Raw genomic sequence first — 102,290 nt, forward strand, 5'->3', positions numbered from 1 at the left:
CCGCTCCTAATTACAGATATGTGTGGCTAAAATAATTTTGTGAAGCTTGGTTTTGTGTGGTCACTAAGGGCTAGTTTCCAATGTTGTCAAGATTCACAGACAAGCCCCTTAAAGATGTGCTATTAACAATAGTGACTACCCGCTGTTTCCACACTAGAAAATTTTAACAACTGCGACTGGAAGTACTTCACTGACAAGAGTTTCCCAAAGACAATAACCGGAGACAATAAGCACTACTTAACAACTTGTTTACACGGTAAACGCTACCTTTTACAGACTGTTATCTCAGAAATGAAAACCTATATCAGTGAGGTGTAAAGACAAAATAAAAGACAAATGCAAATTAACAGTTGCAAACACTCTATACATCACATAGGGAAAAATACATATTACATATGTCAATATTTCTAAAGCACGTACCAAAGCATATCAACCATCAATAAAAAGAAAGCGAAGGCTGAAAATATAAGTTAAAATATAAGAAAAGTATATATGGCATTCAAATGAACAAGTCACGTAACAGAAATTAACCACAAAAGTTAGGGCAACAAATTGGACCCACAATCACATAGATATGTATAAAATCATAGTTTAGCACACCTAGTGTACATGTTGTTTTTGACAAAGATATGGATAGTTTAGAAAGGGTGAAAGTTAATAGTGGTAGGCCGCAAAACATTGGCCTGGAGGTTGGAAACCTGGCACGAATATCTACCAGCTGTTAATTATAACCGTTTTCGACTGATATTTACCAACCACAGCCAAACAAGCCTTAAGATGGGTGAATTATGTGTTGCACAAAGTCTGGACATTTTTTTCAGGGTTATTAACTAAAATGGGATTTGTGAAACATTGTCTTTAAAATTTAGGTGAAAATTTAAAACTGAAAGCAAAGCTGGCTGAGGTTTTTTCTTTTTTTTTTTTTAGACCAAAATGTGAAATTCACTTTAACCCCTTAAGGACACATGACATGTTTGACACGTCATGATTCCATTTTATTCCAGAAGTTTGGTCATTAAGGGGTTAAGTTCCCAGCAATTCATATTTTAGTGGCGAACCCGTATTAACTAAAAGTGAATTTTGGTGAATTTGCAAAATTAAAGTAAAAAAAAAAAAAACTGTGCTACATGATCAACATGACCTTTTTAGTTTAAATTGAGCAATGGCAGTACCTGGGTGTGTTTTCCTACAGTATGGAATATATATGCTTTCTAAACATGCACTGCTAAACATGCACTGACAGTATAAACCCATAGCATCAATTCTGACAGATGTACTAACTACATGGCTATTTCTGTTGGATAAATATAGATACACACTGTCAGGTTTTGCCCCATTCAGAATTGTCTTTTAAACTATAAATTCTCACCAAATATTCACCAAAATATTGCAAAAATTAAGCCAAAATAGCCAAACTGGAAGGACTGACTGATTTTTCCAATTTGGATATTTTTACCTAGAATTTACAAGACACATTCCTATGTAGGGGTTCTATCACCTGTAACTCCATCCTGCGTATAGAGTGTATTTCAGAAATACAATACAGTTTTTCTGCAGGCTTTAGGCATACGTGTCAGTCATAGCTTTGCTCAGAAGGTAATTTAGCCTTTCAATGATATGAGGATCAGACGGACAGGTAGAATTCAAAGCTTTTATTCATTGAGCAGGGAATGGATCAATGGAATGTCAAATTGTGAAATTTAGTCTAAAATAAACAAGAGGTGACTATAAAAAAAAAGTTGGACCATCTTCGTTAGTCTCAGATGCCCCCTGGTGGTAAACTGATGCACTCACTGGAAGCCTCAGTCTTTCATTGGCTGAGAGCAACCGCTGACAACTCTCAGTCAATGACTTACATTCAGTTGAGACTCTGATTGGCTGCTTAATTCACTTGTTCCCTGCAGCTTTTGTTTTATTATCAATGGTAATTGAGGGAATGAACAGTTTAATGTAATTCAAAGATGGCTGCCTCCACACTGAAACACTAATAGCTTTGAGGTTAAATGAAAATAACATTGATATAGTGGCATTATTGTTTTAAACTGATTCATGGAAACAAGGCTGTTAATCACAGCTTGAGCCTAAAATTTCTGATAATAAAAAAAAGTAACAAAATAATTGTACACCCATTTTGGATGTTGTTTTTAAATCTTCTACTGCTATATCTGTTATTGAAAGCATGTAAAACATTTCTCAGTCCCATTTTATTAAAACTACAATCGTATTTGATATTGTTGCTTTTAATTGAGGTGCACTCCATTATTATCACTGTGACTTTCTTGGGGTTGGGGGGGGGGGGAGGAGACAGATGGGATTTAATGGTTTCTGGTATGCTATAATATACACTATTCTGTGTTCAAAGATGTGTGTCCTTGATACATTTGCTTTGCCCTTTCTGTATCCAGACCGATTACTCTATTCCACCTCCCTTAAAAATATTAGAAACATATTCAAGACTTTTACCACCAAAACCAACCTTTAGTGAGTCAAGACAGAAATAATTATGTCAGTTTATGTGCAGCATCTCAAAGCACAGTGTTTCCAGAATGCGTACAAAGTAAACCTGAATTGCTTCCAGGGGGTCATTTTTCACAATCGTTTGCTAGGAGCACAAGAAGCTGCATAAACCTTTTAGAATTGTGCTCCACCTGACATTCCCTCTGATAGATCTGTGCATTCCGTTTCAAATGCATTGCAATTTGTCTGAATTTTGGGCAATAGGCGAGATCCAAATCTAGAGGCGAAAAAAGGAGGATCAGTAAAAAAATACAAAATAAATCTATATTGGTGAGACTTAATATTTCTCATTGCAAAAAAAATATATATGGGTACACTGAAAACAGAGATGGATGTGTTAGTTAACAAAGAAAATAATTCAAGGCACTCCAACGAATTCCAAAATATAGGCAATCTTTATTGGAACAAGGAACCAAACAGCAACGTTTCAACCCCTAAGGGCCTTTGTCAAGCTGATAAAGCACATACCACACAGACAATATATAGGTGTATGTAACAATTAATAAGTGAGGAAACATGTAATCTAATTACAATTAATTAGTGACATAATAAAAACATAATTGTCTCTCCAATCACAATCTCAAATACTTAGGATGTCAGGAAAAGCAGGGCAATATAGCCAATAAGATCTCAACCAATCAATAATATTATATAATTGTTTAATTGCAAACAATCTCAAATACTTAGAGTGTCAAAAAAAATAGGGCAAAATAGCCAATAGGATCTCAACCAATCAATAATGTTATATAATTGTATAATTACAAACCATTAATTTCAAATTACCTCTAATGAAATAAGGAAAAAGCGCCCAGCCGGGCTGAGTACTCACACTTCCGGGTATGATCACGAGGGCACATCCATGTGACCACGTCTAGTGTCTAAGACGCACCCGACGCCATCAGTCACATGATCTCGCCCCATCCAGTCACAGTAGTGTGACACAGCGCACGTGCATAGGTCCAATGAAGCACACTGCGCATGTGAGGCAATAGAGTAGCGCGCACACGCACTGTAGTGCAGTATAGCGCACGTGTTAAAATAAGTGCTACAAAAACGCAAGAAGTGGAAGTGTATCAACAATGCGCATGCGTAGCATACCGCAATGAAGCACCACATAGAAATAAAATTAAACATTTGAATTCACATTTAATTAATGTTTAAATCCAAACTACAAATAATAGGGTGCTTCCAAGGATAAGATATGATTTTCATACTGAAAAGAAATTATTTACAATCAGGCTGATTGCAAACCTGCTTTTGACCTGACAGCCCAAATAGTGGATCGTGAAAACACATAGAGTTCATCATGGATAATTACATTTAATAACTTCATCATAATATAATACAATATTAAATAATAGTAATAATATAATACATAATATAATACAATATTAAATAATAGTAATAATATAATACATAATATAATACAATATTAAATAATAGTAATAATATAATACATAATATAATACAATATTAAATAATCGTAATAATATAATACAAACATAAAGTTCATCATGGATAACATATAACATAATTACAAAATGTAATATATCAAATGTTATAATATAAAACGTGTGGAATATGACATATAGAATGCCATAGTGTATAATACTATAATATATAAAGAGCGACATAAATTGTGTTATATCAAGAAAACAGTGATTCATGTGTGGTGTAAATAGCAACTACTTAATTGGTTGTTATTTTAATATGCAAAAGAGGTTTGTTATATAGATCGATCCATTAAATAGAACACCACACATGAATCACTGTTTTCTTGATATAACACACTCTCTGTCGCTCTTTATGTATTATACACTATGGCATTCTATATGTCATATTCCACACGTTTTATATTATAACATTTGATATATTAAATTTTGTAATTATTTTATATGTTTTTTATGTTTTTATTAATTTTGATTGTATATGTACATATGGTATTTTCACTTATTTTCACTTAAAAATAATAATAAAACAATGAGTAAGATAAACACTTCTTAATTATGTAATTGATGACTGGAAACCAGCGGAGAAAAGTCACTGCTTAGACTAGTGTTCCGCTACAATGAGCCGCTACAATGGTTCATTGTACAGGAATTTGATTCCATATCATTATCAACATTTACTTAAAAACTTAACCTGTTACCAATACTCAGTATAATGTCCAATACAAGTTGGTAGTGTGTACCATTGAGGTTAAATATTGGCAACTAAGAAGTGAGCTAAAAGCAAAGAATACCATTCCTTATTGTATCCTTTTCCATAATGGTATATGGTATAATGGTATATACACTGAACAAAATTATAAACGCAACACTTTTGTTTTTGCCTTCTTTTTCATGAGCTGAACTCAAAGATCTGACTTTTTCTATGTACACAAAAGGCCTATTTCTCTCAAATATTGTTCACAAAGCTGTCTAAATCTGTGTTAGTGAGCACTTCTCCTTTTCCGAGATAATCCATCCACCTCACAGGTGTAGCAAATCAAGATGCTGATTAGACAGCATGATTATTGCACAGGTGTGCCTTAGGCTGGCCACTCTCAGCTCATGAAAAATGGGGGCAAAAACAAAAGTGTTGCATTTATAATTTTGTTCAGTGTATGTTCAAAATTACAATAAACATTGATTTATTAAACAAGAAGTTATAATTAAACTTTAATAACTACAATGACATTTCATGTTTGCAAACAATGCTGGAAATACTGGAGCATCAGTTTCTATTTCTACTTTGTATTCTATACAATAAGCAAGCTACAACTGCGGTCAAAGAGATGTGTTACAGAAATATATAAGCAATTTATATATATTATTAGTCAAATTTTGGATGGTCAGACAGTCTGTAGGCTTGTGACAGCTGCAAAAAACAATAATTCTTTTAATCTTGTACTTCTCCCATGACCCTCTGCTTTGTCTATTTCCTTAATCATGCTGTGGTTTTTAGTTTTCCATATGTTTTCACACACGTTCCCTTTAGATTTCAGACGTAATGCTTTTCGAACATGTCCAGGAAATGGCTTTTTTTGTCTAGTAACTGTGTGTCAGTTATCTGTCCTAGGTGACTCAGTGAAACCTGATATTCTCTGTATTTGAGGGGAAAAAGGGATCTATATGTTATTAAATAAAATTTAAAAAATTTAAAAGGTCACTCTAAGCACCACAACAAACTACTCGTTGCATAAATTATGAAGCCTAGAGACTACAAGACTACTCGTTAGTTTTGGGACATCCTCGTTTGCTGTCAAAGACCTGTGCAACCTGTGGGAGCAACAAGAACAAGGCAAGAACATTTCTCCACCACCCCCTTCCTTGTCCCCAGCTTAGAGAGCCCAAGTCAGATCTCAGAAGGGAAACTGCAGCTGGACAGAGTTAAGAGAATATTAGAAACTTTGAAGATGAGCATTCTTCTACGGGTGAATATTTTTGAGATCATCTTTATGATACGTTAAAAGTGAGGGGTGGGAAAAACTTCCAGACCTACGCGGAATAATTCAAAATGGCCATATCTACTGGTGTTAAAACTAGCACCATTGCCAGCTGGGCTAGCTGACAAACAGTTTTTTCAAATTATCAATTCACTTGCATCCATGCAAGATAATGATAATTTGCAGATGTGCAACCTGACGGATGCATTCGGTCTCGAATTTTATTAAAACTGGCCCTTTATGAATGCTCTGGATCCTATACCTTGTACCAATTGGCAAATGCTGCGGATTCGCTCGGACCAATCAACTTCCAACCGCATTTGACTATGGTACATATAAATAGCCAATGCAGTTAATTTTACCATTTTCACCAGATTTTGTCCATCCAAACAAAATTCGTTGTTTAGTGAATAACCTCAACACTGTCCTTTAAAGTGGAACTACTATTACATTGGTAGTATCTTGCTATGCACTGGTTAACTAAGGGTTAGTGACCCTTGCCCCTTGCTGACTAAAATTATGTCTTGGGAGGAAAGGAAATCTTTTAAAGTCAGGGGCTATGACCATTTCAAGATTGCATACAAAATTGCTACAAAATATACTATTTATAAACTTTATATAGTTCCCGTTTAACCTCTTTGTAACCTAAGGCTTTTCTGACATTCTGTGCATTTGGGGCTGAAGTCTTCTCGGCACTATTGCTTGCTATGTGTTTATTCCACCAGAAAAACGCTTTCTCTGTAAGTTAACACATGTATATTCTATCTTGCGTTTTTTTTTTTGTTTGTTTGTTTCTTTTTTAATAACAATGCATTTTTATAACCCATATGTAAATTTAAAAGAAAACCACACAACTAGTGAAACTAAAAATAAAATCACAAAATATATTTACCTATTAGGTCATGTATGTAGGATTAATGAATCTTTGGAAGTTCTAGGACAAGTATTGCAAGGAATAAATTACAGTTTTAAATCTCAATTTTAGCAAAATTTGGTATGCTAACACTGTAGCAGTGACAAAATCCAAAACTGCTGCATATAAACAAATAATTATAGAAAGTAGACCACCCAGATTATTTAATTGAGGGTACCTTTTATTTAATCATTTTCTCACTGAAATCACTTATTTCAAACCTTAAGGTTTTATGTATGTTTTCTTTGCCTGTGCTTTTCATATATAAGCTTCCTTTTCATTGAGAATGTCACAGATCATGTGTCGTAATATTGTAATGAAGCCATTTCTATTGTGATACTGCCCACAAGTGTAGTAATAACTCCATGTAGACATTTTTTCAGATTTTTTTTTTTTCTTTTTTCAGATTTCAGTCCAATTTCAGTTTTCAAACTTTCAGTTTTTTTACCTCCTGTAAGAAAATCACATACTGTAATTTACTTTCACAATAGCAAACTATTTGCCAAGAAAGACAACTTGGGCCATAGAGTATGGATCTTTTTACTTGGCCTGTTCATCAGCAATTTCCATTGAATTTATCTATAAGCTTTATTTTTATTTTTTGACCATGCTCCCACACAGACTCCAGACACCCCTGCTACCCTGGTATTATAACAGACATTTGTCAAATATGCCTTAAGAATAGACATGTAAGAGTAGACATGCACATAAAATGACCTATAAGTGCTTCATTCAGTAAACTTGTGATGTCAGGAAAAAAGTTGAGGTTTTAGTGCATGTGCAAGGCTTCTGAGTGGAAAAGTACTCACAGCTCAATAATCAGACACAGGAGATTCATTGTAATAAAGTATTTATTTTCAAGATAGGTTACAGTTCATTAATGCAAGGGGTGCGATGTAGTAATCAGCACCTGCAGTCAACTACAAAAACTTAAATATCTCCATGATGTGTAAAATAAAGGGTAAATGACATATTAAAACTAAAAACCTATATTTAGTTTAATGATAAGTTTTTATGTCGTGTTATTGCCCATGACCACATAAACACATACACTTAAAGGACCACTACAGACACCCAGATCAAATCAGCTCAATGAAGTGGTCAGGGTGCCAGGTCTCTCTAGTTTTAACCCTGCAGCTGAAAACATAGCAGTTTCAGAGAAACTGCTATGTTTCACTGAGGGTTAATCCAGCCTCTAGTGGCTGTCTCATTGACAGCCGCTAGAGGATTTTCTGCGATTCTCACTGTGAAAATCACAGTGAGAAGACGCTGAACGTCCATAGGAAAGCATTGAGTAATGCTTTCCTATGGGCGGTTTGAATGCGCACGTGGCTCTTGCCACGCATGTGCATTCGGAGCTGAGAGGCGGATCGGGACGGAGAGATCCCCAGCGCCAAGGGAGTCCGGCGCTGGAGAAAGGTAAGTGCTTTAGACACACACACACTCTCATGAACAGACGCACACATTTACTGACAGACACACACTCAGTGACAGACGCACACACACACTAACACACACACACTCTAACACTAACACACACTAACACACTCACTAACACACACTCTACACACACACTAACACACACTCTACACACACACTAACACACACTCTACACACACACTAACACACACTCTACACACACACTAACACACTCACTCACACTAACACACTCACACTAATACACTCACTAACACACTAACACACTAACTAACACTAACGCACTCACTAACACACACACACTAACACTCACTAACACACTCACTGACACACTCACTAACACACTCACTAACACACTCACTAACACACTCACTAACACACTCACTAACACACTAACACTAACACACTAACACTAACACACTCACCAACACACACACACCAACACACACACACTCACTAACACTAACACTAACCCACTAACACTAACCCACTAACACACTCACTCTAATACACTCACTAACACACACACTAATACACTCACTAACACACACACATTAACACACTCACTAACACTAACGCACTCACTAACACACTAACACTAACACACTCACTAACACACACACACTAACACACTCACTAACACTAACACACTCACTAACACTAACACACTCACTAACACTAACACACACACACTAACACACACACACTCTAACACTAACACACACTAACACACTCACTAACACACACTCTACACACACACTAACACACACTCTACACACACACTAACACACACTCTACACACACACTAACACACTCACTCACACTAACACACTCACACTAATACACTCACTAACACACACACACTAACACACTCACTAACACACTAACTAACACTAACGCACTCACTAACACACACACACTAACACTCACTAACACACTCACTGACACACTCACTAACACACTAACACTAACACACTAACACTAACACACTAACACTAACACACTCACCAACACACACACACCAACACACACACACTCACTAACACCAACACACTCACTAACACTAACCCACTAACACTAACCCACTAACACACTCACTCTAATACACTCACTAACACACACACTAATACACTCACTAACACACACACATTAACACACTCACTAACACTAACGCACTCACTAACACACTAACACTAACACACTCACTAACACACACACACTAACACACTCACTAACACTAACACACTCACTAACACTAACACACTCACTCTAACACACACACACTAACACACTCACTAACACACTCACTAACACCAACACACTCACTAACACCAACACACTCACTAACACTAGCCCACTAACACTAACCCACTAACACACTCACTCTAATACACTCACTAACACACACACTAATACACTCACTAACACACACACATTAACACACTCACTAACACTAACGCACTCACTAACACACTAACACTAACACACTCACTAACACACACACACTAACACACTCACTAACACTAACACACTCACTAACACTAACACACTCACTAACACTAACACACTCACTCTAACACACACACACTAACACACTCACTAACACTAACACACTCACCAACACACTCACTAACACTAACACACTCACTAACACACTCACACGTTTTTTTTTTGTTTGAAATTTAATCCCCCCAGCCTCCTTACCTGTGGGAGATCTGAGGGGATTCCCTGGGGTCCAGTGGTGCTGCTGGGCTCCTGGGGGGGGCGGTCACCCGGCTGGCGGGCGCGCGAGGGAGCACTGTCCCCGGGGTGCTCCCTCTTCAGCTCCCTCACGCGCTGCGTACTGATACCGGAGCCGGAAGATGACGTCATCTTACGGCTCCGGTTTCAGTGCGGTGCGCGAGGGAGCTGAAGAGGGAGCACCCAGGGGACAGTGCTCCCTGGCGCGCCCGCCAGCCAGCCGGGTGACAGCAGGGCCAGCCTCGGGGGGCCCTGAGGTGGCCAGCTCCTGGGCCCCCCAGCAGAAGAGGCTGGCCCTGTGGGTACATACCTGGGTCGCAGGGCGGCCGGGCCCCCTGGTGGGCCGGGCCCGGTCGCAGCCACGACCCCTGCGACCCCGGTATGTACGCCACTGATAACCACAATGTTCTACTGTATTGCCCAACCTTAAAGGAACCCTATATTGTTAGGAATATCAATCTGTATTCCTAACACTATAGTGTCCCTCTTCCTACTTGTTTTAAGGTCCAAACTGTAAGGTGCATTAAAATAAAATAAAAAAAAATGTAAACTTAGATTTACCTTTTTTCCAGGGCCGAGGCTCCCTCGGCATTGCTTACCTCTCTGCCTCCTCTGCCAATGTCCTATCCAATGCTTCTCATAGATGAACATTGGGGATTTAATGTGCCTGTGACGCTAGCACATTCAAATATTCTCATAAGAAAGCATTGTATCAATGCTTTCCTGTGGGGGCTTGTACATTACGTGACCAACAGCCACTAGAGGTGGACTTAAAGGGAATCTCCAGTGCCAGGAAAACAATCCATTTTCCTGGCACTGGAGGGTCCCTCTCCCTCCCACCCCCCAATCCCCGGTTACTGAAGGGGTGAAAACCCTTTCAGTCACTTACCTGAGGCAGCGGCGATGTCCCTCGTCGCTGTCTCCTCCTCCGCGCCGCTCCTCCTCTGCATTGCGTCGGCCGGTGGGCGAGACTGATCCCACCCACCGGCCGAGGAGACCCATTGCCACGCATGCGCATTAGCGCTCCCCATAGGAAAGCATTGAAAAATAATTTCAATGCTTTCCTATGGGGAAATGAGCGACGCTGGAGGTCCTCACACAGCGTGAGGACGTCCAGCGACGCTCTAGCACAGATAATCTGTGCTATGAAGGAGGAAGTGACCTCTAGTGGCTGTCTGGTAGACAGCCACTAGAGGTGGAGTTAACCCTGCAAGGTAATTATTGCAGTTTATAAAAACTGCAATAATTACACTTGCAGGGTTAGGAGTAGTGGGAGTTAGCACCCAGACCACTCCAATTGGCAGAAGTGGTCTGGGTGCCCGGAGTGTCCCTTTAACCTTGCAATTTAAACATTGCAGTTTCTAAAAAAAAAACTGCAATATTTTACATTGCAGGTTTAAAAGGACTGCATCCACTTAGTGTCCCTTTAATATTCGTAGCAATGTTTGGCACCTTTTTTACAGAAGAATATTATGAAACTGGATAAAGTGAGGATGTGGATGTCAACACAAATAATGGGAATTAAAGATTTTGGTTATGAAAAAGGTCAGAAAAAGATGTGATTATTTTAGTTTACTTTAGAAAAGGCATCTTAGCGTGGAGGGCTGTACAACGGTTTAGTGAACTTACCCCTATTTCCAGGTGTGAATGTCTACATTTAATTTTGTTATACGTCACAAATATATATTTGTATATAGGAATATATAAACATCCCTGTCACCAGCTTATATTTCTGGGTTAGCCCATCTATCAACAGTTTAACACCCAAGTCTTGAATCTTCTCTTTGATTCTTGAACAGGAAATGTGAACAGGGGTGCTGCTGATTGGGTGAGAGCATCAGCTAAAGCTCTAAGCCAATCAGTAGCTCCCCATTCATAAAAACAGCTTGATAAAAATCTGTATGTTTCTAAAGCCGTTTGGCGAATGGGGAGCTACTGATTGGCTTGGAGTGTCAGCAGACGCTCTCAGTCAATCAGCAGTACCCTGTCAGAGGCTTTGTCTTTCAAAAATTAGAGAGAAACAGAATGGTAGGGGCAGAGCGAAATAGAGCTGGATTCAGGACTCTGTGATTAAACCATTGGGAATAGTTTAACACCTAACAATCCGATTCTGATGAAGTTGTTATGGTGCCCAGGGCGATTCATTAAACCGGTTTAACCCTCAAACAGTTAAACATATGTCACTGTTCATATTCACATTCTCGAGTGTCCCTTAAACTTTTATAGTTAAACACAAAACAATAAAAAAAAGTATACTACCTCAAGCTATTTTGTTGGCCAGAAGGGAACAAACGAAACATTGAGAAGGTCACAGTCAAATAATTTCTATGGCAGAGGATTGTGTGTGGAGCGGCATAGATAAGCATTCTCTGCACATATCCTACCTGACCTTTTTCATTCATCTTAATGGCCTTTAGTTCCCAGAAAAGTTTCCTATATCTGCCCTAAAGTATGCTTAATACTTTTCCCAGTAGTCCATTACAGTATTTAAAATGCAAAGGGTTTGTGATATATCTACACGATTTCAAGCTTGTTGTACAATTCATCTCAATTGCTTGCCAACTTCACTGGAACTTAATGGTTCTTCTGTGAAAGCACAAGACATTTCCTCTTTCCAGTCTTTCGTGCATTATAAAGTGTTACATTGTAACATTGCTCTCGAGACACTGGTTAAAGAACTAACCATTCATAAAAGGCCACTCACTTAATGGTTATCAAGCGCTGCTATTTGTGGTCTTCCAGCTCTTATGACTCATTTTCCTCTGAATTATTTTCTCTTCAACCCACAACACTTAAAGGTCAAATTGATTACGATAATGAATGGGACATGTCGTGGTTTGGATATCTGGGGAAGGCAACCTTCGGCACTCCATATGTTGTGGACTACATCAGGGCTCGAGTCCTGCAGGAACGCATGGGAACGGCGTTCCTGCACTTTTTCCAAAGCAGGAACACGTTCCCAGTCCTGCAGGACCTGCCCTGCTAACTGCACACAGGGGCCATCACACGCGGTGTTCTTCTCCAGCTCTAACTCTCGCGAGACCCGCAGCTGTAAGAGCGTTGCCACGGGTTACCATGGCAACGCTCCGCACAGGCGAGTCTCGCGAGAGTTGAAGCTGAGAGAGCTGGAGAAGAACGCCACGTGTGATGGCCCCTGTGTGCAGCGGCTGCTACCCTCCACCGGACCACCAGGCGATCTCCCCCCTCCCTGACAAGGTAAGAAGCAGGGAGGGGGGAGTAAAGTAAAAAAAACATAAAAACATAAAGGTTAAAAAGCAAATGCATCCCCCCATCATCCAGCACACACACACACACATAATCCAGCACACACACACACACATAATCCAGCACACACACACACGCACACATAATCCAGCACACACACACACATAATCCAGCACACACACACAATCCAGCACACACACACACACACACACACATAATCCAGCACACACATCATCCAGCACACACACACATCATCCAGCACACACACACACATAATCCAGCACACACACACATCATCCAGCGCACACACACACACACATCATCCAGTGCACACACACACATCATCCAGCACACACACACACACACTTCATCCAGCTCACACACACACACACACACTTCATTAAGCACACACACACACCCACACACACTTCATCCAGCACACACACACAATCATCCAGCACATACACACACACACACACACACACACATAATCCAGCACACACACACTGCATTCATTATACACAATCTGCACTTACTACAAACACACTACCTTCATTATACACACTCTGCACTCATTACAAACACACTAAATTCACAGTACACACTGCACTCACTACACACACTACATTCACTATACACACTCTGCATTCATTATACACACTCTGCATTCACTACACACACACTACATACACTGCATTCATTATACACACTACATTCATTATACACACTCTGCACTCACTACAAACACACTACATTCATTATACACACTCTGCACTCACTACATTCATTATACACACTCTGCACTAACTACAAACACACTACATTCACTATACACACTTTGCACTCACTACAAACACACTACATTCACTATACACACTTTGCACTCACTACACACTACATTCATTATACACACTGCATTCACTACACACACTACATTCATTATACACACTCTGCACTCACTACAAACACACTGCATTCATTATACACACTTTGCACTCACTACAAATACACTGCATTCATTATACACACTCTGCACTCACTACAAACACACTACATTTATTATTCACACTGCACTCACTAAAAAAACACTCTACACTCACTACAAACACACTGCATTCATTATACACACTCTGTACTCACTAGAAACACACTGCATTCATTAAACACACTAGGCACTCACTACAAACACACTACATTCATTATACACACTCTGCACTCACTACAAACACACTACATTCATTATACACACTCTGCACTCACTACAAACACACTACATTCACTATACACACTCTGCACTCACTACAAACACACTACATTCACTATACACACTTTGCACTCACTACACACTATATTCATTATACACACTGCACTCACTACACACACACTACATTCATTATACACAATCTGCACTCACTAGAAACACTACATTTATTATACACACTGCACTCACTACAAACACTTCATTATACACACTCTGCTCTCACCACAAACACTACATTTATTATACACAATCCGCACTCACTACAAACACACTGCATTCATTATACACACTCTACACTTACTACAAACACACTACATTCATTATACACACACTGCACTCACAACAAACACACTACATTCATTATACACACTCTGCACTCACTACAAACACACTACATTCATTATACACACTGCACTCACTACAAACACACTACATTCATTATCCATACTCTGCATTCACTACAAACACACTACATTCATTATACACATCCTGCACTGCACTATATGCATAGGAGTGTAATTTTTTTTTTAAGGGGGGGGGGGAGGCGGAATCTTGGGTGAGTTCCCACACTTTTTTCCCCAGGACTTGACCCCTGGACTACATATCCTTTAATGCTCTTACACCCATAATGCTGGTTAAGCATCAAGGGAGATGTAATCCACAGCATCCGGGGTGTCGAAGGTTGCCTACCCATGTTCTAAAGTACGATCATTACTTCCATGTGGACTTGCATAAGATACCCACTCCACCATATCCTATTCCTGGATTACTTCTGAAGGGATGGTTATTTATTTACACAGATCATACAATTCCTGTGTAATGGAGTAGTCAGATTTCTGTGTGATGTATGAATTCACCGGCATGCAATATTAGCAATTCCAGGATATACCTCTACCTGCAAACAACTGTTAAATTCACACATTGTCTTTTAATGTTTAAATGGTCATTATTTTGATAACCAATATTTTATTTCCCAAAACGATCACATGGACGAAATTCATCTAAACTGAAATGCCAAATGAACAAGTTTCAGACTACGCGAAGAAGTATTTTTTTTTCTACACAAATCGACTTTGTGTAAAGTCGTATAATTATTCTAGTGATGAAAATAATTGTAACCACATCATTCCAAAAGTCACATCACTCATTCTAAGGGTTAAATGTTGCAATTTAGCCTTCAATTTCTTGATCTCTATTATGACTACAGTCTACTCAAATACAGATTTTAATTCATCTTTAATTGCGCTTCATTAAAATCTGTATTTTAAATCACACAGGAGCTTCCACATGAGATCATTCTCACTGCTGAATTTTCTGGCTACTGACCATGTTTTCAATGCTAGCTATATTCCAATCTGGATGAAAGGAAGATCGGTAATCAGAAGGCAGCTTAAAGTCTAAAACTCTTGACATGTGCACAGTTGTTATTCGGCATGTGCTTAACCTTTACTTAAATAACACTCAGACACCAATTTATTCTGTTGGAGTATAAAGTCCACAGCTTTATTAATTATTAAATATTTAAATTAACAATTTAGGGTCATTGTCAACAGTAATAACTTCGTTCCGCTCTATCCCGCAAAATACCCCTGACAATGACCCTACAAAAGAACAATATTAAACATTGCAAATAATACATAACGTATAACACACGGCCTACCAAAGATGCCCCACATCCATTTGTCTAACTGCAGGGGTGTACCCAGACACCCCTACACCCCTTGGTTTGTAGTCACCGATGGGCTCGAACCTATCAAACACTTTAACTCCGGCCTACTCCTTGGCCTAACAATTTCCTAAGCCACCAAAATTCCTGTTTAACCAAGCCCTTTTCCCCGCCACTGTGACCAAACGGGAACTACATACAACTCCTAGGGAGGGTGGGTGGGACAACTCACAGGTAAGAGCAGCTCAAATTAAAATGGACCCTAACTAAGATGGCTGCTATTTAACTTCCTATATCCCTCCCCCCTTCATTAACTTAATCCAACCCCTTGACCTACAATTCACCTGCCAACTCTCTGGCCCTGTCAAGGCCCACTCCCCCCTGCGTTGCTCCGTGGGCTTCATTCTTACAGTCTGTCATTATCTAAATTTACCAAAATTCAGGGTCCCTTGCTTTAATCTAGGGAGGATTTTGCCCATAGGCTTACTAGGGGTAGGATTAGGCAGTAGGTTATAGAGGCTACAATATAATCAGGGTTCATACAAAAAAGAGCCCACCAGCGACTCTTATCTGACCTTCCCCAAAGGTTTAATAAGGTGGTGTTTTAATGATGTTATGAAAAGGCAGAGTAGGCAGAGATTACATTGCAATATTCCAGCATGCTTCTTTGCCATGACTTAAAGGGACACTATAGTCACCTGAACAACTTTAGCTTAATGAAGCAGTTTAGGTGTATAGAACATGCCCCTGCAGCCTCACTGCTCAATCCTCTGCCATTTAGGAGTTAAATCCCTTTGTTTATGAACCCTAGTCACACCTCCCTGCATGTGACTTGCACAGCCTTCCATAAACACTTCCTGTAAAGAGAGCCCTATTTAGGCTTTCTTTATTGCAAGTTCTGTTTAATTAAGATTTTCTTATCCCCTGCTATGTTAAGAGCCTCCTGTATGTGATTAAAGTTCAATTTAGAGATTGAGATACAATTATTTAAGGTAAATTACATCTGTTTGAAAGTGAAACCAGTTTTTTTTTTTTCATGCAGGCTCTGTCAATCATAGGCAGGGGAGGTGTGGCTAGGGCTGCATAAACAGAAACAACGTGATTTAACTCCTAAATGACAGTGAATTGAGCAGTGAAATTGCAGGGGAATGATCTATACACTAAAACTGCTTTATTTAGCTAAAGTAATTTAGGTGACTATAGTGTTCCTTTAATGCCTGGCTGTACATTACCCATTTACTGCCCAGCACAAAGTTATGGCAGAGCAGCCTGCAGTGTTAATGTAATGTAAGCTCTGCCGCTTCTCCTTTCTATAACATTAGTAGTTGCAGGCAGAATATCCTGAGATGTGATAAGATATATATAACCTATGAGCAAGTACAAATCTGTGCATTGCAATTTACGACCCCCTTTCACTCGGGACAGCAGTACAGATTGCCAATAAAAATGTAAATAGCAGTGGAGGAGAAAGAGAGTTTATTAAAGGGTCACTGTAGTCACCATAACAACTACAGCTTAATGTAGCTGTTCTGATGAGTATAGTCAGTCCCTGCAAGCTTTTTGCTGTAAACACTGTCTTTTCAGAGAAAAATGTGACCATCCCAGCAAAATCCCTTCACACCGACGTGTATGTATCTGTTCATATACTCACACATTAACATGCTCTTTCACCCTGCACACTGCACACATACATATGTATTCAATACACACTCATAGCATGTAAACCTGTATGGGTGTATCATATAACATATAAGTGTGGGTGTAACACGTGTGATCCTCTCCCAGTGTTCTAACTCATATAATAGTCCTTTCAATATTGTCATCAAAGCTTTTTGAGTAAGAGACGATCTTTAAATCAAACACAACTAACAGTCAGTTTAGAACTCTGGGTTTTCCTTTGTGTGGAGAGTGTGCATTTTGTATCACACGACGGCTATAGACTTTACTGTATGGGAAAGCTGCCTCTGCTCAGGGTAAAGCAGCAGACTGAAGCTGTACAGTTAGTCACTCCCTATGGAATAAATACACATGTATTTTCTGCTCACAATACAACAGACGGTAATTATCTGTACCAAAAAATCTGCAGCAAGCAAACGATTTCACATGTCGCTGTAACATGTGGTTTGAATAAGGTTTAATGGAGTTTTGTTTCTTTCTTTTTCTTTGAGATGTAATATTTGAATCTGTCTAAACGTGCCTGCAGCGCTGTTCAGAATCTGTCCACAATGCAAAAATGACTCATTACCTAAAAGCTAATTAAGTTCTCAATGTGGGAAAGTGTTTTCGGAAGCCAAACACAGAAACTAGTTTGCATTGCCATTTTTAACTCCATTTGCTTTCTAATGGACTACTGACCAGAAATAATATCTGGTACAGCTCATCTGACGTTGTTTAGTTGTTAGCTCTAATTAAGTCCATCAATTACCATTGGTTTTCTTAGGTGAATTATAATAGGTCTCTCTGCATGCTATTCCACATATTACAGTGAAGAGGGGTTAATTTATTGCCATAGCATTGATGGTTGGGTGACCTGAATGGAGGGTAGGTCAGCTAAATGAATGTATTATTTTGGTAGGAGAAACATCTGAACTCACCCTCCCAAAACCCAGCTGTGCACTCTGCAGCTTATGTCAGGAGTGAAGACCCATTGTGTTTATACAGCGTTCACTCCCATCAGGTGGACGTCTGGAGCATAAACGTGGTCACATTTCACTCCCTGTGTTATAGTTCTCTAACACCTTGGGGGGTTCTGACAATAATGCACCTGTCGCAATCAGGGCTGGTGAAAAGATTTTTGGTTACACAGGCAAGAAGTCATTTTGCCACCCCCCACACACATTTTGGTCTGTGTTCTCTTAACCCTCCACTTTTGCCCCTTTTTGCCAAAGTGTGTTTGTTTATTTATAGTTTACTACTGATCTTTTCCACACCCTTATTTTATTTAAAATAAAAAAAAACTTTAAAATATATTAAAACTTACATTGAATACAAAGCCGGGCAAAGTCCTCCTCACTTCCTTTTCGTGCCCTATGTGACGTCACTCCTTCCCTCGCATAGCCCAAACAAATGCTTCTCACAGAGAAGCATGTGATTGGACCATTTTACTGCACGCACTATTGGTCAGTGAGGGGAGCAAGGACAGAGGCAGGGAGACATAGAGCCTGTTTCAAGCAAAAGTACTGCATATTCAGACTCCTACCACCATGACCACTTACAAAATCCGAATTGTCAAGGTGGTTGGAATAACCCTTTATCTCCTTTTGTGTTGTTCACTCTTTTGCCCCTCTTGTGTCTCTTACCCTGCTTTTGTATTTCTTACTCCCCTCGTCTGTCTCTAACCCTCAAACTTGTCTCTCTTATCCCTTTTATGTGGTGAGTATAGTAAGTAAGTGCCCTATGATAAAGATGGTAGAGAAACTGTGCATGCAGTATGTGTACATTACATGAATGTGTAGAGAAATTATTGTATATTCTGATTTTTAGGAAGCAGCATTATCAGAACTGTAATCAGATTCCTTGCAAATTATCCAAAGGCAGGGTAACTACATTATTATTATTATTATGTTATTATTTATATAGTGCCAACAAATTCCACAGCGCTTTACAATGGGTGGACGAACAGACATGTAGTTGTAACCAGACAAGTTGGACACACAGGAACAGAGGAGTTGAGGGCCATGCTCAATGAGCTTACATGCTAGAGGAAGTGAGGTAAGCAGGCCCGTCGCTAGTGGACAGGCAAACCAAGCAACTGCTTGGGGCCCCGAGCTGGCCCAGGGCCCCAAGCAGAGCCGGTGCTTCCTATAAGGCTGCAGCCGCCTGAGCGCTCTATAGAGAGCCTCAGGCGGCTGCAGCACTCCTCGTCATCACCTCCCCTTCTCTGGCTGTAGCAAGGCCGAGCTCCTCTTCCTCCTGGCTGTCAGTCCGGCCAGGTACCGCGCGGTACAGCAGATTCAGTTTCCTGTTCCCAGCCGGACTGACAGGAGGAAGAGGAGCTCGGTCATGCTACAGCCAGAGAAGGGGAGGTGAGAAGAACATAGGGAGGGAGGGGGGGGAGTAAAAAGAACACAGGGACGGGGAGGGGGTAAAATAAATTAGGGAGGGGGAGGGGGGGAGTAAAAAGAACATAGGGAGGGGGATGGGAGTAAGAAGGAAACAGGGAGGGGGGGGAGTAAGAAGGACACAGGGAGGGTGGGAGGGGAGTAAGAAGAACATAGGAGATGGAATCAGGAGTGATATTTAATAACCCTGATGCCTCCCGTAAATTTCTTCATTTTTATCGGACCCTGATCCAAGAGATAAAAGTGTTTTGAGGCATCCAGATTTATGTCAATGATATTGGACAGAACTCAGGTGGAAGGGCTACATGTGATGAGGGGCCTATTTTAACTTATGGCTAAGGAGGTGTTCCAAAACCAAGCTAAAATAGAAGTATAGTCTAAGACATACTTTTTGGTCCTTTTGATATAAGGATTTAATGTAAGGGTATTGTGAGCCTCTTTATTTTTTTTTTGTATTTTCTTTTGTTTCTTTCTTTTTCTTGGTTTTTGATCCTCCCCACTGTTTATTGTTCAACATAAATTGATGATAGAATTTAACCAAGTTAGTGCTCTTACCATAACAATAATAATAAGAAGACCGAAACCGAGGTAGAATTAATGTGTTGTTGATTGAAATTTTTCCGATGAAGATATAGCTATATGTTGATCTTGTCTAATTGAGAATGTCACATGAATTTCATGTAAAGGAAAATATTTTTACTAAACTCTAGTGGAGTAGTAGGATCAATACTTAAGGTCAACTCTGTCGTAAAATGTATCTATTGGATTTTGTATGTATTATATGTATTGGGCTATTTTTAAAGCCACTATTCAATATTTTACAAAAAATCTAATAAAAAGAATTGAAAAAAAAAATAACATAGGGAGTGGGGAGTAGTAATCAGAACATAGGGGGAGGAGTAAGAAGAACACAGGGAGAGGGGGGTGAGGAGATGAGGAAAATACAGGGAAGGGGGAGGTGCGGAGATGAGGAGAACACAGGGAGGGGGGTGAGGAGAAGCGGAGATGAGGAGAACACAGGGAGGGGGGTGAGGAAAATTCAGGCGGGATGAGAAGAGACTGGTAGGGGAGGGTGGGGGAGAGGAAAGACCACTAAGGGGCAGGGCAGAGCTCTAAGCAGTATTTGCACTGTAAACCTTTTTTATTTCTATAAAGTGTGCGTGAACTTAAACTGTATGGCTATGCTGTGGTTCCTGTAGGCTTTGCGTGCATGTGGGGGCATGGTGGGGGGGGGGGAGGTTGGTAGTGGGGGGGCCTCCATGTCCATTTTGCTTGGGGCCCCTAAATTCCTTCAAAAGGCCCTGGGGGTAAGTGACCCAAAAGGTAACGATAGTTTTAGACTAATGACAGTTGCAAGAGAGAAATCGGGAGCTATTAACAGTTTAATTGATACACTTTTATGAAGAAGTGGGTTTTTAATGATTTTTTGAAGGAGTGGAGACTGGGTGAGCATCTAACGGAGGAGGGAAGTGAGTTTCACAGGAATGGTGCAGCCCTCGAGAAGTCTTGAAGGCGAGCATCAGAGGTGGGAGATAGACGTAAGTCTTCAGCAGAGCGTAAGGGCCTAGATGGGACATACTTGTGTATTAGGGAGGATAGATGGGTGGGAGCAGCATTATGTAGAGATTTGTAACACAAATATATATTTCTGTCTGTAAGTTAGTATTTAGGAACATGCTCATATAATTTCTACAGCTTTTTAAATAAATAAATAAAAATTAAGTAAATTTAGATTTTTTTTTTCTTTCTATTTCCTGGCAGCATACACAAAATTACTAGCTATGTAACATATATCTTATATTAGGCAAACTTGCTAGTGAAGAGGTTCAACAAAAGCAACTATTTGTGTTTTCTTATCTGACAAATATGCTGTGTTGCAAACAAGGTTTGTTTCTTTTTTTTAAACTTTAGTTATGTATTTGTATCCTGTTCCCAAAGCATTACTATATCAAGACAAACCAAAGAAACTAAAGAGACATATAACGCACAGCATGATATTTTTCTCAAGGAATATAAATTAATAAGTAATTTATAACAAACTCTCAGTACAGTAACAGCTGTGTCTTAAACCAGAGACTGTCACCAACATTGTGTACAATGAGTTTATGAAATAATGATATATTAGTAGGCCTGCAAGCAAGAACTTCTAGTGGCCACCTGGGGTAAATAGACATCTTTATAATGGCTGTAAAATACAATATTGCAATATGTGTTCTGATATATGTGATTTTCTTTTGCAAAAAATAATATCAGCGGTTCAGAAACAAATAGTCCTATTTTTTGTTTTTTAAAGGGGCAATACAAGCTATTATCGGCCGCTTTTCTTTATACCTTTCAATTATAATTAATTAAAAATGTGCAAACACTAAACATATTAAAATGTTAAATAAAATATTCTGAATAAAAATATTAAATAAAATAAACCTCTGAGTATCTGTCGGTCATTGCTGCAAGTCCAGAAATTCTTCAGGGAGAGTTAATGCTATCATTGGTCAAAAATGAAAATTTACCATTTTTGAATCTATTGCAATTGAGTGGTCTATACCACTGGTTAAAGCAATTTAATTATGAGTAGCCAGCTTGTAAAAAAAAAAATAAAAAAAAATAACATGCATTAGAAGTTTTACACCCCACCTCCTATAGAATGTAAGCTCGATCGAGCAGGGTCCTCTTCAACCTATTGTTCCTGTAAGTTTATTTGTAATTGTCCTATTTATAGTTAAATCCCCTCTCATAATATTGTAAAGCTCTACGGAATCTGTTGGCGCTATATAAATTGCAATAATAAATAAATAATAATAGAATTATCCACAAGGACTAACTCATATAATCAAATAGAAAACAGACCTAGAGTTCCCTGGACCTGGTAAACCAGAGGATAACTAAATGCAAGAACCTTGTCCAAATAAACTAAACAATAAGGGTATTATTGGTATAATACTGCATTAACAGAGATGTCCATGATGAGATAGAAGTATCGAGCTGGATTGACATAGGGGCTGATGAAGCTCCAGGCCCTGGCCTATGAAATAGGCACACTGATTTTTTTAAAAAAAAAATATATATATATATTTTCTTTTACACACTACTCTTAGGTTTGCCACCTGATCGGTATTTATTTGAGGCTGCCTGGCCTTGCCGATACTGCAGTAATACCCAGGGCCAGATTAAGAGCCCAGTGGGCCTGGTGCTGACAATTATGACGGGCCTAATTACAGAATCATATCGACCAAAAACAGTAAAACACTCCCAAGCGTCATGTATCTGATGGAGATGGTGCTGGAGAGAAAGAAAACAGCAGCTATAAGAAAACACATACCCTAGGCTAATCTCTCACTAATTTATGTTTTCATCTTTCAAGTAAATCCATAACCCCTAACAGCAACGTCCAGTCAAGCAGGAAGTCAATGGGCACGGTAAAAGGGTGTACCACTGACACAAATCATGTAACCTGCCAAAAGGGGCGAACATGCCCAAAAAGAGGACATGTCTGCCCAAAGAACTAGAAGGCAAGCCTGGCATGAATGCATGTCAGGCTGACTGCCAATCATGCAGCTGGCCAACTAAGGGCATACTATGCAGACAGCACCCTGAGCTTGGCATAAATGCATCTAATGATGCAACGCTTTCTAAGGACTGTCCCCTAGCACTCACTGGTCCACTTGTCTCCTTACCGTCTTACTAGCAAGCAGACGCTCCTGGTATATAGTCTGGGACAGCGAAAAGCTGTGTGTAGTGAGTGTAGAAGAAAGGGAACATGCCACAGTGTTAGAGAGACCAAAGTCAGCATTACCTTGAAGGATCACTATAGGGTCAGGAACACAAACATGTATTCCTGACCCTATAGTGTTAACACCACAATCTAGCCCCCCTGGGCCCCTCATGCCTCCATAAGTATAGAAAAATCTTACTGTATTCAAGCCTGAAGCTGTAACTCTGCATGCTGTTAGACTCAGAAACACAAGCAGTCTGCTGACATCATTAGAAGAGGTGGCCTGATCCAATCACAGTGCTTCCCCATAGGATTGGCTGAGACTGACAAAGAGGCAGATCAGGGGCAGAGCCAACATGATTCAAACACAGCCCTGGCCAATCAGCATCTCCTCACAGAGATGAATTGAATCAATGAATCTCTATGAGGAAAGTTCAGTGTCTGCATGCAGAGGGAGGAGACACTGAATGTTTGGATGCATTGTAGGCAGCCATAACCCAGGAAGGATCTCTAACGGCTATCTGAGGAGTGGCCAGTGAAGTTATCACTAGGATGTAATGTAAACACTGCATTTTCTCTGAAAAGACAGTGTTTACAGCAAAAAGCCTGAAGGTAATGATTCTACTCACCAGAACAAATTCAATAAGCTGTAGTTGTTCTTGTGACTATAGTGTCCCTTTAACTATATTCATTGTCAGCCAGTCCACACAAGTTTTGTTCCCATACATCCCTCTTACGTTTCCATACTTAAGTAAGAGTATGTGAAAAGTAGTTAGGGTTGCCACCTTTCTTGGAAAAACATACCGGCCTTACTAATTTGCATAATTAAATATGTATGGGTGACATCACATGATGTAAATCACAAGGAGTGACATAAGAGAAAATGCTGTAAAATCACCAAAAAACTACTTAGTTTGATTCTGCTGTATAGATGGATTCCTCCCAGTGCCCCCATGTCTCCCAGTACCCTCATGACTCAGTGCCCTCATGTGTCGATTACTCCAGGTCTCAGTGTTCCTATGTATCAGTGTCTCAGTGCCCCATGTCTCCCAGTGTCCCCTAGTGTCGTGTCCCCAGGTCTCCCAGTGATCCTATGTGTCACAGTGTCTCAATGCCCCATGTCTCCCTGTGTCCCCATATATCCCAGGGTCCCCATGTCACTAGGACACTAAGAAGACGGGGAGACCTGGGGACACGGGGAGACCTAGGGACACTGAGACACCAGTGACACTGGGAGACTAGGGGACTCTGGCTGGGACACATGGGGACACTGGGAAAATAGAGGACACTTGAAGACATGGGGACACAGCCACCAGGGACACAGACACTAGAGACACTGGCTGGGGGACATGGGGACATTGAGACATGGGGGCACTGGGAGACATGGGGACACTGAGACACCAGGGCCACATACACTAGCTTGGAGACATGTGGACATTGAGACACTTGAGGCACTAGGAGACATGGGGACAGTGAGACACTGGCAGACTGGGGGCACCGGGAGACTAGGGGGCACTGAGACACCACAGTCTGTGTCATAATGTCTTCCAATGTCCCTTAGTGTCTCAGTGTATGTCTCCTTGCAGCCTTTCCCCCATCCCTTACTTCTCTGAGCTATAGGCTGTCTCTGCAGGGTGGGAGTTGCTGTCTGGACTCTCTGTAGCTGCACCCCTGCAGATCAGTGAGTATAGATAGGCAGGGAGGGATTTGCTGGAACTTCCTATCTCTGCCTGTCTCCACATACAGTGACCCCTACTGGCCAGTGCTGGTATTGCATAGTAATCTCTTGTTTATACTGAGAAAAATACCAGCATTTATATTGCCAGTATCACTGCAATATTGGCACCAGCCAGGCAGCCTCAAATACTGGTTGTGCCAATAAAATAAAAGCCAGGTAGAATCCCTAAGAGTAATGTGTGAAAAAAAAAATGTAAAAAAAAAAAAAAAATTGTTTTTTTTTTTTACATTTTTTTTTTAAATCAATGGGCCTATTCCATGGGCCTGGGCCTGGAGCTGCAGCTCCATCAGCCCCTATGTTAATCCGGCCCTGGTAATACCGGCAATACAAATGTTGGTATTTTTCTCAGTATAAACAGAGATTACTCTGCAATACCAGCACCGACCAGCTGTTTGTGGAGAGAGGCAGGGATAGGAAGTTACAGTATATACCCGCATCTCTCTACTCACTGATCCGCGGGGAGCAGCTATACAGCACAGAGAGTCCAGACAGCAGCTCCCAGCCTGTAGAGACAGCCTACAGGTAAGTGAAGTGAGGGATGGGTTAAAGGCTATAGGGAGACATGGGGGACACTGAGACACTAGAGGACACTGTGAGACATGGGGACACAGGGAGACCTCTCGGGACACTGAGACACTTGGAGACACGGGGGACACAGACACACATGGGGACACAGACACACATGGGGACACAGAAACACATGGGGACACAGACACACATGGGGACACTGAGACACTAAGGGACACTGAGACTTGGGAACACTGAGACACTAGGGAACGCTGGGAGACATGGGGACACAGACACTTGCACACAGACACACATGGGGACGCTTGGGAACACTGAGACATGGAGAAACAGACACACATGGGGGCACTGAGACACTTGGGGACACAATGTCCCCAAGTGTCTCAGTGTCCCAATGTCTCCCAGCCAGTGTCCCTGGTGTCTCAGTGTCCCCATGTCTCCCAGTGTCTCAGTGTCCCTATTCTCCCAGTGTTCCTAGTGTCTCCCAGTGTGCCCATGTCTGTTTGCAAATGTCTCCCAGTGTCCCTAGTGTCTCAGTGTCCCCATGTCTCCCAATGTAGCTAGTGTCTCAGTGTCCCCAAGTCTCCCAATGTCCCCATGTCTCCCAGTGTCAAGTATCTCAGTGTCCCCTAGTGACGTGGGGACACTGGGAAACATGGGGACACATAGACATGGGGACATTGTGAGACATGGGGCACTGAGACACTGTGATACATAGGGACACTGTGATACATAGTCTCAGTGTCCCCCACTGTCCCCAAGTCTCCCAGTGTCCCCAAGTGTCTCATTGTCCCCATGTCTCACAGTGTCACCTAGTGACATGGGGACACTGGGAGACATGGGGACACTGGGTGATTTGGGGATGCTGAGTGACATGGGGGCACTAGGAGCAATCCATCTATACAACAGAATCAAACTGTAAGTAGTTTTTTTTGGTGATTTTACAGAATTTTCTCTTATGCCACTTCTTGTGATTTACATCATGTGATGTCTTGCATACATAATTAGATATGCAAATTAGTAAGGCCTGTATTTTTTTTCCAAAAAAGGTGGCAAACCCTAACTAGTCTTCACATACCCTTGCTTAGGTATGGAAACTTAAGAGGGATATATGGAAACAAAACTTGTGTGGACTAGCTGAAATTAAATTAGTTAAGGTAATGCTGACTTTGGTCTTTCCAACACTGTGGCATGTTCTATTTCTTCCATGCTCACTACATCCACCTTTTCTCTGTCTCAGACTGTATACCAGGAGCTGCTGCCTGCTAGTAAGAAGGTAAGGAGACAAGTGGACATGTAAGTGCTAGGGGACAGTCCTTAGAAAGCGAGGAGCAAGTGCATCATTGGACGCATTTATGCCGAGCTCAGGATGCTGTTGGCCAGTATGCATGATTGGCAGCCAGCCTGACATGCATTCATGCCAGGCTAGCTTTCCAATTCTTTGTGCAGACGCGCCTCCTTTTTGGGCATGTTCGTCCCTTTCGGAAGTTCTGGTTACATGATCCGCGTCGGTATATGTTTCAGGGTTTTCAATTTTTGATATGGTGTTTGATGTGTCTATAGGTATTTTTGGAGCATAGGCTACCAAGGGAGGATATGTTTTTTCTTTAAACATTATAGTTTGTTTAGGCATACTGAGATATACATATTGGGATTACCATCTAATATTCTCCCCTCTCCCCTCTTGAATGTATGGTGTTATTATGGTAGGGATTTCAGAGGGTTTTGAGGATACTTACGTCCAAGTTACAAAATTTTAAATATTAGCCATTACAATCACTTGTTGTATATTGTTTGTTTGTTCAGTCCTCCCATCCCAGTCTGACACACAATTTAGCAAAGGGTATTCACACATCGATTTCTTCTATGATATAAAACGTAGAAAGTCATCAGTTTATAGAAGCCTTCAAATCAGTAGAAACACTTACTAAGTGACCCTTAGAATCTGCTTGCTCACCCCGACACCTCAAAATGCAATGAAATCCTGGAAATTTGGGGATATGCTAGTAAGGTGCCAGATTGGCACATGTTTGGTAACAAGATTCACTTGGAACACTGCCCCACCTTTGTCATTAAATATGGATAAGCAATGTATAACATCATTACATTGTTAGACACGATAATGTCCCTATATAAAAAGACACCATAAACTGAAGATGTATTTATTTCATGAGTTTTCATGCACTTTCCTCCTGTCATCTGTGGGTGAATGGCACTTGTAATTTCATTGGAAAAGTTGGCAGTTCTTTACCTAATTAGCTTCCTGCAAAATGCAGGCAAATGAGGAGTGTTGATGAGCCTACTGTGAAAAGCTTCAACCTTGGAGGGTAGCTGAATTGGTCTGTCACTCATGATTACAGGTTTTCACAGCACAATTAACACTGTGGGGATGCTACACAAAATTACATTTGTTACAGTAACAGAAGAGAGGAAAAACCTGCTGTTTCATTTATTCTAATGAATCATTAGTTGATAACACAAACACGTTCAGAATAACGCAGGAGTGTTGAAATAAAAAATTTTAAAAAACTACTTGTCCAGGGACAAAAGCGTTTGCCCACTTTTCTTGTCAGCCATGACAATCTACAATTTTTTTTTTTTTAATCAAAACATTATTTAACTATGGTCTTTATTGATAGTTATTTATTTATTTATTATTGGTATTTATAAAGCGTCAACAGATTCCAGACCAAACAATACTTCAATGCAATTAACAAATGCAAGTAGGTAGTGAACTTAAACAGAATCATTTCCAAATGAGAATTGTAGGTTACTTTTAAAAAAAAAAATAGAATTATAATTAACTAAGGCAACTTCATGAGGCCATTTATATCCATTGCTGGGACCTATTGCTGCACTTTTATATTTTATCTTTATGGTGTTGTATCACCTTTTAAAGAGAATAAAATTACGAATATTTTCTACTACTACTCACCTGGAGTCCTGTGTCCCATTGGCTGCTCAACATTATCAAAGGATACCAGCATCCCCCCATATTTCCTGGGGAGGCACCTTGAATGCTCTTTTATCTCCACTATCTCGTGAGTGCATCCATTTAAGCGCACATTTTCACTGTATATACTGTATCACACTATTGTTTTTTCTTTGTATGTTCCCCCCATAGACTGTACAGCCGTATCCCATTTCTGCTTGTGGTTCTATACATATTTATGATCGTTTTGGGTGGATAACGATCTTGGGAGGCTACAGACTGATTGGAGTTAAAGCGGCACTGTCATGCCGAACTTACCTTTCCTCAATCTCTTCCTCTTCTCCCCCTCTCTCAGGATCTGTTATTCTTTTCTTCCTGTCTTCTTTAGTTTTCTTTAAAACCATAAGACAAAGTAGGGACTCTTTGTCTTATGGGATTCCTCCGCTTGACCAGCTCTGACCAGCGGAGGAGCAAAGTGTGCTTCATTTCCGCTGGTCAGAGCAATTTTCCCATGATCCCTAGCTTTCCTCCCAGTTCCCACAATACTTCCTGTCAGTATTGCCGAAAGTCCTGTCACTTAGACAGAACGCCGGCAAAACTGCCGAATTGCATCCTAACAGAATGAGCACCGTTTCTCCATTGGTGTTAGGATGCAATTCGGTACTTTGTTCGGATCGGAATTTCATTCAAATGAATGAAACTCCGATCCTATTCATTGCTGTGGCTGCATCTTGCAGCCGCTTAGTAGATAACTCCCTAATTCCCACGGTATCAGGGAGCTATCTACTAAAAGGCTGAAAGACCTAAATTGGTCTTTCAGCCAAATTTACTAACACCAAGTAAAAATGACTTGGTATTAGTAAATAATATGCCCCTACTCGCTATACCGCGAGTAGGGGCATGTCTAGTAAGCAGTGAGCAGCCTGTGGCTGCTCACTGTAGAAAAAAAATAAAAAAAATATTGCCCCCCACCCCTAAATGACGGGTGGGGGCCGTAAAGTAAAATAAGGGAGGGAGACCTATTGTCCCCCCCCCCGGCCCCCACCCCTGAGCGGTGGGTGGGGGCCATAAAGATAATGAGGGGGGGGGACCTACTGTCCTCCCCCCCGGCCCCCACCCCTGGGCGGCGGGTGGGGGCCATAATAGTAATAAGGGGGGGGGGATCTACTGTCCTCCCCCCCCCGGCCCCCACCCCTGGGCGGCGGGTGGGGGCCATAACGATAATGGGGGGGGGACCTACTGTCCTCCCCCCCGCCCCCACCCCTGGGCGGCGGGTGGGGGCACTAAGTAAATTCCCCCCCCCCCCCATCAAGGTGACTAGGGGTGCCCAAGCCCCTAGTCACCCACCCCCCACCCAAATAAAAAATGCCCCTACCTACCCCCCTCACCCTAAAAAATAGTGAGGGGGGAATAAAATTGCTAACCTGTAAAGTAAAATTAAACTTACCATTCGACGTCTTCTTTTTTCTAAAATCTTCATTTTTCAGCCCCAAAAAAGGCCAAATAAAAAACCATCATAGCCGTCGAACTAAAAATAAAATAAAAAACCCGAGCGCAAAAAAAAAAACCTGACGAAAAGAAAAAACCCGAGCGCACAAAAAAATAATCCATCTTCACCCATGGAGGGCTCCGCACAGACTGAGCTCCGCAGGGCGGGGCAAGGCTTATAAAGCCTTGCCCCGCCCTGCAATTAGCCTAAGAACACTCTGATTGGTGGGTTTAAGCCAATCAGAGTGCTCTTTGTCATTTTACAAGCGTGGGAAAGTTCTTTGGAATTTTCCCACGCTTGTAAAATGACACAGAGCACTGTGATTGGATGGCTTGAAAGCCATCCAATCACAGTGCTCTGTGTCATTTTACAAGCGTGGGAAAGTTCTTTGGAACTTTCCCACGCTTGTAAAATGACACAGAGCACTGTGATTGGATGGATTTAAAGCCATCCAATCACAGTGCTCTGTGTCATTTTACAAGCGTGGGAAAATTCCAAAGAACTTTCCCACGCTTGTAAAATGACACAGAGCACTGTGATTGGATGGCTTGAAATCCATCCAATCACAGTGCTCTGTGTCATTTTACAAGCGTGGGAAAATTCCAAAGAACTTTCCCACGCTTGTAAAATGACACAGAGCACTGTGATTGGATGGATTTAAAGCCATCCAATCACAGTGCTCTGTGTCATTTTACAAGCGTGGGAAAATTCCAAAGAACTTTCCCACGCTTGTAAAATGACACAGAGCACTGTGATTGGATGGCTTGAAATCCATCCAATCACAGTGCTCTGTGTCATTTTACAAGCGTGGGAAAATTCCAAAGAACTTTCCCACGCTTGTAAAATGACACAGAGCACTGTGATTGGATGGATTTCAAGCCATCCAATCACAGTGCTCTGTGACACTTTACAAGCGTGGGAAAATTCCAAAGAACTTTCCCACGCTTGTAAAATGACAAAGAGCACTCTGATTGGCTTAAACCCACCAATCAGAGTGTTCTTAGGCTAATTGCAGGGCGGGGCAAGGCTTTATAAGCCTTGCCCCGCCCTGCGGAGCTCAGTCTGCGCGGAGCCCTCCATGGGTGAAGATGGATTATTTTTGTGTGCGCTCGGGTTTTTTCTTTTTCGTCGGGTTTTTTTTTTGCGCACGGGTTTTTTATTTTATTTTTAGTTCGACGGCTATGATGGTTTTTTATTTGGCCTTTTTTGGGGCTGAAAAATGAAGATTTTAGAAAAAAGAAGACGTCGAATGGTAAGTTTAATTTTACTTTACAGGTTAGCAATTTTATTCCCCCCTCACTATTTTTTAGGGTGAGGGGGGTAGGAAGGGGCATTTTTTATTTGGGTGGGGGGTGGGTGACTAGGGGCTTGGGCACCCCTAGTCACCTTGATGGGGGGGGGGGGGGGGGAATTTACTTAGTGCCCCCACCCGCCGCCCAGGGGTGGGGGCGGGGGGAGGACAGTAGGTCCCCCCCCATTATCGTTATGGCCCCCACCCGCCGCCCAGGGGTGGGGGCCGGGGGGGGGGAAGGACAGTAGACCCCCCCCCCCCTTATTACTATTATGGCCCCCACCCGCCGCCCAGGGGTGGGGGCCGGGGGGAGGACAGTAGGTCCCCCCCCCCTTTTTTCCATTAGGGCCCCCACCCGCCGCCCAGGGGTGGGGGCCGGGGGCTGGAGGACAGTAGGTCCCCCCCCTTATTACTATTATGGCCCCCACCCGCCGCCCAGGGGTGGGGGCTGGAGGACAGTAGGTCCCCCCCCCCCCTATTACTATTATGGCCCCCACCCGCCGCCCAGGGGTGGGGGCCGGGGGGTGGAGGACAGTAGGTCCCCCCCCCTTATTACTATTATGGCCCCCACCCGCCGCCCAGGGGTGGGGGCCTGAGGGGAGGACAGTAGGTCCCCCCTCATTCCCATTATGGCCCCCACCCGCCGTCCAGGGGTGGGGGCCGGCAGGGGAGGACAGTAGGCCCCCCGTCCCCCCCTTATTACCCTTTTTTTTTTTTTTTTTACAGTGAGCAGCTACAGGCTGCTCACTGTTTAGTGGACATGCCCCTACTCGCGATATAGCGAGTAGGGGCATTGGGGAGATTTTAATCTCCCTTGTGCTATTATGGGGGTCATATTGACCCCCATAGAGTGAGGGGGGGACCTGGGGGGCTTATGAAGTGGTGGGGAGCTCTGCTCCCTGCCGCTTCTATAGTTACATATTACAAGGAGGGAGCTGCACGCCGGTAGCTCCCTCCTTGTAATAAACTGAACGAACAAACTAACACTGATACTCAGTGTTAGTTTGTTCGTCTGATTTTTTCTATTCATTCATTCGTCTGTCTGATGAATGAATGAATAGGTGAAATTCCCGTTCGCATGTCCAGGTGTTTCACTGGGCATGTGCGGGAATCTCACAGTCTGTGTAGTGTGGGTAGATGACGTGTCCCATAGGGACTTCACCTACCCACACAAAGATGGCGGCGCCCTGAATAAAGATCGGGCAGAAAATAAAGAATAAAAAATAGGTAATGTGGGGGGCATAGGGGCATTTGGGGGTGACTAGGGGGTCGATTGGATGTAGTTGAGGCGGGAGGGGGGTTAAAAAAAAAACGGAATTCGGCATGACAGTGCCGCTTTAAGTAATTTGATATTTAAAGCGGCACTGTCATGCCGAACTTACCTTTCCTCAATCTCTTCCTCTTCTCCCCCTCTCTCAGGATCTGTTATTCTTTTCTTCCTGTCTTCTTTAGTTTTCTTTAAAACCATAAGACAAAGTAGGGACTCTTTGTCTTATGGGATTCCTCCGCTTGACCAGCTCTGACCAGCGGAGGAGCAAAGTGTGCTTCATTTCCGCTGGTCAGAGCAATTTTCCCATGATCCCTAGCTTTCCTCCCAGTTCCCACAATACTTCCTGTCAGTATTGCCGAAAGTCCTGTCACTTAGACAGAACGCCGGCAAAACTGCCGAATTGCATCCTAACAGAATGAGCACCGTTTCTCCATTGGTGTTAGGATGCAATTCGGTACTTTGTTCGGATCGGAATTTCATTCAAATGAATGAAACTCCGATCCTATTCATTGCTGTGGCTGCATCTTGCAGCCGCTTAGTAGATAACTCCCTAATTCCCACGGTATCAGGGAGCTATCTACTAAAAGGCTGAAAGACCTAAATTGGTCTTTCAGCCAAATTTACTAACACCAAGTAAAAATGACTTGGTATTAGTAAATAATATGCCCCTACTCGCTATACCGCGAGTAGGGGCATGTCTAGTAAGCAGTGAGCAGCCTGTGGCTGCTCACTGTAGAAAAAAAATAAAAAAAATATTGCCCCCCACCCCTAAATGACGGGTGGGGGCCGTAAAGTAAAATAAGGGAGGGAGACCTATTGTCCCCCCCCCGGCCCCCACCCCTGAGCGGTGGGTGGGGGCCATAAAGATAATGAGGGGGGGGGACCTACTGTCCTCCCCCCCGGCCCCCACCCCTGGGCGGCGGGTGGGGGCCATAATAGTAATAAGGGGGGGGGGGATCTACTGTCCTCCCCCCCCCGGCCCCCACCCCTGGGCGGCGGGTGGGGGCCATAACGATAATGGGGGGGGGACCTACTGTCCTCCCCCCCGCCCCCACCCCTGGGCGGCGGGTGGGGGCACTAAGTAAATTCCCCCCCCCCCCCATCAAGGTGACTAGGGGTGCCCAAGCCCCTAGTCACCCACCCCCCACCCAAATAAAAAATGCCCCTACCTACCCCCCTCACCCTAAAAAATAGTGAGGGGGGAATAAAATTGCTAACCTGTAAAGTAAAATTAAACTTACCATTCGACGTCTTCCTTTTTCTAAAATCTTCATTTTTCAGCCCCAAAAAAGGCCAAATAAAAAACCATCATAGCCGTCGAACTAAAAATAAAATAAAAAACCCGAGCGCAAAAAAAAAAACCCGACGAAAAGAAAAAACCCGAGCGCACAAAAAAATAATCCATCTTCACCCATGGAGGGCTCCGCGCAGACTGAGCTCCGCAGGGCGGGGCAAGGCTTATAAAGCCTTGCCCCGCCCTGCAATTAGCCTAAGAACACTCTGATTGGTGGGTTTAAGCCAATCAGAGTGCTCTTTGTCATTTTACAAGCGTGGGAAAGTTCTTTGGAATTTTCCCACGCTTGTAAAATGACACAGAGCACTGTGATTGGATGGCTTGAAAGCCATCCAATCACAGTGCTCTGTGTCATTTTACAAGCGTGGGAAAGTTCTTTGGAACTTTCCCACGCTTGTAAAATGACACAGAGCACTGTGATTGGATGGATTTAAAGCCATCCAATCACAGTGCTCTGTGTCATTTTACAAGCGTGGGAAAATTCCAAAGAACTTTCCCACGCTTGTAAAATGACACAGAGCACTGTGATTGGATGGCTTGAAATCCATCCAATCACAGTGCTCTGTGTCATTTTACAAGCGTGGGAAAATTCCAAAGAACTTTCCCACGCTTGTAAAATGACACAGAGCACTGTGATTGGATGGATTTAAAGCCATCCAATCACAGTGCTCTGTGTCATTTTACAAGCGTGGGAAAATTCCAAAGAACTTTCCCACGCTTGTAAAATGACACAGAGCACTGTGATTGGATGGCTTGAAATCCATCCAATCACAGTGCTCTGTGTCATTTTACAAGCGTGGGAAAATTCCAAAGAACTTTCCCACGCTTGTAAAATGACACAGAGCACTGTGATTGGATGGATTTCAAGCCATCCAATCACAGTGCTCTGTGACACTTTACAAGCGTGGGAAAATTCCAAAGAACTTTCCCACGCTTGTAAAATGACAAAGAGCACTCTGATTGGCTTAAACCCACCAATCAGAGTGTTCTTAGGCTAATTGCAGGGCGGGGCAAGGCTTTATAAGCCTTGCCCCGCCCTGCGGAGCTCAGTCTGCGCGGAGCCCTCCATGGGTGAAGATGGATTATTTTTGTGTGCGCTCGGGTTTTTTCTTTTTCGTCAGGTTTTTTTTTTGCGCACGGGTTTTTTATTTTATTTTTAGTTCGACGGCTATGATGGTTTTTTATTTGGCCTTTTTTGGGGCTGAAAAATGAAGATTTTAGAAAAAAGAAGACGTCGAATGGTAAGTTTAATTTTACTTTACAGGTTAGCAATTTTATTCCCCCCTCACTATTTTTTAGGGTGAGGGGGGTAGGAAGGGGCATTTTTTATTTGGGTGGGGGGTGGGTGACTAGGGGCTTGGGCACCCCTAGTCACCTTGATGGGGGGGGGGGGGGGGGAATTTACTTAGTGCCCCCACCCGCCGCCCAGGGGTGGGGGCGGGGGGAGGACAGTAGGTCCCCCCCATTATCGTTATGGCCCCCACCCGCCGCCCAGGGGTGGGGGCCGGGGGGGGGGAAGGACAGTAGACCCCCCCCCCCCTTATTACTATTATGGCCCCCACCCGCCGCCCAGGGGTGGGGGCCGGGGGGAGGACAGTAGGTCCCCCCCCCCTTTTTTCCATTAGGGCCCCCACCCGCCGCCCAGGGGTGGGGGCCGGGGGCTGGAGGACAGTAGGTCCCCCCCCTTATTACTATTATGGCCCCCACCCGCCGCCCAGGGGTGGGGGCCGGGGGCTGGAGGACAGTAGGTCCCCCCCCCTTATTACTATTATGGCCCCCACCCGCCGCCCAGGGGTGGGGGCCGGGGGGTGGAGGACAGTAGGTCCCCCCCCCCCCCTATTACTATTATGGCCCCCACCCGCCGCCCAGGGGTGGGGGCCGGGGGGTGGAGGACAGTAGGTCCCCCCCCCTTATTACTATTATGGCCCCCACCCGCCGCCCAGGGGTGGGGGCCTGAGGGGAGGACAGTAGGTCCCCCCTCATTCCCATTATGGCCCCCACCCGCCGTCCAGGGGTGGGGGCCGGCGGGGGAGGACAGTAGGCCCCCCGTCCCCCCCTTATTACCCTTTTTTTTTTTTTTTTTACAGTGAGCAGCTACAGGCTGCTCACTGTTTAGTGGACATGCCCCTACTCGCGATATAGCGAGTAGGGGCATTGGGGAGATTTTAATCTCCCTTGTGCTATTATGGGGGTCATATTGACCCCCATAGAGTGAGGGGGGGACCTGGGGGGCTTATGAAGTGGTGGGGAGCTCTGCTCCCTGCCGCTTCTATAGTTACATATTACAAGGAGGGAGCTGCACGCCGGTAGCTCCCTCCTTGTAATAAACTGAACGAACAAACTAACACTGATACTCAGTGTTAGTTTGTTCGTCTGATTTTTTCTATTCATTCATTCGTCTGTCTGATGAATGAATGAATAGGTGAAATTCCCGTTCGCATGTCCAGGTGTTTCACTGGGCATGTGCGGGAATCTCACAGTCTGTGTAGTGTGGGTAGATGACGTGTCCCATAGGGACTTCACCTACCCACACAAAGATGGCGGCGCCCTGAATAAAGATCGGGCAGAAAATAAAGAATAAAAAATAGGTAATGTGGGGGGCATAGGGGCATTTGGGGGTGACTAGGGGGTCGATTGGATGTAGTTGAGGCGGGAGGGGGGTTAAAAAAAAAACGGAATTCGGCATGACAGTGCCGCTTTAACACTTAACAACGTAGTTGTTTTGTTTTGTTATTTATATCCATTGACCTGCTTGGTTACAGAAAAGGCAGTGCTTACACTGCTGAGCCTACAGAGTCAATCTTTTTGCTCCAGAATCACTACATTAAACTGTAGTGGCTCTGGTGCCTAGAGCGCCCATTTAAAAAGAGCTTTAATAAATAGCTATGCATTGTGTAGGTTATGCAGCGTGTGTAAGGAACATAGTGTGAGGTGGAATAAGGATGTAGTGTGTATTTGTGTAGGTTATGTAGTGTGTGTATGGAATATAGTGAGGTGTGGGAAAGGGATGCAGTGTATATGTGTGTAGGTTATCTAGTGTGTGTAGGGAACACGGTGTGGTGTGGGATAGGGATGTAGTGTGTAGGTTATGCAGTGTGTATGGAACATGGTGTTGTGCGGGATAGGGATGTAGTGAGTGTAAGCAGAGGCATAACTAGAAACCAGAACATACTATAGTGTGGGATAGGGATGTAGTTAATATGTTTGTAGGTTATGTAGAGTGTGTAAGGCACATAGTGTGGGGCGGGATAGGGATGTAGTGTGTGTAAGCAGAGGCGTAACTAGAAACCATGGGGCCCCAGTGCGAAAATGCCCTGGGGCTCCCATACATCTATCTCCTACCCCACATGTCCCCCCACCCCCGACACATGTAGACAAACAGATACACATGCAGACACATACATACAGACACACACACACAGAGACTCATACATACAGACATGCATACAGACACATGTAGAGACACACACACATACACTCATAAACTCACAGACACACATACACTTACAGACATACACACACTGAGACACACATACACTCACATACAAACACTCACAGACACCCACAGACACACTCATAGACACACACATTCACAGACAAACACATACAGACACATACACTTACAGACATACACATACACATACACACAAAGACACACACACACACAGACACACTCACAGACAAACACACTCACAGACAAACACATACACAGACAAACACATACACATTCAGACACACACTAATACACTCAGACACACGCACACTTACAGACAGACACACATACACACATACACCTCCCCGGCGTGCGGCAGAGTTCCTGTGACACGCGGTGAGGGAGCTGTGTTCTCCCAGCTCTGCTCCCTCACGGGCTTTCTACTGATGCCGGGATCCAGAATATGCCATCATATTCCAGCTCCCGGCATCAGCAAATAAGCATGCGAGGGAGCAGAGAGAACACAGCTCCCTCGCCGCGTGTCACGGTCGCCGGGGTTGTGGCTGCGGCCTGGCCCCCTGCATTGAGGGGTCCGGTCGCAGCCACGACCCCTGCGACCGTGATAGGTACGCCACAGTGTGTAAAGCACATAGTGTGGGGTGAGATAGGGATAGTTTGTGTAAGGAACATAGTGTGGGGTGGGATAGGGATGTAGTGTGTGTAGGGTGCAATAGGGATGTAGTATGTGTAGGGCACATAGTGTGGCGTGGGATAGGGGTGTAGGGCGCATAGTGTGGGGGGTTAGGATGTAGTATGGGAAGGACACATAGTGTGGGGTGGGATAGGGATGTAGTGTGTGTAGGGACAGCTAAAAGAGGACCTATTGAGCACATGTCAAACACTTATGTCAACCGTCCAGAGCACTACTGGCCGAACCCGCTGAACCAGAAGCTGGATGCAGCATGCCTGGAACTAGGGATGTGCATGGGCAAATATTTGGTTCGGTTCGGCACTTCCGAAATTCGGGACTTCGGTTCGGTTCGGCACTTCTGAAATTCGGGACTCGGCAATTCGGGACTTCAGCAATTCCTAACCACCACAACCACTTACACATCTAGGGTTAGGGGTTGGGTTAGATTCCTGTCATCATTCCCGTAAGTTTCCCTCCCTCTCCTGTTTTGCCATTTTTCAGAAATCCGAAGCACTTCGGCACTTCCGAAATTCGTCACTTCGACAATTTGGTTTGGCACGTCCGAAATTCAGCAATTCAGAAGCATCCGAATGTCCGAATTGCCGAAATTCGTCTGAATTTGCATTTGGAACAAAACTAATTGCACATGTCTACCTGGAATCAACAAAACCTCTGAAGCAGGGGAAGTGAGTGCAGGCAGCGGCATTCCAGTCACCGCCTGTCAGTCCCCTTTGCCGGATGGGATTGGGATCAGAAAGAGGTCTAGATCTCCTGGCTTTCCTCCTGCTCTCTGCCGGCACTGGATTCTAGCCTTGCTGGAATCAAACCATCTGAAGACGTTCATGGCACCCTCACTAGAAGCTGCTGGAAGATAAATTTGCAATTGTGTAGCTCTAGAAGAGAAGGATTCTAGAGCTGCTTCTAACAGAACAGTAAATAGTAAGTGCTGAATAGAGTATGCACTAGCATTGTAGCTTTTCTCAGTACAGATTTATAATGCAAATGTCCTAGTATTTTTGAAACATAGAATGTCACATAATGTCAGATAAGAACCATTCGGCCCATCTAGTCTGCCCAATTTTTTTAAATACTTGCATTAGTCCCTGGCCTTATCTTATAGTTAGGATAGCCTTATGCCTATCCCACGCATGCTTAAACTCCTTTACTCCTCTACCACTTCAGCTGGAAGGCTATTCCATGCATCCACTACCCTCTCAGTAAAGTAATACTTCCTGATATTATTTTTAAACCTTCTAATTTAAGACTATGTCCTATGTCTACTTCTTTTAAATATAGTCTCCTCCTTTACTGTGGTTATTATTACCCAGTTGATGGTACTAATTTTACCGACCTCGGAAGGATGAAGGGCAGAGTTGAGCCTGCCGGGATTTGAACCTGTGACCTTGCATTTTTGAACAGGCTTTGTAGTCAGGGAATTTTACCAACTGAGCTACCTCAAGAGGAAACTCTAAGCAACAGAATGACACAGAATGCTATAGAGGTTACACTGTCTTGGGTTATCTTGCGCAGTCTCAGTTTAATATCAAACCATTGATTAGCTGGGAGCACTGAGCTAGCACATATCCAGCACTCTACATCAATCAGTGTCATTCTGACTGGATGAAATTGAAAGCGATATTGTAGAAGTGGGAAAGGTGATGCTCAGAGGGTTTTAATAGGCAGTATGGGATGTAATTATGTGCAAATAATAATATTGTAGATATGTCTAAAAAAATATTTTTCCTTTCTTTGATTTCCTAGAAATGTAACTAATGTGGAAAAAAATGTGGTTCATCTAAAAATAAAAAAATAGACTGACTTGGAGGAACCATATTTAGTTAATAAATCATTTTTGTTTTAATTAAAATTTCACTCAATTATTTAGTTAATTAAAGAAACATTGTAGTGTTGAGACTTATGATATAGTGTCCTCACCATTCTTGAAAGGTTTAATTTACTTTAGATCCCCAAAGAAGAGGATTGTGAGGCCAGTGCACATGTGACTCTCAAATGACTCTTAAAGAGAAAATGCTCTGATGGACCAACAGGACTCAAACTGATATCAAACTGCTTCATACACATTGTCAATGGTAATTTGACTAAATAAAATCCTTAGTGTAACGGATCTAATTATTAGGAAAAAAAGCCTGAGATAGATAGTAAGCTTCTGGGATGCCACAGCTACAGTCTTCGGGTATAGAGCACAAAGCTCTCCCACTTTTATCTTAAACAGCTGCAAATACTCCCAAACTGAAGGGAACCAATTTTAAAACCACAATCTCCTATAGAGAGAAAAGCATCTGCAATGACATCTGCAGTGTTATTGTTAGCTATTCCGGCTTAAAATTAACGTCCTTTAACTAATTTACAAATCCAGTTTCTGTCTGCACATTTGGGAGTTGAAGCTTTCAGTAGTGGGAATACTATAATCATAATAAGATCTCTGCAATTTTATTATATGTATTAAATCTCTCAAAATTTTACAAACCATCTATGATCTCCCACATTCTGAAATATAGATCTAATCAAATTTTATATTGCAGTATTATCCTACTCCCTGTGGCATTTCTTGCTCAGAAAATGCACAATTGGAATTTAATATAATTTGTATATATATATAAAAATGTATATTTTTTATATTTATAATTTTAAAATTAATCTAAAAAAACAAAAAAACACAAAACTATCCTGAAAACCTAGAAATGTGTGAAGATGATGAAGACATGGAATGACTTATAAATGACTGGTAAAAAAAAAAAAAAAAAAATGAGTTATATATAATGACATTCTTCCATCTTTTAAGACAGCACAGAAATTCTTTCACCAGAGGAAAAAATGAAGTTAAAGGACCTTCCATGTGGAGTTATATTGAAGGAACACTCAAACAAAGCAATATAGTCAGCATATAAAGATATTTATGGAGGAATAAAAGAATGCTGTCTTAGTACAAAAGACCAAAAATAGCAGATAGTGATAATTCACATTTACCTTTTGTGTGTCCCCGACGTACAATTACCAGTAACAGAACAGTGCTGTATGAAAGTCCGTAGCATTGCAGTTTGAACTAGCATTCCACACCCTACTCACATACCATACTCCACACACCAACAGAAAACTATGCAGTTCTACTATACGAAAAAAGAGTTTAGAAAACAACGGCTTGTACATTGGTCTACGATAGCGTGATAGTTATGTAACAAAGAACAATTCATTCTAGAGCAATGTTCTAAATGAAGCGCAGTCAGCAGGAACATTTCTTGGTTTCCATGGTGATCGCTCTACTTTTAGAGCTATGCCGCAGAATTTCTTCTTAGGATTAATCACTTGTATATGAAACAGGGAAGATGTTTGCTAGGTGAGAACGGGGAATAGATGGAAATCGAGCAGGATATGAACATGTTGTAAAAGTGATTGAGGCACATTTTACTCTTGTCCAGTGTCATAGCAATTACTACATACTCCACAGCACTTTACAGTCATAGAATGGAGATAACCGACGAGTTTATGACATACAATATATCAGACACAAGCGGTGAAGAAGTCCCTGCTCAAATGAGCTTGCAATCTATTAACATACCCTCCACACATGCACTCTCTCTACAGCCCTTTAAAACACTACACACCACAAAGATCTATTTTCACAATGCTGTGGAGCTCTGATACATTATGCACATTATTACTGTAAGATTCTGCACTTTGCAACAAAAACAGAGAATATGAGAACTCTGAGAATGGACAAAAGCTTAGAGGAACTCAGCTTGCCCTTTGGTAAATCTCTGCTCAGGATTAAAATTATTTTTTGTTCACTTTTGCCATTACAGAGAGAACATATTCCAAAGCATTTGAGACTGATCCCACCCGTAAAGGCAGTCCACAACCGAAATACTTTTTTGAATTTGGGAGGAACCAAAGGGCAAGCTACCAAGTTCCTCTAAACTTCTTTTTCCACCCCATTATCAGAGCTCTCCTATCCTCTGCTTTTATTGCAATGCATTAACTTGGCTCTCCCCAAGTTCAAAAGGGTAATATAGACATGGACCACATGCTCACTGTGCCTAGAGGGGTATCAGCTACTCCTCGCAGAGTAGGCTGAAATGATAGTCTAGGGTTGCTGTATCTCTTGTGTCGCGAGAACTTGCTGTGATTTCAGTTCTGTACTGCCCTTATGGGTGGGATTAGTCTGATATGCCCGGGAAGAGTGCAAAAACTATTGAGACCTGAGTGGGGAATTACAGAAGGGCAAGCTACTGAGTTGCTCTAAGCTCTTGTCCGTTCTCAGAGTTCACATATCTCTTGTTCCTATTGCAAAGATTCTGTGCTTGTTTGCATGTGCCTGTGTGCACTCATGTTGGAGGTTGCCCATCTGTATCTATAAGTAACTGTGTGCCAAGAGGCATGTTAAGTGGTAGATTTAGGTAGGGTAGAGGTGGAGCTTTAGGAAGGGGTGACCAAAAATGATTTTTGGAATCAAGTCCTGGATGTTGTTTGATCCTTGCAACGCCCCCGAGCATGAACAAAATGTTTTTAAAAAAAATAAAATAATAATTAAAAAAAAAAAAGTATGAGGAATATATATAAAATTTTGCTTATGATTTATACACAACCAGTGCAATAAAAAATAAATTTAAAAAAAATTCATGTAATATTTCTGATTATTAAAAAGCTTAATAGGTCTCATGTCTCAATGCCAAATCTGAATGTTTCCTTGTAATTGTAATATTGACCTCAATTGTTTTTGCCACTACTTGGGTTTACGGAAAGTGGGATGTGTTTAAATAAAACAAAAATATATATGTTTACCATATTTAGGATTTGAATTATGGGGAATTAAAATGTTTTTAGGTTTGCAGTATAAAGCAAATATTAGGGTAAGTGCTGTAGTACGAATGGTGCAAAAAAAAAAAAATTATATTATATATAAATAAAATAGTATACCCCATAGATGAAATAATGGTTTAACATTTTGAAAGACTAGACAAACTAAACATAAAAAACCCAGGGGGGCAGGGCCTGACTGCCAAGATGGCTGGACGTGCTCCATGAGGGCTCCCATGCCATCGAGCACAAATATGATTATCCCAAACAATACAACCATGCCAGCAGCACAAAGTGCCCAGAAATCGATACAGGACCACACAGGGAACAGAACGACATCTGTCCCACATCGACACGTCAAACGAGCACCCTCACCGGCCATGCGGCCTACACCGGAGCGGAGCCTGAGGCGTGGGGGAGGCGGCCGATCCCCCAGCACGGGTCCTGCTCATACGTCCCACTCGGAGGTTGCCCCGCTGCCCCCCCCTCTGGACCGGCGGGGGATATCCCGGTCCTCGCTGGGGACGACTACCCCCACAACGCGGCTCAACCAAGCGACTAAACCCGCAAATGCACAGGGGCGCACACAAGATGGCTGCACGAAACACCCTCATCAAACCATCCAAGTGCACCCTAGCATTCTTTTACCGGCTTCGCACCAGCCTCTGGACGTCGCTCCACACAAAGGGTAGGCACTTCAAGCTGGCGATGCAAAGTGTGGCGGCGTGGATCCGCCCAGCTACCCGACGCCTCCTGAGTAGAGGCCCATCCCGAGCCCCCAGACAGCGCCTTCCCCGGAGCTCAACACAGCGGGAAGCGATGACATGCCTCCCAGGCACTGGCCGTCGCCCTCACACGTACCAGAGTGAGACCAAGCTTGCACACTTCACCTACCACTCGGCAACACCGGAATCCTCCGGCCAAAGAAGCACAACCTCGCGCTCATACCCCTGAGCAAACGGCCGCGAGGCTTACCGGAAAGCAACACAGCTTCCAACTGGCGACGGACTCGGGCGGGGAACCTCTCCAAGGCATACCGGTGGCGAACTCTTGCCGCAGCGCCAACACCGCAAGTACCCATGGCCCACCTGTCAAGCCTCAAGGGTCGGTATCGGCTGATTGGGATAACATGCACCAGAGATGGACTGTGCTCATGCAGGGACAATACATGGTCCTATAGTTCTCCAAAGATCTCTAAGTGAACTGACCTATTCATGCTGACATACTCACTGGTGGACAGCCTAGCATAGTTGATTCTCTATTATAAATAGTGCAAGTTTTGTTTTGTTTTCCATTTCATCACAAATGCGCAAAGTCTTAGCCAGGACAGAGTATATCTCTATTAATGAAATACGTGTAAGGTCTTGGATACGCCAAAGTTTATCTGGTTTAAGATTAACATTTAATTTTCTTTTATTAGTATTTTTGTAAGCCTGTTTCACAAGCCTGTTTTATACTATGTCCAAGCTTTTAAATATACTGCGATGGACTTTATCGCAATACCGTGCCCCGCACTAGACACTTGCAAGTTTAGCCTGCTTACCAATTGTCACTTTTTGTTTTAATCGTTTCCCAATGCAAGCAACATGGCATAGTGCTACACTTATAATATATTTTCGATCCTGTAAGCTTGCTCGCATATGCATCCACTAAGTAACATGTATAGCCTGCCAGTTCCGTGTATTCAGTCAGTTTTCTCGCAGTATGTTTGCCAGCATCTTGTGCCTCATCCGTTGACCTTGGTAATACTCAAACCACTTGAAAATGCACAGTTGTAAATCTTAACAGGTCTCAGGGACCCACTGTTTGCCAATGTCTGACAATCTTGATGCATAACTTTACCTACTTCTATCTTGTCTCAAGCGTTGAACACTCCTCTAAGCTACAGCTCATAAAGCTGACCTCTCATAATAATATAAAAACAAATGTGCAAACTTACCTATATACCCCAATGTTATTAATGTCATTAAAACGTGTGTGGACTGCCGTCGGGATACCACATATGCACTGTTATACCTTCATGCACTACAAAATAAAGAATTTAAAAAAAAAAAAAAAAAATAGCTTTTCATTCATGCATATAAAAAGTCCATGCAGCATAATAAAGGGCACAATGAACACGCAAGAGACCTGATCGATCAATCAGGTGGGTGTAATGACTAACACTCCATCACTGAAAGAGTTAATGTGAAACTGGCTAACATTCCAGCACTGAAAGGATTAATATACAAATCTGCCCTCTACTTCTCTGTAAGTCCCAAGTGCTATTTCCTGTTATTTAATGTACATTGCAAGGACAATGCATACATAGGTTTGCACCTGAGCATGCCACAACGTTACATACATAGTCTTGGCACATGACCTCCTTTGTTCTCTCCTTTTCTCTACAGAAACTCTACACCTATAGCCTCCTCTAAGACGATCACACCTAGTAATGCCCCCTAGATGAGTTTTACCTCAATGATTTGTCAACGCTTTATATGCATGAGCTTGTTCAGGATTATTTATTTATTTATAAAATATTTTACCTGGAAAGATACATTGAGATTTCTCTCGTTTTCAAGTATGTTCTGGGTCAACAAATCATTGCATTGTTACAATTAGGGTACAATAAAATACAAAAACAATATTAATACACAATAAATACAAAATTTAACATAGAACAGGTAGGAAATATATAATCAACCATGACAGGTGCATTCTGTTTTGAGGTATGTAGAAAGGGATCTCTTAAAGGAATTTATGCTTGGTGAAGATTTTAAATTGTGCGGGAGCTCGTTCCACAATTGCGGTGCTCTGTAGGAGAAGGAGGATCAGGCTGCTTTCTTTTTGTATTGAGGTAGACTAAGTAAAGTGTTGGTACTGGATCGGAGGTTATAGGAAGTGGGAACAGCCGTGGATAGCATTGTGTTCAGGTAGGGTGGTAGTTTCCCAGAAAAACTCAAACACAAAGCTGGAAAGATGAAGGGTGCGTCTGGATTCCAGCGACAGCCAGTTTAGTTCTTTTAGCATGTCACAATGGTGGGCCCTGTAATTACATTGTAGCACAAATCGGCAGAACGAGTTATACAATGTGTTGAGTTTATTAATGTGGGATTTCGATGCAGATGCATATACTATATCCCCATAATCAATGATTGGCATCAGCATTTGCTGTACAATCTTTTCCTTTACTGTAGGGCAGGATTTGTTTCTGTACAGGGCACCTAGTTTTGGATAAAGTTTAGATGCAAGTTTTTCTATGTGCGGGCCAAAAGATAGATTGGGGTCTAACATCATACCCAAGTATTTGAAAGAGTGGACTGCGGTCAGTGTGCCATTTGAATTTGTTTTGATGGATAGGTGGGAATTGTGTAATTTGTGTAATTTAGGTACTGTTCCAAAGAGCATTGTGACCGTTTTGTCAATGTTCAGGAAGAGTTTATTTTTTGCAATCCACTTTTCTACCTCTGTAAACTGGTCTTGGAGCACAGCCTCAAGCTGCGGTAGATTGGATTTGCTCGCATAGATTACCGTGTCATCTGCGTACATGTGTACGTTTGAGGATTTACAGACATTAGGCAGATCATTTATAAATAATGTAAATAGTAGGGGGCCGAGAATGGAACCTTGGGGAACACCACACGTGACTGGGAGAGGTAGGGAGTCATTGTCAGAAATGGACACATATTGCGAGCGATCTGATACATACGATTTAAACCAGTTTAGCGAATGATCACCAATACCTGAGTTTTTGAGTTTGTGCAGTAGAATGTCGTGGTCTACTGTGTCAAAGGCCTTTACAAAATCAAGGAAAATAGCTCCAGTTAGGTCTCCTTGTTCCATGCCAGTTTGGATGTCATTGCAAACTTTTAAGAGGGAAATTGTAGTGGAGTGATTCTGGCGAAAGCCCGATCGATCAGGGGTCAGATAGTTTGATTGTTGGTAGTACTCCCACAGTTGCGTATGGACACATTTTTCTAAGATTTTTGACAATACCGGGAGCAATGATATAGGGCGATAGTTAGAAACCAAAGTAGTGTCACCACTTTTATGGATAGGCACTACTCTCGCAATCTTCCAAAGTTTGGGTATGTATCCAGACACCAAGGATTCGTTAATTAGAGTTGCGACGGGTTTAGCAATTGCCGGTGCACTGAGCTTCAACAGCATTGCTGGGATTTGATCAGGTCTGGACTGGTTTTTCATTTTTAGATTACTAAGATGTTTTTCAATGACATTAACAGGTACAGGTCTAAAAATGAACTTGTCTATATTGGGACTTTGCTAATTTAGTGGGACCTGATCCACATTTGTAGTTTCAGGATGTGTGCCATTTATTAGCTTGGCAATCAGGGCAGTAGGATGCGACTTAATAGCGCTCAATATTTGATTGATAATTAATGAAACTCCCCTTAAACTCCTTTATTGTGCACTATAACCAAACCTTGCTCTGTTTAATAAACAGCATACATTTTCCTGAACGGACTTCCTTGTATGTCTTTCAATGGAGTGTCTCCAAGAGCATACTCGAAAGTGTGTAGCTCTGTTTGGATATAACTATAAGGGAAAGGCAGGTAAATCTGGTGATTATTATGTTTTTATATAGCACCAACAAATTCTGCAGCGCTTTACAATAGGTGGACGAACGGACATGTAATTGTAACCAGACAAGTTGGACACACAGGAGCAGAGGGATTGAGGGCTTATATGCTAGAGGGAGTGGGGTAAAATGAGTCTAGATAGCTGGTAGATATACTATCCCTCAGCAAAGCAACATTTCTTCTGAGTTAGATCTATACATTCTTACACATTTCCAGAAGAGGGATTTTTTTTGTTTTTTACAGAAACCTGCAAAATACACCACAAATAATTCTTAATTTAATTTTTTATTTTTAGTTTAAATATTTATATTTTGTTTCTGCAAACATTACTGAAGTCTTACTTTGCCAGACTTGTGGAATTATAAATGGAAAAAACACAAACTACCAGTAATGATTCATGCAAATCCAGCATTTTGCAAGTAATCTGTGAAGCGCATATTGCAAACACCACACTGGATTATAAAATGGTATGGAAGAAAGTAGTCTGGATAAGATTCTTAATTGTTCGCTCTCTTGCTCTTAACAAGAATATATTTGTGTCACAGAATTCAAGATGTCCTGACAAGCAGTCAAGCAATATTTAGTATAGAGTGGCAAGCCATACTGAGAGTATATTTTTCCCAATTTTTAGTATATTACCATATCTAGGAGACTAGAAAGACATAGCATAACAAAAATAAAATAAAAAGTATATTGTGCACACACCTTCGATAAAGATTATAAATATACTCATACTGCAAGTGATTTTGCAAAAATAAGCGTTTATTCTATACATTCATTACATCCAATAAAACTTTCTGTAATTTAGTGGATTACAAATGGCATAAACACTGTCGATTCATTTAACAGATCGTGTACTTGTGCTTTATATTATTCCATGAATGTTCCAGACATTACACAATAAAATGTGACAAAAATTAAACAAGCTAAATCCATACAAAGTAGCACAACTCATGACTGCAGCCACTTCGTGAGCAGAGTGAAGATGGACCTTCTTGCTACTGGCACAGCCAATGGTTCTTCAGGTCGCTCTGGATACATATCAGCACAGTGAGCAGCATCTATGGATGGAAGCATACAAAAATAGTATCAGAAGAATTCCTAACATCTCCCTATAAAACACAAATATGTATATAAAAACATGTTTTTTGTTTTAAACAACCAGATTAGGTTACAATCATAACCGCATGAAAGTAAGTGTTTCACTTGCGCAATGCACTATTGTCAAATTCAGTAAATAAAAGCCAAGTAGGGCTCTAAGAAGCAGCATCTTATCTGTCGAGCAAGACGGATTTCTTATTACAGGCAGGCTCACATCCCGTGGTTCAGTTGGGAATTGAAGACAATCCTTCATTCACTTCTGTGTACTATATGGGAAAATCCTCAACAAAAAGCATCTACTTCTATAAATACACAATAAAAAATAAAGATGTACACAAAAAAAGGCGGAGGGGGAGAGAACTTGTGTAGGACAATATCCCAAAATGTCTTACTCATTCTGGTTTGATCTATTTTTGTTACGAGTGGTTAAGGTTCGTGTCAATTAGTCAGAAAAAATAGAATAAGTGCGCGGCTAGAAGTGTTCTAACATGGTCCGACCCAAATTGCACTGCAGAGCTATTTATTCCAGAACATGTTAAGGGTGCTTGCCCTTCTTGTGCCATCATTGCAGGTCTTCTAATTCTTGCAGAAATATTTGTATTCCAAGGACAGGCCTTTTCAAACATTTAAATACTAAAACGTTCCTGACGGAGGCTGGCAGAAGATTGGGGATAAGTTGGATAACTTGTCAGCCAGTGAGACGACAGATGAGGGGCAGCACACAAACCCACTACCAGTTTCTCCCCTTTCCCATAACACCTGAAAGCTGGAGTAATTTCAAAAAGGGCTTCTACAAACTGGTGATATTGCCCAAGATACCAGTGAGACAAACAAACGAGAAACAATGGTGGCAAACGTGCATTTGGAAATACACACTCCACTGTGAAATACAATCTAGAAGACATCAGGACTGCTTTCTTTTGTAAGCACTTCTAAGCAGGCTCCTCAATCTATTGTTCTCGTAACATTTTGTAATGGTCTTCTTTATTGTTTATTCCCCTTTATATAGCACAAAATTATTCTGCGTTGCTTTACAATACTATAAAAGGTCAATAAATAATCAAAATCATATTCTATACACACCATTTGTTGTATATTTACACATAATTCATTCGCAATTTGACTACACTGTTAACAGATAATTAGAATTTTCTACATGTGCAAGTACCGGCAGGCCAGGATTCTGGATCTGTCTTGACTGGTGGATGTGCTGCATTTGGCACAAGGAAGATGCACCTCTGGCCGTTTAGTAGTCCCGGTCTGCAATCTCATGGATTCTATATCATAAGCTAAGTTGGGTTTTTTTCCCTGACTAAATTACATTTTAATCTGGTCAAGACAATTGCATTTTCTGACTTAAATCGTGTTGCTGCCAGAAATACAAAATGGTTAAGAGATTACAACCCAGATTTCATGGTCACACGTTCTCAGCCAAAAATAAGAAAAGAAACAAAAAAAACACAACGTTGTCAATGAGTTGCAGACACTGGATCATAATATAAAACGTATTCAGTTTAAGAGTCAACAGGAAAACAAACCAAATAAAATAGAAAAAACAGGTTTATTTGATCAGACTCCAGAGGTGCACTAACAGCCTAGAATTTCCTTTTAAAACTTGGACAGTTCATACGAGATCAAGAATACTGAAAAGTCAAAGAAAGTTTACCTTGCATCTGAATGGCAACTACATCATAACTGATGTTTGAATTAATTCCCAATGCATGCCACGGGTCAATTAGGCCATTTGGGAAAATAATTCTGCTGCTCTGGATATTAAGTCCTCCATAATATTCATTTGTTTGTTGGACAGCATCAGTAATTGAGGACAGACTGAATCCTGGGCCAAAAATATCTTTGCATTGCTGGACATAATAACTGCAGACAAAGAAATATATGGAAAAAAAACAGATTACCTTGCACAAGATATCTTCACTTTCACACAACCATCATATTCAATTGTTGATATTGCTGGTCCGTTGGAATTCTAGTGCATTTGTATTAGAATGTAAATTTCAGCTTTTACATCACTAACTGCTTCATCAAAATCCTCTCCACTTTGTTACATTCTCCAATAAAAGACACATTGTTTGGCACCATAGCTCAGGGGTTCTCAACCTTGTCCTCAAGGACCCCCTACCAGTCCAGGGTTTAGGGATTACCTGGGTGTGTCTAAGGTGTTTAGGGGGTCCTGAGGACTGGGTTGAGAACCCCTGCCATAGCTGCTTCAACCCAGTAAAGCAGTTCGTGTCTGGAGCTCACTGGCATTGGCCTTTCATTCAGCATCACATTTATTTTAATTCTTTTTTTTTTTTTTTTTTTAAGAAAAAAAAAAAAAAAAAAAAAAAAAAAAAAAAGTGCCCAGCAGCCCAATTCCCTCCATGCAACTTGGGCTAATGAGGATGCATTAGTCCGAGCAGCAATGGTCAGTTAGGATTGTCACAATTAAGTGCATTAATCCCAGAGGAAACAAAACGAGTTATAACCTACCAGCACTGGGGTATATTAAAAGAGCTTGCATGGCCGTAAAGGTTTGTCTAAAGCACAAGCTTTACGTGGATAATTATTTCATCTAGCCTTGAACGATCTTTAATCGCTTTAATATGGAGTGTGTTGACCCATGCCTATATACTGTATCATATAGACACAGAATGAGGAACACCACACATGTATATTATATCATTCATTAGAAAGCTCACCTACATTCTCCTCCTGCTTAATCTGATTAAACAAGAACCATAAAATGTGTGTTTAAGGATGCCGTTCTTGTTGTATTTTCTTTAACACTGTCCATTCTTTAGAATAAGTTTCTGTATGACCAAGACATACTTGTTCCTGCAACTTTTCAACTCTCAAGCATTTGTGTGAATTGAGGGACTCACAGGCTGTTTAGTCCAAGTTACATACAATGTTAAAAAAAAAAAAAAAAAAAAAAAAAAAAAAAAAAGGTAATAATACTCTGTACTCTACCTTAGAGGGAAACCAGAAAAAGGCTGAGACAACGAATCTGTAGACTGGAAAAATCCAAATTCTGTGCATGTTTGGTATAACCACTGTCTTCCTAAAAAGTTTACAAACAAATTCAATAATAAACAGTGGGTGAGAAAGGGTTCCCCTAGTAAACAGAATGTTAAGACACTCCAAAATTAGTTTCACTAGATCAATCACATCTCTGTTCTAAACGAATGTGTATGGAAACAGCAGAAATACATAAACTCATTCTGTATTAACCAGCACTCCATTATACCATTATTCATTTACCATCATATACCACTTCATCATACCATTGAATAAAACATAACTAACTTGTGTACATTTTTTTTCCATGAGATGCTCAATTTCCCTCTCCCCTCTCGCCCACATTTTATATTAAAACATTTTCTTACAATACAATAACCCAATTCAGGCACAGCCAAGGCAAACATTGTAAAGGAGGCGGAGAGAGAAACATGGTTTTATTTCTCCTATTCTACGTACCCATTATCCATGATTACTCCATCTATACTGCCTCCCTTGGTGAACTCATTAGCTCCTTTGGCTTCCAAGATTATTTCGATGCAGATGACACGCAAATCTACCTGTCCTCTCCTGATCTCTCCCCATCCCTCTTGACTAGTGTCTCTGACTGCCTCTCTGCTGTTTCTAACTGGATGGCTGCCCACTTCCTTAAACTAAACTTGACCAAAACTGAAATTCTGGTCTTTCCTCCCTCAAGTGTTGTTATTCCTGTGTCTGTCTCTTTCAAGTCAACGGTGCTACCATCAGCTCCACCACGCCGGCTCGCTGCCTTGGTGTTCTCTTTGACTCCGACCTCTCCTTCAAGCCTCATGTTAATCTATCGCCAAATCATGTTATTTCCATCTCAAAAACATTGCGCGCATCCGCCCCTACTTAACGCCAGATGCGACTAAGTTGTTGGTCCATTCCACTGTCCTTTCTCGCCTTGACTACTGTAATCCGCTTCTCAGTGGTCTTACGTGCTCCCAACTTGCGCCGTTACAGTCCATAATGAATGCAGCGGCGAGGCTCATCTTCCTGTCCGCCCGCACCTCCCATGCCTCACCCTTCTGTCAGTCCCTAAATTGGCTTCCTATAAAATATAGAGCTCAATTTAAAAAATTCTGGTTCTTGCTTTCAAATCTCTACATAATGCTGCTCCCACCTATCTATCCTCCCTTATACACAAGTATGTCCCGTCTAGGCCCTTACGATCTGCTGAAGACTTACGTCTATCTTCTGTCCGTACTCCCACCTCTGATGCACGCCTTCAAGATTTCTCGAGGGCTGCACCATTCCTGTGGAACTCACTTCCCTCCTCCGTTAGATGCTCACCCAGTCTCCACTCCTTCAAAAAAAATCATTAAAAACCCACTTCTTCATAAAAGCATATTAATTAAACTGTTAATAGCTCCTAACTGATTCCTCTTCTGCACCTGTCACTAATCTAATACTATCCTTACCCTTTTTGTGTAATTTTACCCCACTCCCTCTAGCATGTAAACTCATTGAGCAGGGCCCTCAACCCCCCTGTTCCTGTGTGTCCAACTTGTCTGGTTACAACTACATGTCTGTTCGTCCACCCATTGTAAAGCACTGCGGAATTTGACGGCGCTCTATAAATATCATAACTACCTGGTGCAAAAGAGATGCTATAGCAGCGAGTGACAGGGAGCAAAGATGGATGGTGGACTGCTACAATTAACATTTTTCACAACTCAAAAATACAGATTTGTTAAATGTAGGAATAAGCAAACAAACTAAACCCTGGGAGGTGAAAGCTCTCCTTTAATATGTAGAAAGTAACAATCTCAAGGTTTAGGATGACTTTCAGCAGGGTTGACTCAAACGCATGAGAACTTTAAGTTTCTGGCATATTTTTCAGTTTCGGAAAACGGAAACAAAAACACAAAGTAATAGAAACCAGATGGACCTTGATCTATAGCAGAGCTGCAGTGTTACATTTTATCAAAGCAGCAGGCAAAGTATAAATTAAGCTATTTGTTAAATTCAACCCCCTTATCTGCTTTAAGAGATAATGATCAATGCATTTAAATTAGTTAGGAACAAACAGTCCTTCGATACTTTGTGTTGATGCCTTATGACTTTCTAAGCAATAGACGGAGATACATTTAATCTGTGCATTTTAGAATTATGAGGGGGGGGGGGGGAGAAGAGGAGAGATTTCCCATAATACAACAGATCTAATTTCTCAGAAGTATTCACAGAATTGATGGGATTTGAGCTACAAATTATTTCCCTTGCAGGAAGAAGATCTAACCGCAACAAAGAAGTCTAAGGGGAACTAGTGATAAATACTAGTGATAAAGTTCAATGTTCTCACTACTAAGAGGAACAAGCAATATAGAACAGTTTTATTAACATGAATATTATATTTTGAACTCAATTGGTTTTGTTCCGTAGATGTAAAATGTTCTGTTCTTGCTTTCCAGGAGGGGGATACCAGATGTTAATAAACAAAGTATTCTTATAAGTTTGGTCCTTAAAAGGCAACATTGTTTATCTAGGCATCATCTAGTCTAGTGTTTGTTTATGGTGCATGTCTTTATCCACCAAGATTCATAATGGGGGAAATCCTGCATCTTTACATCCAGTCCCAGGGGGTGAGTAGGGGTTCATAGATTATATCTAAAGATGAGGAAATATACCCCAGTCTAGATATGGCACAGATAGCTAGAACCCATCCTTCCTTCCTTCTCACATACATGCATTTGCAGCTATAACACCAACAGGCGAGCAGAACCAAAAGGAGATACAAGGTATTATCAAAACCATAACCTGCTCATAGATAAAGAGATGTGCATGAGTGAAAATTTGGGATGTTCAATATTCAGAGTACACACTAAATTCTATATTCTATCTATATATTCAAATTTACCATTAAAAACTAATGGTAAAGCAGGCACAATATAAATAAATAAATTTAAAAATAAATAAAGAAAGACACCAAACACAAACATCCCCACCACATAGTTTGCATGACTCAAACGACTGCATCTGTTGAGAAGGAGCTCATCTAGGTGTGATCTAATAATTAATACCAATAGAGAATTAATAAGGCAGTTGCATTTGCTGGGGGATTGATACAGAAAATACTGCGAACCGTAAAACCCAACTTTAAAAACAGAATAAAATCATTTAGAATAACAACATGCATGGAATACCCATGGCAGTTATTTAGAAGGCATGCCAATAAATGTGTGAAAAATTAAATAAGCCTATTCCAAATCTGCATTTAATATCCCAGCATACCCCCATGTATACATTTTGTGTTCGACTTGCCTCCCTGGGACGCAATTCCTTTCCAGCTGTAGTCTTTCATATCCATGATAAATTTCTTGTATTCTGCACTGATACAAGTTTGCTTTGTAGCTTCTAAGATGGTTTGGACAACAGCAACAAATCTATCATATGGTGCACCCAGAGATTCTTTAGCCATGAGGTCACAAATCACCTCAATCGTAACATTTCCACCCTTTCCACCCTATGAAAAGCAGAAAGTGAAAAATTATTTAACAATAATCCATTTCTATTGACTACAAAAGGAAAAGTGTTTTTTTTTTTTCTTCTCCCAAGTATTTTAAAAGTGCGCTATATTATATATACACAAAGTTAGTGTAGCAGTTGTGGTGCATAAAGCCATTCCCTACAGGCTAAGCAGTGTAAACACTCCCTTCTATGAGAAAAGACAATGTTTGCCACTAGAGGTAGCATTAGGCAGCAACACAATCTGAGTGATTTCCTGGGTTTTGTCTTGCAAAGATTGCAGCACGGACGTTGAGTGTTTACAGGCTCTGCATCGACATGAGAGGTCAATTGAGGCAGTATTGTAAATTTACAGCACCTGCACACTACCCTCCCAATGTTTTCCTATGGGAAGCATTTGATTAGCTGAGACCATCGTGACATTATCTGGGCCAGTACAGATGGTAAAAGCCTCAGCGAGACCAGCGGTTAAGGCAAATAATGCAAGTAAAGTGCTAGGAATACAAACAAGTATTACTAATGCTATAGTGTTCCAACACCAAAGTGTTTCAAAATTTATGACTGGCCAAAATATATATTTTTTTCCCCCCACATATATGAATATCATAAACACACGCGCAAACACTGCCAATCAAAACCAGCTCAATGTTAGTTTGGTTAATATGCCCTCTACCCCCATTGGGTTTGGGTATTCAACGCTTAATCCATTCAGTCAAGATTAAGGGGTGTGCAGAAGGAACCCCAAACCTAAAGAAGCATTGCCTGAAACAGAAAAAATCATGGTAACACGATAAATTGACAAAGAACCCGAACATTTGAATAAAAAAATAATAAAAACGCATTTTGAACTGCAACCTTGGGTCCCAGTCTTTTGTTTCACCAGTTAGATACTTCTACTTCCCAAAGAAATATGCCCTACTCCTAACTATGGTAGGCAAAGCCTACATGTAACTCAATTAGCCCAGTGGATTGGGGTGTTTTTTGGTCTAGGTGTTAAAGTCTTTACTTTACTTGTGTAGAACAAACTAAATTTATTGGTTACCTAAATTCCAGGCCTTCTTCTATATTAAGTATAAAGTAATTTAATTTACAAAAGAAATACACATTTCCATTTTGCCATAAGGAGGGTTAAAGAAATTGGAAAACTGGTGGTCACAGTTAAGCCACAACCTTGATCCAACTCCTCTGGGTTATTCTTTTGTTCCAGGCCAGTTATGTTTGTACTTGGCAGACACTTGAGTAGGGAAGTTGTCCAAAGGCTTGTAAGGATTTAAAAAAGGTTGTGGGAAAGAAAGACAGGTCTCATATCAAACAAAACTATAAGCAGCTGGCTTGACTTAAGCCTGACCTCTTTAGTGTCATTGAAAACATATCAAGGATCAGAACTTGAAATCTACGTGACCACCTCCCTGCTGGATAGGGCTTTCTGCTCCAATCTAATCAAACTATAAAAACCCAGTTGTACAAATAATCATGCGGAGGTTAATCAAATAAGTCCTACAGTCTTTTCTGTTCCACAAAGTAAAATTCAGTGTATTTCTATACCTGGCAAGAAATTTTTTTAATTTTTTTTTTTTTTTAAATTACTATTTATCATCTTAACCAGTACTAACCGTATGTATATTTGTAAGAAAACATTCAGACTTCCTGTCCCAAAACAATCTAATCCAATCTTTATTAGTGTCATAGGACAGACGACAGACAACACACAAAAGTTGAGAACTTTATAACCCTGAAAAATTATATAAAAACTCAACTTTAATCTTACGATGAGTAAAATACAGATTTCAAAAGGTTGTATGCCTCATTTATTTCAGCACAAGGCGAACTGTATAAGCCGATATATCCTTTACTTTTACACGGGACGAAAACATTAACTTTTATGCTGGGATAGGACTTTGGAAGGAAAATTAAAACCACAAGAGTTCAGTATGGAAATAAAAAGGTTTTAAAAGCCAACAGCAAACATCTGATTAATTTAAGTGTCAGCACAGGAGGATGTTTGAGACATGGTTGGCTGTGGCGAAAAGGTTTATGAAATGTAACACTCCTCAATGTTGCAACAATCTGTTGTTGACCTTCAGTAAAATGATTGTAAGATTCATATTGGCAAAGTAATTCAGCATTTAAATAACTAAGAGCATCCTCTTCACAGAGAAAGCCTCAAAGGATTTGCCTAAATGATTACAAATGCGTACAAAAGTAACCTTTATTAAATGTTAAAAAAAAAAAAAAAAAACAGTGAACAACAAAATGTCCTCAAAAGATTCAGACCCTCATTCTAAACCAATAACAAAAAGGGTCAGTTTTTCGGTGCCCTAAAGCACCTTTGACAAGGACCAAAAAATACTTTGTAGCAATTTACTACAATTCCTCTTTCAAAGCCAGGTATTGAACAGGCTAAACCAGGGGCTCCCAACCCAGTCCTCAAGCACCCCCTACCAGTCCAGGATTTAGCGATTACCCTGTTTCTAGAGAGTTTTTTCCTCTTCTAAAAACACCTTAGACACAACGGAGTAATGCCCAAGTCCTGGACTGTTAGGAGGTACTTGAGGACTGGGTTGGGAACCACTGGGCTATACCATAAGGGGTGGAAATCTTCTGTAAATGAAAAAGTTTTATCCATTAGTTGGCCATCTTGAATTTCAGCAATTACTTTTCAACTCCAAGCAACGCATTATCATTTATCCCTCCACCCACTTAACTTTTCGTTTGCGTGTTTTTATTCTTTAAACAAGTTCTTTAAAGTGACACTGTAGGTACCCAGACCATTTCAGCTCATTGACGTGGTCTGGGTGCAATGTCCCATGTCCCTTAATCCTGCAATAGTAATAATTGGAGTTGAGAAACTGCAATAATTACCATCCAAGGCTAACTTTACCTCTAGTGGCCGTCTACCATACTGCCACTAGAGGGCTTCCTGGTTTGAAACTGACCTTCGGTCTGTTATCGGACGATGGACGTCTTTACATTCTGCATGCTGCAGCATCAGATTTTTGCAGAAAGGAAAGCATTAAATAACGCTTTCCTATAGGGAAATCCTAATGCGAGCGCGGCCATTGCTGCGCATGTGCATTACGTCTCCCCTGCTGCCTGATGTCAGCGGGGAAGGAGCATGGGCAGGGACTGACCCAGCGCCGAGGGACATCGGCACTGGGTTCAGTTAAGTCACTTATAGGGTTTTAACCCCATCAGCGTCACTGGAGGGCAGCACTGTAGGATTCTATAGTGTCAGGAAAACGGCTTAGACTACAGAATCATTTTAACATTTAATAAAAAGTTACATCTGTGCATATTTGTTATTACTTCTGCAAGTCCTTAGGGGACTCTTTTTGTAGAGAACGCTTGTAGTTATTTCTTTTAGGTTCAATCCCGTATATAGACTTTGCTGGATCATTGGATAGCCTTATGAATGGCTCAAAATTTCGAGCTGTATGTTACTAGCCAAGCCTAAGAGATAAACCTATGCAAAGCTCTACCTACTACGCAATCTCTGAAAATGGCCAGAGTAACAGCACATGTATCAGCAAGGGCTGTAACAGAAGGCTGTAACATAACCTGTGATTTAAAACTACAGTGAACTGTAAGCACCATAACAACTTTGGTGTATATATCAGACCCCTGCGTTTCAACAGCTTATTTGCCATGTAGGAGTTAAATCACGATTTAAACAGCAATAGTCACACCTCCCCTGTATGTAACAGTCTCCCTGCACATTTCATGGAAGGAGAAAGGTTTAATCTTAATTTATTGCAAACGTGTGTTTATAATTTCTTCTCACCTGCTCTGTTAAAGGACTCTCCAGTGCCAGGAAAACATATCCGTTAAAACCCCTTCCGTGACTTTCCTGAACCCAATGTCTCCCGGTACTGGGTCAGGCTCCACCCATGCTCCTACCCCCCCTGCCCCCGACGTCAGCCGGCGGGGGAGACCTAATGCTCAAGCGCAGCAGTGGCCACGCACGCATTCGACCTCCCCATAGGAAAACCTTCAATGCTTTCCTATGGGGATTCCGGCTATGCTGGAGGTCCTCAGAACACAGACGTCCCTCTAGTGGCTGTCTGTAAAAACTGCAATAATTACACTTGCAGGGTTACGGGTAGTGGGATTTGGCACCCAGACCACTACAATGGGCAAAAGTGGTCTGGGTGCCTGGAGTGTCCCTTTAATAGCCTGGTAGAGTTTTCAGTAGCCTCATGTGTGATTAAAGTTCAATTAAAGCAGGAGACAAAAACTTCTAAAGTAAACGCACTACTCTGTCCCATCGGACTGGGACCACTATTATTCAACATTTATACAGGATCTTAAAATAGACATTGAAAGTCATGTGTCACCGTTTGCAGATGACAATACAAGGTAAGGCAATACAATGTGAGCAGGATATTACTTCACTGCAGAGGAATTTAGATAGATTAGAGACTGGGCACTCGGATTACAGATTAAAGATTACATTTAATGTAGATACATGCAAAGTGATGCACTTTTGGGTAAAGAATGCAAAAGCAACCTACACACTAAATGGTACGGAATTAGGGATCACACATGAAATGGATTTTGGAAGGATTATAGACAAACTAGGCAACTATAATCCAATTTAGAACCATGTCACATATTTACACAGACCAATTCCTAAAACGCACATAGTTTATCCCCCCTAAAGCCACAGGACGTTCCATTCCTTCATGCAAAAACTGGGCTTTAACAACGCATGGTAGCATAGAACACAATGTTAATTGCGCACCCCCATACTTATCCAGCACAGCGATCCAATTCGGAGGGACTGCCTGACACCTCTTCCGGGCAATGTGATCGCGAAGGTCCAGAGAATTTAATTTGTAAACCCTATATTTAAATGGAACTTTCCAAAGTTTCCTAAAACATGTACATGGGGAGTACTGTACTCAGGAGACTTCACTGAACACAAATCGGAGGGTTTAAAAACGGTAAAACTTGGCACGACAATATCAGCGAAAGTGCGGTTTGGGTATAAAAAATGCAAAAAATAAAAATGAATGCTAACTATGGTCAGAGTTTGTAACTAAGTGGCTACTAAAAAAGACTGGACATACCCTATACTGAATACCCTGGGATACCCATTTTTGCAAATGGTGTGCAATGATTGTGGTAATTCTTATTGCTTTTTTGATGTGAAATGAAAGCCCCGTTTCTCCTGAACACAATGGTCTATAATAAGTGTGGGTGCACTTGGTATGAAAGAGGTAAATTATGGTTGAAAAGACATAGCTCAAATTCTAGGTTTTGTTTTGATCTGAACTTCTACAAATTGTCTCCGTCCTTCAGGGGTTAAAGACATCATACTGTGAGTATTATTGCTGTGGAGCGTGGTTATACTCTTCGACACAACCACAATATGAAGCACCTAGAATAGAGAGACGTTGGGATAGAAAAAAAAAAAAAAAAAAAAAAGGGGGAGATAGGGGATTGAGCCCAAAATATGGACTGTCCATCCTAAATAGACAGTTGTGAAGTAAGGAGGAAAAAAAAAAAAAAAAACTATTTATCACCTAACAGGTAGTGCGAGTTCCTCTTCTCGCAACCACAGGACTAATCATCTTCTGGCAATTGGGGAACTTTATGGTGGGGCTATAAAGCACTTGTTTATCCTTATATATATGTGCATGCGTTTGTAAGCTTTATAAACAAACAAATTAAAACTTTTTTTATTATGTGTATGATAATACATTTATTGTGCCATGATCTTTTCATTTATTCCTGCATTATAATCTCCACTGATATGCTGATGGTAATGATCTGTGGTATGTATTGATTTACCGGCATGAGATTTATTGTAAACTCATTTGAGCAGGGCCTTGTTCATCTCTTTTTCTGTTACATTATGTATGTTAATTACATGTCAAATAACCCAATTTTATCATTGTAAGGCTCTTTGAAATATGTTGGCACTATATAAATGCCAACAACAACAAAGTCTTTATACTTGTACACATACATCATCGCGCAAAAAGGTGTTGGAACTTAAAATAGAATAATCAATTCTTCTACCGGTACCAAACACCGCTTAGTTGGTTAAGGTATCTCTGTAGAACCTTTCTAAATTCAGCTCTCTCACCAGTCAATACGTGGCGTTACAGTTTATTATGATAATGGCAAAATTTCAGAGACACACAAGAGATTACCATACCTCAAATTCCCTATTGTCATTGTTGTACTGGACAATATCCATAATGAATTCAGCAATTGTTTCAAGGAAGAAGGTGTTGTCCATTATGGAGTTTATCTCAAGCATCACACAGAGTCTAAAAGAATAAAAAATTATAAAATAAAAAAAAAAATAAAAAAGAAGAAGAAGTGATTTTTGAAGTACAGTATTACTGCTACAGCAGAGTAATCAAATACAATACGTATCCAGGTTAAACTCTTGTGGAGTCCCAGAGGTTTAAAAAGACCCTGTCCCTATGTTATAAACAAAGATAAATATCTCAAGGATCAGTTGAGGAATGCATGATCCTATTTTCATAAATTTAACAGCCCTCGGAGAACCATTCGAGACACTGACCAGATTTGAGGGACGGTGGATTATTTGTTGCCTTACCCCAGGAGGCCTCTCTTTCCATCTCTTCATTTGCATAATTTTTCCCTTATACTGCTCTTTTTCCTCTTGTTACTCATCATCTTTTTAATATAGAGTTACATTTTTTGCAGAATTGTTTGCTGTGGTCATTTTGTCTACGCACTAGATTTTATTAGCCATTGAGTCACAAATCCAGAGCCATACCAATTTCAATTTGACCCCATATAATACAATATACATAAGGGACAAAAATAAATACAAATTAAAGAAATAAGTTTAGTTTCAAAATCTAATCTAATCTGCACAGTATTATTACATGCTGTCTAGGAGACATCACATTTTTAAACCTACTAACAGTGACTTGCTACTTCCAAGTTATTCACGAAAGTGGAAACTGTCTGGAATGGAAGATGTTTTTTTAAAATTCAAGGCCAAAAAAAGTTTAACTAGAAGCATAGCGGACTTTGAAAATATTTACAGTTCTGCTATTTTGGCCTTAAATTTGAAATTCACTTTGAATTGCCAACTATTTTCATTTTAGCACATCACCATGAAGGTTACCGTATATACTCGAGTATAAGACGAGTTTTTCAGCACATTTTTTGTGCTGAAAAACCCCAACTCGTCTTATACTTGAGTCACTGTCTGTATTATGGCAATTTGCATTGCCATAATAAAGACAGGGGGCTGTGGGGGCTGCAGAGCGGTTACTTACCTCTCCTGCAGCTCCTTTCTCCTCCGCGCCGGTCCGTTCAGCACCTCGGTCAGCTCCCAGTGTAAGTCTCGCGAGAGCCGCGGGGTCATAGTGCGGCCGAGACTTACACTGGGAGCTGCACGGACCGGCGCAGAGTAGAAGGGAGCTGACAGGAGCGGTAAGTAAACTCTCAGCCAGCCTCACTTCCCCCCCCCCCCCCACTGAACTACCATTGCCACTGGACCACCAGGGAAGGAGAGCCCCCCTCCCTGCCATGTATCAAGCATGGAGGGGGGACGAAAAAAAAAAAATATTATTAATAAAAAATCCAATAATAATTTTAAAAAATTAATATAACAAAAAAAACTATTAATATTAAAATAATAATTAAAAAAAATAATAAAAATGCCCACCCCCCACCAAGGCTCTGCATCACACACACACACACACACACACACACTGCACTCACACACACACAGCATATAAATATTCAATTAATGTAAAAATTTTTAGGATCTAATTTTATTTAGAAATTTACCAGTAGCTGCTGCATTTCCCACCCTAGTCTTATACTCAAGTCAATACGTTTTCTTGGGTTTTTTTGGGTAAAATTAGGGGCCTCGGCTTATACTCGAGTATATACGGTATATTATCAATGCTCTTCTAAACACGTGACACAACAGGAATGCACAAGACAAGTCATTCCTTGATGCCAACCGATACCATAAGACAGCACAGGTCTGGCTGCTCTCTATGGCTGAGCAACCAAAAGAACTCAAATCAATTTGTGGGATCATCCAGTAAACCCAAATGTGAAATTATGGGCAGCTGGCAGGTACTGCACTATGGGGGAAAAAAAATAAAAAATTCAGGTCAAAGCGACCGTGCACGCATGCATGAAATGCTCTAAGCCATTTTCCATTCTTCCTTATTTATCGTCTTCTTTGACATTCGTTATTTAGCTTAATTAATATACTACTTTCCTATGTACTGTATAAAAGGCCTACATCTAGATGCTGGGAAGGAAGTAACCCAGGAGATGTGGACAGAATGTTGGCACATGTGATCTATATATCCATAATTGCAAATACAATTTTTTTTCTTTTTATTTCAGACCGGAAAGGTGTGACCATAGAATGTCCACGATTGTCTCCTTGTAATTGTCTAGAAGCTGCAGTAGATCATTGACACAGACATGTTTTGGAGCTAGCTTTAATTGGCTGGATGGCACAGTTAATCAACACAACTTTAGATCCTGCCGGTGCAGGGATAGGGAAAGATGGCGACCGCTGCTGTGATAGAGTTCCAGAGAGCGCAAGAAATGGTGGTGACGGACAAGGCGGTGAGCATAGATATCCTGCAGTCTATAGTGAAGCGAGACATCCAGGAAAGCGATGAAGAAGCCTTGCGTGTTAAGGAGCAAAGCATTTTGGAGTTGGGAGGGCTTCTTGCCAAGACTGGACAGGCCGCAGAACTCTGTGGTCTCTTGAAATATGTACGCCCATTTCTTAATTCTATCAGCAAGGCAAAAGCAGCCCGGCTTGTGCGATCCCTTTTGGACTTGTTCCTAGACATGGAAGCAGCAACTGGCCAGGAGGTGGAGCTGTGCTTAGAATGTATTGAATGGGCCAAGGCAGAGAAGCGGACCTTCCTGCGCCAGGCACTAGAGGCTCGGCTTGTATCCCTTTACTTTGATACTAAACGTTACCAGGAGGCATTGCAGTTAGGTTCACAACTGCTCAGTGAACTAAAAAAGATGGATGACAAAGCTCTTTTGGTGGAAGTTCAGCTACTGGAGAGCAAGACCGACCATGCCCTTAGCAACTTACCCAAAGCCCGAGCTGCACTGACATCAGCCCGTACCACGGCCAACGCCATTTATTGCCCGCCAAAGTTGCAAGCTGCCCTGGACATGCAGTCAGGCATAATCCACGCAGCAGAGGAGAAGGACTGGAAAACGGCTTACTCCTATTTCTATGAGGCCTTTGAGGGGTATGATTCCATAGACAGCCCAAGAGCTATGACAGCCTTGAAGTACATGCTGCTGTGTAAGATCATGTTGAATACGCCTGAAGATGTGCAAACCCTAGTGAGCGGGAAGCTAGCACTGCGTTATGCTGGGCGGCAGACAGAAGCACTGAAGAGTGTGGCACAAGCCGTTCACTCGCCAACTTTGAGAAGGCATTGACAGATTATAAAGCAGAGTTAAGGGAGGATCCTATAAATCGCTACACATCTGGCCAAAATTGTATGATAATTTACTGGAACAGAACCTCATCCGGGTGATTGAACCTTTCTCCAGAGTACAGATTGATCACATATCAAACTGTCAAAGCCTGAAGTAGAACGCAAACTCTCTCAGATGATTTTAGACAAGAAATTTCACGGCATTCTTGACCAAGGAGAAGGTGTCCTAATAATTTTTGACGAGCCACCAGTAGATAAAACATATGAGGCTGCTTTAGAGACCATCAAGAACATGAGCAAAGTGGTGGATTCTCTCTACAACAAGGCCAAGAAACTCACATAGGCCCTGGACTCATCAGCCATTGAAAATTCTGAGCAGCAGGAGCAACAGACACCTCTTCTCATGCGGGATGGTGGATCGGGGCAGAGGGGCACTGCGGGGAATCCTTTTATTTTTTTTATCATCCCTCCTAATACATTTTGTTTTCACTGTAAAAAAAAAAAAAAAAATCCTCTGCACCATTTTATCAGTGGCTGCAAGTCTGCAACATTAATTACTGGGGCCCTTACCTGTTTCTGGGGCTATATATATATATATATATATATTTCTACTGAGTGAGCAAACTCACATTGTGGGATGGGTTGTAGTAATTAACACTTGTTTGTTTTATAGGGATTTTTTTGTGTACTTACCTAAAGCGGAGAGATGGGGTGGTGGGGTTCCTATGAACTGGCCTGTGTTCCCAGGCAAATACGATACCAGTGTTCCCAAATTCTTAATTTTTGTCTCACGGTTTCAAAACACAGCCAACTCCAATTGAATTCTCATATCTGGGTATGGAAGGAGTGCAAGGGCCAAGGATCTGCTTCATGGAACCCCTACTTTTAAAAAATTAATTGGGATGGCTGCTTACAGGGATATATGTCTATATATAGCTATATATAAATATATATTTCTGCCCCCGCCAACCTATCTAAATTATGCCCCTTTCCTGCCGATGCCCAGTTAATATTTGGGTCTTGCTATCCCATGAAGGGTGCACAATTTCCACCAAGCTGAAACCAGAGTATATCTGATGTTCAGATGTGTTCCAATAAAGGTATTTTTATTTTTTTTTTGCCCTTTTCTCTTTTTGAAGTATACAAAAGGTGTTTGTGTTGGCCTGTCTTGCTTTGTGGACTCAGCTCGCACTAGATGTGTTACAACAACTTACTGCATTGTCCCTGTTAGGGTTCATTGCGAATGAGCATCAATATTCAAAACGGATGACAATCTTTTTGTAGCTTTTTCAAACACAGCAACAAAGGAAAAGTAATTATTATTGAGATACAAAAAAACAAAAAAAAAAAAAAAACACATGGATGAAGAATGACCAGATCTTTCTTTTAAATAAAGGAGCCCATAGAAAATGTAATAAATAAATAAATAAAAACTTTAGATCCTGCCACAAGTTCTATTCCTAGCATGGTCAGCTCAGCCTTTCATCCTCCAGAGCTTCAAATTGATAAATAGATTAAATTTACAGATAAAATAAAAACAACTTCATTTACAGTTCTGGATTTGGAATGATCATTACTAGCACACAAGAAAAATCATAAAGAACACAGAGAATGCAAATTTTTGTTCTCTTAGTCATTGTCGCAGCAGTGAATCAGTGTCCCTGCCAGCTGCAAATTGGTATACAGGACAGCATCCGCAAACCACAACAAAACAGAAAAGCAACATTATTCACTGCTCTATGAAATTTTTTTTTATATTACAATATATATATATATCTATATCTATCTATCGATATCATTACATTAGCTTTCTAAGAGGGAAGGGAAATGTCAAGAGACAAGCTTGGAAAAGGTATTTTGTTCCCCCAAAGGCTATAAGAAGGATTCAACATCTTGCATACGATAATGAAAAATATATTTACAATATAGCAATTATAGGAATGCAGAGGATATTTTATTTTAAAACCATATATACATTTTTTTGTTCCTATAATAGTGCCAAAAAATATAAACAGCATTTCCACAAAACTATAGCTCCATCAATCGATGCTCCCAGTGCTCACCAAGGGCTCCAAGCACTCTTCCGGACACCATAAGCACTGCAGACCTCACAAACCGCCGCAGCTTGAGTGGGGTCTCGCTGTCCTCCACCCACCTTGGACCCAAGACCAGGATCCAGCTTCCAGTGGGTGAACCTCTCCTCCAAAAAGAGCGTAGCTGTGAAGCTCTTACAAGAGCTAGTGGTTATAGCTTGTATAGAAGGTCCCTACAAACATGAGGCCTTTCATGAGAATCCCCATGCAAGGGGTACGCCCACATGGACCTTGTTGGGGACTCCAACACAGACACAGACCAATAAGAATAGTGATTAACTGCACGACACTCCCATATCAAACATACAATCCCTCCTCTCTTCCTGGGAGATAATGGAGTCAGATACTGTCTCAATTCAATTATCTCCAGGCCGGTCTACTTCAGGGATTCGAAATACAGTTCGAAATACCGATCTTAGCCATTCGTGGATAATGTCATTACGTGTCTCTTGTTTGTGAGTTTCTTTTTACCGAACGCCGTTTGACTCCCATTCGAATAGCCGAACATCCATGAAAGGTAAAGTTTATCAGTGTTCGCGCGGTCGAGCGTCCGATTCGAGTTCCAATTTACTTTTAACATTAAACGAAATTAACTCGCTTGTGTTCCTAGTTCATTTAATAAAGCCACAAAGAAAATAGCGCTGTTGTATCCTGTTCTTTTAAAGGAACACTCCAAGCACCATAACCACTACAGCATACTATAGTGTTTATGATACCAGGATTGCCCTAGCATCTGCTGCCCATTGTAGGGAGTCAAATAGTTTGGAACTTTTTACCTGGAAGAGCAAAAAAACACTATCTTAGCTAATCCAAGCAGTGCTGGTATTACCTAATAAGCCATATGCCAGTCATAGAACACCAAGTTTTGTTTTTTGTTGCAGGCTGAAAGGGGCAGCTGCTTTGAGCCCCCCGGGAAGAACTGGGCTTGGGGAAGCTGCCCCTTTTTCCCTGCATTAAATATGGCCCTGAGTGTTATATTCAAAATAACCTTATGAACAAAGACAAGGTCTGGCAGGCCAGTGCTGTAATGGCTTCGCTATTAAACATGTGGTCGCCGCCATTAACATTGTCTTGCGCTTTTTGTAATGACCATGCAACTTCCTAAACCTCCACTTCCTCTGTAAAAAACGGTTATATTTAAGTTATACAGTTTACCTTATAAATAAAAAAGAAACTGGCTACCAAACACAGTTTTAGAACCATATTTCCTGGTTATTTAAAGGACCACAATAGGCACCCAGCTCAATTAAGTGGTCTGGGTGCCAGGTCCCTCTAGTTTTAACCCTGCAGCTGAAAACCTAGCAGTTTCTGAGAAACTGCTATGTTTCACTGAGGGTTAATCCAGCCTCTAGTGGCTGTCTCACTGACAGCCGCTAGAGGCGCTTCCACAATTCTCACTGTGAAAATCAGTGAGAAGACGCTGGACGTCCATAGGAAGGCAGTGTATAATGCATTTAATATGGGCTGCTTGAATGCGTGCGCAGCTCATGCGCACTCTGAGCTGACGTCGGCAGAGGGAGGAGAGTTCCCCAGCGCAGAGGGAGTCCGGCGCTGGAGAAAGGCAAGTGGCTGAAGGGGTTTTAACCCCTTCATCCCAGCGAGAGGGGGGACCTAATGACCCTATAGTGCCAGGAAAACAAGTATGTAGGAGAGCACTCCTTTAACCCCTTAAGGACCAAACTTCTGGAATAAAAGGGAATCATGACATGTCACACATGTCATGTGTCCTTAAGGGGTTAAGCATATCCAGCAATAAAATTAGATTTATGCTACTCCCCATTGCATACTTACATCTGATGTCACAATTTATTTCAAGGCATTTTCCTTCCTAGTCTAGAGAAGAGAATCTATTGCCTACTACGTGCAGTGTTCTGCGTTCCAGTCTGGATTAGTAATTAGAACTCCTGTTCTCCTGACTAATGTGGTCAGTGATTTTATAAAGCCAAAAATCATGCCGTCTCACCAATTACACAAGCTTGTCTCAAACTCTAGTTTGAAAATAATTTACCACAAACTAGCGAAAAGTTTAAACAGAAGGAAATTTTTTTAAAAATGTGCAAAAAATATATATTTTTAAAAATAATAAAAAGTTGAAGTAGTAAGTTACATGGTAGTGTTTAGAAATGTGGTTAAAGAGCATTACAAATAGATTTGCCAGATTCACGGTGTTTCCTGGAAATATAACAAGTTGTTGCTCGTTACATAGAATTCGGTCGCTACACATATGGGCATGAATGAAGAATCCTTCAGAATGTGAGTTCTGTAGATTGTTGGTCAGCACTCTATATTATACCCCATCACATTTCTTAGGGAATATTAAGAATGTAAAATTTAGACACCATAAGCACGACAGTGGTTATGGTGCCAGGAGTACCCTGGCGCCATCCCATCATAAGTGGTCAGTTTAAGTACAGTTTGACAACTTACCGGTGTCACTTTAGGCAGCCACAGCCTCTGCTTCCAGTCTTCTACTTTAGGAGAACCCAGTGAGCTCAATAGAGCTAACCAGGGCCATGACGGACGATGTGCACAGAGTGAATGCAGTCCTGGAGTAACAATGCTTTATTCTAATGAGACATTCGACTTCTCTGGCTGCAGAAGACCAGATGCAGTGAGCACCTGGGGGATTTAGGTAATCTGTCAAATCATGGCACGGAAGCAGAGGGACACTATGTAGTGTTAGGAATACAGTTTTGTATTAAGTCCCATTTGATTTGCATTTGTCTTGTTTTATATTTTTTTGGTATATTAAAAAACTTCCCAAGCTCTGAGAAAGTGAAGTTAAACGTCACAAAGCACATAAGGCATAGTATCGGTACCAATGCCTTATTGGCTTCGTGGGACACACGCAGGACCCTCACTTATCTCCATACATCACTCTTCATACAGTACCCGTGTAAGACAGATAGGTGTATTGGGGTAGCATCCCAAAACAGGCAAACATAGCGCTTGTATTTAAACACTTATTCAGGGATGAAGTCAGCCAGTGGCGTGGAGAGAGGCGTCGGAAGCTTTGTCAAGTGTTGAATTTCCAGTAAGTTTAACTTTTTTTGGTATTATGGGTGGGTTCCTATGGGAACGCATTGGATTGGCTGATGAAAATCTTAACCAAGGGGGTGGAGCAAGACGCGAAAAGATCTGCGCTGTGCAAGTGTGTGTAAGTCACCTTTTTACTGCAGGGAGAGCGGGCCAGTTAACTAAACGACACTATTACTGCTATAGTGTCAGAATACACGTTTGTGTATTTCTACACAGAAATGCACACCCTTTACATATGAATCCCATGTGTACATTTACAATTGGGTCCACTTCAATATTTTATATTGAATATACATTAAACAAAAATCAAAACACAAACCTTATCCAGTTATGTAACAGATATGTCTGCTTTCACTTTATAGTTTAAACAAATAGTGAGTAAACTGAATTAAGCAACATCACATTCATTAATCGCACTGACTGGACGGTCTGTTCTACACAAAAATAAATCCATATTTGCAGTTTGGCTATTTCATGACAGCATTTCCAGCCTGCGTGTAACTCATTTGATGAGAAAATTATGTGTCAGGTACAGCTGTTTTGAGAAGAGTTTAAAAGCATAACAGCCATTTAACACCTCATGAAATGAGGTCTGGTATTTATTTTGTCAATACGCAGGTTTACTGTTATGATGGGGGCAGGATAAAAAATAAATAAATTACTGAGGGATCTGTATTGCTAGTCACCCGTGAATGCCTGTAAGCCATTACTGACATTTAGAGAGACATGACTCATGCTAGGTGAGCCCTGGGAAGATCCCACGACTGGAGACACCAAGTCTAAACTAGCAATATAATTTCAATTTAAAGACCACATTGAAAATTCTTAAAAAAAACCAACAAGAAAAACACGGACGACAAGAGTCCTTTGACATCATATACTATGATGCATCTAGGTTTGGACAGATCCCAAAAACAAATGCATTTCTACCTCTGCAATAACCCTTAAAAGAAGACAACCAGCCAGCTTGATATCTTTGTATATAAAATACTACACATTTCAAAGCATTAGTGATACCGGAGAAACTGACGGAAGCCAAGCACAGAGAGATGGACACAGGTTTCTTCAGGAAGGAAGAGATTCTTTATTGGATCACCGATCGGGACTCAGAGGGACTAGCGTCACCAAAATACAGCAAAGTCTGAGTACTGAATACATAGAGTACATTCCTTATATAGCACTGTAGCTCCTCCCACAATTAACTACACCCACACATACCCTTAACCTATTTAATAAATAGAGTCTAAACTCATCCATCCGGTCTAACCACGTGGCTCATCTGATACAAAGGAGAGGGACGCGTAATTCCAGTTCTTACATTCCTGCACCTGGTCAGTACAGTGATCACAGTATCTTAGCTACGTGTAATTAACTAACTGATACTACAAACACATATACATACATATGCCTTGTGGCAATCTTAGCCTGCTAAACTTGTATTTTACTGGAATTACATCACATTCCCCCCTTTGATGCCTCTGATATTTCACAATTACTTGAGGCATCACTTAACCTTGGTTTGCATATACCTCAGGTTACCATGAACCAGACCAGACTTATCTTATGATGTGAATCTTCAACATTCATCTTCTTGCATTGGTTCTCCCTGATCTAGAGCCTTATACTTATATATCGCCATTATCTGTGCAGCAGCCTTCCTCTCTGCTATACTTCCTATCAGGCTTTGCACAGACCTAACTACTAAGGGTATAAGACACGGTAGGAGTAGACACAACAGTAAAATCAGTAGGACTCCACCTACCACTGCCTTAAGCCCTCCAAACCACTCATACCAGCTACCAAACCAACTACTTGGATTGTACCCTTTCCATACCTGAGTAGGCACATGCACTAGTTTAACCATATGGCTAGTAAGCTCAGCTATTGCTTGCCCTTCGTCATCTATTTGAAGACAGCAATTGCTCAGGTTAAACTTCCCACATACACCTCCCTCTACTGCCAAAAGGTAATCCAAGGCTAATCTATTTTGGTACACTGCTGTCCTCATCCTGGTATTATGCTTCGCTAGAAGATTGAGCGCTTGTGATGTCTCATTTGTGATAATCTCAACCACCGCCTGTAATCTTATAATACGGTTGAGCATATAAATAGGGGTTCTATAACCAAAGGTACCATCTTCTGCCCACGTGGCTGGCCCATAATAATCTATGATACGCTGGGGAGGCCATTCATTATCTTCCCAGGTGCCTATCTCTAAGGGTCCCCTTTTCTTCCTATGATTCACATCATACACTTTAACACCTAAAGTCTCACCTGTTTCAATCGGTAACAAGAAGAAGGATGGTTTAAGCATACCCAACACACATGCCCCTTCCCAGTCCTGTGGCAACTCCGAATAGGCTTTCTTACCACAGATCCAGTACAAATTTGCTGGGGCTCTCCAGGTAGATGTGATGGATAAATCAAACCACACATCCTTTAAACTGGCATATCTAGCAAACGGGTTAGATGGTTCTGAGACATTTGAAGCCGACCACCAAGTTGTATTTTTAGTATCATCATCATAAGCTTTTTGCCCTAGACAAGTTAATTCTCCTACAGAAGTATTATACATTATTCCTTTCCTTGCTATGCAAACATAACCTATGATGGAGGTCTTTAATCTCCACTCAGATTTACCTCTAACACTCAAATGATAATCGGCTTGTGTAGATATTAGTTGGTCAACTGCCTCAGAACCGGACATTACCTCCTTTGCTTCCCAAGGCCATTGGTCTCCCATGTTAGTACCTCCACACACATAGCAGTTGGTAACATTAAGACTACCGGCAATACTTTCAGCTAGGTCAATGAACAGGTTTTTAGCGTTATGGGGGATCTTATTATCTATACTCATCTCTTCATAAAAGGAATGGTATACTTGATGAGTCTGGGAGGATACCGTATCAGTCTCTATTCCTATAAACAATAATGTCCCAGGATCTAAACCCGTCCCGTATATCTGAAACCCAAATAAATTTCCATACTTATCTAGGAACTTGTCGGGGTTATTAATAAGTATATGGACTGGGTTGCATTCCATAGACTTACAATAAGGGCTAGTCGGCAACTTAGTCACTATCATGTCTTTATCTACTGTCTGTCCCCAAGTCGCCCACCCCACACAAGACCAATATGGACAAAAGTTATAGTCTTTATTTGGGCATCTAGGACTCACATATTTATTTTTACTACTGGGACAAATATATTTATCATTAGACCCATACGTCCTCTCCCATCTAAGATCCCCACATACATTCCACGGTTTTCTACCACTTGATATCGCCTTACATGCATCAAATAGCAGAACACCCGAAGAATGTACGGATTCTAACACCGTCTTATTAATTAGGGTCCCCTGAGGATCTCCATTCCTGAGAGTCAACCAGATTGTACGAGGTTGATACTCCGGACTGAAGCACTTAGGTTCTCCTACTCCTAAATGGCACACACTATAGTCTATATTTAGGTATCTACATCTTGATACCTCTCCTTTACATTCGTATTGTGAATGCCAAATTAGGGTTTGGGAAATATGGTTACCTGTTCTCGTAGTCTTAATGCATACCTCACAGCTAGGAGTGTCGGTACCTCTACCTTCCTGAATATAAAAACACATATAAATAAACACAATCAAAAGCACATCTTTCGCCGTCATCCTCAGTCTTCGTCCGTGCGATGGAACCTCAGCTTCCAGGATGTGAGGGCTGCAGGGAATGGAGTTCTGCTCGTCTTCACAGGTGTCCCTTCGAGACTTTCCTGGCTTATACACTATGTGTTGGTAAGCGGACAGGCTTTATTATGGCCTTCTCACTCACACCTGTAACAATAAAATTTGTAATCCACAATAATTCCTCGTTACTCCGACTGAGTAGTGCGTTTCAACCGGATCTTGCAGGGATTCTCTGGATCTACTGTAACTTGCCAAGAATCGACTGCTGCTGGTTTAACCCTGGAGTGATGTATCCACGGAGTTACTTCGGCTACTTTTATCGCTGTAGGGGTAGACAAAAGAACAACATAAGGACCTCTCCACTTGGGCCCTAACGGTACATTATTCCACTCTTTAATCCACACTTGGTCTCCTGGATGATAACTATGAACAGGGGGATAAATATTCACAGGTAATCTATCTTGTACCCATTTCTGTACCTCCTCCATAGTCTTACCCAACTCTACAACCTGCTGCCGGGTAATTCCTTCTCCCAACTGACTCAAGTCCCCCCTTAAGTTACCAAGTACGGGAGGTGGTCGCCCATACATGATTTCAAAAGGAGAGAGGTCCATCCTTCTGGTAGGGGTACTGCGGATTCGCAATAAAGCTATGGGTAAGAGAACGTTCCACTTAAGTTGGGTTTCCTGACACATTTTAGCCAACTGGTTCTTTATAGTTCTATTCATTCTCTCTACCTTACCAGAACTCTGGGGTCTATATGCAGTATGAAGCCTCCACTTTATACCAAGCATATGAGTCAGTTGTTGTAGGCACTGATGAACAAAAGCTGGACCATTGTCCGATCCTATAGAACAGGGTAGTCCATATCGGGGTATTATTTCTCGTAGCAGGAATCTTACAACTTCTCCTGCTTTCTCTGTACGAGTAGGACATGCTTCTACCCAGCCTGAATAGGTGCACACAATTACCAGCAGGTAACGATGTCCACCCGATTTAGGCATTACTGTAAAGTCTATTTGTAGATCGGACATGGGGAGTCCCCCCATAAACTGGACTCCTGGTGGCTTTACTGGTCCTTGTCTTGCATTATTCTTAGCACACGTTACACATCTGCGTACAATGGCCTGAGTCAAGTTGGACAATCTTGGTATGTAGAAATGTTTCCTGAGAGATTCTTCAGTACTGTCTCTCCCAGAATGTGTCCCGTTGTGATAATTTTGGACAATTTCTACCGCTAGCGATGCTGGTATAACTATTCTTCCATCTTCTAGCTGATACCACTTGTTCTCCAGATACTTTCCCGGTTCAGTCTTTAACCACTCCTCTTCTTGAGCTGTATAAACTGGAGTCCATTGGGACAGTGGAGTTGGTATAAGAGCAGCTATATGCCCCACATACTCCTGTCTTCCTGATTCAGCAGCACGCTTAGCTGCACTATCTGCCATCCGATTTCCCTTGGTTACATCACCATCTCCTCTCAGATGCGCTCGACAATGTATGATACCGACTTCTTTCGGCTCCCACACTGCTTCCAATAGTTGTAGGATTTCAGCTGCGTACTTGATTTCTTTGCCTTCTGAATTCAGTAGTCCTCTTTCTTTATACAAAGCTCCGTGGGCATGAGTGGTTAAAAACGCATACTTAGAGTCCGTATAGATATTTACTCTTAAACCTTCAGCCAATTGTAACGCTCGTGTTAGTGCTATTAATTCTGCCTTTTGTGCTGATGTTCCTTTCGCCAGTGGCCGAGCTTCTATCACCTTGTCTATTGTTGTCACTGCATATCCTGCATAGCGGATCCCTTCTTTCACATAACTACTGCCGTCGGTGTAATATTGAACATCGGGGTTCTGGATGGGAAAATCACGAAGATCTGGTCTACTTGAAAATACTTCATCCATTACTTCCAAACAATCATGTTGACTTTCAGTAGGTTGCGGCAAAAGGGTAGCTGGATTTAAGGTGTTTACAGTCTCTAAATGCACTCTTGGGTTTTCACACAACATTGCTTGATACTTGGTCATACGGCTGTTACTAAACCAATGATTTCCTTTGTAATCCAACAACGTCTGTACTGCATGTGGGACTCGTACATAAAGTTCTTGACCCAGAGTGAGTTTATCGGCTTCAGCTACTAGCAGGGCGGCTGCAGCTACGGCTCTTAGACAAGGTGGAAGTCCGCTGGCCACTGCATCCAGTTGCTTAGACATGTAGGCAACAGGTCTTTGCCATGATCCCAAGTACTGTGTCAATACTCCCACAGCCATTCTTCTTTTCTCGTGTACATATAAGTAGAATGGTCGTGTGTGATCAGGTAGACCTAATGCTGGGGCACTCATCAAAGCCTTCTTCACATCTTCAAATGCCGTTTGCTGTTCTTGGGTCCATAAGAAGGGGTCGTGCTCTGTACCTTTGATGGCTGCGTACAGAGGTTTTGCCAGTATCGCATAGCTGGGAATCCATATCCTACAGAAGCCTGCTGCCCCCAAGAATTCTCGCACTTGTCTTCTATTCTTGGGTACTGGTATTTGGCAGACAGCTTCTTTTCTCTCTGGCCCCATAATCCTTTGACCTTCAGAGATATGGAATCCCAGATACTTGACAGTTGGCAAACACAACTGAGCCTTCTTCCTGGACACCTTGTATCCTGCCTTCCAGAGAATATGTAGTAGATCGTGCGTTGCTTGCTGACATTTTTCTTTTGTAACTGCTGCTATCAACAAGTCATCTACATATTGTAACAATACACATTCTCCTGGGATAGACTCGAAATCCAGTAGATCTTGACTTAGAGCTGAACCAAATAGGGTAGGTGAATTTTTAAACCCTTGGGGAAGTCTTGTCCAAGTCATTTGGCGTTTTGAGCCCGTTACAGCGTTCTCCCATTGGAAAGCGAAAATACATTGGCTTTCTGCGGCAATTCGGAGGCAAAAGAAGGCATCTTTGAGATCTAAGACTGTGAAGTAAGTAGCCCCGCCCGGAATTAAAGCAAGCAGGTTATATGGATTGGGTACAACTGGATGTATGCTAACAACCGCATCATTGACTGCTCTTAAGTCCTGTACAGGTCGATACTCATCTGTACCGGGCTTTTGAACAGGCAGCAATGGGGTGTTCCAGGGGGAAGTACAGAATTTTAGGATACCATACCGTATGAACTTATCCAGATAGGATTGGATGTTCTTCTTAGCCTTCTGCGGAATGTGATATTGTCTTAGGCTCACTGGATAAACCCCATGTTTCAGTTCAATTTTTATTGGTGGAATATTGCGGGCCAGTCCTGGTGGGTTGTTCTCTGCCCAAACTCCTGGTATGTTAAACAATGTCTCATCACTCCTAGGGTTTTGGCTAGTCAACACTGTATAAAGTCGCCACTCTTCTTCCTTTGGTACGGATAAAGTCATAATACCTGAAGGTCCATTAAACTTTAAAGATGTTGTTCCATCTGGTAGGAACGTAATCTGCGCTTGTAATTTGGATAGCATATCACGTCCCAGCAATTGGACTGGACATTCAGGCATATAAAGGAATTGGTGTTTTACTACGTGGCCTCCCAATGTACAGAGTCGACTTTTAAGAACCGGTCTTTCAGCACTTCTTCCAGTTGCTCCTATCACAGTAATAGTCCTTCCAGATGGAGGAGCAACTAGATTAGTCACCACTGAATGTTCAGCACCAGTGTCGATCATGAACGCACTCCTTTTGCCCCCTATTGATACATCGACCATAGGCTCCGCTCGACCAAGGGGGATGGAGCCCGGTCGGTATCAATAGTCCTCCATGACCGTGTCAGCCAATCCTACAAAGTCCCTACCTTCTCTATCGCGGGACCTTTGCGCTGCTGGAATATATCTGTCTTCCCTAACACTTCCACTGTTCCCATTACTCCCTCTATAACCATTACTCCCTCCGGGGCCTCCTCTACCTCTCGCTCTGCCTCTAAAGTTTCCGTAGCCTGCCCTGGGTAGGACCCTCTCGTACTGCTCTCTTTGCGGACATTCGTTCCTCCAATGCCCTTCTTCCTTGCAATACGCGCATTGATCCCTACTCAAAGGCTCCCTACTCCATCTATTATTGCCTCTATCTGGGCCCCGTTTATCTACGCCTGCGATCGCTACCGCTAGCATATCAGCCTTTTTACGCATCTTGCGCTCTTCCTCTTTCTTACTTTCTGTATCCCTGTTCATATAGACCTTATTTGCTACCTCCATTAGTTGGGTGATGGACATACCTGCAAACCCTTCTAACTTTTGTAGCTTGCGCTTAATATCTCCGTATGCTTGGCTGACAAAGGCGGAGTTCACCATTCGGGAATTGTCTGCGTCTTCCGGATTAAAGGGGGTGTACAAGCGGTACGCCTCCAATAATCGGTCATAAAAGACACTGGGCGCTTCATCGCTTTTCTGGATCACCTCAACTGTCTTCGACATGTTAATGGCTTTCTTTCCTCCGGCTTTCATGCCAGCAATTATAGCGTCTCTATAGGCTCTGAGTTGAACCATATCAGCACCATTTACGTTCCAATCGGGATCAGTGTTGGGATAATGTGTTGCGGCCCATGCTGCTGGATTAGCTTGGTTCAAAGCACGGGCTCTATCTTCTAATGCTTTAATGGCTGCTTGATTTATTCTTGTCCTTTCCTCATTGTTAAATAAAGTCATTAGTAACTGCTGGCAATCAGCCCATGTCGGATTATGCGTCTGTACTATTGAGGTGAACAGATCAGTCATGGCTTGTGGTTTCTCAGTATACGAGGAATTATGGGTCTTCCAGTTTAAAAGGTCGGTAGTGGTGAAAGGGACATATACGAAGACAGGGTCAGCGTGTGCCATTTGACCTGCGGCATCGATATAAGCTGACCCGGGATTTAAGCGAAGAGGCATCTGATAGTGCTTTAATTGTTGGGCACCAGTCAACTGTCGGGTTTGGATGGGGCTACGTAGAGAGGCGTCAGTCATGGGTTCCGGTCGGGGAGAGATAGGGTATGGGGATGTGGGAGGTCGGTTTTGGGAAAAGGTCGTAAATAAAACACTTCGAGCCGAGCTAGATGAAGCTTGACCGGAAGTCTGAAGTGGCGCCAAATCAGGATATTCGTTTCTAATGGGGGTGGATTCTGGTTCCGGAAGGGGAGATTTAGTACGAGGGGGGGTGGATCCTGTACTGGAGGAGGAAGCGGAAGTGGATGAGGGTAATGAGGGGAGGGGTGCAGGACTTCCTGCGTTTGCGTCACTTCTTCTTAACGGAAAGTAAGGGGGCGGCAAAGGGATCTCGGACTCAGGGGGCGTGTCCAAAATGGGCCTAACACCAGTCCTAGTGGACGAGCAAGTCCTAGCTACCATGAGGCGACACTGCTCCTCGTGGCATGTCTGGAGCCATTTTGGCGAGTCATTTACGGCCTGTCTCCAACAGTCAATATAAGGAAACTGGCCGTAAAGTTCAGGCCTACCCGATACAGCCACGTGTAAGCGCTGTACCAGAGTTGGATCCAAACTGCCACGTGGCGGCCATGCCGCAACCAAAGTAGGCCACTCCCTAGTACACAAAGTGACCAAACGTACAGGAGACATCTTTACCCCAAAATCACAAACTTTGAATCCCTTTTTAAAATTCTTAACCATACATCCTAAGGGATCCGGAATCGTTGACTGCGACGCACCCATACTTAACAATGGAACGTCGTCGACAACGAATACTATACACGCGTACTATTCAACAGTCACACCCGTTTCCTCTGGCAACAGCACCACGTGGTACGGTTACCAAGTGAAACGTACACAATAACAATAAACACTCAGGGAATTCCCGTACACACACAGCTGTTACACCAGTCACTATATAATCAATATTATGCCCTTTGGCGTAACTATACAGTCACCCACGCTATAATTCTCTATATACGAATTACCCGTCTATAACACACCCCAGTAACATCGTCTTTTACAAATAGCGGTTACAGTACGGTTAGCATAGGTCAAAGCACAAGTTAAGGTCACAATACAATTATTAGTGGTTATGGTGTTAAACATGCAATGGACGACAATGATTAGTACTTATTATATAATGTCAGTAAATATACAGGGTTATGGTACCGTGCACTATAATACAGCAACACACTATTAACACTCTCGCTAGACGGCTGAGCTCGCGCTATCTAACAAGATATACACTTTACTAAAACAATCGTTAACACATTTACAATTCCCAACTAAACTATTGGCCAGTACCTTGAATGGACTACCTAAAACTATATACACCCGTTTTGGTTAGCCACACTGCCCAATCACCACATATATAGCGAGCTAGAGAACCGAATTTACACAGGCGCCTCTTAGTCGCACTATCAAAAGTCTAGTGGGTTCCAAATTTACACGCCTTCCCACTTAGCCCAGATAGGATGAGAACTAGCGAACCGAATTTACACAGGCGCCGCTTAGTCTCCCGGTCCCTCCGACCTAGCGAACGTAATATACACCCTAGAACGCTAGTCTAGACAAGACACCGGTGTCCGGCTAGGGCTATTTACACCAGGACCCCGCCTGACTAACCAAATCAAACGGTCTGACTAAAGAGCGTTCGATCGAGCGGTGCGCCTTCGCTCCTTCCCTCCGACAGAGGGGGCAGATACACAGATTCAAAACCCCTTTGGGCCTACCGCACAATCGGTATACCCCTAGTGGGTCCTGCCGTCTAAAACAGCAGTTGTCTTACCTCCTCGTTCCTGAACCTGAGTTCACACTCATCGACGGGGACACCCCAGCACTTCTCACGTAGAGGCCGATGATCTCCTGGACAACAGACCAGTGGCGCCGAGACGAAGGGAGGTCCACGCAGAAGTTCAGGGGTGCAGCCGTAGAGAACGTGGGCAAAGATAGACCGTCTCACGCCTCTGCCTCTCAGCTACCGTTGAACGATGAGCTTCCCGGCCAATGCACCAAATGATACCGGAGAAACTGACGGAAGCCAAGCACAGAGAGATGGACACAGGTTTCTTCAGGAAGGAAGAGATTCTTTATTGGATCACCGATCGGGACTCAGAGGGACTAGCGTCACCAAAATACAGCAAAGTCTGAGTACTGAATACATAGAGTACATTCCTTATATAGCACTGTAGCTCCTCCCACAATTAACTACACCCACACATACCCTTAACCTATTTAATAAATAGAGTCTAAACTCATCCATCCGGTCTAACCACGTGGCTCATCTGATACAAAGGAGAGGGACGCGTAATTCCAGTTCTTACATTCCTGCACCTGGTCAGTACAGTGATAACAGTATCTTAGCTACGTGTAATTAACTAACTGATACTACAAACACATATACATACATATGCCTTGTGGCAATCTTAGCCTGCTAAACTTGTATTTTACTGGAATTACATCACATTAGTAGTCTCTTTATTGAGCCACTTAAGACAAGGAAATAGATGAAGCCTCTTAACCAATTTTACCTTGGCTATAAAACGGAATGCAGAAAAGGACGGATATGCAATTCAGAGCTAAACATGAATGATACTGCTACAAGGATTGAGGAACAAAATATCTTCATTCTTATTTTTGAAGTTATGGCACAAGCTCCCTCATAGAAGTCTATGATTAAGATTAAGTCATGAGGGGGTGGGGGGTTACTGGTGTGGCATGTGCATTGCAAGACATCATAATCCCACACATCTGTAGATTATGTGACCTGCCCATTATTGTATCAGGAAGTCCACGTTTTACAATGAAGCAGTGAGGAATATCTGCCGTTTCCACTGGTTAATATACACTTGGTAAAGCAAGAAAACAAGTCTAATTTAGTACGTGGAAAAACATCCTTAAAATGGAAGTAATGCTTTCCTATGGGCGGTTTGAATGCGCGCGTGGCTCTGACGTCGGCAGGGGGTGGAGAGTTCCCCAGCACAGAGGGAGCCCGGCGCTGGAAAAAGGCAAGTGGCTGAAAGGTTTTAACCCTATAGTGCCAGGAAAACAAGTTTGTTTTCCTGGCACTATAGTGGTCCTATAAACTGTGTCAAAGCAAAAAAAATAAAAATAAAATAACTCTGCACATACAGTCTCCAGGCACCATGACCGCTTCAAATCACCGACATGGTCAAGCTGCTTGTAGTAACCCTTTAATAAAAAGTTTAAAACCACTTTGGTACATCCCTTCTGACTGTAGCAGCCTCGAGGCATCCAAATCTCACGAAGAGGTGAAGAAGTAGCACATTATGCTTAGCATAAATAAGCAACATTGGATAGAATAGATTCGTCAAAAGTGTAACCGCTGCTGGTCCCTCTATTTACCACTATAAAGTCTTAACCCCTTAAGGACCAAACTTCTGGAATAAAGGGGAATCATGACATGTCACACATGTCATGTGTCCTTAAGGGGTTAAAGCATTGCATTTAGCAGGGCTAACCGTGCATATATCTTAGCTATACTATTATATAATTAGTAAGGGTTCCTAGATTTAAAATATACAAATAAGGGAGAATATAACAAACATAAGGAGTGTCTTGGAAACAATAAAAAGTTTTTTCTTTCAAAATATAAAATTTAATTAAATAAAAATAGATCTATAAAAAAAAAAACCAAAAAAACAAAATCTAAGGAGACAGAGGGGTATTTTTCTAAACCCCTACATTCTTATTAACCCTTAATAGGGAACACGAACGTGCTGCGCAGCAGAATTGCAACAAGATGTCATTGCTGCCGCCCAGGAGTAGTGGAAATCTGAGCGCAGGACTTGTACATGTATATAATTTAATAATCCCTTATAATACTTACAGAAGAGTTTATGAGATTAAAGTATATGCTTTAAATATCAGTAAAATAGAATAACAGAGAGAGGACCGCCACTAAGGGGCTGGGGGTGGAAAAGAGAGGACCGCCACTAAGGGGCTGGGGGTGGAAAAGAGAGGACCGCCACTAAGGGGCTGGGGGTGGAAAAGAGAGGACCGCCACTAAGGGGCTGGGGGTGGAAAAGAGAGGACCGCCACTAAGGGGCTGGGGGTGGAAAAGAGAGGACCGCCACTAAGGGGCTGGGGGTGGAAAAGAGAGGACCGCCACTAAGGGGCTGGGGGTGGAAAAGAGAGGACCGCCACTAAGGGGCTGGGGGTGGAAAAGAGAGGACCGCCACTAAGGGGCTGGGGGTGGAAAAGAGAGGACCGCCACTAAGGGGCTGGGGGTGGAAAAGAGAGGACCGTCCCTAAGGGGAGGGGGGTGGAAAAGAGAGGACCGTCCCTAAGGGGAGGGGGGTGGAAAAGAGAGGACCGTCCCTAAGGGGAGGGGGTGGAAAAGAGAGGACCGTCCCTAAGGGGAGGGGGTGGAAAAGAGAGGACCGTCCCTAAGGGGAGGGGGTGGAAAAGAGAGGACCGTCCCTAAGGGGAGGGGGTGGAAAAGAGAGGACCGTCCCTAAGGGGAGGGGGTGGAAAAGAGAGGACCGTCCCTAAGGGGAGGGGGTGGAAAAGAGAGGACCGTCCCTAAGGGGAGGGGGTGGAAAAGAGAGGACCGTCCCTAAGGGGAGGGGGTGGAAAAGAGAGGACCGTCCCTAAGGGGAGGGGGTGGAAAAGAGAGGACCGTCCCTAAGGGGAGGGGGTGGAAAAGAGAGGACCGTCCCTAAGGGGAGGGGGTGGAAAAGAGAGGACCGTCCCTAAGGGGAGGGGGTGGAAAAGAGAGGACCGTCCCTAAGGGGAGGGGGTGGAAAAGAGAGGACCGTCCCTAAGGGGAGGGGGTGGAAAAGAGAGGACCGTCCCTAAGGGGAGGGGGTGGAAAAGAGAGGACCGCCCCTAAGGGGAGGGGGTGGAAAAGAGAGGACCGCCCCTAAGGGGAGGGGGTGGAAAAGAGAGGACCGCCACTAAGGGGAGGGAAGAGAGGATCGCCACTAAGGGGAGGGAAGAGAGGATCGCCACTAAGGGGAGGGAAGAGAGGATCGCCACTAAGGGGAGGGAAGAGAGGACCGCCACTAAGGGGAGGGAAGAGAGGATCGCCACTAAGGGGAGGGAAGAGAGGATCGCCACTAAGGGGAGGGAAGAGAGGATCGCCACTAAGGGGAGGGAAGAGAGGATCGCCACTAAGGGGAGGGAAGAGAGGATCGCCACTAAGGGGAGGGAAGAGAGGATCGCCACTAAGGGGAGGGAAGAGAGGATCGCCACTAAGGGGAGGGAAGAGAGGATCGCCACTAAGGGGAGGGAAGAGAGGATCGCCACTAAGGGGAGGGAAGAGAGGATCGCCACTAAGGGGAGGGAAGAGAGGATCGCCACTAAGGGGAGGGAAGAGAGGATCGCCACTAAGGGGAGGGAAGAGAGGATCGCCACTAAGGGGAGGGAAGAGAGGATCGCCACTAAGGGGAGGGAAGAGAGGATCGCCACTAAGGGGAGGGAAGAGAGGATCGCCACTAAGGGGAGGGAAGAGAGGATCGCCACTAAGGGGAGGGAAGAGAGGATCGCCACTAAGGGGAGGGAAGAGAGGATCGCCACTAAGGGGAGGGAAGAGAGGATCGCCACTAAGGGGAGGGAAGAGAGGATCGCCACTAAGGGGAGGGAAGAGAGGATCGCCACTAAGGGGAGGGAAGAGAGGATCGCCACTAAGGGGAGGGAAGAGAGGATCGCCACTAAGGGGAGGGAAGAGAGGATCGCCACTAAGGGGAGGGAAGAGAGGATCGCCACTAAGGGGAGGGAAGAGAGGATCGCCACTAAGGGGAGGGAAGAGAGGATCGCCACTAAGGGGAGGGAAGAGAGGATCGCCACTAAGGGGAGGGAAGAGAGGATCGCCACTAAGGGGGGGGAAGAGAGGATCGCCACTAAGGGGGGGAAGAGAGGATCGCCACTAAGGGGGGGAAGAGAGGATCGCCACTAAGGGGGGGAAGAGAGGATCGCCACTAAGGGGGGGGAAGAGAGGATCGCCACTAAGGGGGGGGAAGAGAGGATCGCCACTAAGGGGGGGGAAGAGAGGATCGCCACTAAGGGGGGGGAAGAGAGGATCGCCACTAAGGGGGGGGAAGAGAGGATCGCCACTAAGGGGGGGAAGAGAGGATCGCCACTAAGGGGGGGGAAGAGAGGATCGCCACTAAGGGGGGGGAAGAGAGGATCGCCACTAAGGGGGGGGGGAGAGGATCGCCACTAAGGGGGGGGGGGAAGAGGATCGCCACTAAGGGGGGGGGGGAGAGGATCGCCACTAAGGGGGGGGGGGGAGAGGATCGCCACTAAGGGGTGGGGGGAGAGGACCGCCACTAAGAGGAGGAGGGGGGGGGGGGGGGAGAGAGAGGATCGCCACTAAGGAGGGGAGGGGGGGGGGGAGAGAGAGGATCGCCACTAAGGGGAGGAGGAGGGGGGGGGGGGAGAGAGGATCGCCACTAAGGGGAGGAGGGGGGGGGGAGAGAGAGGATCGCCACTAAGGGGAGGAGGGGGGGGGGGGTAAGCCATCCTGCCACAACACACACACATACACTCAATGCACCCCTTACAGACACACCTTGCATTCATTACACATACAAACACAGATTCACACAAAGCATCACACAAATTATCCCTATACACTACATTCTATAAGAACACACACATTACATCCTCTACAATAACACATCCTCTACACACATACACTCCACTCCCTGTGAGCGAACTCACGGGTGGGCCAAGAGGTGACTTATGGGCATACTCGGTCAGGCCCTGGGGGCCCCAGACCTTGAGCTGTGTAACGGGCCCTCCCCCCAAAAAAATGGAGCGGCTTCCTGTTCATTGATTTTGGTGAGCACTGTTACAAACAAACAGTCTGTAGAGAGCCTCTTCTACACCAGATCAGTGGAGCCAGACTGCAGCCTGAGCCCATCATCCTCTTGTCCTCATTTGGTGGTAAGTAGGCAATCCAGTATATTAGTGGCACTTATCTCTAATTTACCTCACATTAAAGGGCCACTACAGCATAATGTAGTGGTTCTGGTGTCTATAGCCTGTCCCTGCAAGCTTTTTAATGTAAACATACTGCCTTTTCAGATAAGAGACTGTGTGCAGAACTGGTGTTGGCCCCTATGGAAGATTATATGGGTGAGGCATTGTGATGTCACATGGTGGGCAGGACATATGCGGCAGCAAACTTTTGTTTGCCTAGGGCAGCAAAAATCCTTGCACCAGCCCTGCTACCTCACCTTGTCAAAGAGACAACTCCGTGATCATGAAATGACATAGCCTTGGCTTGTCCATAGCCTTAATCAGTCTGTTGTCATGACAGAGACTGCTTATCTAGGTTTAGACCACAACTAAAGGTTGTACATGAAGTAGGCAATGCCTTGACATGGCGTCACATTAACTTGGGACAAAATGGCGTCTTAAAAAGTCTAAACATCTTTACGTATCTGGGTAAGACGCCAGTTTGATAAGTAAAGGAACATAGAAATTGAAAATATTTTTCATACAAACTGGTCAGTTTGTAAAATCTCTTAAAGGCACAGTTTAAAGAAATTACTTTTCATTCTAAAACTCCAATATCTGATAATGCCCATAACAAAAAGGAGGATGAAAAATCAGTTGAGTTGAAATAGTATAAATGAATTTTTTTTTTTTTTTTTTTTAAACCACACACACACCACAATCGTTAAGAAAACCTTCATACTAAACATCTAACCTGAAATGCTCTGTAAGTTTCTCATAATTTTCCTTGTATGCCAGCAGCTGAATCAATGAATCAAAAGCCACTTTCATTGTTTTGGGACAAGAAGAATGGTTTCTAGCCAATGAGGCCTGTACCACTTCCAAGTATTCTGAATAAAAAGAGAAAAAAAAAATGAAAATCTTGCAGGTGAAACATTGTAGCAGGAAATCTCATTCTGGAATCTAATACAGTCTCAATAAATTGATAAATCACTTTGCCACACATTCCATATTGACACTGGAGGAACAATTCAAGCTCCTATAAGTAGACTTTCCCCCTTTTTCTTATAACTATTGGAAAATTGACAATTGACATTTTTTTTCCCCAATAACCTGAACTTGTGAACCAAAAAAAAAATAATTTTAAAATAGTTTTAAGTGTTTATACAAACATGCACTAAATGTACTGAAAATAAATAAAATCTAAGGGAGTCTTGGATATGATGGGGATTAGATTCCAATTTACCCATGAAACTATTGAAGAGTGTGTGGCACAATGGAATCTGAATGTGGATTTAAGCTGCAGCAAGGTTAAGTTTGCACAGATCGAGACTAGAAGACCCACATCTACCTATCCGATCACAGTACCAACAGCATTCGCTCTTAAGATCTGGGAGCACTGAAACCTGGCCTATAAAACAGATTTTCCTTACAGAGTCCTAATCCTGTGCTTAGCTACTCCGTTTGGCCTGTAACTAATCTAGCAGCACGTTCTGATGCAAATTTCAAGCACCTACAACATCCAAGGTAAAGTATTGCTATTAGTTATAGCTTCTTCCAATCTTGCCTAGGGACTAATTATATGGTGTAATAGACTTCCCTAGCAACATGTCGATGTTCCCTACAGCTCCATCCACTTAAAATCCCACCATTCTACCAGCTTTGCTGACTCTCATTAGACGATTGACTCTAGTCAGCCTAGAATTTTTCTACGCAATAAATGGTCATGGTGCTTGGAAAAACCCTTTAACAGTTTCTATGATAGACAGATTTAAGGATTTTAACTTGATGGGATTCCTAACCTCATTGTGTTCTAGGAAACCAATTGCTTTATATATTTGATTAGGATATTGACCACATGTTCTTATACATTACTATTCAGGCACGGTCGCTCTAGGAAGCTTTCATGTTGCGGTGTCATTTTCATTTATTTCTCATTGTATTTTATGAACTTTATTTACAATAGTTAAAAACACTATCTAGCCCCCCTGATAACACCTTAATATAGTAAAATCTTACCTTATTCCAGTCTGCTTGTGTTTGCTCTGCCTCTGATCTGCCTCCTTGGCTGACATCAGAAGTGATGATCTCAGCCAATCACAATCTTTCCATAGGAAAGCATTGGATTGGCAGAGATTGCCAAGGAGGCAAGCCAGGGGTGGAGCCAAACACCAACCTGACTAATCAGCATCTACTAACAGATGCATTGAATCAATGCATCCCTATGAGGATATTTCAGTGTCTCCACCCTCTGCATGGTGTGTGTAGCACTGCCCCAGGAACACCTCTAAGCCATCTGAGGAGTGGCCAATGGAGTGATCACTGGGCTGTAATGTAAACACTGCATTTTATTGGAAAAGACAGTGTTTATTGCAAAAGGCCTGTACTTACCAGAACAAAAACTAAAGCTGTAGTTGTTCTGGTGACTACAAAGTTTAACACAGTTAATAAAATACTGTTAACAGTGATAATGCAATATTGCAACCATCTTGTGAAGATTATTATATATATATATATATATATATATATATACATATATACACACATACACACATACACACACACACACCATTCTACAGTAATTTTATGTCCACTCAGCAGGATTAATACAACTGCTAGTTTTTTTTGCTTGTCTAAGCAAGACACGGTTTTGTCTCATCTTTTTAAATATGTGTATTAGATGATATTGAAAAGCTGCTCAGTAATGTTTATTTTTAGCAAAATAAAATTCTTTAACAGTGTCTGGCTACCGAGGCAGTTTACCAAACTGGGAAATGCTGCAATATTTAGGCCAAATAACAGATTAAGAAGAAGGTTTTAAATTCTGCTTTTTTGGTTGAAGAGATTTATTTTTGCATGTACCATTTAAAAATTAAAAAAAAAGTGGACCACTATTTTACAGCCTTTTGCTTAGTGTTCAATGGGATTCATAAAGAATGTTAGAATTCTCAAGCATTGGACGTTTTTTCCCTCCACACAGTTCACAATGTAACTTAAAGGGACACTTTTGGCAACAACACAACTTAGGCATTTGATGGGTTTTGGCCTGATTAAAATGCTGTATTTTGTATGGTGAAATCTTTATGCAAGATATTTGTTTTGGGGGGTGGGGGATTATTGCATAATGTTGCATCATAAGCCTGCCTCTTTAGCCACACCCACTCATGTCAGAAATACTAGCTTGTTTACTTTCTAACCTGGCTGCAAACAGTCAGTGAAATCACAAACGGATTGTGATATCCTTACTACATGTATCCTGGCTGTCATCTCCTTCTGATGCACAATGTTTTGTTGTTAAGATCATTCAGTACTCTGTGTACATACATTAGATAAGGAAGTATTTTTTCTGAAGAGAGGGGGTGTGGCTAAGTAGGCAGCCATTGGTGCCATTTTCAGTCAGCACATTCGGACTGCAAATATTGTAACTAAAACAGCCTTTTGGCATAATTTATTTCCATCGTCTTGCACCCCTAATAACTACTCTCTACAGAGGGATTTTACTATTCCCCCCCTTTCTATACATTTATCATATCTCATTGTGGTACTCCCTGGCTATGCAGCTATTAGAGCTACTATATACACCCTTTATTACCAGCTATTTAGCTGGGTTACAGGATCCTATTTTGCATACATCGCCATTTTATAGGTTTGTCAATTTTCATTAGAAGGTTTTAAAAGGGTAAGTTTCAATCACACTGTTTATATAATATAGGGGTATTTTGCACTCCCATAGAACACTGACTCATAGCGCCGCCTCCGTGCATGCTGGAGTCTGTGGGTAGCACGTGGCGTCGAGTGTGGAGGTGTTGCAGCAGTTGTTGCATAGAGTTTTGGAGCCATTCTGGAAATTTCTGGGTGTATTTCTCAAGCGGTGGAAAGGTAGGGAGCTGAGCTTTGTCGTTTGCATGCATTTTACTGTGTGTTAGTTTTCATGCCAGCTCATGTTGACTTTTTTCTGACCTCTGGAACGGATTAATTGGTTTTCCATGCATTCCTATGGGAAACCACGTTTCGGTTTACAAATTTTTCGCTATAAGGAAAGTCCCGGAGAACCCATTAAATTCGTAAACCGAGGTCCCACTGTATATTGAAATAAACACAGTCTCTTTACAATACGTATACATAAAATTGTAAACAGTCTTACCAGGAAAATTCACTACAGCATTTACAGGGGCACTGCTAGCCACTGCCGCATACGCCAAGTGAGGATATTTCATTCGGTACCATGCTGCTAGAGATCCAGGATAGGAACCTCCGAACACTACCCATTTCCGACCACTCAAACCTAAATCCTGGCTCAGAACAGTCTGAAAGTGGGCAAGGTCTGCCAGGGCCTGTCTGCTGCTAAGGAAGCGAAGATTTTCCAGTTTCATATCGCTGAATGAAAGAAAAATAAGGAACATTATTTCCTAATGGAGTGATCCTTTAACACAATAACCTGAAAAGACTCACATTTTCAACTAAACATGCTATATTAACTTTTGTAATAATCCCCATTCATTTCAGTGTTGAGGTGGTCATGTTGGAATTATAGGACAATTCTAGTAATTACAGACAATGACTAGTAAAAAGGAAACATGTTGTAAAGAACATGGAAAGGCAACAACCAATTATAATCTGCGATTTGCGGACTAGCTGCTGCAAGATGTGCAGGAAATGGGAAAGGTGGAAGATTCAAATGATGCATTGTGCCCAAACATCACGGCAATGGCTGCCATGATGGAATAGGCCAGTGGTAGGAAACCTTGTGCACTGCAGATGATGTGGATGTCATCTCAAATATTGTTCATCTCCCTGATGCTTTGACAGTAATCTGGTGGTAAGAAGTCTACAATATCTGGAGTGTTGAAAGTTGTCAACCCCTGCATTAGGTCTTCGTTAATTAAGGGACCAGCCGGAGGAAAGAGCTTAGAGAGGGCACTCTGTCACTCCAATGGCTGGTAGGAAGATCAAAATATCTACCTGTCCAGCCCAATGCTTCTACCTCCTGTGATGCTGTATGCTCCACTGGTGTTGATCAACGCCAGCCCTCCCTTAGTATCCAGCAATGCTTGGTGAAGCAGAGTGCTGCCACCAAATTAACTAGCCAACAATCAGATTTGTCCAGGCCACGCAGGACCGGAGGGACATGTACCTGCTGGAGGAGCTGACCAAGCACTCCAACCACGGGTTACCTTGCCTTACAAATGGCCACTCCTTAACTTCCACTAATACAAACAGCCGGTTTAGAGCAGTAAAGAGACCATAAACAAAAACCAAAAACAACACATTGGCTTATTCACAAAAGTAAGAATTCAAAGGGAATTTCAAATGTAATATATTAAAAATAAGGTGAAAATCATCAAATTGGAAACAATATCCATGTCATAAATGCTTCCAGTGCTACACTGGTGTTAAATTTCAATTACTTTAAATTCTCACTTTAGTGAATAAGTGAACACCCTAAATAATAAACTTGACTAGATATGGAAGGGAACACATGTGACATGCCATGGTTATAGGCTTGTAATTGAACTCCCATCATTGTTAATGACTGGAGCTGGTTAAAGGTTGGTACTGACTGCCAGTCATCACAAAACCACCGGGTATTCAGAAGAGACAGGTCACAATCAGAAGATATTTAGTTTGTAAAAGCTCTCACCTCTAGCTCTGCCACCTAAAGAGGTTTTGCAGGAGCAGGTCTGTACATTCTTCCATTATAAGTGAAGGGGTCGGTATAAGAAATATGGCCGATCCCATCAGTTTCCAAATGCCAGTGATCTGCCTGCTTCCCACAGGCATAACCTATTGTGCAAAATCGCATGAGAAACCCACTTGATACAAGGGCTTAATTATGATAGCAATGCAGAAGGGGAGGGAATGGGAGAAAAGGAAAGGAGTTTTGCTAGAGGCTCCAAGATTTCTGATTGCAGTCCTGGTCACAGTCATTAATATGATGATAGGATTGAGTTCTCCTACAACAATATGGTCATTATTTACGTAGTATAGAAGGGGCTTCATCATTTTTTTTTCCCCCCCCCAAGGGAAATGATTGATAAAATAGGTTTGCACTAATAGAGCATGAACACAAGTCCGACAGCACAAACCAGAACTACAAATTCTATAGAGTATTAATGGTTTTTAAATGAGAAAGTAATTTTAGGAAAGCATGCTGCTTTGATTTCAGAATGTGGCAGTCTCCCTCCTCTGAGAAAGATTTCAAAGCAACAAACATCCTTTACAAACGCCCTGCATATGGCTCTATAAAACCAGACAGATCGCTATACAGTATAATACAAGAGTAATTTAAAGAAGAGTTTTTAGATATGATAGCCACCCCCTATTAAAGCAGAACCCTAAACAGATTGCCACTGTTACGCAACACATTTGAGTGAAGTTGCATTGACCATAAATAACATATCAACCAGGAATTGGTATGAAAACTACAACCAACTAAGAATTTTGAGAAGTGACTGCCATCTATTGGTAGGGAATAGATACATTACCATGGCATGTCAAAAAAAAAAAAAAATGGTGCCATGTTTTGTTCACAGAAGTAAAGCAAAACAAACAGAAAAACACTGCAGAAATGTTAAAGGGACATCATGGTCACCAAAACAATTATAGCTTATTGTAGTTGTTCTAGTGAATATAGCCTTTCCCTGCAGGCATTTTTTTTTTTTAATTCTTTATTTTGTTTGTGCGTTATTTGGTTTCATGCAATATACTGACAAATACAAAAGGTTAGAATAGGCATTTCACGGTATGTAGTCAAGTTGTTCAGCACATATTTCTTTTTTATAACATGTTGCATAACGGTTGTGTGTATTAGTGCTTACATATGTTTCAGGGTGTATAACCCTTTATGTAGTAGTGTTAGCCCCTATTTCTGCTCTTCGTAGTTAAGGTCACATGGTTGTACTCCTGATGAGGCTATGAGTTACTATGTGTAAGTGCACTGGTTTGTGGTGTTCATGAGAAGGCATGGGTGGTCTACCCGTGGTGCTACTTCGGCTGTGGTCAATCTCTGTGAGCCAGTCGGCTGTAAAGTAGTGTCATTGTGGGGTCACAGCTCTTTCCACGGTATTGAGGACAGCGGGGGGGGGGGGGGGGGGAGGTGTAGGTAGCTTGTCTGTAGCTTCCCTGCGTTAGTGAGGTCTCTTATGATTGTCTGTGTGTGTGACTATCACTGAGTGCGTGGGTGAATGAGTGGCACAGAATGTGTGGGTTAATAACAGAGGTAATAACAGGTAAAACAAAATAACCAATCAAATATATAAGAAGAGTAACAGTTCAGTGTGCAGGTGTATTAGAGTCCGCTTGAGCCGGGTTGGCTATGTCTGCTTGCAAGTTGCGTCAGGTTTCCGAGCCGGTGCTTGGGGATCGGGGGATAAATGGTCTCGTAGTGGCTGGATCTCCCATCCAGGATGGTCCTGTCTGGACTGTTGACTGGGGAGCGTCTGATAGTCCCAAGAGTGGTAGGACTGCAAGAATGTCTGCCTCCGACATGGCTCTATGAACGGTCCCGTTGTGCGGAATCAGCAGGGTCCGCGGCATGCCCCATTTGTACTGAATGCCTGCGGTTCTCAGGCGTCTCGTTAAGTGTTGTAGTGATCTCCGCCAGTGTAGTGTCGCTCGAGTGAGGTCCTGGAAGAAGAGCAGGTTGGAGTTTTCGAACGGTAGGGGAGACTTGCCTTTAATTGCTGCCAGTATTGCTGCTTTATCATGTGTTGTAGCACATTTTAGTATAACGTCTCTAGCCTCCGCGGCTGGTGTGTTGTTCCCTGCTGGCAGACGAAATACGCCCTCTAGGGTGAGTTTTCTGGCTGTGGCTGGCGGTAGTATGGAGGTTAAAAGCCTCCTCACAAAGTGGGGCAACTCCTCTGGGGTGATTCCTTGTGGGACTCCCCTAAGCTTGATATGGTTGCGACGCAGGCGGTCCTCCTGGGTGGCCACCTGGGTCGCTAGTGCTTGGTGGGCTGTCTGCAGGGATTGCAGGGCTGCAGTGAGATTTGATGTCCCACTTGTCAGTGATTGCATGTCCCCTTCCATGGCACTCACCCTCTCCGCGGTTTTACATACGTCCGTCTTGAGGGTACCAATATCCGCGGCTAGTAGGGATTGAATCTCCTGCATCCATGTTTGTAGATCTTGTTTTGTAGCAAACGTGTTCTCGCTTAGCTCTGTGCCAACCAGGGGTGAGTTGGGTCGCTTGTCCTCAGGACTTAGCTCCGGTGAATGAGCCTGCTCTGGTAGTGCCGGCGGGAGGCCTACTGTGGAGGATCTCGTGGCGGCCATTTTGGAGGGTGCGTGTCGTTGCAGCATTTCCCCGATGTTCGGTTGGTCTGCTGCCGATGTCGGGTGCTGTTTTTGCGTGCGGCGCCCCATGGTTGCAGTGGGACTGCTGTGTGGTGTGGTGATCGTCTCCTCCAAGTCCGGGCTGTATTCCGTCTAGGAGAGTCCCCAGGCCGTATCTCGTGGGAGTGAGGTAGGCCCGGTGTTTAAGTTTCACCTTTCCCGGCTTCGTTTGGTGAAAGAAGGGCATTAGTCGACTCCTCTCGGTTACCCAATGCTCGGAGTGGGGTTGATGTCTGCGAGAGGGGTAAGATGCTCGTGATATTTTCAAGATTATCGTTGCAAGGTCGGGAGCTGTTGGAAATGGTGTCCATTCAGCTCAGCTCGCAAGCCCCGCCCCCCCCCCCCCCGCAGGCATTTTAATGTAAACACTGCCTTTTCAGAATGTTTACATTGGTGACTAGGAATACCTCCAGTGACAGTCAATTAGACGCTTCCTTGGTCAGTGCTACACAACAATGACGCTCTCTGCATATTTGCCATAGAGATGCACTGATTCAATGCATCTCTATGGGGAGATGTGGATTGGTGCAGCACATGTGAGTTAGTCTCCCCATGCTTTCCTACATGAAAGCATTGATTTGGCCGAGATTGTCAGATTTGATTATCTCAGCCAAGGGGGAAGAGCAAGTCGCAACCATACCTGTGTGGCTCTGGAAAAAGGTAAGTAAACTCACCTGTTTCACGAGGGGGGTGGTAAGGGGTCTTCTGTATGGCTAGATGGTGATTTACACTGGTTGTGTCAGGAATACACATTTGTATTCCTGACACTACAGTGTTCCTTTAACATTAATAATTAGACATATATACACACACACACTAGCTGACTATGAATTTTTTTTATCACAAACCAAGCTAAAGAAATATTTTTATGAATGTCATGATAGAGCATCAATAACCATTTAATCTAGACACCCAAATAAACTAGACTGCTAGGCTCAGTCCAACGACTTACAGAGTTGGTTGACTTTCGCCATAGAAGCGGTGCTCTAGCAGGAGGCAAAAGGCTCCTAGTTTCTGGGCATATGTCAGCCAGGAACCATATTGCATCCAAGTTGGATTAGCTTCTCCTTCACCACCAATCATGAGGAATACAGGACCTCCAGGCTGCACGAAAGTATCATTCACAAAATATCTCTGTAGGAAAAGAATAAAAACAAACCGTTATTTTATTAATGTTTTGAGGGGAAAAAGCAAGGGCTGCAAGGAGAAAGGAATAGTTTGAGTAAACGAAAAGGTTGAGATAGAAAGGAATAAGCAATGATTATAAGGGGAAAATGAGAAGAAAATATTTAATAAGTGCAAAGCAGGGGTAGGTCCAGGGACGGATTTATAGGTCAGACGTCTGTAAACATAAATCCTAAGGTGCCCCCTGCTCCCAAACCCCTAAATAAGGCAGATAAAGCTTAATAATTAATGTATTAACTGGACATTGCAGGCCTAAAAACATTAATATTTAACAACTGTATATGTATAAATGTATGTATATTCATGCTTGTAATGTATTGTGTTTGGATCAGAGTATAGTTAGTGAATGCGGTTATGTAAACATATGCAGGATTAAATGGGGGTGTGAGAGGGGAAAATGTCAGAATTAGATTGCAAAGGGTATATAATGTTAAGAGGATTAAAAGTTTGAGAGGGGTTAAGTTGTAGTATAAGGGCCATTTTGGATTATTGGGTCTAGGGCTAGAGATGGGTTAAATTTAGTATCAAGGTACATGAGTGGTTTAGTTTTTAGAAAAATGTAAGGAACACTTTAGTTTTTGGAATACAAAGATGCATTTCTAACACTAAAGTGTCCCTCTGCTCCTGTACCACTCTCACTCCCCCCATGAAAAAAAAACTAAAAACCTCATTCACTTACCTGAATCCAGCATTGCGCTCCACCACCAAAAAAGTCAGACGTTGAGTGGGACCTTGAATAAATGCTTTCTCTAGTAGCAGCAGCCACCACCACTAGAGATAGCCTTAGCATTGCAATGCAAATATTTCTCTAAAACTGCAATGTTTCACACTGCAGGGCGAAGGAGGACAGGGACACTGCACCAAGGCCACCTCAATGAGATGAAGTGGTCTGGGTGCCTATAATGTCCCTTTAACCCCTTAAGGACCAAACTTCTGGAATAAAAGGGAATCATGACATGTCACACATGTCATGTGTCCTTAAGGGGTTACGGCAGTGCTTGCCAAACTGTGTCACGACAAGTTAGTGTGCCGGCTGAAATGTGCAGGTGTGTCTTGCAAGTGCAACCATTTTACACCATTTTACGTCCAGGGTATGCACTGCGGTCAAGGCTATTGCGCAGTGAAAGCAGGGCGTCATGACATAGTCACGCACTCATTGAGCACTCTGTGTTGACAAGGGGGTGTGGAGAGATGTTGAGAAATCCTACTGCTTTCCGTACAGCCTTAAGAAAAATGCCACAGATGCCTTTTTTTTTCCTGCTGATTGAGAAGAGTGATGCATCACTTCAACATTGACCATGGCAGAGTCTCTGTTACAAAAATCAGCCAGCACATACAGCCTCTGCGTTTCATACACTACAATACTTCTTCAATTTGTTTTTGGCCAGAACCATGAGTAGCTCAATGAGAGCATAATCCTTTAATTGAGAAACAGAAATACCGGTAATTGTTTTATTTCAACAGTACACAACTTTAATTTTCTTTGGCTGCTTGGTCCCTGTTCTAAAAATCATTTCCCTATTACAATTTATGTACGTGTTCATATCGCTAGTTCATACTAGTTTAACCCTCGGTTTACTAGTAGAATTACCGTATCTCAAAATGATGAAAGTCTTCAAATTGTGTCACGAAACTTTGGTATGCACTGCTTTAAAGGGACACTCCAGTGCCAGGAAAACAATCCGTTTTCCTGGCACTGCAGGTACCCTCTCCCTCCCATTCCCAGGTAGCTGTCCCTCGGCGGTTGTTTCGGGTCGGCGTCGCTCTTCCCAGTAATCGCATCAGCCGGTGGGCGAGACTGATCCCGCCCGCCGGCTGAGGAGACCTAATGCGCATGCGAGTCAATGCCACGCACTAGGTCACCCCATAGGAAAGCATTGTGCGATGCTGGAGATCCTCACACAGCGTGAGGACGTCCAGCAACGCTCTAGCAAAGAAAATCTTTGCTATAAACGCGGAAGTGCCCTCTAGTAGACAGCCACTACAGGTGGAGTTAACCCTGCAATGTAATTATTGCAGTTTATAAAAAAAACTGCAATAATTACACTTGCAGGGTTAAGAGTAGTGGGAGTTGGCACCCAGACCACTCCAATGAGCAGAAGTGGTCTGGGTGCCTTTAAGGTAAAGGGTTTTTTCTCAAATTTAGGCTTTGGAGTGCTGGAGTTTGCAAAGTACTCACCCTTCTAGGTCTACTGCAGACCATTCTCTGACCAGCGGAGGAGCAAAGTGTGCTTCATTTCCGGTGGTCAGAGAAATGTTCCCACAATTCTTAGCTTTCCTCCCTGTTCCTGCGATGCTTCCTTTCACTTTTCCAGAAAGTCCTGTCACTTAGACATAACGCCGGCGACCTGCCGAATTGCGTCCTAACAGAATGAGAACAGTGGGCCAGGGGGAGGACAATAGGTCCCCCTTATTGTTATTCCTGGCCCCCACCCACCACTTTGGTTATTTAGGGCTCACACCCGCCGCGCAGGGGCGGGAGGATAATAGGTCCCCCCCTTATTGTTATTTATGGCCCCCACCCACTGCTCTGGTTATTTAGGGCCCCCACCCGCCGCGCAGGGGTGGGGGCCAGGGGGAGGACAATAGGTACCCCCACCACATTCTCATTTAGGGCCGCCAACCGTTGCTCAGGTGTGGGGGCGACTAGGGGGTCAGTTAGATGTAGTGGAGTCGCGAGGGGGGGTTAAAAAAAATAAAAATAAAAAGGGGGATTCGGACATGACGGTGCCGCTACCATTTGTGAAAATTTGGAGAATAACACGGTTTTATTTGAGGACAAATTATTTGTTTCCTCACCCAAACAAATGCTATTAAACCAGTCACTGTGTAAGGCAGGGGTCCTCAAACTCCGGCCCCCCAGATGTTGCTGAACTACATCTCCCATGATTCTTTGAATTACATAGCTAGCCAGAGAATCATGGGAGTTGTAGTTCAGCAACATCTGGGGGACCGGAGTTTGAGGACCCCTGGTGTAAGGTATGGCAGTAGAGGCAAGTAAGAGACAGACTTCTCCCAGTGCAATTCCAGGTGAGTGACATGGCCACTGTCCCAAGATAAACTGTGAGCTTAAAGCAAAACTCCAGTGCCAGGAAAACAATCCGTTTTCCTGGCACTGGAGGTACCCTCTCCCTCCCACCCCCCAATCCCCGGTTACTGAAGGGGTGAAAACCCCTTCAGGTCACTTACCTGAGGCAGTGACGATGTCCCTCGTCGCTGTCTCCTCCTCCGTGCTGCTCCTCCTACTGTCTCCGTCGGCCGGTGGGCGAGAGATCATGCCCACCGGCCGAGGAGACCTAATGCGCATGCGCATTAGCACTCCCCATAGGAAAGCATTGAAAAAGATTTTCAATGCTTTCCTATGAGGAAATGAGCGACGCTGGAGGTCCTCACACAGCGTGAGGACGTCCAGCGACGCTCTAGCAAATAAAATCTTTGCTATAAATCAGGAAGTGACCTCTAGTGGCTGTCTAGTAGACAGCCACTAGAAGTGGAGTTAACCCTGCAATGTTATTATTGCAGTTTATAAAAAAACTGCAATAATTACACTTGCAGGGTTAAGAGTAGTGGGAGTTGGTACCCAGACCACTCCAATGGACAGAAGTGGTCTGGGTGCCTGGAGTGTCCCTTTAAATAAGCATAGCCATGTTATTGAGGAGCATGGAAGCCATATGCACAATAATATTTCTAATATCCACTGCACAGCGTTATAGGCTTCCCACAGGGCACTTATTTAAAACTGGCCATTCATGCCTGGATGTGCAACTGATGCAAATAATTTTTATTTTTTTTAAAAAGCTGAGTTTGAATAAATATTGGAAAACAAATAAAAATAAACACAAACAAGTTAACAGCTAAGTTTTAGTTAGTGGTAACAGTGTGCATTTCCCTCCAAAGTGACAGCTGCTCTTTCAGCGCAAAGATGTACCGAATTTGTTTGTGGATAGTTAATACATGTTCTTTCAATTCTATAACTGTCCTTAATGTGTGTGACATGACCTGCTAACCCATGGTCTCACGTGATGCTAATTTAGTTTCTAACTGCACATTTTCTTAACATTTGCTAAATCATTTCCTGCCCCTTCTACATAAAGGAAATAGCATTTATTATCATGATACCTGTGTGTTTATTTCAAAAAACACTAATTTAAAGCCAAATATGCCCACTGATAAAATATTCATAGTGATACAACCCCTCCCCCCAGGTAAGCAGCAGAACATAGATTAGTATTAAGAACACTGCAAGAAACAGTTAAAGCAAATACTTCTGCTTTCCCATGTAACTTGCCTGATGCCAAACTCTAGTGTCTGCTCCATTGAAGTGGTCGAGCTTTTGAAGAAACCGGCGTTCAGCCACAGAGACATCAGTGTCAGGAGGTCTCCTGTGTAATCTCACAGAAGTAAAGCCATTGCAAAAAGCAGCTAAACAGATAATGAGTAACAACTGCATTGTAGCCATGTCTCACCAGCACAGAGTGCTTGTCTATGTGTGTGTGTCACGTGGTCTTTTATCAGCTGACATTCTAAGCATGTGATTATTCAGCATCTCCTGGGGACCCAGGCGTGTATTTTTATCATTCTAGTTATACCTCCCCTTGTCTTCATAAAGGGATAGTGAATATAAAAGCACATACTGTTTATATTATTATTATTATAAATGCCACATAGTATTATATTGAATACCATCAAAGTGTGCAGCCCTTAAAGCATTCTCATTCAGTCTGAATTTATTACAATTTTAATCAATGATTGTGCTTTCATGGTAATATGGCAGTGATACATATAGCCTTGATGCTTTTTATCTCCCAGTATTTTGAGAGATGGTGAATAATGGATGGAAGAATGAAAGGAGGGGAACAGGGACAGTGCTGATAACACTGTGATCATTGCTGATATTTGGTATCATGCATCCATCCAGGGCTGAACATGTGCACAGCATTGTGATTGGTTGGTTTGGGGAAGGTCCTCTAGGTGTGCTGATTGCATAATCTGTGGTATCTAAAAAAAAAAAAAAAATTTGAAAAGGACACTGTAGCCACTATAACCATTTCATCTCTTTTGCATCATTAAGTATTAAACTGCTTTAGAGCTGCTTAACACTATGTAAATGTCCCTGGACACCCACAGTCCCGCCCCTTCTGGGGGTGTGGCTAAGGCAGAGATTACATGCTTCCTTGTAGTGATACATTTCATACCGTCAGTTGGAGCTCTGGAGCTCAGCCAATCATAGCTGCCTTTTATTGCACCAGCTAATATTTTCTTGTTATCCAAAGCAGCACAGAGGGGATAGACTGCTGGGGACTCTCATTTAGCATTAAAACTGAAAAGTATTAAAAACTGTTCAATGCTGAATAAAATGACGGTACCAGGGGATTTCAGACACTATAACCAGTTTAATGAGATGAAGCAGACACAATGAAACGTAATATTTTTTTTTTTTTTTAAATGAAGGGTATTGAATTTTTATTTTATCTTTTTATCAGGCTGAGCAGTCATGTTGGGTCACATTCTACTGTCACCTGACCAACTGCTGCTCAAGCCATATTGCTTGATGCTACAGTCAGGGCCGGATTAACATAGGGGCTGCCAGGCCCAGGCCCAGGCCCATGCCCATGGAAAAGGCCCATTTAAAAAAAAAAAAAAAATGTACTTTTTTCTTTTTTTTTTTACACACTACTCTTAGGCTTGCCACCTGACTGGTATTTTACCAGCACAACCGGTATTTGAGGCTGCCTGGCCGTGCCGGTATTGCAGTAATACCGGCAATACAAATGCAGATATACTTCTCAGTATAAACAGATTACTCTGCAATACCAGCATCCGCCAGTAGGGGTCACTGTGTATGGAGAGAGGCAGGGATAGGAAGTTACAGTATATCTCTCCCTGCCTCTCTCTACTCACTAATCTGCAGGGGAGCAGCTACACAGCACAGAGAGTTCAGAAAGCAACTCCCAGCCTGCAGAGACAGACTACACCTCAGGGAAGTGAGGGATGAGAGTAAAGGCAGAAGGGACACATGGGGACACTGAGACACTAGTGGACACTGGGAAACCTGGGGACACTGAGACACTTGGGGTGACTGAGAAACCTGGGGACACTGAGACACTTGGGGCCACTGGGACACATAGGGGCCACTAAGACACTTGGGGACACTGGGAAACAAGGGGACACTAGGGGACACTGTGAGACATGGGGACGTTGAGACACATGGGGACGCTGTGAGACAAAGGGACATTGGGATACACATTGGGATACAGAGACACTAAGGACACAGTGTCTCAATGTCTCCCAGTGTCCCTGTGTCCCCTAGACTCACAGTTTTTGTGTCCCCATGTCTCTCAGTGTCCCTAGTGTCTGTGTCCCCATGTCTCTCAGTGTCCCTAGTGTCTGTGTCCCCATGTCTCCCAGTGTCCCCAAATGTCTGTGTCCCTATGTCTCCCAGTGTCCCCAAATGTCTGTGTCCCTATGTCTCCCAGTGTCCACAAATGTCTGTGTCCCTATGTCTCCCAGTGTCCACATGTCTCTCAGCCAGTGTCCCTAGTGTCCCCATGTCTCCCAGTGTCCTTATGTCTCCCAGCCAGTGTCCCTAGTGTGTGTCCCCATGTCTGCCAGTGTCTGTGTCCCCATGTCTCCTCAAATGTCTGTGTCCCCATGTCTCCCAGTGTTCCCATGTCTATGTCCACAAGTGCCCCCGTGTCTCCCAGTGTCCGTGTCCCCATGTCTCCCAGTGTCTGTGTTCCCATGTCTCTGTGTCCCCAGTGTCTTAGTGTCCCCAAATGTCTGTGTCCCCATGTCTGTGTCCCTAATGTCTGTTTCCCCATTTCTCCCAGTGTCCCCAAATGTCTGTATTCACATGTCTCCCAGTGTCTCCATGTCTCCCAGTGTCCCCATGTCTGTATTCACAAGTGTCCCCATGTCTCCCAGTGCCCCCATGTGTCTCTGTGTGCCCATGTCTCACTGTGTCCCCATTTCTCCCAGTGTTCCCAAATGTCTGTGTCCACATGTCTCCATGTCTCCCAGTGTCCCCATGTCTGTATCCACAAGTGTCCCCATGTGTC

The 102,290-nt window shown here is 42.6% G+C and overlaps 1 protein-coding gene and 1 pseudogene across 2 annotated transcripts; one reads left to right on the plus strand and one right to left on the minus strand.

Annotated features, from left to right (window-relative positions):
- Positions 1 to 48,761: 48,761 nt before the first annotated feature.
- LOC134586710 (putative serine protease K12H4.7) lies at positions 48,762 to 99,723 on the minus strand. 2 transcript variants are annotated; one of them, XM_063442467.1, is made up of 9 exons: positions 99,521 to 99,723; positions 95,000 to 95,181; positions 89,855 to 90,087; positions 86,465 to 86,600; positions 61,786 to 61,900; positions 55,419 to 55,620; positions 52,089 to 52,179; positions 50,788 to 50,996; positions 48,762 to 49,081 (listed from the first exon to the last, which is right to left on the minus strand). In XM_063442467.1, exons 1-9 carry the CDS (start codon positions 99,689 to 99,691, stop codon positions 48,972 to 48,974), a joined length of 1,449 nt encoding a protein of 482 aa, XP_063298537.1. In that variant the 5' UTR covers positions 99,692 to 99,723; the 3' UTR covers positions 48,762 to 48,971. The 2 variants fall into 2 exon arrangements, with proteins under 2 accessions (XP_063298537.1, XP_063298534.1); XM_063442464.1 differs by having other exon boundaries at positions 52,089 to 52,175; positions 55,415 to 55,620.
- On the plus strand, positions 64,137 to 65,645 carry LOC134586711 (26S proteasome non-ATPase regulatory subunit 11-like; annotated as a pseudogene).
- Positions 99,724 to 102,290: the final 2,567 nt, after the last annotated feature.

Source organism: Pelobates fuscus, chromosome 2 (genome assembly GCF_036172605.1).
Source record: "Pelobates fuscus isolate aPelFus1 chromosome 2, aPelFus1.pri, whole genome shotgun sequence".
In the NCBI taxonomy this organism is placed as follows: Eukaryota; Metazoa; Chordata; class Amphibia; order Anura; family Pelobatidae; genus Pelobates; species Pelobates fuscus.

Coding starts and splice junctions, on each gene's coding strand:
- LOC134586710 (XM_063442467.1), bottom strand. CDS start 99,691: ATGGCTACAATGCAGTTGTTACTCATTATCTGTTTAGCTGCTTTTTGC. Junction 90,088..94,999: donor GGCGAAAGTCAACCAACTCT/GTAAGTCGTTGG, acceptor TCTTTCATTCAG/CGATATGAAACTGGAAAATC. Junction 61,901..86,464: donor AAACTTACAGAGCATTTCAG/GTTAGATGTTTA, acceptor TTATTCTTTTAG/ACTCTGTGTGATGCTTGAGA.